At 46.3% G+C, this 144,179-nt stretch overlaps 1 protein-coding gene across 1 annotated transcript; it reads left to right on the forward strand.

The window, feature by feature from the left end:
* The first annotated feature begins 45,829 nt into the window (after window positions 1–45,829).
* Window positions 45,830–110,879, forward strand: MINDY4 (MINDY lysine 48 deubiquitinase 4). The gene is made up of 18 exons (XM_044294073.1): window positions 45,830–45,954; window positions 47,045–47,164; window positions 47,546–47,781; window positions 48,920–49,160; window positions 49,800–50,167; window positions 61,179–61,231; window positions 63,578–63,687; window positions 63,894–64,010; window positions 65,285–65,364; window positions 68,305–68,409; window positions 69,615–69,678; window positions 71,859–71,924; window positions 73,440–73,507; window positions 78,215–78,278; window positions 80,521–80,682; window positions 89,586–89,766; window positions 100,458–100,530; window positions 110,264–110,879. The coding sequence occupies exons 1-18, from the start codon at window positions 45,892–45,894 to the stop codon at window positions 110,310–110,312; spliced, it is 2,220 nt and encodes a 739-aa protein (XP_044150008.1). The 5' UTR covers window positions 45,830–45,891; the 3' UTR covers window positions 110,313–110,879.
* The last annotated feature ends 33,300 nt before the right edge of the window (window positions 110,880–144,179 follow it).

Here is a 144,179-nt window from a genome sequence, read left to right on the forward strand (position 1 = left end):
TGCAAATTTCTGGTTGAAATGGTCTATAAGGGGCCGAATTTTGTGGAGCCGGTCAAAAGCTGGGTGGCCTCTCGGACGGGAGGCGGTGTTGTCACTAAAGTGCAGGAAACGCAGGATGGCCTCAAAACGTGCCCTGGACATAGCAGCAGAGAACATGGGCATGTGATGAATTGGGTTCGTGGACCAATATGACCGCAATTCATGCTTTTTAGTTAGACCCATGTTGAGGAGAAGGCCCAGAAAAGTTTTAATTTCGGAAACTTGGACTGGTTTCCACCGGAAAGGCTGGGCATAAAAGCTTCCCGGGTTGGCGGTTATAAATTGTGTGGCATACCGATTTGTTTCAGCCACGACTAAGTCCAAGAGCTCCGCAGTCAAGAACAGCTCAAAAAATCCCAGGGCCGAACCGATCTGAGCTGTCTCAACCCGAACTCCAGACTGGGCGGTGAAAGGGGGAACTACAGGTGCGGCTGAAGCTGGGGACTGCCAATCAGGGTTTGCCAGCACCTCTGGGATTCTAGGGGCTCTACGGGCACGTCTTTGCGGTGGCTGCGACGGGGTCACTACTGCTCGTGCCACCGTACCAGCTTCAACTGCCCTTCTGGTGCTCGCCACTTCACCATGTTCTACGGCAGTGCTGGTACTAGGTCCAGGGAGGGCTGGGCTGCTGGTGTATGCCTCACCACGTAATCCGACAGCACCAGCCCCACTCTGCTGCTCTTGAAGCGGATCCTGCGCAACCTGCGGTCTAGCGACACGGGGCCGGGTACGCCTGGTGCTATCAGGGACCTCAACCTCCTCGTCCGAACTTTGGGTCAGACTGCCACTGCTTTCTACAGGTTCGTATTCTGACCCGCTAGATTCATCAGATGAGGGTTCCCATTCCTCATCCGACTGGGTCAGAAGCCTGTAGGCCTCTTCAGAAGAATACCCCCTGTTTGACATTTGGGCAACTAAATTTAGGGGTATTCCCTGAGACTACCCAAGAAAAAAAGCAAGCCTGTCTTACAAATGGGAGGCTAGCGGAGTACCGGAGGCCGCTGCGGTGGATAAAAAATATCAAAACTGATTTTTTTATCGCCGCAGCGCGTGTAAAGTGAATGTGCAGTGATCAAAAAAATATATTTTTTGTCACTGCGGTGGGGCGGGCGTGGGCGAACGCACGTGTGGGCGACCGATCAGGCCTGATCGGGCAAACACTGCGTTTTGGGTGGAGGGCGAACTAAAGTGACACTAATACTATTATAGATCTGACCGTGATCAGTTTTGATCACTTCCAGATACTATAAAAGTACAAATGCTGATTAGCGATACGCTAATCAGCGAATCAGTGACTGCGGTGGGCTGGGCGCTAACTGATCCCTAAACTACCTAACCAAGGGGCCTAAACTATCCTAAAACCTAACAGTCAATACCAGTGAAAAAAAAAAGTGACAGTTTACACTGATCACTTTTTTCCTTTCACTAGTAATTGACAGGGGCGATCAAAGGGGTGATCAAAGGGTTAATTGGGGTTCAGGGGGGTGATCTGGGGCTATGTGTGTAGTGTTGGTGTACTCACTGTGAAGCCTGCTCCTCTGCTGGATCCAACCGACGAAAAGGACCAGCAGAGGAGCAGGCAGCCATATAACAGATCATATTTACTAATATGATCTGCTATGTGGCTTCTGATTGGATTTTTTAAAAATCATCAGCTTGCCAGCCGCGATCATTGGCTGGCAAGCTGATGACGCGACCCCCATTGACGAAATGCCGGCCCGCACTGCGCATGCGCGGGCCGGCTAAGCGAGATGACGCGCCAATGAGTGATTGTGCGCAGCGCTGCCGCCTCCGGACCGCAGATCTGCGTTAGGCGGTCCGGAGGCGGTTAAAGAGGACGCCCAATCTTGGGCTTTTTCTCTGCCGACCGGGTCACCGTCCCTCCGGTCGGTAGATGAATTCTTTAGAGCCTTGGGTCTTATCTATGATGACCCGGATCGGATCTCTCAGGCCGAGACCAAGTTACGGGGTTTGCGGCAGGGAGAACATTCTGCGGAGACCTTTTGCTCTGAATTTAGGAGATGGGCTACGGATACAGAGTGGAACGATTCTGCTCTCCGTAGCCAATTCTGCCAGGGTCTCTCTGAGAGACTGCAGGACGCATTGGCTTTTCATGAAAATCCTGAGTCATTGGAAGCAGCTAAGTCCCTTGCTGTACGTCTTGATAGACGCCTGAGGGAGCGATCTAGGGGTCCTCACCTTCAGAACGTACTGTCCAATAAGGGTACTGCTTCCTTTGACACTTATGGTGGAGAGACTCGGGTGGTTGTGCCTTGTGATGAGCCTATGCAGTTAGGAGGAGCTACTCCTGGAACTACTGGCAAAAGCTTGGGTCATGTGAAAGGAGTCTGCTTTTGTTGTGGCAAGAAGGGACATTTTGTGAATATTTGTCCGTACTTGCAGCATCAAGGTGTAAACCAAAGGAAAAAAAAAGTTTAATCCCCAAATTACTATTGGTAGTGTGGGTGGGCAGCAAGAAAACCTACTTTTGTCTTTTACTGGTAGTACCCATTTTCTCCTGTCAGCCGAGGTGGCGCTAGAGTCCAAAACTGTGAAAATCAAAGCTTTTATCGACAGTGGGGCAGGAGTTAACTTGATTGATGGACAGTTTGTATGCATTCACGGGTTGACTACTAATGCATTAGAGAATAGTATTTCTGTCTTTGCGGTTTTTGGGGTTTACCAACTACTACCGTAAATTAATCTTTAACTATTCATCGGTGGTTAAACCTTTAACAGACATGACTAGGAAGGGTGCTGATATTTCTATTTGGTCTGATGCGGCATTACAGGCCTTTTTTGCTGTGAAAGAATGTTTTGCTTCGGCCCCTATTCTGGTGCAACCGGACGTGTCTCAGCCATTTATTGTTGAGGTTGACGCGTCAGAGGTTGGGGTAGGAGCAATATTGTCGCAGGGTCCTTCACCCAGTAAATGGCGCGCATGTGCATTTTTCTCTAAAAAAACTTTCGACTGCTGAAAGGAATTATGATGTGGGGAATAGGGAATTGCTGGCCATTAAGTTGGCATTCGAGGAATGGCGGCATTGGTTAGAAGGAGCAATTCATCCTATTAAGGTAATTACGGATCACAAGAATCTGGCCTACTTGGAGTCGGCTAAGCGACGGAACCCAAGGCAGGCCAGATGGTCATTGTTTTTCACCAGATTTAACTTAATCGTCACTTACCACCCTGGGGTTAAGAACGTCAAGGCGGATGCTTTGTCACGTAGCTATTCCTGGGGGAGGGTGGGGGGAGGGTGAGTCTAATGACCCTAGTCCCATTTTATCTGAAGGGGTAGTCATTTCCGCTCTTTATCCTGATCTCGAGGCCAGGGTGTTGGAGGCACAGGAGGATGCTCCGGACTCTTGTCCTCAGGGGAAATTGTTTCTTCCCCCCGAATTACGTCACAAGGTGTTCGAGGAACATCACTGTACGGTGCTTGCTGGGCACCCTGGGAGCAGATCGACTATCGATCTCATCTCTCGCAGATTCTGGTGTCCGGGGTTGCGTAAGTGTATTGAGGACTACAGGAAGTGCAGAATTATTAGGCAAGTTGTATTTTTGAGGATTAATTTTATTATTGAACAACAACCATGTTCTCAATGAACCCAAAAAACTCATTAATATCAAAGCTGAATATTTTTGGAAGTAGTTTTTAGTTTGTTTTTAGTTTTAGCTATTTTAGGGGGATATCTGTGTGTGCAGGTGACTATTACTGTGCATAATTATTAGGCAACTTAACAAAAAACAAATATATACCCATTTCAATTATTTATTTTTACCAGTAAAACCAATATAACATCTCAACATTCACAAATATACATTTCTGACATTCAAAAACAAAACAAAAACAAATCAGTGACCAATATAGCCACCTTTCTTTGCAAGGACACTCAAAAGCCTGCCATCCATGGATTCTGTCAGTGTTTTGATCTGTTCACCATCAACATTGCGTGCAGCAGCAACCACAGCCTCCCAGACACTGTTCAGAGAGGTGTACTGTTTTCCCTCCTTGTAAATCTCACATTTGATGATGGACCACAGGTTTTCAATGGGGTTCAGATCAGGTGAACAAGGAGGCCATGTCATTAGATTTTCTTCTTTTATACCCTTTCTTGCCAGCCACGCTGTGGAGTACTTGGACGCGTGTGATGGAGCATTGTCCTGCATGAAAATCATGTTTTTCTTGAAGGATGCAGACTTCTTCCTGTACCACTGCTTGAAGAAGGTGTCTTCCAGAAACTGGCAGTAGGACTGGGAGTTGAGCTTGACTCCATCCTCAACCCGAAAAGGCCCCACAAGCTCATCTTTGATGATACCAGCCCAAACCAGTACTCCACCTCCACCTTGCTGGCGTCTGAGTCGGACTGGAGCTCTCTGCCCTTTACCAATCCAGCCATGGGCCCATCCATCTGGCCCATCAAGACTCACTCTCATTTCATCAGTCCATAAAACCTTAGAAAAATCAGTCTTGAGATATTTCTTGGCCCAGTCTTGACGTTTCAGCTTGTGTGTCTTGTTCAGTGGTGGTCGTCTTTCAGCCTTTCTTACCTTGGCCATGTCTCTGAGTATTGCACACCTTGTGCTTTTGGGCACTCCAGTGATGTTGCAGCTCTGAAATATGGCCAAACTGGTGGCAAGTGGCATCTTGGCAGCTGCACGCTTGACTTTTCTCAGTTCATGGGCAGTTATTTTGCGCCTTGGTTTTTCCACACGCTTCTTGCGACCCTGTTGACTATTTTGAATGAAACGCTTGATTGTTCGATGATCACGCTTCAGAAGCTTTGCAATTTTAAGAGTGCTGCATCCCTCTGCAAGATATCTCACTATTTTTGACTTTTCTGAGCCTGTCAAGTCCTTCTTTTGACCCATTTTGCCAAAGGAAAGGAAGTTGCCTAATAATTATGCACACCTGATATAGGGTGTTGATGTCATTAGACCACACCCCTTCTCATTACAGAGATGCACATCACCTAATATGCTTAATTGGTAGTAGGCTTTCGAGCCTATACAGCTTGGAGTAAGACAACATGCATAAAGAGGATGATGTGGTCAAAATACTCATTTGCCTAATAATTCTGCACTCCCTGTATGTGTCAGCCTGTGGTACCTGTGCACGTGCTAAGGTGACACATACTCGGCCTTCCGGATCTCTGCTTCCATTGCCCATCCCGTCCAGACCTTGGACCCATTTGTCCATGGATTTTATCACGGATTTACCGAATTCTTCAGGAAAGACCGTGATTCTGGTGGTTGTCGATCGTTTTAGTAAAATGGCTTTATTGCATTACCTAGTCTACCCAATGCTAAAACTCTTGCACAGGTGTTTGTCGACGACTCGACAACATCGTGAAACTACATGGCATTCCCTCTGATGTAGGTGTCCGATAGAGGGACTCAGTTTGTTTCCAGATTCTGGAGAGCGTTCTGTACTCGTCTGGGTGTACAATTGTCCTTCTCTTCGGCTTTTCATCCTCAGTCGAACGGACAGACGGAGCGCACTAATCAGAATCTGGAAACTCACTTGAGATGTTTTGTTTCAGAGAATCAGGAAGAGTGGTCTTCATTTTTGTCGTTAGCTGAGTTTGCTATAAATAACCGTAGACAGGAATCCACTGATAAATCGCCGTTTTTTGGGGGCATATGGGTTCCATCCACAGTTTGGTACATTTTCTGGTGCTCATAATTCTGGCATTCCTGAGGAGGAACGATTTTGTCTTCTATTTGGTGGAAAATCCAAAATAACCTGGAAAGAGATGGGCAACAGGTATACGCGTGCGGCTGACAGGAGACGTATGAGTGGTCCGGACCTGAGAGTGAGTGATTCGGTGTGGCTGTCTACAAGAAACATTAAACTTAAGATACCTTCTTGGAAGTTGGGACCAAGATTTATTGGTCCATATAAGATCACTGCCATTGTTAACCCTGTAGCCCTCCGTCTTGAACTTCCTCAGGCATAAAAAATCCATAACGTATTTCATAAATCGTTGTTAAAGAAATGTGCTGAACCTGTTGAGTCGTCCTCCTTGCCTCCCGCTCCTGTCATGGTGGACGGCAATTTGGAATTTCAGATCAGCAGGATTGTGGACTCCCGAGTTCTCCGGAGATCCCTCCAGTATCTCGTTCATTGGAGAGGGTACGGACCAGAGGAGAGGATGTGGGTTCCAGTTACCGATGTTAATGCTAGTCGTCTGGTGAGAGCATTCCACAGAGCTCATCCTGATAAGGTTGGTCCTGGGTGCCCGGAGGTCACCCGTAGAAGAGGGGGGGGGGGGGTACTGTCACAACGGTGACAGGTTTGAGAAGGTCTGAAAGATTATCTGCTCATTAGTGATCTGACAGCATCTTTTGGTTTCACTTTGTCTGTGTGTTGCTGGTATGTCCACACCTCCTGTTCAGGTGTGGATCATGTGACCTTTACCTCCCCCTATTTAGTTTGACTTCACCCATCACTCCTTGCTCTGGATAGCTTCAGTTGGTGTTGGAAGACCTGGAGTGTGGTTCTAGTTGAAGTCCTGATCATCCATCATCCTTAGAAGTTAAGTGTAACGCTTGTTGTGTTTTGTATTCCTCCCCCCCCCCCTGTTGTTTACTAGGCCCCAGTGAGATGCTGGTTCCTTCACCAGGGAAGGAGCGGGTTGTCTCTGCCCTGTCATTAAGTCTAGGGCATCTCAGGGCCACCAGGGTTTTCTAGGTTCCTGTGTATGGGCATCTCTACCATCGAGAGGTGCCCATACGGATAGGAGTTAGGACCAGGAGCAGGGTTTCATAGTTGGTGACCCTTTTCCTTCCCTAGCGGTGAGGCCCAGTGTCTTTTCCCTTCCGTCTTGTTGTCTTTTGGTGTTCTCCCCTACTACATCCGTGACAGTATATTAGACGGTCAATGGATATCAATTTTACTGCAGGCCAGTACAAATACAGGTCAAATACATATGTTTAAAAGAACTAAAAATATAAAATTGGATTAAAAACATGGCTAACGAAATCCCCCCTCTTGAATAAACCCCAAATGATAATAGGTGAAATTCAATAACACGTGGTCGTCACAGGTGTTGAATTCCTCCGAAGCCCCAACAATTAGGCATTCACCGCACATAAAAGATCAAGTGATTATGTGGCTGGAGGTACAGTTCCTGATCAAAAGTTTAACCACTTAAGGACCACAGGTTTATACCCCCCTAGTGACCAGGCCCTTTTTTACAAATCGGCACTTCACAATTTTAACGGTTTATTGCTCGGTCATGCAACTTGGCACCCAAATGAATTTTACCTCCTTTTCTTCTCACAAATACAGCTTTCTTTTGGTGGTATTTGATTGCTGCTGAGATTTTTCATTTTTCTGATATTAATCAAAATAGACCGCAATTTTCTCAAAAAAAGTGTATTTTTAAATTTTTCTGGTAAAATTGTTCAAATATAATTACATTTCTATACAAGTTTGTGTCAGAATTTATTGTGCTACATGTCTTTGATAAAAAAATCCAATAAGTGTATATTTATTGGTTTGCGCAAAAGTTATAGCGTTTACAAACTATGGTACAAAAATGTGAATTTCCGCATTTTGAAGCAGCTCTGACTTTCTGAGCACCTGTCATGTTTCTTGAGGTGCTAGAATGCCAGGATAGTATAAATACCCCCCAAATGACCCCATTTTAGAAAGAAGACACCCCAAAGTATTCGCGGAGGGGCATGGTGAGTTCATGTATGATTTAGCGGAAAATGACACTTTATGAGAAAAAAAATAATAATAATAAAGTTTCCATTTCTGCTAACTTCTGGCAAAAAATGAAAAAAATCTCCCACGGACTCACTATGCCCATCAGCGAATACCTTAGGGTGTCTACTTTCCGAAATGGGGTCAATTTGTGGGGTGTGTTTACTGTTCTGGCATTTTGGGCGGAGCTAAATTGTGAGCAACCCTGTAAAGCCTAAAGGTACTCGTTGGACTTTCGGCCCCTTTACGCACCTAGGCTGCAAAAAAGTGTCACACATGTGGTATCGCCGTACTCAAAAGAAGTAGGGCAATGTGTTTTGGGGTGTATTTTTACATATACCCATGCTGGGTGAGAGAAATATCTCTGTAAGTTGACAACTTTGTATATATATTTTTTTAAAAGTTGTCATTTACAGAGATATTTCGCACACACAGTATGGGTATATGTAAAAATGCACCCCAAAACACATTGCCCTACTTCTTCTGAGTATGGCGATACCACATGTGTGACACTTTTTTGCAGCCTAGGTGGGCAAAGGGGCCCAAATTCTAAAGAGCACCTTTAGGATTTCACAGGGCATTTTTACGCATTTGGATTCCAAACTACTTCTCACGCTTTAGGGCCCCTAAAATGCCAGGGCAGTATAAATACCCCACAAAGTGACCCCATTTTGGAAAGAAGACACCCCAGGGTATTCCGTGAGGGGCATGGTGAGTTCATAGAAGTTTTTTTTTTTTGGACAAAAGTTAGCGGAAAACGTTTTTTTTTTTTTTTTCTTACAAAGTCTCATATTCCACTAACTTGTGACAAAAAATGAAATTTTACATGAACTATCCATGCCCCTTACGGAATACCTTGGGGTGTATTCTTTCCAAAATGGGGTCACTTGTGGGGTATTTATACTGCCCTGGCAATTTAGGGGCCCTAAAGCGTGAGAAGAAATCTGGAATCCAAATGTCTAAAAATGCCCTCCTAAAAGGTACTCATTGGAATTTGGGCCCCTTTGCCCACCTAGGCTGCAAAAAAGTGTCACACATGTGGTATCGCCGTACTCAGGAGAAGTTGGGCAATGTGTTTTGGGGTGTCTTTTTACACATACCCATCCTGTGTGTGAGAAATATCTCTGTAAATGACTTTTTCCATTTCTTTATACAAAGTTGTCAATTTACAGAGATATTTCTCTCACCCAGCATGGGTATATGTAAAAATACACCCCAAAACACATTGCCCTACTTCTTCTGAGTACGCCGATACCACATGTGTGACACTTTTTTGCAGCCAAGATGCGCAAAGGGGCCCAAATTCCAATGAGTACCTTTAGGATTTCACAGGGCATTTTTACGCATTTGGATTCCGTGAGGTGAGTTCATGTAAGATTTTATTTTTTGTCACAAGTTAGTGGAATATGAGACTGTGTAAGAAAAAAAAAAAATTTCCGCTAACTTGTGGCAAAAAAAAATCCTCTATGAACTCGCCATGCCCCTCAAAAGTGATCTTTATAGCGCCGCAGTGATTTTACGGTGTTTTTGCAGTGATCAGAAAAAAAAAAATTCTGTCACTGCGGTGGGGCGGACAGAACGCAAGTGTGCGCACAAGATCAGGCCTGATCGGGCGAACACTGCGTTTTTTGTAGAGCCTAAGGTGACCCTAATGTACTGATATAGATCTGATTGCGATCAGTCTTGATCACTTACAGATACTATATAGTACTAGTGCTGATTAGCGACAGCGATGACGCTAATCAGCGACTAATCAGTGACTGTGGTGCGGTGGGCTGGGCGCTAACTACCTAACAAGTAGCTAACTAACTGGCGGTGATAAGGGACCCTTAGGCCCCATTCACACGTCCGCAATTCTGTTCCGCATTTTGCGGAACGGAATTGCTGACCCATTCATTTCTATGGGGACAGACTTTGTCCCGCTCGGATCCAGAATTGCGGTCTGCACTTCTGTTCCGCAAAAGTATAGAACATGTCCTATTCTTGTCCGCAATTGCGAACAAGAAAAGGCATTTTCTATATAGTTCTGGCGATGTGCGAAACCGCAAAATGCGGAAAGCACATTGCCGGTGTCCGTGTTTCCGCAAAACACATACGGACATCTGAATGGAGCCATACAGGGGGGTGATCAATGACAGGGGGGGGATCAGGGAGTCTATATGGGGTGATCAGGGGTTAATAAGTGACAGGGGGGGTGTAGTGTAGTGATTGGTGCTACTTACTGAGCTGCCTGTGTCCTCTGGCCATCGATCCAAGCAAAAGGGACCACCAGAGGACCAGGTAGCAGGTATATTAGACGCTGTTAACAAAACAGCGTCTAATATACCTTTCTGATGTTAAACAGCCTGTTCACAAGTTGATCTAAAGCCTGCCAGCGAATGATCAGCGCTGGCAGGCTTTAGATCAACTTGTGAACTGCGCGATCCTGTGAGCGCGCGTTCACAGGAAATCTCGGGGCTCGCGAGATGACGCCAATAGGCGTCGCTGAGCCTGAGACTGTCGCCGCCCGGACGCCTATCGGCGTTACGTGTGCAGCAAGTGGTTAAGACCACTTGAAAAATGGCAAAAAAATCATATTTTACATTGTTGGATCTTAACAAGGTTCCAAGTAGAGCTTCAACATGCAACAAGAAGAAATGGGAGTGAGACAAAACGTTTTTTGAGCATTCAATTAATTGAAAATAACGATTAAACTGAAACAGGCTGTTTTTCAGCTGATCCAAATTTTAGGACCACATGCCTTTAACCACTTCAGCCCCGCTAGCTGAAACCCCCTTCATGACCAGGCCACTTTTTACACTTCTGCACTACACTACTTTCACCGTTTATTGCTCGGTCATGCAACTTACCACCCAAATGAATTTTACCTCCTTTTCTTCTCACTAATAGAGCTTTCATTTGGTGGTATTTCATTGCTGCTGACATTTTTACTTTTTTTGTTATTAATCGAAATTTAACGATTTTTTTGCAAAACAATTTCATTTTGCACTTTCAGCTGTAAAATTTTGCAAAAAAAAAGACATCCATATATAAATTTTTCGCTAAATTTATTGTTCTACATGTCTTTGATAAAAAAAATGTTTGGGTAAAAAAAAAAAAAATGGTTTGGGTAAAAGTTATAGCATTTACAAACTATGGTACAAAAATGTGAATTTCCACTTTTTGAAGCAGCTCTGACTTTCTGAGCACCTGTCATGTTTCCTGAGGTTCTACAATGCCCAAACAGTAGAAAACCCCCACAAATGACCCCATTTCGGAAAGTAGACACCCTAAGGTATTCGCTGATGGGCATAGTGAGTTCATAGAACTTTTTATTTTTTGTCACAAGTTAGCGGAAAATGATGATTTTTTTCTTACAAAGTCTCATATTCCACTAACTTGTGACAAAAAATAAAAACTTCCATGAACTCACTATGCCCATCATGAAATACCTTAGGGTGTCTTCTTTCCAAAATGGGGTCACTTGTGGGGTAGTTATACTGCCCTGGCATTTTAGGGGCCCAAATGCGTGAGAAGTAGTTTGAAATCAAAATCTGTAAAAAATGGCCTGTGAAATCCGAAAGGTGCTCTTTGGAATGTGGGCCCCTTTGCCCACCTAGGCTGCAAAAAAGTGTCACACATCTGGTATCGCCGTACTCAGGAGAAGTTGGGCAATGTGTTTTGGGGTGTATTTTTACATATACCCTTGCTGGGTGAGAGAAATATCTTGGTCAAATGCCAACTTTGTATAAAAAAATGGTAAAAGTTGTCTTTTGCCAAGATATTTTTCTCACCCAGCATGGGTATATGTAAAATGACACCCCAAAACACATTCCCCAACTTCTCCTGAGTACGGCGATACCAGATGTGTCACACTTTTTTGCAGCCTAGGTGGGCATTAAGAGTGGTTGAGCGGTCTGACTAAGAGAAAGAGAGACACGCATTGGATAACAGAACCGCCACGCCCATAGGGAGGTTTTATAAACCGGGATCCGCCCCCAACACACACTTCACTGCCCAAACCCCTGAAGACGCCAAGTGTTTGGCGAAACATGTCGGGGGGCAGATAGCGTGTTTTAGCCAGTGTATGCATGGCTAGGATATGACCTGTTGTTAATATAAAAAGAGAAAGTGTACCTCATGAGGGCGACTGCTGTTTGAAATAGCGCACTGTGCCAATAACAGAGCGCAGTAACATAGCACTGGGGCACCGTAATAATAAGCAGGAGAGCCTCAAACAGCCAATAGTTACAAGCGCCCTCTAGTGGGATCACCCAGTAAACAGAGTCATCGGCACCATGATGAATGTATCTAGCAAGCATAGCTGATTATTTTAATTGTAGTGTTCGAAACATTTTAAGGACAAGTAATAAATGTTACATTTTAGACTTAGTAACACGTGTCAATCAAGGACATCTATGGTCCTAGTGACCAATTGTAAATAAATAATTGTATAGTCCTAACACGTGTTAGGGAGAGATATGTAAAGGTGGTCATATAAGCTAGTGGGGGAAAACCCCAAAAATTACTCCCAAAGAAAAGGAATCTTGAGCATAGAGAGTCAGCCAGGAGAGAGATGGCCAGTTTCTTGTCCAATCAACCCACTACGTCAGCCTTTCTATCTGAGGCAAATAGAGTCTTCTCAACACAAAATCTACCTGTAAATGCTTTGGATATTAACTTCGCATTCAAAGAACTGAATAGAACATATAAACAATATATAAGATCAATCTGGGAAATAACCAGTTTGGAGACTTACCTACAGCAAAACATTGTATATAGGGGTATTAGGATTAACATCAGACCGAACTCCCATCAGGATGACCCAGAATTTTTGAAAGGCTGGGAGGATTTGTTGACTGACTGCTCTTTGCGTATGCAAACATATCTACTAGAGTATGAAAAACAGTCATTGAGTAAAATAGCAGTACAGCTAGAGAAGGAGATCAATGATATACAAGTATTCCGGGTTCAAACGGAATTTACAAACCTAGAGACCAAACTCCAAAAAAATATTGAATATTTGCAAAGCGAAGTTAAAGAAAGGAAACATCGCAAGTATAACAGGGACAAAAAGGATTTTGAGACAGGGAAGGTATATGTAAAGAATAACCAAACCAACTATCGCAGCAATTATAACCGCAGCGAAAATACTGACATTTCAGAGTCAGATATATCTGAACCTGAAACTCATACTACCACGTATAAGACTGGCTATAGACCCAGATACAAACGGAGAGGAAACAATAGATCTAACAGACAGGCCTATAGTAGAGGATATTCGCAGGATACCTCAAGATGTCCCAACCCAGTACTAACAAATATGAGTGGAGCAACAGGAGGAGGAGGAGAACAAGCTATGACAGTACAGTCATCATCCTGTTCATCATTGCCTCAACCAACTGGCAGTGGTTTACTGGGAAACCCCAATCAAGCAGGGAATATTACCCAGACATTGATGCCCCATTTTTTAGTACCGGGGGTACAGCTCAGGGACAGAGACAAGTGGGGGTATCGTCAGGGGACCTAGCTGCAATCCCATCTAGCGATATGCAAATTATCAACCTCACTAACATGATACTGACCCCAGAACATCAGACCATGTTAAGCAAAGGATTATCATTCACACCATTACCCTATTTTGATTGTTTTAGTTGGGTCAAAGATGTTAATTTATTTGCGAGGAAATTGGCATTATATAAAGAGCATAAAAATTTGGAAAGAGACCCAACAAAACAAAGTGCTAAAGAAGCAGAAGCGGTACAAATTTTAGAAGATCTTCAGAGGGAACATCAGGGAGAAATAGTGCCACATAGGGCACCTCATAGTACATTAACTCCACAATCAAGGTTTACTCCGCCATTTACAAAATATGGGAAAATAGAGACGTTTGTGGACTTGGTCACAAAGGATCTTCAAAAAATCAAGACTAGTAAAAGCTCCCTGGGATCCAACCTAACTCCACAGGAGAAAGGAGCCTTGGATAGCCTGATAAAAAATGACAACGTGGAGATAAAGCCCTCGGATAAAGGAGGGAACATAGTGCTCCTGGATAAGGAATACTATGTAAGTATGGTGATGACCCTCCTAAATGACAATAACACATACCGACTATTAGGAGAAAATCCTACAGAGAGGTTTAAACACGATCTAAAAGCTATTTTGGATGAGGCGAAAGGAAGGGGTCTCATCACCAAGGAGGAGATGAGAGTCCTCTATAACCCTCATCCAACAATAGCTACTTTTTATGCTATCCCCAAGGTACACAAAAAACGCAATCCTATCCCAGGGAGGCCAATAGTATCAGGTAATCAGAGCCTATGTGAGGGGATTAGCAGCTATGTAGACCAAATTATATCACCATTTGTGTCTAGTTTATCCTCTTATCTTAAAGATACCAAGGACACGTTGATGAAACTCCAGGGCATTCAGGTCAGCCAGACTACACATATAGCGAGCCTGGATGTTGAAGCTCTATATACCAGCATCCAACACGATCTTGGCCTAGCAGCAATCAGACATTATTTAAACAAAAAAGGGATACAATACCAAGAGCACAATGAGTTTGTTTTATCACTATTGAATTTTTTGTTGACACACAATTATTTCACTTTTAATGGGAAGTATTATTTACAGATAACTGGGACAGCTATGGGGACTATCTGCGCCCCGAGCTTCGCAAATTTATTTTTAGGGTGGTGGGAAGAACAGGTGGTTTTCACAGAGGATAATTTACAGTTCACAGATCACATACTATACTGGGGTCGTTTTATAGACGACATTATAATTTTGTGGGACAGCACTAGTATACAATTTCACGAGTTTGTCAATAAACTTAATAATAATTTACTAGGCCTTAAATTTACTGCGGAGATAGATCAGAGAGCTATTAACTTCCTAGATCTCACTATAGCCCTGGAATTAGATGGTAGCCTTAAAACTACCATCTATAGGAAGCCCACGTCGACAAACAGCCTCCTACATTGGGAAAGCCACCATCCAACCAGCCTTAAAAAAGGAATCCCAATAGGACAATATCTGAGGGCAAAACGAAATTGTTCGACAACTGAAGACTTTGAAAGAGAATGTGGGCTCCTTTATGACAAGTTCTTGGCAAGAGGATATCCAAAAAAGACTCTACATTTCGCATACAATAGAGCGAAGAAAAGCTGTAGAATGAATCTACTTCTTGGAAATAGACAAATAAGAACACCAGATGACAAAACAATACGGTGTATTGGCACGTATGATGGACAACATGAAAAGATACGTAAGATCTTGACACGTCATTGGCCTATACTACTCTCAGATGACGAGTTGAGGGAGATCATCACCCCTAGACCAGCCATTACGTATAGAAGAGGGCAGAATATAAAAGAAAAACTAGTGCACAGTCACTTCATTCAGGACAAAATACAAACAAAACCCACCTGGCTTAGAACGGTTGGGTCTTATCCATGTGGGGACTGTAGCTTCTGCAGGCTGATGTCACCAAGGAAGGAATTTACAAACCCTAGTGACAATAAAAAATATAAGATCAAAGAATATATCAATTGTAAATCAATGGGAGTAGTCTACGCCATTCAATGTGACTGTCCGAAGATTTATGTGGGTAAAACCATGCAAGAATTGAGAAGACGCATCTCAAAACATCTTAGCATGATTAATACTACTGGCGATACACCTCTCTCAAGACATATGCACTATATACATAATGGCAATGTTCAGAATTTGAAAGTATGGGGAATACAAAAACTGAAACTAGGCCCAAGAATGGGCAACCTAGACCAGAGACTACAACAAGTGGAAACCAAATGGATATATCGGCTAGGTAGTCTGGCCCCATATGGCCTGAATGAGGGATTTACCTATGCCTCATTCCTATAAGAAAGATTCCTAAAAAACAATTTTATATTAATGTAAATAAAGAAATGTATAGAACTTTATGATTTGCATAATATGGGACGGATAAGATGACTCCTGGGAAACCAAGACAATGATCAGAATACTGGATATGATTCTGATAGATATGATGTACCACCAAGCAGATATATGTGAGTACAAAAAATAGAGAGTAGATGATACAGAACAATATATCTCATATAAGATCCCTCTAAATATATCCGTATTTATATAAAAAATAAGATCTATATAAAATATATATAAAAAATAAGATCTATATATATAAAAAGAATAAAAAATAAAAATAATAATAAAATATAATGAGTAAAGGAAATAATAACCAATAAACCTTAATCTAAAAGTATGATAAAAATAAAAATCCCTACATTATAATGGACATAACAATACCAGATCAAAATAACTCAAGATCCTGCCATTCACTATGATTAAGAGGTGTGAAAATAAGTAAACAAATATGATCAAAGAGTGCATTAATTTAAAAAGATAGAATAAGTAGACACAAATAATGTCAGTAATGAATCACAAAATATAGAATATAAAATAATAATTCAATGGATAATAATAAAAACTAAATAAAACACATTAATAAGCTATATTTAAAAAGATTTAGAAATGAGCACGTGCCCAATTGAACAGTCATGCACTAATAAATACTTACGTGGTGAGAGTCTAGAGAGTCCTGGGATGTGTGACATCCTATTAGAACCTATAAAATACAAAAGACAAAAAAGACATTGATATAGGGCAGGTAGTGTCCAATAATAAATAAATTGCAGATAGAGGGGCTCAATCAGGTATAGATAAGATACTGATATAACATTAGACTGTACATCAGATAAGCCCCATAGAAAAATTAAGAACAGGGTAGTATGTAGTATCAGATGATGAAGGGAGAATAGAAGTACACCTAATGAGTCTCAACATATACTGTATGTAGGGGTAATAAAAATCTTAAAAATAAAAAATAAAAAACATTAAAAAAAATCTTAATAAAAAAAAAAAATCTTAAAAAAAATAAATATAAAATATTAATTTATAGATAGGGATATGGATGTAATGAAATAGAGGGGAGTGTACATTGAGATGCATCATTATTAGTAGTTAAAATAAGGTCAAAGGATTAGAACCTAATGAGATATCTATACAGGCGTTCAGGACCTGAAATGTACAGGGGAGAATAAATACAAGTACTTCACAAATCTGACGTGTCTGCACAATCACCCTGAGCAGCCGCACTACGATCCATGACCGGACGGAACTGAGACTAAGTCAGATGACATGCGCAATGAGAGATGGCGCATAGTCTAGACGTCATCTAGAATGGAAGAGCGCATATAGATGGAATTGACATCAGCCAGCGACCAAGTGCCCAGACATGCGCATTTGGTCAAAAGGATCGGCAATTTAGACCAAGAATTAGCGCAACCTAGTTGGCGCAGGAGAACGGTCATTGGCTGGGGAGACACTAGGAGGAGACATCAAGGAACGATAAGTGGTAGACACATTAAGAGTGGTTGAGCGGTCTGACTAAGAGAAAGAGAGACACGCATTGGATAACAGAACCGCCACGCCCATAGGGAGGTTTTATAAACCGGGATCCGCCCCCAACACACACTTCACTGCCCAAACCCCTGAAGACGCCAAGTGTTTGGCGAAACATGTCAGGGGGCAGATAGCGTGTTTTAGCCAGTGTATGCATGGCTAGGATATGACCTGTTGTTAATATAAAAAGAGAAAGTGTACCTCATGAGGGCGACTGCTGTTTGAAATAGCGCACTGTGCCAATAACAGAGCGCAGTAACATAGCACTGGGGCACCGTAATAATAAGCAGGAGAGCCTCAAACAGCCAATAGTTACAAGCGCCCTCTAGTGGGATCACCCAGTAAACAGAGTCATCGGCACCATGATGAATGTATCTAGCAAGCATAGCTGATTATTTTAATTGTAGTGTTCGAAACATTTTAAGGACAAGTAATAAATGTTACATTTTAGACTTAGTAACACGTGTCAATCAAGGACATCTATGGTCCTAGTGACCAATTGTAAATAAATAATTGTATAGTCCTAACACGTGTTAGGGAGAGATATGTAAAGGTGGTCATAGGTGGGCAAATAGGCCCACATTCCAAAGAGCACCTTTCTGATTTCACAGGCCATTTTTTACAGATTTTGATTTCAAACTTCTTCTCATGCATTTGGGCCCCTAAAATGCCAGGGCAGTATAACTACCCCACAAGTGACCCCATTTTGGAAAGAAGACACCCCAAGGTATTTCATGATGGGCATGGCGAGTTCATGGAAGTTTTTATTTTTTGTCACAAGTTAGTGGAATATGAGTTTGTAAGAAAAAAAATAAAAATAAAAATCATCATTTTCCGCTAACTTGTGACAAAAAATAAAAAATTCTAGGAACTTGCCATGCCCCTCACGGAATACCTTCGGGTGTCTTCTTTCCAAAATGGGGTCACTTGTGGGGTAGTTATACTGCCCTGGCATTTTAGGGGCCCATATGTGTGAGAAGTAGTTTGAAATCAAAATCTGTAAAAAATGCCCTGTGAAATCCGAAAGGTGCTCTTTGGAATGTGGGCCCCTTTGCCCACCTTGGCTGCAAAAAAGTGTCACACATGTGGTATCTCCGTACTCAGGAGAAGTTGGGGAATGTGTTTTGGGGTGTCATTTTACATATACCCATGCTGGGTGAGATAAATATCTCAGCAAAAGTCAACTTTTCCCATTTTTTTAATACAAAGTTGGCATTTGACCAAGATATTTCTCTCACCCAGCATGGGTATATGTAAAATGACACCCCAAAACACATTCCCCAACTTCTCCTGAGTACGGCGATACCACATGCGTGACACTTTTTTGCAGCCTAGAAGCGCAAAGGGGCCCAAATTCCTTTTAGGAGGGCATTTTTAGACATTTGGATCCCATTTTGGAAAGAAGACACCCCAAGGTATTCAATGAGGGGCATGCCGAGTTCATAGAAAAAAAAAATTGGGCACAAGTTAGCGGAAATTGATTATTTTTAGTTTTTTCTCACAAAATCTCCCTTTCTGCTAACTTGAGACCAAAATTTCAATCTTTCATGGACTCAATATGCCCCTCAGCGAATACCTTGGGGTGTATTCTTTCCAAAATGGTGTTACTTGTGGGGTGTTTGTACTGCCCTGGCATTTGAGGGTCTCCGCAATCATTACATGTATGGCCAGCATTAGGAGTTTCTGCTATTCTCCTTATATTGAGCATACGGGCAATGAGATTTTTTTTTTTTCGTTCAGCCTCTGGGCTGAAAGAAAAAATGAACGCCACAGATTTCTTCATTCGCATCGATCAATGTGGATGAAAAAATCTCTGCCAAAAAAAAAAAAAGGACGGGAAAGGCGTCTGCCAGGACATAGGAGCTCCGCCCAACATCCATACCCACTCAGTTCGTATGCCCTGGCAAACCCGATTTCTCCATTTACATCAATCGATGTGGATGAATAAATCATTGCCGGGATTTATTTATTTTTTATATACAAAGTGTTTGCCAAAGCATATGAACACCGCCGCCCCCTCAGCTCATATGCCTCGGCAAACGTATCTTTTACTGCAGAGGAGAAATCTCGTCTTGCAGCGCCGCATACACCGACTTGTGTGTGATCTGACAGCAGAGCAATGCTTCTGTCAGAATGCACATCAGTGCTGCAGCTAGTCGATCGGTTGGTCCACCTGGAAGGTAAAAAAGAAAAAACCAGGCCGCAACGCAATAAATTTTATTAACTTTATAATAACTTTAGAACAGAACATATAAACTTTATTTAACTTTTGAAACTGAACATTAACTTTTTTGCTTACTGGTGTTTTTTTTTTTTTGTTTAGTTTTTTTTACCTTTATAGGACAAACCTCTCCTTCCCCATGGGACAATGTGCAAAGCGCAAATCACCCAAAGATGTGGCGAACTACATTATGCACTTTGTCCCAGGTGAAAGGAGAGGTTTGCAGCAGCTCTGTGTGAATGGGCCCTAATAGCCCTGTTGTCCTGTCCTGGTGAGATGTGATCCCTATGCTAAGTGTACCTGTGTGTGGTACTTCCGGAAACACTCCCCTAAGCATAGGGCAGGGTGGTCAGGGCAGTCAGGACAGAAATAGCGGGTGTCACGCCTTATTCCACTCCTGCTACAGACACAACATCTTTTTCGGGGTGACGGTTGGGTTGAGGTACCAGGAACGACACTGGGGAAATGTCGCTCGTGTAGACGGCTAACTACACTGGTGGATGGGGCCACGGAACCTCCTGGGTACAGGAGGTTCTCGATGATCTCTTCCTGAAATTTGAGGAAGGATCCAGTTCTCCCAGCCTTACTGTAGAGAACAAAACTATTATACAGAGCCAATTGAATTAAATATACAGACACCTTCTTATACCAGCGTCTGGTGCGTCGGGAAACTAAATACGGAGACAATATCTGGTCATTGAAGTCCACCCCTCCCATGAGCAAATTATAGTCGTGGACCGAGAGGGGCTATTCAATGACTCTGGTTGCTCGCTCAATTTGGATTGTCGTGTCTGCGTGAATGGAGGAGAGCATGTAAACATCACGCTTGTCTCTCCATTTCACTGCAAGCAGTTCTTCGTTACACAAGGCAGCCCTCTCCTCCCTTGCAAGACGGGTGGTAACGAGCCATTGGGGGAAGCCCGCGCGACTAGTTTGCGCGGTGCCACAGCAGCCAATCTGTTTTAGAAACAAATGCCTGAAGAGGGCCACACTTGTGTAGAAATTGTCCACATAAAGATGGTACCTCTTGCCAAATAAGGGTGACACCAAGTCCCAGACTGTCTTCCCACTGCTCCCCAGGTAGTCAGGGCAACCGACCGGCTCCAGGGTCTGATCTTTTCCCTCATAGATCCGAAATTTGTGGGTATAGCCTGTGGCCCTTTCACAGAGCTTATACAATTTGACCCCATACCGGGCGCGCTTGCTTGGGATGTATTGTTTGAAGCCAAGGCGCCCAGTAAAATGTATCAGGGACTCGTCTACGCAGATGTTTTGCTCTGGGGTATACAAATCTGCAAATTTCTGGTTGAAGTGGTCAAAAGCTGGGTGGCCTCTGGGACGGGAGGTGGTGTTATCACTAAAGTGCAGGAAACGCAGGATGGCCTCAAATCGTGTCCTGGACATAGCAGCAGAGAACATGGGCATGTGATGAATTGGGTTTGTGGACCAATATGACCGCAATTCATGCTTTTTGGTTAGACCCATGTTGAGGAGAAGGCCCAGAAATTTTTTTAATTTGGAAACTTGGACTGGTTTCCACCGGAAAGGCTGGGCATAAAAGCTTCCCGGGTTGGCGGATATAAATTGAGTGGCATACCGTTTTGTTTCTGCCACAACTAAGTCCAAGAGCTCCACAGTCAAGAACAGCTCAAAAAATCCCAGGGCCGAACCGATCTGAGCTGTCTCAACCCGAACTCCAGACTGGGCGGTGAAAGGGGGAACTAATGGTGCCGCTGAAGTTGGGGACTGCCAATCAGGGTTTGCCAGCACCTCAGGGATTCTAGGGGGTCTACAGGCCCGTCTGTGCGGTGGCTGCGACGGGGTAACTAATGCACGTGCCACCGTACCAGCTTCAACTGCCCTTCTGGTGCTCGCCACTTCACCATGTTGTACGGCAGTGCTGGTACTGGGTCCAGGGAGGGCTGCGCTGCTGGTGTATGCCTCACCACGTAATCCGACAGCGCCAGCCCCACTCTGCTGCCCTTGAAGCGGATCCTGCACAACCTGTGGTCTAGCGACACGGGGCCGGGTACGCCTGGTGATATCAGGGACCTCAACCTCCTCGTCCGAACTTTGGGTCAGATGCCACTGCTTTCTACAGGTTCATATTCTGACCCGCTAGATTCGTCAGATGAGGGTTCCCATTCCTCATCCGACTGGGTCAGAAGCCTGTAGGCCTCTTCAGAAGAATACCCCCTGTTTGACATTTGGGCTACTAAATTTAGGGGTATTTCCTGAGACTACCCAAGAAAAAAAGCAAGCCTGTCTTACAAATGGGAGGCTAGCGAAGTACCGGAGGCCGCTGCGATTGATAAAAAATATCAAAACTGATTTTTTTATCGCCGCAGCGCGTGTAAAGTGAATGTGCAGTGATCAAAAAAATATTTTTTTTTGTCACTGCGGCGGGGCGGGCGTGGGCGAACGATCAGGCCTGATCGGGCAAACACTGCGTTTTGGGTGGAGGGCGAGCTAAGGTGACACTAATACTATTATAGATCTGACCGTGATCAGTTCTGATCACTTACAGATACTATAAAAGTACAAATGCTGATTAGCGATACGCTAATCAGCGAATCAGTGACTGCAGTGAGGTGGGCTGGGCGCTAACCGATCGCTAAACTACCTAACCAAGGGGCCTAAACTATCCTAAAACCTAACGGTCAATACCAGTGAAAAAAAAAAAGTGACAGTTTACACTGATCACTTTTTTCCCTTTCACTAGTGATTGACAGGGGCGATCAAGGCGTTAATTGGGGTGCAGGGGGGTGATCTGGGGCTATGTGTAGTGTTTGGTGCTACTCACTGTGAAGCCTGCTCCTCTGCTGAGACCAACCGACGAAAAGGACCAGCAGAGGAGCAGGGAAGCCATATAACAGATCATATTTACTAATATGATGTGTTAACTGGCTTCTGATTTGAGATTTTAAAAATCGCCAGTCTGCCAGCAACGATCATTGGCTGGCAGGCTGGTGATGTGACCTCCCTCTAACTTTTGCTGGCCCGCGATGCGCATGCGCAGGCCGGCTAAGCGCGTCATCTCGCGTCTCGCGAGATGACGCATATATGCGTGACTGTGCGCAGCGCTGCCCCCTCCGGCGGTCCGGAGGCGGTTAAAAGGCCAAATCTGTGCAAAGATGTGGATTCATTGTCATCTTCTGTCAGGTAGTCACACGTTGTGATGGCAAAGGCAAAAAAACTCTCCCTTTTTGAACGTGGTCGGGTTGTTGAACTGCATAAGCAGGGTCTCTCACAGCGCGCCATCGCTCCTGAGGTGGGACACAGTAAGACAGTCATTTGGAATTTCTTAAATGATCCTGAGGGTTATGGAACAAAAAAGTCAAGTGGAAGACCCAAAAAAAATTCATCAGCACTGAGCCGGAGGATCCAATTGGCTGTCTGTCAAGACACTGGACGATCCTCGACCCAAATTAAGGCCCTTACTGGTGCTGACTGCAGCCCCATAACCATCAGATGGCATCTGAGACTGAAGGGCTTCAAAAACAAAAAACGTCTTCAAAGACCTCGTCTCCTTGAACACCACAGAACTGCTCGTTTGGACTTTGCAAGAGAGCACCAAACATGGGACCATCAAAGGTGGAAGAAAGTGTTATTCTCTGATGAGAAAAAATGTAACTTTGATGGTCCTGATGGTTTCCAATATTACTTGCATGACAAGCAGATCCCACCTGAGATATTTTCTACGCGCCACAGTGGAGGGGGCGCCATAATTGTCTGGGGTGCTTTTTCCTTCAGTGGAACAATGGAGCTTCAGGAAGTGCAGAGACGTCAAACGGCCGCTGGCTATGTCCAGATGTTGCAGAGAGCATTCCTCATGACTGAGGGCCCTCGTCTGTGTGGTAACGACTGGGTTTTTCAACAGGACAACGCTACAGTACACAATGCCCGCAGGTCAAGGGACTTCTTCCAGGAGAATAACATCACTCTTTTGGCCCATCCTGTGTGTTCCCCTGATCTAAATCCAATTGAGAGCCTTTGGGGATGGATGGCAAGGGAAGTTTATAAAAATGGACAACAGTTCCAGACAGTAGATGGCCTTCGTGCGGCCATCTTCACCACTAGGAGAAATGTTCCACTCACCTCATGGAAACGCTTGCATCAAGCATGCCGAAACAATAACGGCGGAGCTACTCATTACTGAGCTCATATTTGGAAGTTAGATTTCTGTTTTGGGGGGGGGGGGGGGGGGGGGGGTTAGTTTTTTTGGAGGTGTGGTCCTAAACTTTTGATCAGCTGAAAAACAGCCTGTTTCAGTTTATTCGTTGTTTTCATTAAATTGAATGCTCAAAAAATGTTTTGTCTCACTCCCATTTCTTCTTGTTGCATGTTGAAGCTCTACTTGGAACCTTGTTAAGATCCGGCCATGCTAAATAGGATTTTTTGCCATTTTTCAAGTGGTCTTAAACTTGGATCAGGACTGTATATTAGACGGTCAATGGATTGGATAGTTGCTCCAATAGCATTTGTCCCTCTGTATAGCTGCGGTATCGCTGCAGAACGCACACAACTGCTGCACAATACAAATGCACTATATAGAAATTATATTATAGGTATATCACACACTTGCCTCAATCAGTTTTTTTGGGGGGCAACAGGTATATCACACCAGTTGCAATTAGTTGTTCCAATAGCGTTTGTCCCTCTATATAGCTGCAGTATCGCAGTAGAACCGCACACAACTGCTGCACAGTACAAATGCACTATAATATACTTTCTATGTTAGAAAGTATATTATAAGTATATCGCACCCCTCTGTGTATCACACCTATCGATAGCACACCTATACCAGTTCTTAAAAGGACTTTTGTGGCCCTATTAGCCAGCGTTTGGTGTCCCTAACAGCCTGTCCCTGCTCCACACAGCAACCTCTCCCTACACTGGCAAAACACTGAATGTAAAATGGCGGCCAGATCAGGTTTATTTATAAGGTAGGGGTATGTCCATGTTCTGAAACGTCTCAATTGGCTGTCCTGTACCACCTGATGGATGTGTCATGGGTCAAAGTTCTGCACAATGCAAAAAAATATTGCACCGGCGGACATCGCCATATGTTCGCTTGTTTGGCGAACCGCGAACGAGCAATGTTTGCCGCGAAACGACAGCCGGGCAAACCGCAAGGCTATCTCTAGCCAGGGCCCAAGGCTTTTAGCAGAATATTGCCCAGAGCCTCACACTGCCTCCACCGACTTGTCTTCTTCCCATAGTGCACCTAGTGCCGTCTCTTCTCCAGGTAAGTGACGTACGAACACCCAGCCATGCACATGATGTAATGTGATTCATCTGACCAGGCTGCCTTCTTCCATAGTGCACCTGGTGCCATCTCTTCCCCAAGTAACTGACACACACAACCGCCCATCTACATGATGTAATGTGATTCATCAGACCAGGCTGCCTCCTTCCATAGTGCACCTGGTGCCATCTCTTCCCCAGGTAAGTGACGTACGAACACCCAGCCATGCACATGATGTAACGTGATTCATCAGACCAGGCTGCCTTCTTCCATAGTGCACCTGGTGCCATCTCTTCCTCGGGTAGGTGACGTATGCACACCCAGCCATGCACATGATGTAATTTGATTTATCAGATCAGACCACCTTCTTCTATAGTGCACCTGGTATCATCTCTTCCCCAGGTAAGTACCACGTGTACTCGACCATCCACATGATGTAACGTGATTAATCAGACCACGATGCCTCTTCCCATAGTGCACCTGTCGCCATCTCTTCACAAGGTAAATGATGTCAGTGTGTCTGGACGTCAACATGACATAACATGATTCATCGGAAAAGCCACGTTCTTCCAGTTCTGAGGCTCGCTTGCCCTTTGGTAGGCACTTTTGGTAGTAGACGGGTCATCATGGGCGCTCTGACGAGTCTGCAGCTAGACCACCCCATACACAGCAAGCGGCAATGCCCTTTGGGTCCTGATACCGCTCTATCATAGCCAGCAGCAATGTCAGTAATGTGTTCTATAGTATCTCGCTAGCCTTCATTCCCCACACATCAGTGTGCCTTGGGCACCCACGGTCCTGTCACTGGTTCACCAGTTCTTAAGGGCAGATTGGGAACTTAAAGTGGCCCTGGAAAAAAACCCTCTAAGAGTGGCCCCATGTTGTAGGCGAGTCTAAATTGACAGAAGTTGGGGCAACACAAGTAGGTGGGGTTAGCAATACCACACCACAAAATCCCATCTCAGCAGAACCATAAACGACAGGGCAGCACACGATATTGCCCCAAAAGCTGCCCCTCTGTTGTGGCCATCAATAGCTGCAATTTTCTGTCCTCCTCCAGTTGTCTCTGATTAAGATACGGGGTCTTTGGAGGTGAGATGCAGTCAGAGCAGTTGAATTCAGGATCACGGTCACTGGCCGGGTACATGAGTACCTGATTCTCACCGCTTAGAGCTCATTAGGTACCAGGCCAGTGTCGGAAAGGAGGGCTTGGGCAGCCCACCAGGAATTTTCCCCGTAAGGTCTATGGCCAATCCGCACCGCTGGTTCTCCTTCTTTGGACCACTTATGGTAGGAACTAATCACTGTATACTGGGAACACCCCACAAGACTGGCCGTTGATCTGAGCTGCTGGAGTACAAACACGTCATGTTGCTCCACCCTGCATGCTGCTTGTTGCTTTCTCCACCACTTCCTTCCTGCTTTGGCTGGTGCCATAGGGTGCACATGTGCACGCTCTTCCCAACTCTTAAAAGGCCAGTGCGTGCACAGGTTCACCTGTCTCCTGCCTAAGTCAGCATTTAATAGGGAGAGGCTAACCCCTATTGGAAGGTGCCTGAGAAAAAGGTTCCTTGCATGTCTAGTCTTGCTACGGCGTGCTATTGAATGTTCTGATCTTCTGTACCCGAACTCTACCTGATCACCATATTGACCCTGTGCCGCCTGCCCTGGCCTGTTTTCTGTAAACCATATTGCACAGACTCTGCCTGTCCTGACTTCTTGTCCATTTGGTGCCAAGTATTGGTGTCTCTTAGCACGACTGGGTCAGCAGCCTCTGAACCTATACCTTAGTGGCCCCTAAAGTGAACTTCAAATCCATGTATGGGGGACCACCTTGACAATGCCCCCAGTAAGTGGCCCCAAGCCAAATCTGTTCGGTGGCACAGTGGGTTCACAGCTGCCGCAATTCAGTTTGCTCAGGCCATGGACCCTGCTCGCACTCCAATCCTGGGATACTACTCAGCAAAGTCGCTAAGAACAGTTACTCCAATATATGAACACCGTCTCTGCATGTCTGGCACCATGGCTGCCTCTGTCTAACTCTGCCTCCTGAAGCTATACCTCCTGCCCTTCAGCCACGGTCTATACCTCTCATTCTGGCAGTGCTAGATCGCACCTGCCATTTATGCTGTGTTGAAGGAAATCCAAGATCTACCACGGCTTTCTTAATCAGTCTATCTATCATAGGGTCTTTGTAGGGGGGCACCTAGCCTTTCTGCTGCAGGAGGCTAAAATCTGAACAGAACTCCCCCCATCCCCTTGCCAAATTCTGAACCTAACCCCTTCCCTCCAGCCTAATTGGTAAAGACGTACATGGAAAACATTACATACAGCGCTACACCACATACCTCTTACATCCAGTGATGTATCCTCTGATGTAGATATTCTCTTTCCTCATCTTCTCTATTTGACCCAGACCACCATGATGATTTCTTTCAACCATCTCTAGTTTCCTACTTTTCCATTATCCTCCCACCTTCTGAACACCTCATCCTGCCCCCCCCAATACTGTGCCTGCTGTGCTCCCCAATACTATACTGCAGAAAGTCCCCCTGAAAATACTAGTGCCCTAAAAAAATAACTGCATCCATCAAATAGTGCCCCTGACGCTAATAGTTTAAACATATTGTCCCCCAAAAATAATTGTGCTAAGGTAATACTGTGCCAGGTGCCCCCCACAGTAATAGTGCTCCCAAAGTCCCACCAATAGTAATATTCTCTGCCAGAGTGCACTTAGTAGTAATAGTGGTCCTACAGTTCCCTCAATAGTAATATTCTCTGCCAGAGTGCACTTAGTCTTAACAGTGCCCCCAGTAGTAATAATGCCCCCATTGGGCCCCATAAGTAATATAGTAGTAATCACGCTCCCTGTCTTTGGAGTTATCGTGGAATAACAGGGCTCTGGTAGCAGCCTTCTGGGAGGATATGGCAGGTTGAATCAAACATGAGCTTGAAGGCAGAGAATTACCAGCTACTCTGTACGAGTGAATTACTCTGGCCACTGGCAAAGACTTATGCTTCAGGGAATCCCTCAGAGAGTCTACTTTCAAAAAAAAGAACTCTATGCCTGGCACCATCGTCTCAAAGGCCATGCTCATTTTCTCCCCATCTGCCTCTCAAGAGGAACCCAAGCAACTTGAACGAAACAGGTTGTTAGAGGAGGAACATCTGTGCAGATGCAACAACAATTTAGTTCTGTACTGCTGTGTTAGGGTGTATTATGTACGGAATTGCCCTCACAAGTCAAGAAACTCCAGTGCCTAGGGCTAGTAGGAGAGATAGCCTTAGGTGAAAATTACTTCTTTCCAAAACTGACTATTGTGGTGTAGAGATGTCGCGAACATAACATTTTCCGTTCGCTAACAGCAAACGCGAATTTCTGCACATGTTCGCAAACGGGCGAACCGCCATAGACTTCAAAAGGCAGGCGAATTTTAAAACCCACAGGGACTCTTTCTGACCACAATAGTGATGGAAAAGTTGTTTCAAGGGGACTAACACCTGGACTGTGGCATGCCGGAGGGGGATCCATGGCAAAACTCCCATGGAAAATTACGTAGTTGACGCAGAGTCTGGTTTTAATCCATAAAGGGCATAAATCACCTAACATTCCTAAATTGTTTGAAATAACGTGCTTTAACCCCTTAAGGACTCAGCCCTATTTCACCTTAAAGGGATTCTGTCATCAGATTTGTGCCCTATAAGCTAAACATATGGCCATGTCGGTGCTAATAACATGAATCCTAAACTGCCCTTATTAAACCTGCTTGTGGCTCTATTAGCCCAAAAAACAGGTTTTGATAAGCGGTCACTCACCTACCTAAGGTGCCCAAGGGGTTTTACGTTAATCCAGGGTGCCCGCCTGCACCCCTCGCCGTCTGGTGCCCAGCGCCGCCTCCTCAATCCACCCGTCCCTCTGCCAGATCCGGCGCCTGCGCACTAGGCTCAGCCTGATGCACCGCGGACTCCTGGCAGCGGCTTCGTTGAGCGAAGTGCGCATGCGCATCAGGCCGGCGCATGCACACTTCGCTCAGCCTGATGCGCCGCGGACTCCTGGCAGCAGCTTCGTTGAACGAAGCCACTGCCAGGAGTCCGCTGCGCATCAGGCTGAGCCTAGTGCGCAGGCGCCGGATCTGGCAGAGGGACGGGTGGATTGAGGAGGCGGCGCTGAGGTGAGGAAGGTGGCGCTGGGCACCCTGGATTAACGTAAAACCCCTTGGGCACCTTAGGTAGGTGAGTGACAGCTTATAAAAACCTGTTTTTTGGGCTAATACAGCCACAAGCAGGTTTAATAAGGGCAGTTTAGGATTCATGTTATTAGCACCGACATGGCCATATGTTTAGCTTATAGGGCACAAATCTGATGACAGAATCCCTTTAAGGACTTGGCCATTTTTTGCAAATCTGACCAGTGTAACTTTAAGTGCTGAAAACTTTTAAACGCTTTGACTTATCCAGGCCATTTTGAGATGTTTTTTTCGTCACATATTGTACTTCATGACACTGGTAAAATGAAGTAAAAAAAAAATCATTTTTATTTATAAAAAAATACAAAATTTACCCAAAATTTGTAAAGAAATTGCAAATTTCCAAGTTTCAATTTCTCTACTTTTATAATACATAGTAATACCTCCAAAAATAGTTATTACTTTACATTCCCCATATGTCCTAGCACCCCGGTCATACAAATACTCGTTGACGGCTTTTTCTTGTTGGAGAAGGCGGTCGAACATTAGGAGTGTTGAATTCCAACGTGTCGGGCTGTCGCAAATCAAGCGCCTCACTGGCATGTTGTTTCGCTGCTGAATATCGGAAAAGTGCACCATGGCCGTGTAGGAACACCTGAAATGGCCACACACCTTCCTGGCCTGCTTGAGGACGTCCTGTAAGCCTGGGTACTTATGCACAAAGCGTTGTACGATCAGATTCAACATGTGCCATGCACGGCACATGTGACAACTTGCCCAAATTCAATGCAGCCAACAAATTGCTTCCATTGTCACACACCACTTTGCCGATCTCCAGTTGGTGCGGGGTCAGCCACTGATCCACCTGTGCATTCAGGGCGGACAGGAGTGCTGGTCTGGTGTGACTCTCTGCTTTCAGGCAAGTCAACTCCAAGACAGCGTGACACTGTCGTATCCGGGATGTGGAATAGCCCCTGGGGAGCTGGGGGGATTCATTTGATGTGGAGCCAGACGTCGCAGCAGAAGATGACTCAGCCGAGGAGGTTATGGAAGAGGATGGAGTAGGAGGAGTAGAGGAGGTGGCAGTAGGCCTGCCTGCAAGTCGTGGCGGTGTCACCAACTCCTACCCTGACCGTGCTTTGCAGACCAGGTATCAGTGGTCAGATGGACCCTTGCCCCAACACTGTATGCCAGAGATGCCATGACTTCCTTTTCAATCACTGAGTAGAGGTTTGGGATTGCCTTTTTTGAAAAAAAAATTCGGCCGGGTACCTTCCACTGCGGTGTCCCAATAGCTACAAATTTTTTGAAGGCCTCAGACTCCACCAGCTGGTATGGTAAAAGCTGGCGGGCTAAGAGTTCCGTCAAGCCAGCTGTCAGACGCCGGGCAAGGGGGTGACTCTGTGACATTGGCTTCTTACGCTCAAACATTTCCTTTACAGACACCTGACTGTGGGCAGATGAGATGGAACTGCTGAAGGTGAGAGGCGGAGTGGCGGGTGGTTGAGAGGGGGCAAGGAGGACAGCAGTGGTTGACGTGGCTGAAGATGCTGGACCAGGAGGAGGATGGTGGCTTTGAGCTTGTGTGCTGCTTCTACTCGTCATCATGTGTTGGTCCCATAGGCGTTTGTGATGTGAGATCATGTGCCTTCGCAAAGCAGTTGTACCTAGGTGGGTGTTGGATTTCCCACGACCCAGTTTCTTTTGGCACAGGTTGCAAATGGCATCGCTGTTATCAGAGGCAGACACACAAAAAAAATGCCACACTGCTGAGCTTTGCAATGACGACATTCTGGTGGTGGCAACAGCATGCGTTGATTGGCGTGCTGTCTGGCTGACCCCGGGTGCCGATACATGCTGTCTGACTGTGCCACTAGCTCCTTGCGACGACCTCCCCCTGCTTCCAACTCGTCTCCTCCTTCTCTCTGTCTCCCCTTCTGAACTTTCCCCCTCTTCTTCTTCTCTTCTAGCGGGCACCCACGTAACATCCACGGACACATCGTCATCATCAACTGCTTCACTTGTATCTGACACCTCAGCAAAGGAAGCAGCAGCGGGTACAACATCATCATCATCAGACTGTACGTCCATGTGTGTAATGCTGCCTGACTGAGACATATCCCTGTTATCTACATCCTCTGGCAATAATGGTCGCGCATCACTAATTTCATCCAACTGATGTGTAAATAACTCCTCTGAGGGATCAAGTGAAGCGGCTGTGGTGGCTGTGGTGGTAGTGGTGGTGGTGGCGGCGGGCGGGAGAGTGGTGACCAAAGCTGAGCTGGAGGAGGATGGTGCGTCAAGGTTCAGAGCGGAAGCTGTAGAAGATTGGGTGTCCTGTGTAAGCCAGTCAACTATGTCCTCAGAACTTTTCGAGTTCAGGGTATGTGGCCTCTGAACACTGGGCATTATTCTGCGGGGTGGCCTGCCTCTGCCTGTCATTTTTTTTTTGATTAGTGGTACTATGCGTGCAAGCTACTGTGAGACCCGATATGAGTGGTGGGCACTGGCAGTGGGCACAGTACAGTCTGTGGGCCTGACACACACTGGCAGGCAACTGCAATATATATTACAGAGAAAAAAATTTAATTACTTTTTTATCTGCAAGGTACTGTGCCACCCAATATGAGTGGTGGGCACTGGCAGTGGGCACAGTACAGTCAGTGGGCCTGACACACACAGGCAGGCAACTGCAATATATATATATATATATATATACAGTGGCGGAAATAATTATTTGACCCCTCACTGATTTTGTAAGTTTGTCCATTGACAAAGAAATGAAAAGTCTCAGAACAGTATCATTTCAATGGTAGGTTTATTGTAACAGTGGCAGATAGCACATCAAAAGGAAAATCGAAAAAATAACTTTAAATAAAAGATAGCAACTGATTTGCATTTCATTGAGTGAAATAAGTATTTGAACCCCTACCAACCATTAAGAGTTCTGGCTCCCACAGAGTGGTTAGACACTTCTACTCAATTAGTCACCCTCATTAAGGACACCTGTCTTAACTAGTCACCTGTATAAAAGACACCTGTCCACAGAATCAATCAATCAAGCAGACTCCAAACTCTCCAACATGGGAAAGACCAAAGAGCTGTCCAAGGATGTCAGAGACAAAATTGTAGACCTGCACAAGGCTGGAATGGGCTACAAAACCATTAGCAAGAAGCTGGGAGAGAAGGTGACAACTGTTGGTGCGATTGTTCGAAAATGGAAGGAGCACAAAATGACCATCAATCGACCTCGCTCTGGGGCTCCACGCAAGATCTCACCTCGTGGGGTGTCAATGGTTCTGAGAAAGGTGAAAAAGCATCCTAGAACTACACGGGAGGAGTTAGTTAATGACCTCAAATTAGCAGGGACCACAGTCACCAAGAAAACCATTGGAAACACATTACACCGCAATGGATTAAAATCCTGCAGGGCTCGCAAGGTCCCCCTGCTCAGGAAGGCACATGTGCAGGCCCGTCTGAAGTTTGCCAATGAACACCTGAATGATTCAGAGAGTGACTGGGAGAAGGTGCTGTGGTCTGATGAGACCAAAATAGAGCTCTTTTGCATTAACTCAACTCGCTGTGTTTGGAGGAAGAAAAATGCTGCCTATGACCCCCAAAACACCGTCCCCACCGTCAAGCATGGGGGTGGAAACATTTTGCTTTGGGGGTGTTTTTCTGCTAAGGGCACAGGACAACTTATTCGCATAAACGGGAAAATGGACGGAGCCATGTATCGTGAAATCCTGAGCGACAACCTCCTTCCCTCTGCCAGGAAACTGAAAATGGGTCGTGGATGGGTGTTCCAGCACGACAATGACCCAAAACATACAGCAAAGGCAACAAAGGAGTGGCTCAAGAAGAAGCACATTAAGGTCATGGAGTGGCCTAGTCAGTCTCCGGACCTTAATCCAATCAAAAACCTATGGAGGGAGCTCAAGCTCAGAGTTGCACAGAGACAGCCTCGAAACCTTAGGGATTTAGAGATGATCTGCAAAGAGGAGTGGACCAACATTCCTCCTAAAATGTGCGCAAACTTGGTCATCAATTACAAGAAACGTTTGACCTCTGTGCTTGCAAACAAGGGTTTTTCCACCAAGTATTAAGTCTTTTTTTGTTAGAGGGTTCAAATACTTATTTCACTCAATGAAATGCAAATCAGTTGCTATCTTTTATTTAAAGTTATTTTTTCGATTTTCCTTTTGATGTGCTATCTGCCACTGTTACAATAAACCTACCATTGAAATGATACTGTTCTGAGACTTTTCATTTCTTTGTCATTGGACAAACTTACAAAATCAGTGAGGGGTCAAATAATTATTTCCTCCACTGTATGTATATATATATATATATATATATATATATATATAAAAAAAAGCAGACTTATGTACCAGCCCTAAAAAGGGCTTTTTGGGGTGCTGTCAGGACGCTGTCCTTACAGCAGATCAGATGAGTCTTTCAGGACTGCAGTGGACACTGAATACACTGGCCTAGCTATCGATTTCCCTATTAGATCAGCAGCAGCTGCACTGTCCTTCCTCTCACTAAGAATGCAGCTTCCAAATGACTCTAAGATGGATGCTGTCCTTGCTTTTTGCTAGGAGGTGGGAGGGTCTGGGAGGGAGGGGCTGCTGCTGATTGGCTGGAATGTGTCTGCTGACTGTGAGGTACAGGGTCAAAGTTTACTCAATGATGACGTATAGGGGGCGGACCGAACATGGCATATGTTCGCCCGCCGCGGCGAACGCGAACAAGTAATGTTCGCTGGGAACTGTTCGCCGGCGAATAGTTCGGGACATCTCTATTGTGGTGTTCTGTTCTGTGGTAATGTCTGTTTCTCTGACCAGGCCTTTGTAAATGTTGGTTCTAGCAACTTCCTGCATCAGTGTTTATCTGGAGAAACCCTTGGTTGTGGTCTTAGTCAATGGGGTACCTCTCCCTGAACATATCTTGTAATCTGATATGTCCATGGGTCTCCATTTTGGGGTTCTGCATAAGGAGAAGATCTGCTATGTTCTAACTTAATCCATCAGCCCATTATTGCTTGGGTTACCTTGGTACATCTCCTCGCTCCTGTCATTTTTTGGGACACTGGGCAAGCCCTTTGTTAAGTACTGCTTTTTTCATAAGCCAGTTATGTGGATGTTTTTGATAAGCAGGAGGCTGATACTCCGGTGCCCATAGGCCACTTGACTGGCCCATCCACCTATTGTCTGGCACCACTTCTCCACATGGTGGCATTTATCCACTGTCCCTTCCTGAGAATAATGCCATATCAGACTATATATAGGAAAACCTGGAGAGAGGATTCATTCACAAGTCATCCTTTCTTTCTGGAGGTGGCTTCTTAAGAAGAACATTGTCTCTCCATGACCCTGTATAAACTACCACGGTTTGAACATAATCACTATCCTAAGGCCTCTTTCACACGGGCGAGATTTCCGCACAGGTGCGATGCTTGAGGTGAACGCATTGCACCTGCACTGAATCCGGACCCATTCATTTCTATGGGGCAGTTCACATGAGCGGTGATTTTCACGCATCACTTGTGCGTTGCTTGAAAATCGCAGCATGCTCCTCTTTGTGCGTTTTCCATGTAACGCAGGCCCCATAGAAGTGAATGGGGCTGCGTGAAAATCGCAAGCATCCGCAAACAAGATCATTATTATTTTCCCTTATAACATGGTTCTAAGGGAAAATAATAGCATTCTGAATACAGAATGCATAGTACAATAGCGCTGGAGGGGTTAAAAAGAAATAATAATTATTTAACTCACCTTAATCCACTTGTTCGCGCAGCCCGGCATCTCTTCTGTCTTCATCTTTGCTGTGCAGCAGGAAAAGGACCTTTGATGACGTCACTACACTCATCACATGGTCCGTCCCATGATCCATCGCCATGGTAAAAGATCATGTGGTGGACCATGTGATAAGCGCAGTGACGTCATCAAAGGTCCTATTCCTTAAAGAAGAAGACAGAAGAGAAGCTGGGCTGCGCGATTAAGTGGATTAAGGTGAGTTATATTATTATTATTATTATTTTTTTTTTAACCCCTCCAGCGCTATTGTACTAAGCATTGTGTATTCAGAATGCTATTATTTCCCCTTATAACCATGTTATAAGGGAAAATAATACAACCTACACAACACCTAACCCAAACCCGAACTTCTGTGAAGAAGTTCGGGTTTGGGTACCAAACATGCCGATTTTTCTCACGCGCGTGCAAAACGCATTACAATATTTTGCAGTCGCGCAGAAAAATTGCGTTTTTTTCCGCGACGCACCCGCTTCTTCTCCAGGCCAAAAACATGACGCCCGTGTGAAAGAGGCCTAAGTAAACGTCCCCTGTCATTGATTTCTTACATAGAATCTGCAAGGGCAAAGATCTCAGGAGTGCCTATAACCTGATGTGCATTTGATAGGGAGACGAATGGAAGACAGCCTTTAACCCCTTAGTGACCACCCATACGTGTTTTTACGGCGGTCACTAAGGGGCCTTGGGCTGGAGCGCCGCCTTTTTACGGCGGCACTTCAGCCCGAGTTAACGCTAAAATCAAGCGTAGTAGCTCCGTGCCCGCAGCTACCATAGGTAGCTGAGGGCTCGGGGCAGTGATCAGAGACCGTGACAAGCGGTCTCTGATCACGTGATCGCCGTGATACACTTTATCACGGCGATCACCGAAAATGATGCCTGTACTAAAACTTTCTCCCTCCTCTCATGTAAGAGAGGAGGGAGAAAGTCTCCGGTGCTAGGATCGGGTCCCCCAGCACTTCTGTCCCTAAGCTGGGTCCCGATCCTCACCCCCCTTACCCTCAAGGAAGATGGCGGCGGCGGCCCGGCGCATGCGCAGACTGAAAGCCGTCCGCCGCCGCTTACTGTAAGGTCTCTCTCCTCAGGAGAGGAGAGAGAAGTTCAAGTTATGCCCCGATCGGGTCCCCAGCACCCCGATCGGGTCCCCCAGCACCCCGATCGGGGCAATAGGGCCCTTACATATATTTTAATAAAGTTATTAGGGCGCCCCCCCCCCCATCTAATAAAAAAAAAAAAATATGGTGCAGACATGCGCACTGGTTACTGTGCTGAAGATCTGCCTTCAGCACAGTAACCATCAGGGACCAATAATAATGGTCCCTGATCATGTGGTCTCCATGATAAACCTATCATGGAGATCACATCCATTATATTTACAAAACAGAGCCAGGACAGGGGCTGTGCTTCTCTCTCCCCTCAGCGCAGTTGTTCTGTGAGGAGAGAGAGATCAGACTTCTGTCCTGGCTCTGTGATTACATACTGTGAAAAAAAGAAAGAAAAAAAATCTAATTATAAACTGTCCGTCAGTAACTGGCGGTCAGTGGATGTCCGTGATTAGGCGTCCGTCATTAGACGTCTATTAGTTACAGTCAATTATCTTTATTAGGGACCCTGTTCGTCTGTTACTGGCGGTCAGTGGGTGTCAGTCAGTGAGTTGGGTGTCACTCCGTCAGTCTCTGGGTGTCACTCCGTCAGTCGGTGGGTGTCACTCCGTCAGTCGGTGGGTGTCACTCCGTCAGTCGTTGGGTGTCACTCCGTCAGTCGGTGGGTGTCACTCCGTCAGTCGGTGGGTGTCAGTCAGTTATTAGAATTTTTCTGAGCTGTACAGAAAAAAAAAAAAATGGCTCGGAGATTGTTAAGTGCGGAGCAGGCATACGAATTTCTCTGCTCTGACCACTCTGAATCTGGCACCGCTTCAGAGGCGGAAATATTTTCAGATAGCGGGGACTCTGATTCCATCCCCAGACCCCATAGCCCTATGGTGGTAGAAGTCGCCACCTCCTCTCATTCTCCACCCAGCGGTCCGGTCCCTTCTGCTACTTGGGTTCCTGCCACTTCATTTTCCCCCCCAAGTACCCCAATTTTTACCCACTCCCCAAATTAATGTGGATGTCGGCAATTTTACCCCTTATGATTTTTTTCATTTATTTGTAGATGATAAAGTCCTTGAGTTAATTGTGCAGCAAACTAATTTGTACGCCACACAGTTTGCTGTACAAAAGCCCACGTCTATTTATGTAAGACGGTGGACCCCCACAAGTGTCCCTGAAATTAAAAAATTTTTGGGGCTTACCCTGGACATGGGCATTGTAAAAAAAAACTCTGTCCGATCCTATTGGGCTGCGAGTACTGTCTACTCAACCCCTGTGTTTGCAGCAGTTATGTCCCGTAACCGCTATGAAGTCCTAATGCGGTTCATGCATTTTTCTGACAATTCCCAAGTCCCCCCCAGAACTGACCCAGCCTTCGATCGCCTAAATAAATTGAGACCCCTTATTTCCCTCCTTACAGATTTATTCTTGAAATTATATACCCCTGAGAAAAAATTATCAGTTGACGAGTCCCTTTTTAGTTTTAAAGGCCACCTTTCCTTCCGTCAATATATTCCTTCCAAGCGTGCCAGATATGGGGTAAAGTTGTATAAGGTGTGCGAGAGCACAACCGGCTACACCTGTGGTCTGTCTATTTATGAGGGCAGAGACTCCCAACTTAACCCCCCAGGCTGCCCCGAAAATATTGGGACATCGGGAAAAATTGTGTGGGATTTATTGGCACCATTCCTGCACAGAGGGTACCACGTGTACACAGATAATTTTTACACTAGTATACCCCTTTATAAATCCCTCCATGCTGCAAACACAGGGGCTTGTGGGACAGTCCGCAAAAACAGAGTTGGATACCCACAACCGCTGGTCTCCAAACGTTTGGAGAAAGGAACATCCTTCGCCCTCGCAAGTGACCAGCTGCTTGCCGTGAAGTGGAAGGACAGGAAGGATGTCTACATGCTGACCACCGTGCAGGCAGACACCACAGTGGCAGTTAGGGAGACGGGGGCTACGGCGGACAAGCACAAACCGGTCTGTGTGACAGACTACAATAAATTTATGGGAGGTGTAGACCTCTCGGACCAAGCGCTTCACCCCTACCTGGTGAAGCGAAAAAACAGGGCCTGGTATAAAAAGGTAGCAATCTACCTCATCCAGATTGCTACCTATAATAGTTTTATTTTATTCAAAAAGTCCCAGGGAAACCTCAACTTCCTCGAGTACCAGGAGAAGGTGATTGAGAGTCTCCTGTTTGAGTCCCCCGCACCTAGGCAAGCCTTCGAATCGGAGGACGTTCGAAGGCTTTTAGAACGCCATTTCCCTCACCCCGTCCCTGCCACTACCAGCAAAACGTATGCACAGAAAAGATGCCGGGTGTGTAGCAAACATGGAAGGAGGAGGGACACCCGGATTTACTGCCCCAGCTGCCCATCACAACCAGGCCTCTGTAATTACCCCTGCTTTGAAACGTACCATACGGTTGCAAATTATTAATTTTATTTAATACCAAAAAGAACAGGGGGGGGGGGGGCAGGAATTTAATTTATTCTCATTTTCTGTTTAGTTTGTGGGCTTTCCAGGGAGGGAGGGATCCCTTTGGGATGGTTCGTGGAGCTATTTTTATTTTTTTTCACCTTCTTAGCATTAATTTCTACAAAAAACTAGGGGGTCTAAATGCTCACTACACCCCTAGATGAATACCTTAGGGGGTCTAGTTTTCAAAATGGGGTCCATTGTGGGGGTTTTCTATTGTTTTGGCAGCTCAACGCCATTACAAGTGTGCAATGGGGCCTAAACCATTTTCAAGCTAATTTTGTGTTCTGAAAACAACTGGGTGTTCCTTTATGTTTGGGCCCTGCCGTTTGTCAAGACATAAGATTAGGGCCACAATGGGGGTATTTCTGAAGACAGGAGAAACGAGGTGATACATTTTGGAGTGTACATCTTCATTTTCATGTGCTGTGTAGAAAAAAATCTGTCTTTAAATTGACACTTTTGTGTAAAAAATGAAAATTACATTTTTTTTCACCTTCTTAGCATTAATTTCTACAAAAAACTAGTGGGTCAAAAAACTCATTACACCCATAGATAAATACGTTAAGGGGCCTAGTTTTTAAAATGGGTTCACTTTTGGGGGGTTTCTATTTTTCTGACACTTATAAACCTCTGCAAACTTGGCTTGTTTCAGGAAAAAATATGTACTTCAAAAATGTTAACATTTATGTTAAAATGTAAAGTCTCCTAAATAAAAAAAAATAAAAAGTAAAAATTTTTGTGAGTGCAGCCAAAATAAAGTAAAGATGTGGAAATAAATTTCTGATAAAAAAATATTGAATAGTATTTATGTATGTATATGAAATATTGCAGTTGAAAATAGGAAAATGTGCAGTTTTTTACAAATTTTCACTTTTTTAATAAAGATACGCATATTTTATCGGTAGAATTTTACCACCTAAGTAAAGTACAATATGTGATGAGAAAACAATGTCAGAATTACTTTGATGTGCAAAACCGTTACAAAGTTATTCTATTTCTAAGCTAAAATGACACATGTCAGATTTCCAAAATTTGGCTAGGTCATTAAGGCCCAAACAGGCTTGGTCACTAAGGGGTTAACATTGGGCAGTTGTTCTTGGAGGAGCAGTGTAGAACAAGGAGATGACACGACTCAGACATGCGGTTTCTTCCACAAGGCTTTCTCTTCTGCTGAGATTACCTATTCTATTGGACATCATGAACTTCTCGCCATTAAATTATCTCTGGAGGAATGGAGACATCTTCTGGAGGGTGCTTGTCACCCAGTGATTGTTTATACTGACCACAAAAATTTGACCTACTACTAAACTGCGCCAGGCAGTGTCTCTTCTTTGCTCACTTCAGTTTCATTTTTCACTTTCATCCTCTGCAGAAGAACATCAAGGCAGGCATTCTTTTAATACAGCAGACCAAGTTGGTCAGTCTCAATATATTATTGACCTAGCCCGAATTATGTCTGTCGTTCCTGTTCTAGTTGAGAAGATCCCTTCAGGAAATTCAAAGAGGGGCAGTAACGTCAGTAACGTACTAAAACATAACCCTTAATAATATCAAATAAAATCTCAAACTGAGATAAAGGCCGCTTACAAACAGTTAGATCTCGCGATCCACATGTATACACGAAGTCACACACTGGAAGCCCTAAAGTAAAGCCCCAGTTTGAGATTTTATATGATATTATTAAAGGTTATGTTTTAGTACGTTACTGCCCCTCTTTGAAATTTCTGCAATTTAGTTTTCTGAGCAGTACTTGGGGAGAAGTGCGGACACACCTCTCTCCCCTGGTAGGGACAACCCTTTTTCTATTTTCTCTAATAAGATCCCTTCAGGAAAAACATTAATTCCTGCAGTCGACAGGAAAAAAAATACTTGCTTGGGGACATAAATCTCAAATTACAGGCCATCCTAGGGACTGCAAGACGTTGGACCTGATTTCCAAAGGATATTGGTGGCCTACCCTTTTCTGAGATGTCTGTCATATGTAGCCTCTTGTGCCACATGATCACATAAGAACACCCCTTGCGGGTCTTCTCCCTTTTGCCTATTCCAGATTCTCTATGACAACATATCGCAATTTTCTTCATCACAGATTTGTCTCCATATGTTCTGTGGTCTGGGTAGTTGTGGACCGTTTCTCCAAAATGGCTAATTTATTTTGCCTCTGACTGGCCTTTCTACTGATCTCTACCTCACTAACCTATTAATCAACGACATTTCTCCTCTGCATGGTTTGTTCCAGTCTCTGATCGGAGAGTTCAATTCAAGTCCAGGTTCTAGAGGTTTCTCTGTAGACTTCTGAATGTCAAGTTGGATTTATCTTCAGCATTTCATCATGAGTCCAATGGCAGGTAGAAAGTATTAACCAAGAGTTGGAGAGTTATCTGTGCCATTTCATCTCTTCTCCCCATGATGAATGGGTACTTTTGCTTCCCTTGGCCAAATTATAATAACCACTTGGGAAACTCTACCAATAATTCTCCATTCTACTTGGTATCTCGACAACATCTGCAGATTCCACTTCCTGTTCCAGGTGCCGGCTGCTGTTTTACCCCCAAGGAGACAAAATCTGACTATTTTCTAGAGACATCTGTTTCAGATGCCATGCTACAAGTTTGCTCCTCAACTCTTAGGCCATTTTGAGGTTTTGAAACAGATGAACACTGCCTGCTACAAATTACATCACCTTCTCTGCGTCTTCTTAATTTCTTCCACATTGCACATCCTAAACCTCTGGTGCTCAACCACTATTCAAGGTTTCTAGCTTCTAGTCTCTGCTCCTATGCCAGCTGGTCCTGAGGTTGAGTTTGAGATTAAGAGCCTCCTTGATGTCAAGAAGGTTGGGAGGAAAATATTGGTGTGTTGAAAGGGATTAGGTTCTGAGGATAGATCTTGACAGCCTGCTGAGAACATCAATGCACAAGCTCTTCTCAGAAGGTTTCATCTAAAAAATTAAATACCAGCACCGTTCTCCTGCTGGTAATACTCGCTAGGTTGGTGGTTTACCAGCCAGGTGGCAACCCTAGGGATGATGTGTCTCAGAAAGGGGTGTTATGCCTCATCAAATGGGGGTGGGACCTGGGAAGAAAGTATTTGAAAAGTCATTGATCAAGAATGGGTGAGTGTCTGTATGATGTGTGTATTTGGCTTAGGAAACTCTCAAAACTAACGTAAATGACACCAGAAATTTAATTTCCTGGCACATGAACCTCCTAGCATGGCCAAAATAACTTCAAGACTTGAACCTCTAATCTTGGCGCATCGTACGCCCGTCCTAACATAATCTACCCTGACTGTGTGATGTATGTATGATGACTCATAGGCCCCGTGATACTGATGGACAGAAGAGCACTCTATTAGCCCCCATCGGGTGGTGTCCACTGAAGTTTCTGACTTTTTACAGCATGTAGTAGAGCAGCACCTTACACAGAGCCTTCTATTTTGAGGGTTAGAAATGTCGGATGATGTATGGATGATGGATATGTAGTATGTGTTCATAGATGATGGAGATGTGTGTGTATGGATACCTGCCAACCGTCCGAGATCCAGGGGGACAGTCACGGATTTCAGTTGCAGTCCCACATCCCCAGGATCGATTTCATATACAGCTGCACGCAGTGGTGACACAGGAGCGATGCACTGACATCACAGGACTGATGGGGAACGGGCTGGGCGAGTATTACATTCTTATTTTATTAACACTGCAGGGGCTTCAACACTGTAAAGAGAGCAGGAACAGGGCATTCTTTCTTTGATGGGGCACTAAGGGGGCATGACCACTGTGTGCGGCACTAAAGGGACAGAACACGTATAGACTCACAGAGTGAGGGATGTGGCTCAGTGTAAAAATAATTGTACGAGGCGCGCTACCCGTGCAGCGGCTGTCATCCTTTCTTGGGCTTTTCAAAAAGCTGGAAGGTTGTGACACAAGGCATGTGTGACCATGACGCCATTCACTCGGAGACAGAGACGGGTGGGGGTGCAGTGGTTGTACCCCTACCAGTAACATACTTATACCCACACGCTGCAGAACCTCCTAATACACCTCAGCTGCTGCAGAACATCCTAATACACACCTCATCTGCTGCAGAAGCTCCTAATACACACCTCAGCTGCTGCAGAACCTCCTAATACACCTCAGCTGCTGCAGAACCTCCAAGACACACCTCAGCTGCTGCAGAACCTCCTAATACACACCTCAGCTGCTGCAGAACCTCCTAATACACCTCAGCTGCTGCAGAACCTCCTAATGCACACCTCATCTGCTGCAGAACCTCCTAATACACCTCAGCTGCTGCAGAACCTCCAAGACACACCTCAGCTGCTGCAGAACCTCCTAATACACACCTTAGCTGCTGCAGAATCTCCTAATACACACCTCATCTGCTGCAGAACCTCCTAATACACCTCAGCTGCTGCAGAACCTCCAAGACACACCTCAGCTGCTGCAGAACCTCCTAATACACACCTCAGCTGCTGCAGAACCTCCTAATACACCTCAGCTGCTGCAGAACCTCCTAATGCACACCTCATCTGCTGCGGAACCTCCTAATACACCTCAGCTGCTGCAGAACCTCCTAATACACACCTCATCTGCTGCAGAAGCTCCTAATACACACCTCATCTGCTGCAGAAGCTCCTAATACACCTCAGCTGCTGCAGAACCTCCTAATACACCTCAGCTGCTGCAGAACCTCCAAGACACACCTCAGCTGCTGCAGAACCTCCTAATACACACCTCATCTGCTGCAGAACCTCCTAATACACCTCAGCTGCTGCAGAACCTCCAAGACACACCTCAGCTGCTGCAGAACCTCCTAATACACACCTCAGCTGCTGCAGAACCTCCTAATACACCTCAGCTGCTGCAGAACCTCCTAATGCACACCTCATCTGCTGCGGAACCTCCTAATACACCTCAGCTGCTGCAGAACCTCCTAATACACACCTCATCTGCTGCAGAAGCTCCTAATACACACCTCATCTGCTGCAGAAGCTCCTAATACACCTCAGCTGCTGCAGAACCTCCTAATACACCTCAGCTGCTGCAGAACCTCCAAGACACACCTCAGCTGCTGCAGAACCTCCTAATACACACCTCATCTGCTGCAGAACCTCCTAATACACCTCAGCTGCTGCAGAACCTCCAAGACACACCTCAGCTGCTGCAGAACCTCCTAATACACACCTCAGCTGCTGCAGAACCTCCTAATACACCTCAGCTGCTGCAGAACCTCCTAATGCACACCTCATCTGCTGCGGAACCTCCTAATACACCTCAGCTGCTGCAGAACCTCCTAATACACACCTCATCTGCTGCAGAAGCTCCTAATACACACCTCATCTGCTGCAGAAGCTCCTAATACACCTCAGCTGCTGCAGAACCTCCTAATACACCTCAGCTGCTGCAGAACCTCCTAAGACACACCTCAGCTGCTGCAGAACCTCCTAATACACACCTTAGCTGCTGCAGAACCTCCTAATACACACCTCATCTGCTGCAGAACCTCCTAATACACCTCAGCTGCTGCAGAACCTCCTAATACACCTCAGCTGCTGCAGAACCTCTAATGCACACCTCATCTGCTGCGAGAACCTCCTAATACACCTCAGCTGCGCTGCTGCAGAACCTCCTAATACACCTCAGCTGCTGCAGAACCTCCAAGACACACCTCAGCTGCTGCAGAACCTCCTAATACACACCTCATCTGCTGCAGAACCTCCTAATACACCTCAGCTGCTGCAGAACCTCCAAGACACACCTCAGCTGCTGCAGAACCTCCTAATACACACCTCAGCTGCTGCAGAACCTCCTAATACACCTCAGCTGCTGCAGAACCTCCTAATGCACACCTCATCTGCTGCTGAACCTCCTAATACACCTCAGCTGCTGCAGAACCTCCTAATACACACCTCATCTGCTGCAGAAGCTCCTAATACACACCTCATCTGCTGCAGAACCTCCTAATACACCTCAGCTGCTGCAGAACCTCCTAATACACCTCAGCTGCTGCAGAACCTCCAAGACACACCTCAGCTGCTGCAGAACCTCCTAATACACACCTCATCTGCTGCAGAACCTCCTAATACACACCTCAGCTGCTGCAGAACCTCCAAGACACACCTCAGCTGCTGCAGAACCTCCTAATACACACCTCAGCTGCTGCAGAACCTCCTAATACACCTCAGCTGCTGCAGAACCTCCTAATGCACACCTCATCTGCTGCGGAACCTCCTAATACACCTCAGCTGCTGCAGAACCTCCTAATACACACCTCATCTGCTGCAGAAGCTCCTAATACACACCTCATCTGCTGCAGAAGCTCCTAATACACCTCAGCTGCTGCAGAACCTCCTAATACACCTCAGCTGCTGCAGAACCTCCAAGACACACCTCAGCTGCTGCAGAACCTCCTAATACACACCTTAGCTGCTGCAGAACCTCCTAATACACACCTCATCTGCTGCAGAACCTCCTAATACACCTCAGCTGCTGCAGAACCTCCAAGACACACCTCAGCTGCTGCAGAACCTCCTAATACACACCTCAGCTGCTGCAGAACCTCCTAATACACCTCAGCTGCTGCAGAACCTCCTAATGCACACCTCATCTGCTGCGGAACCTCCTAATACACCTCAGCTGCTGCAGAACCTCCTAATACACACCTCATCTGCTGCAGAAGCTCCTAATACACCTCAGCTGCTGCAGAACCTCCTAATACACCTCAGCTGCTGCAGAACCTCCAAGACACACCTCAGCTGCTGCAGAACCTCCTAATACACACCTTAGCTGCTGCAGAACCTCCTAATACACACCTCATCTGCTGCAGAACCTCCTAATACACATCTCATCTGCTGCAGAACCTCATAATGCACACCTCATCTGCTGCAGAACCTCATAATATAAATCTCAACTGGGGCAGAACCTTATAAGAAACACCCCAGCCGCTGCAGAACCTCCTAATACACACCCCAGCTGCTGCAGAACCTCTTAATACACACAGCTGCTGCAAAACCTCATAATGCACACCTCAGCTGCTGCAGAACCTCATAATGCACACCTCAGCTGCTGCAGAACTTCATAATGCACACCTCAGCTGCTGCAGAACCTCATAATAAAGACCCAGCTGCTGCAGAACCTCATAATAAATACCCCAGCCACTGCAGAACCTTCTAATATACACCTCAGCTGCTGCAGAACCTCATAATACACATTGCATCTTCTGAAGAACCTCCTAATACTCACCTCAGTTGCTGCAGAACCTCCTAATACTCGCCTGAGTTGTAATGTATTGATAAAATTGCTGTCATGGCCTTTATCCCCTCACCTGTGGCTTTGTGGCCCCCATATTACATACACAGCCCCCAGACCTCCCTGTGAATTACATACTTTTGAGGTAGGGTCAATACACTGATAAGATTTTCTATTTCTGGATAATATCATGTATTTCTTATGTATTTGCCACCTCCCATTGCAGCAGCCGCCTCTACATTACTGCGCATTTCCAGATTCGGCCACTAGATGGCGAGCGCTGAGCGCAGACAGGAAGTGACCGCTCGGTCTCCATGGTAACCGCGGCTAAACAGGCTGTGCGGCCTGCGGTACCGGAGCCTGGGGATGGGGAGCCGGGCCTGAGGGAGCCGGCATGGAGCAGAGCTTCGTGGAGGCCGTGGCGTCGTCCCTGGTCAGGGAGTTTCTGAGCAGGAAGGTACGGCTGATAGAGATGACTGCAGCTAGGGGAGAACTACAGCTCCCAGCATCTTCTGAAGCTTTGGCATCTGAGGATATGCTGGGAGTTGTAGTTTTACTGAAACTGGGCATCTGCAGAGCGCTGCTCCATATAGATGTATATGTGTATTAGGTGTCACCCTAGAGTGCTAGCTCTTGGGTACCTGTCATGGCCGCCAATGTCGCCAGATCCTCGCAGTCGACACAGACGTCTCCTTTACATGTTTCTAGTTTGATATAAAATTGTCAAAAGTCGTTTGTTTTGGGTCTTTTTTTAATTTTATCTGCCCTCAAGCAGGGTTATGGTGGTGTTCACACCTGTGTTAGGAGCCTGCGTGGCAGATTCTGTCAGAAAAGCCGGAAATGCAATGTACCATATTATAGGCGGCGGTTGTCAGATCTGGCGCTGCCGTCGGTGTCGTCAATTTTTTTTGCAGCCCAGAGAAATGGAGGGTCGGCGCCCCCGCTTCTGTCCTCCCGAGGGTCCGCTTCTGCCCTCCCGAGGGTCCGCTTCTGCCCTCCCGAGGGTCGGCGCCCCCGCCCCTGCCCTCCCGAGGGTCGGCGCCCCCGCCCCTGCCCTCCCGAGGGTCGGCGCCCCCGCTTCTGCCCTCCCGAGGGTCCGCTTCTGCCCTCCCGAGGGTCGGCGCCCCCGCCCCTGCCCTCCCGAGGGTCGGCGCCCCCGCCCCTGCCCTCCCGAGGGTCGGCGCCCTGCCCTCCCGAGGCTCGGCGCCCCCGCTTCTGCCCTCCCGTGGGTCCGCTTCTGCCCTCCCGAGGGTCGGCGCCCCCGCCCCTGCCCTCCCGAGGGTCGGCGCCCCCGCTTCTGCTCTCCCGAGGGTCCCTTTCTGCCCTCCCGAGGGTTGGCGCCCCCGCCCCTGCCCTCCCGAGGGTCGGCGCCCCCCCCGAAAGAGCTGGTACCCCCTGCCCCCCCGAAAGTGTCGGCGCCCCCTGCTTCTCGCCCCCCAGATGTGGTAGGTTTTCTGTAGCAGCCGTTTTGTAGGGTGAGTCTTGATGTTTGGGACGAATTTGGTTATGACCGGTTCTGATCCACTTTCTTATCATCTCCCCCTAAGGGGTTAAAGAAGACGAGCGCAGCTCTGGAGGTGGAGTTTCCTCGCTCCTCACAAAGCATCAGCAATAGGAATGAGCTGAGGAGCGTCCTGCACCTGGAGTCTTTATATAAAGAGAATAAGGTAAGTGATGGGGGGGGGGGGCGGCGGCGGCAGAGAGGTCAGTCACCCCTATAATACTGACCATAGAAGCTCTGCTTGTTGTCATTGAATGCAAATATTCTTAGTTACATCCAGAGGCTGAAATCCCATCCAGAGCTAATAATTCTCACAGCTGAGGGTTTGTTACAGTTGGCCTAGACGTCCCTTTGAGGGCCCCATCTCTCTCCCGTGCTGATACATTGTATCCGCTTTCCCTCCAGGATCTTGGATAGTTCAGAAATTCCGATGATCGGGGGCCTTGCTTTATAGTAACCCTTTGTGTTTTGGTGTACGTGTCGGATTATCAGATGCACTCCCACGGACCGGTAAACGACAGGTTAATGAGCTTTCATTTCTCCGCAGTTGGCTGACAGACCCCTGAAGACCCTCCTCGAGCTCATCACAAAGTATTTTCTCGAAAGTTTTGGGAAAAATCAAATGTTGAAAATGACAGGAGACCGAAACACGGAGGCCACGAAGATATTCATCCGAGGAAATCGGCGGAAGGAGCCGGAGGCCCCACCCCTGGACGTGTACGACCTCTCCGATGAAGACGCCGGCGAGAGCTCCGCCGTGTCCGACTCCAGCGTGACCCACAGGTACAGCCGGCCTCACCTCTACTGACACCTAGTGGCCGCTTCTGGTGTGTGGAAGAGAGGAGCTCGCCATTAATCCCTGTCCAAGTGATATTTAGTTTTTTTACTTTCTGCCTTCCCGGAGCCATAACTTTTTTATTTTTCCATTCACATAGCCGGGTGAGGGCTTGTTCCTAATGGCGCTATTTAATATAGCGTGTGATATAGTGGTAAGCTGGAAAAAAATTCCAGTGTGGTGGAATTGAAAAAACAAACACAATTCAACCACAGTTTTATGGCTTACTCTTTTACGGCGTTCCCTATGTGCTAAAACTTACCTGTTCCCTACATTTGTGTTTGCTGAATATCTGGTCTGCAGCTCTCTCAGACCGGTTGTTTGGAGACCAGCTGCCAGAGAAAGTAGAGGAGAATCTGCTTCCTAACCGTCTCACCATCACTTAAAAGCAAGACATTACGTAGACGTACCAACCTGTGTTTTTGTGAATGAATCACTTGTGCTGAGCTCCAACCTGTGCAGCCTCCATTTGTGTGTGTTTCTGCTCAGCCCCCCCCCTCTCCAAAGACTTGCATTGACATATGTAATATGATCCATTGAAAAATTTTGAATGCGAGGTTACCCCTATGGGTGTGTGAAGGGAAGCAGGGGATTTGGAGTTTTTTTTTCCTGGAGTTATATATTAGTGACCTATCCTCAGGTCGCGGTGGTCAGGCCCCCTGCACCCCCGATGATCAGCTGTTTGAAGAGGCCACGGTAAAGGCTGCCGTCTCTTCCTCATCCTGTGACTTCATGTTTACCATGAAACTGCAGTGCTCACCGAGCTAGACATAGCAGCAGCGAGCAGGATGAGGGAAGGGAGATGGCACACGCTCATGGCGCGTGCCGTCCCTTCATGCGACTGATCGGCTGGGGTGCCGGGTGCCGAACCCCCGCGGATCTGATATTAATGACCTAATCTGAGGATCCCAGAAAACCCCTTTAATGAGCCAAGAATTTTGGAGTAAGTCATACCACTGTCCAAGGAGTGCTAATAGGACACGCAACCTACAGTGACCTGAAACACTCGCTTCATGCCACGACAACCCCTCTAAGCTTTATTTCCTTTCGCTCTGGACAAGCCCTTTAACCCCATACGTCTTACAGGAGCCGCAGCGATAAGCCATCGTATTATCATAAGGATCGACCCAAAGCTACACGTGAAGACTACCCGAAATCCGAGAACAGCACAGAAAGCAGCAGAACGTACAAAGACGAAGCAAATCTAACAAGAGAGGTGAAAAGGGAGACGTCCAGGGCGCAGGAAGGTCCGGCCGAGGGTCCGAGGCCAAAATCTAGCAGGATTGTACGAGGGATGATGTCTGGTCCGATTGCCAGTGTCCAGGAGGTGAGTGACACCGGACACAGCGTCTGTAGAGGGAAATCCAGGCTGTTTCTGAATTTATCTGTATTTGGGAAAGCTGGGTGACAACCAATATGGCCGCCATAAGAGCTCGCACTCAGGTTGCTTCCCAGACACAAAGTGTCGCATCTCCCTAGCTGTTATTTCTGAATGGCGAGTTTATTGCTCAATGTGCGGTCCAGAAAATGGAACCGTTAGGACCCATTCACACGACCATATGCGGTCCGTGCCCGTATTGCGGACCGCAGTCAGCAGGTGCACAATATACGGGCACCGGCTGTGTGAATCCTATAATGCCTTGAATGGGTCCACAATCTGCAAGATATGGCGTGTTGCGTAACGGAGGCACGGATCAGAAGCCCACTGAATCGCTACGAAGCACTTACGTGGGCTTTCGGGTCCTTTCCCCCACACCGTAAAAGATAAGCAACGTCCTATCTTTTGCTGTATATTGCGGATTGCAGACCCATTCAAGTCACCGTAATATAGGGTTCACGCCGCCGGTGCATTGCGGACCGCTATTTATGGTCCACAGCACGGGGCGCGCACGGTCGTGTTCATGAGTTTGGGGGGCCGCAGTCTATTGCTTTATGTAAAACCTTCACACTGTCATTTCTTCCTCAGGAGTCACTGAAGAAGAGGGGGCAGAGACGCTCCTCTGCATCTTATCAGACCGTCCAAGCCAAAGACGATCCCCTGATTAATGGTGGAGTAGGGACGACTGGGGAGCCCACGAGCAGCCCCCCAAATCCTGCATTGCAACTTGGCAAAGAATTTTCTGCCAAATTGTTGATCGCCTCTTCCACTAATTCAGTGCCCAGGAACCCGTCCGTCACTTCTGTTACTAAGCAACAGCCCCACAGCTCTGCGGGGGAGGGAACAGAGAGCGCGGCGGACGCCTACAGGGACTTCAAGATGAGACTTTCCGTAGGAGCAGAACAAGAAAAACGTCAAAAGCCATCGAAGAGTGAAGGTGTAGACGCTTCCAGAAGGTGGGTGCATCGGCTGTATACTATGTACCACACACTGTATACCGCGCTGATGTGTGATAAGAATACCGGAGTCGGTACAGTCGGGCTTAGTGAGGAAAATGTCTTACCCTAGGTGCTACAATAATGGTTAGGTTTACACACTCAGTACACTTGTGCACACTGTATTAGGCCTCATGCACCCGACAGTATTTTTTTCACGGTCCGCAAAACGGGGTCCGTTGGTCCGTGATCTGTGACCGTTTTTTCGTCCGTGGGTCTTCCTTGATTTTTGGAGGATCCACGGACATGAAAAAAAAAGTCGTTTTGGTGTCCGCCTGGCCGTGCGGAGCCAAACGGATCCGTCCTGAATTACAATGCAAGTCAATGGGGACGGATCCATTTGACGTTGACACAATATGGTGCAATTGCAAACGGATCCGTCCCCATTGACTTTCAATGTAAAGTCAGAAGTCCCTTTTATACCATCGGATCGGATGGTATATTTTAACTTGAAGCATCCCCATGGGAACGCCTCTATGTTAGAATATACCATCGTATTTGAGTTACATCGTGAAAACTCATATCCGACAGTATATTCTAACACAGAAGCGTTCCCATGGTGATGGGGACGCTTGTAGTTAGAATATACTACAAACTGTGTACAAGACTGCCCCCTGCTGCCTGGCAGCACCCGATCTCTTACAAGGGGCTATGATACGCACAATTAACCCCTCAGGTTTGTGCGTCTCATATCCCCCTGTAAGAGATCAGGCAGCAGGGGGCAAGACCCCCCTCCCTCCCCAGTTTTAATATCTTTGGTGGCCAGTGCGGCCCTCCCCTCCCTCCCTCTATTGTATTATCATTAGTGGCACAGTGTGCGGCCCCCCCTCCCTCCCTCTATTGTATTTAACTCATTGGTGGCACAGTGTGCGGCACCTGAGGGGTTAATTGTGCTGATCACAGCCCCCTGTAAGAGATCGGGTGCTGCCAGGCAGCAGGGGGCAGTCATGTACACAGTTCGTAGTATATTCTAACTAGAAGCGTCCCCATCACCATGGGAACGCCTCTGTGTTAGAATATACTGTCGGATCTGAGTTTTCACGAAGTGAAAACTCAGCTCTGAAAAAGCTTTTATGCAGACGGATCTTCGGATCCGTCTGTATGAAAGTAACCTACGGCCACGGATCACGGACGCGGATGCCAATCTTGTGTGCATCCGTGTTTTTTCAAGGACCCATTGACTTGAATGGGTCCGTGAACCGTTGTCCGTCAAAAAAATAGGACAGGTCCTATTTTTTTGACGGACAGGATACACGGATCACGGATGTGGCTGCAAAACGGTGCATTTATTATTATTATTATTATTATTATTATAATAATATATATTTTTTTTTTTTTTTTTCCACGGACCCATTGAAAGTCAATGGGTCCGCGAAAATAAATGGACAACGGCCACGGATGCACACAACGGTCGTGTGCATGAGGCCTTATATGCCAGAGCTGCACTCAATATTCTGCTTGCGGAGTCTCTGTGTATATACATTGCTTATCCTGTACTGATCCTGAGTTACATCCTGTATTATTCTCCAGAGCTGCACTCACTATTCTGCTGGTGCAGTCACTGTGTACATACATTACTTATCCTGTACTGATCCTGAGTTACATCCTGTATTATACTCCAGAGCTGCACTCACTATTCTGCTGATGGACCAGTCCTGTATGGAGACTTATCTGCAATGCTCCATGGGAAATGAATATGCAAAGAGGTATCTTCCAAGAAGGTACTATGTCACCAGCGCCACCTATCAAAGAGTTAAGATCCGTCTTTCGAACAAGCCATGGGATTTGACGAGAGAATATATCCAGGCCAGAATCCTACTCCGTACTGACGAGGGGCAGGCACCCCGTCTGCAGATAAATATCTGGCCTGGTTATATTCCCTTGTCAAATCCCAAGTCTTGTTGGCAGGTTGGGTCTTGACTCGTAGGGATCCACTTCCATTAGGTGCCGCTGGTTCTAGGACAGTGATGGCGAACCTTTTACAGACCGAGTGCCCAAACTGTAACCCAAAACCCACTTATTTATCGCAAAGTGCCAACACAGCAATGTAATCTGAGCTCTACAGTGCAATATAGTGTCTCTTCCATGTACTTTACCTAGAATACTCTGCCTACATTCAGTGCGCTGCCTGTGCTGTTCATAGTGCGCCCTGCGCTGATGAATGGCAGGAAGAGTCTAAGGCATATTGGTACACCATAGACTGTTTCCAGGGTGTGGGTGCCCACAGAGAGGGCTCTGAGTGCCGCCTCTGGCACCCGTGCCATAGGTTTGCCACCACTGTTCTAGGACATACTTCTTTGCATATTCCAGGGCTGGTATGTATCTTAATTGGCCACTAGGTGTCACCACTTGCTCATAGATGGTTTTGTGTGTTTTGCACTTAGGGCTGCAGTAAACAATTATTTTAGAAATCGAATATTCTATCGATGACTTTTTACAACTAATCGAGTATCCTAATAAGTAAACATGAATAAACTGTTTTCCTTTTTATAAAAACTTATCAGACCCCCAGTGCCATCAGCTGCCACCCCAGTGCCATCAGCTTGCCTGCTAGTGCCAACTGCCACCAGCTTGCCCCCCAGTGCCACCATCTCCCTCTCCAGCCATGTCCCCAGTAACAGTCCTTTCCTGTAAGGGCGCCGCTCCACAGCCCCTCCCATCTTCTTCTGTGCGAGCTGCACTGACGCCACACAGCGTCGGGTCATAGTGCGCGCTTACGTGCACTTTGACGTGACGATGTGTCAGGATCCAGTGCAGAGCTGTGCGGGCCGGCCGGTGACCACGCAGCGGTAAGTAATAGCAAGCGCTTCACTCCCGCTTCGTGGTCACATGACCCAAACGAATCCTTTTGTGTTGAATTACTTGATGAAATCAAGTAATCGTTTCAGCCCTATTTGCGCTTGCTCTTTAGGACGCTGTTGCACATTGCAGCGTACCCATGGAAACTGCACGCGGTGTGATACTAATGGCCGCGGTTTACAAGTTCTTGCCGCAAAGCTGCCCCAAGTGCAGCTGAAGCCGGGAATTAGAGGTAGACTGCATTCGGCTACCGCAGCTCGGCCACAGCGTTTAATAGAACAGTTATGTTAAAAGCTTTTCTCCTCCCCCCCCCCCCCCCCCCCCCCAATGTTAAAGTCCTGGAAAGCCCCTTTAAATATGACCTCCACATTTTCTAATTACAGAGCTGCAGTTTTCTGTGCAGACACCAGGGGGCAGCTCTTACCCGGTTTTCAGTTATTGAGGAGTTTATATACAATGTGTGGTTCATTCTTCGGGTCTTGGCCTGTCTTCTGAGGATTGTGGGGGGGCATTGTGAATATTACGGATCACCTACATGGCGGGGGGGATCTTGCTGTAGGGTCTCCGCTCCTCTGAGATCCCAGCTGCACTGGTATCAGCTGTGATCACTGGGACATCATTATGCCCGTCTGTATGTTGGTGCTGGCATTACACATCTGAGGATCTTATGCTGCTCGGAAGATGGGGTGACAACCTCAGCTGCGGGCCTTTTGGTTGTCACCCAGCTTTTCCAGGAAATCCTGAGGGTCCAGCTTTTGAAAGGCTGGTTTATCGCTGAGTTCCCTGTGAGCTGTATACATCTGTATGTGTGAGCTCCCCCTGGTGGTGACTGCAGGCAGCCAGAATTAGGATTATTCATTTATAATAGCGCCATCGTATCCTGCAGCGTTGTACAGAGATTGCTGACCAATGCCCCTACGTTCATTATGGTATTCCATCAGTAGTAGCGGGTCGGTGTCAGTCGCCTGACCGCCTACTTCAGGTACAGTGGCAGGTGCCCGTGTCCCCTTCCAAACCCCGCCCATGTATCTGCTGTGACAGATATGCCACACCCACTTCCCATTCCTAACCCCCGCCCACACAATTATCGTAAAACAGACATTGCCCCTCCCCTTTCTCCCTCGAGTTGCAAACTGCGCCCCCTCTGGTGGAGTGGCAGACGGCACTGCTCTGTAGTGACCGGTCCGATACCAACAGTTTACACTTTCATCCCTTAAAAATCCCAGTAAGTACCCCTCCCCCACCCATATGGACCCAGGACACTTTCAGTTTCTTAGGTGTCATGGAGGGCGTCTTGTGACCCATATCTGCTTTTAATTGGCTGGGAGGAGTAGTGTACTTGGCCGATTATAGTCCCTTATGGGCCGTCCTAGAGAGGAGGGGTCTTTAAGGTGCAGCTCCGCCCCCGAGGAGTCTTTAAGGTGCAGCTGCGGCCCTGGTCTGTGCTGTGTAATAAATGGAAAGCCGTTCCTGTGTGATGGAGGACTGGTTCTTGCTGGGAAAGCTGGGTGACGACCAACATGGCCGCCAAGTCAGCGCCTCTAATCATAAGAGGGAGAGATCAATACCTAACATTCAGGACTTCAGAAGTGTTGGGTGCCGACCTGTGGGGCCCTGCTGCTACTCACCCAGCTTTTCTGGAGGTCTGAATGACGTGTAATACAATAACATAGCCCCCTAGTGTGTGCAGGTGTATCTCTGCATGGCCATCCGCTGTCAAGGGAAGGTGGGTTCCAAATTCTGTCCTTATATCTAGTCACCCAGCTTTCCTGGGGTCCTGACTCACACATGGCGTCAGTTCTGCCGTGACTCGCCCGCTTGTATTGTGCTATGTCCTGCAGGTCTCATTGGTAGTCACCCAGCTTTACGTAACCCCACACTGGCGCTCTCATCAGTTGTCGGATGGGTGTCAGCCCCTGCAAGAGCTATACCCGTGGCCATAGTGCAGGTCACCCAGCTTTCCCAGATCCCTGAATGGCGTGTAGATATGAGGCTTACAACCCACTATATTGTCTCCTGCTTATTAGCCTGGAGAACGTGGGTGCCGCCCCCCTGTGGGAGCGGAGGGGGTGACTTGTGAGTGGTCACACAGCTTTCCCAGAGACGGATAAACCAAGAAGTAGAGGACTTCTCCTCTGGGTGCTGAATGAGCAGCGTTTCCCCGGCACGTCCTGGGAATAGATACGTTGATTTGCAGCAGTTTTTTCCCAACCGTATTTGCACAAAAATGAGCAGTTTTGAAAAGGAGCGCTGAAAGTAGGTGGGGCGTGACCAGCAACTTTCTGACATTTATTATTACTGATGCCTCAAAATGGCGCAGATCTGTGCTCGCGGGTAACCGGGGTGGATTTACTTTTCTGTCTTTAGGCCAGTCTACAGATACACCACATATATTGGGGAGCGCACACCTTGTGATGAATGTGGCGCAACTTAAGGCTACATTCACATTAGCATTTTTTGCGTATCCGTCATGGATCTCCAAAAATGCTTCCGTTACCATAATACAACCACATGCATCCACCATGAACGGATCCGGATACGTTTTCTATTGTGTCAGAGAAAACGGATCCGTCCTGGCACACAATGTAAGTCATTGGGGACGGATCCGTTTTCTCTGACACAATAGAAAACGCATCCGTCTTGCTCCACACCACATCGCGGACAGAATAACGCTGCTTCCGATGGGGACGCAACCGAACGGAATGCATTTTGGTGACTCAGTTTCGTTCAGTTCCGTTTTGTCTCCATTGACAATTTTGGGTCCGGGGCGTTTATTTTTTATTTTTTTATATTCCATCATGCATTTTTATTAATTTTTTTTCAGTTCATTTTACTGGTGTTTTTAATCTGTAGCCATCCATTGTTTAGTTTTTTTTAAAAAGGTTTTTTTGCTTGAAAAAAAGCGTTTTTTTTATGGCGTCTTTAAATTTTCTTTATATAGATTCACAGATGAAGTGACATCAGAGGGGGGGGGGGCACATACTTTCCTGTTTAAAAACTCATGGGTTGCAGAAAAAAAAACTAAAACACTATTTGTAAAAAGTGCCATAAGAATGCAACAAACGCACCCCAAAAACCACCAAACAACATGTGAATGAGGCCTAAAGGGGTGCCCGTGGTTACAATTTTAATGGACTGTGTTCTGTGGGGGTCCGATTCTCGCCGCTCCCGCCGGTCAGCTGTTTAAAGGGTCCGCAGGGCTCGCCCTCTCCTCCCCATTATCTTATATAGTGGCGGTGGTGCAGGGATGAAGCTGCGATACTCTGCACTACTGCTTCTATGTAGATGTAGTGCAGGTTGGCAGGAGCGTCAGATAGGGGGCGCTGCAGAGCAGCGGTAGCAGGAATATCGGACGCCGGGTGCACTCGGGGCCATACAGATGACTCGTGTGCACATGTGGTGTGGGAATGACATCCAGTCCTGAAATAACCCGGCACATTTACTACTTCCTCGCTCTGTGCCAGCCTGACATCCTGCAGGCCGCGGACCCCTCATAAAGCCCAGCATGTGTTTCCAGCCTGTGCTGACGCCAGTACCCCTGTGTGTTGGCAGACAGGAAGCCAAGGAAGAATAGTGCGGCCTCCTCCAGCACCTCTACAGCCGGCCCGGCCTGGGAATAGGGGGCCAAGGGCTGGACGCAGCCCCCCTTATACTGCCAAACGCTGATCGCGTGAGGTGTTCCTTCTGGGCTGACCCCCCCCATGCGGCTGTTCACCTGCGGGACTGTGCTAGCAGCGCGGGAGAGGCAATTGGTGGCTTAAAGGAGTTCTGCCACTAGTAACACTTGTCCTCTGTCCGTAAGTGTTTGATCTCTGGGGGTCCGACTGCTTAGATCCCCAGCAGTCACGAGAACGGGGGCACAAAAGTGATGCTGCCTATGAGAATGGAGTGGTGGCGCACACGTGCGTACAGCGCTCCCAGCGCAGAAGCTGTGGACACGGGGGCGCACAACCACCGCTGCGTTCTCTGGGGCAGTCTAGTGTCGGTTTTGTACCCCTCTAGATGAGTGGAGTGGCTGCACGTACTTTCATATAGGGCGAGGCAGGACCCTGCTTCTCATGATCAGTGGCTGGAGGACCCCCATAGATTAGACGTCTATCCTCCATCCTGTGGACAGGTGATAGGTTTACATCCTGGAGGAATCCCTTTAAAAGGAACCCTTTGAAGTTTTAAGTGTCCCGGTCAGTCTGTCCTAGTCAGACCTGGTCCATTCATTGACGTAGAACTGAAAACTTGCGCATGCGCAGAGTGTTGGCCCTTGTCTTCATCTACACATGCACCAGTCCTGATTTCACTTATGGGGCCATCACCAAAATCCACGGCTCTACCTACACCTGAGCACCCACATGCCAATTGACAGTCCAGGCGTGGGCTTAATATATTGACCAGGACTCCTAGACGGTCTGAATACGCCCAGTGGACCTTCGAGCCGTCATTTGCATGTGGCAAGTCCGCAGCGCTAAAAATGATGAATCTTTGGCGCGGGAGCAGTTTATAGCGCCACCTGCTGACAGGTTCCCTTTAAATAATGAAATTCTGATCATGCAGGAGATTTGGAGCTTTGTATCAGAAGAGTGGCGTTCCGGCTGCAGCAAAGACAGATCGCTGCTCTGCACAGGACCTCCTAAAGTAGCGCGGCGATGGTCCACCATCTCTGGTGCGGGGAACGTTCTGTTCTCTGGGACAGGAAGCATTCATGGGACATATAGGGAAGGAGCGGCCGGAGCGGAGGATACGTCGGGGACAATTCATTGGCCTGGATGGAGTTTATAATTTCCTTTTCTGTGTCTTGGAAAGTTCCTGAGGATGTAAGCGATATATATGAGGGACAGTAAGGCAGCGGGGTCCGCATACAGCGATCCCTCCGTCATCTGGGAAAGCTGGGTGACGAGCAGTACGGCTTCGAAATGGGCTTCATTTGGGCTCGTGCACACAATCGCAAATCACGGATTCCGGCTGCGTTTATGCCACATTTTCTTTCTCACTAGAATAGGACATGTTCTATCTTTTTTGCGGGGCCACAGAACAGGCGTGCGGATGTGGACAGCGCATGATGTGCAGTCCGCTTCTTTTGCGGCCCCGTTGAAGTGCGTGGTTCTTTTCATCCGATCTCTAAAAATTGCAAATCGGATGTGGACCAAACATACAGTCGTCTGCATGGCTTTGTGATGACCGGATCGTTGGGGGGGGGTGACTTCCGGCGGCACCCTTGACCATCCGTGGTAGCAGTGCTTGGGCAATGTCCTGTCCATTGGTCACATGGCTATTCTGCAGTTCAGTCCCAGTCAATTGAATGGGTCTAAACTGCAATACCAAGCACAGCCACTATACAGCTGACAGCGCTGTGCTTGGTATAGTGTGAGGAGGCCACAGCGCCCATCCATTTCTGTGCCGGGAGTCGGACCCTCACTGAGCAGATACTGAGGACCTATCCTGAAGACACAGTGTACCACGGCTGGTGACTTTATTCTGGGACGTGACCCTGTAAAGTAATTGTCTCATTTTAGAGGCTCAGCTCAGTTGGCGGTGTTGTGTCTTGTTGCCAAGTAGCAGCCAGCAGAATTGTGAATGCAGCTCTGGAGTATAACTTTTGGGACCCCCACTAGTCCCACGTCTGAAGGAGCTGCAGGGTTGATTTGATTTCAGCTCCTTCATTGCACCTCAGGCCTCTGGGCGTGTGAGAGGACCTTCAGTCGGGGCCCAATATTCTTGGAAAACCAGTGAAGGGACCACAGCACCAAATCAGCGCAGAAGCCCATTTATTCTTAAGATTGGTGAGGACCCTAGAGGACGGAGCCCTCGCCAATCACAAGGTGCTAGCATATTCCATCATCTATAGGGGGGCATCCACAGCTACCAGTGAATCATGTTATCATCTACTTCTGGGGCGGGGCCCCTTCTCTAGCAGAGGGCCCTTCGTACTACCTGCAGAAGATCGGCGCCCGGGGCAGACGTCCCCGCCGTAATAACATCCAGTCTGATCGCTACACTTAGTGGCTCTTCCTCTGTGTCGTCTGCGAGACGTCTTCAAAGAGAGGACGTCTCAGACAATAGGAAGTGTCAGAGAAATGTCAGCAGCTCCTCAGAAGACATCCTGAGAGCGGGCATGGGACATGCAGAAAGTGCTGGTGGAGGGGGGACGGGGACCACCCTCATCCCTTCGGATCTAACATCGGGCGCTGCAGCAATTTATTTTACAATAATTCCACCCAATCCTCTTTATGCCCCCCAAACAGTAGTGCCACCTCACGAGAGTGATGCCCCTTTAGTGACCCTGACACATTATGTTGTCTCCCCCCACCCCATTTGATGCCCCTTAGTAGAATGTCGCCTGAGTGCCCCCCTCACAGCAAGATGATCCCTTGGTGCCCCCCACACAGGATGGCACCCCCATAGGCTAGTTTCACACCGGCAGGCTATTGATGATGAGATGTCAGGATCCGGCACTGCCGCTGCCACTCGCCGCTCCCTTTCACTATAATGGGGACCGGCGGAGATCCAGCCGCAACCCGACGAACGTGTCAAGAATTGGCCGGATAAAAACTGATGTGCGCTGCGGTTTTCATCCGGCCAATTATTGACATTTGCCAGGTTACGGCTGGGATTCCGGCAGTAATGGATCTGGCTGGTTATTCCCGCCCGGAACAGCCTGCTGGATCTAAAAACGCAGATGTAAAACAGGTCTTAAGTGGCCCCCACACAGTATGATGTACCCTTGAGTGGCCCCCCACACAGTATGATGTACCCTGGAGTGGCCCCCCCCCACACAGTATGATGTACCCTTGAGTGGCCCCCCCACACAGTATGATGTACCCTTGAGTGGCCCCCCCCCACACGGTATGATGTACCCTTGAGTGGCCCCCCCACACAGTATGATGTACCCTTGAGTGGCCCCCCCCACACGGTATGATGTACCCTGGAGTGGCCCCCCCCCCCACACAGTATGATGTACCCTTGAGTGCCCCCCCACACACACAGTATGATGTACCCTTGAGTGGCCCCCCCCACACAGTATGATGTACCCTGGAGTGGCCCCCCCCCCCACACAGTATGATGTACCCTTGAGTGCCCCCCCACACACACAGTATGATGTACCCTTGAGTGGCCCCCCCACACAGTATGATGTACCCTTGAGTGGCCCCCTCACACAGTATGATGTACCCTTGAGTGGCCCCCCCACACAGTATGATGCCCCGTTTGCTATTAAACAGGCTGACATTATACATGTGCAAACGTATGCCGGGGAAATCTCGCGCCTGCGCCATCCCGTTCACTGTGCCTGCGGTGAATACTGAACCGGACGGCGCAGGCGCGCGATTTCCCCGGCAGACAGAGACCAACACCGGCCTGGCCCTGCCAATCAAGAGTATAAGGGCGTGACATGAGGTGGGAGAACGGAGCCTATAGGAGCAGGTATGAGGTGGGAGAACGGAGCCTATAGGAGCAGGTGCAACCCCCCCCCCCCCTCCCCGCTCCTAGAGGCAAATTGGCATATAATAAGTTATAAATGCACAAAAACGGGGGCACACTGAAAAAAAAATAAGAATAGCAGAGTTAAATTCAGGTGACATTTGCTCGTGTATAGTGTCAGCCTGCTTAATAGCACAAATTGTGGTGACAGAAACCCTTTAAAGGGGGTCGACACTTTGGACAATAGACTGATCACCGAGTGTCCTCCTGCTAAACCCCGGCGATCAGCTGTGATCTGTGGAGGAACCTAGCAGTGAGTGTTTTCCCTGCAGCACCTCCGCAGGAGGAGTGCAGTATTACACAATGTCCCTTCACATCAATGTGTTGTCTGTAATACAGGTCCTCCAGAGTGAGAGACGCTCTTTGTAACCGCTCGGGCCCAGAGGTGGGCATCTAGAGCAGAGGACCCCCCTGATGATAGCTCAGAAAGGGGTTTCTATACTGGACAATCCCTTTAAAGGCGCATACACCTTATTTCTGTAGCAGGTAGGGTCTGTAATCACCCATGAGACCCATGTGCTGTGGAGAAAGTGTGTTCCGTACAGGGTGTTGGTGGGAACGGCACAAATAGCCGCCGTGACAATAGGTGACCTTGAAGCTGCAGACACTTTTCCTGTGGCAGCGAGACGTTCTGCGAGCGGCCGCCAGATACACAATGTTATTACTTCTATATGATAACCTATAACCCGTCTGTTTCCTGCAGGAAGTCATACACATCGATTACACGGGAAGATGGCGAAGACGACCTGCGGCTGGGTGAGCACCTCGTCTCATACAGTTACTAGAGGGGTCCACAACGTGTGGGGGCCCGGATAAGTCATTATAATATGGTACGGCAGAGCACTATAGGGCCACATCTGCTGTACCGCTAGTCTGGGTCCACATGAGGCAGAATTGTTAAAGGGGTGTTCAGTATTATTCCAGGGGTATTCTTTCACAAACAGCGCCACACCAGTTCATAGGTTGTGTCTGGTATTACAGCTTGGCCCCGTTGAAGTGAATAGGGCTGACCTGTAATGCTGTGCACAGCCTGTGGGTAGGTGTGGCGCTGTTTTGGGGATATGGCATGGTGGCTCAGTGGTTAGCATTGTTGTGTTGCAGCTCAGGGGTCCTCAGTTTTTAAAGGGGTTGTGCAGAATATCCTCAGGATAGATCATCAATATCAAATCGGCGGGGGTCTGACACCCGGCACCCCCTGACGATCAACTGGTTGAAGAGGTAGGGGTGCTGCTACTGCTTCAAAATTACCTGCGCGCCCTCTCCTTTGCAGCGGGTGCGCAGCGTAACCACAGCGGCTCGTCCCATTCACTTGAATGTTAGAAGAAGGTGTAATTGCGCTGCGCGGCGTCTACAAGTGTGACCACACGCAGGTCATTTTAAAGAGAAAGTAGCACTTGCCCGAGCGCCCCTAAGTCTTCAAGCAGCTGATCGGCAGGTGTCCCAGGAGTCAGACCCCCGATCAGATATTGATGACCTGTCCTGAGGATATGCAATGTGTGAACATGTAAAGCAGTCCTGAACTCCTGAAACGTGCTTGCCTTTGACCGAGCAGTAGGGGAGGGCTTCTGCTGCAGCCAGTTGCCTTACAGTCAGGTGGGGATTTGCTGATCTCACGGGAGAGATATGAAATACTAGCTGAAGGCGCCACTATAACAGTGACATCTACAGCACCCCGCCCCCTTAACAGTGACCTCCACAGCCCTCACCCCTTAACACTGACCCCCCCCCCCCCCACAGTGCCCCGTCCCTTAAAATTGGACCTCCACAGCAGCCCACCCCCTTAACTTTGACCTTTACAGCAGCCTTCCCCTTAAACAGTGAGTTTCACAGCACTCCACGCCCTTGACAGTGACCTCCACAGGGGCCCTCCCCCTCAACAGTGGCCTTTACAACAATCTGCCCCTTAACACTGACCTCCATAGCGGACCATCCCCTTAACTGTAACTTCCACAGCAGCCTACCCCTAGGGTGGCCAGAGGTCCGGTTTTAGGCTGGACAGTCCCGCTTTCAGACTCCCTGTCCTCCGTCTGGCGCAGGGCCTGGACGGACACAAGGATGTCCTTTTGAACAGCTCACTCTGACAGCAGCACAGTGCTGTCTGAGTGTGAGCTGCAGGGAGAAAGTCGCCGTCCCTCCCTCCCCTGCAGATGACAGAAGTTGATTTTTAACTTCATTTTTTCAATCCGTGTCGGCTGAGGAGTGGTAGGGGGCGTGGTCTAACCAGAGGGGACGTCTTCCTTCTAAAACAGTTCACTCTGACAGCAGCACTGTGCTGTCTGAATGTGAGCTGCAGGAGAAAGTCGCCCTCCCTCCCACAACCTACAGCTGACAGAAGTTGATTTTTTACCTTAATCTTTTCAATCCCCTTCGGCTCGGGAGTGGGAGGGGGTGTGGCCTAACCAGATCGGGGCGTCGCCTAGTGGGGCCTGGGGGCCGGGTTTTAAGTTCATCTTTTGAGGGTGGACACATTGTGGCAGGGGGCGTGTCTGTGCTCCTTCCTGCAAGAGTTGCACCCCTCTGGGCACCTTACTGGCTCATTTGCATACCAAATAAACTGGATTTTCAGAGGATAAAAAGATCTATTGCTGGAACAAAGGCCCATCTGGAAATAAGATACTAAGTGCTATTAGGCCAGGGCTTTACTGCAATCGCAATTATCCTGGTGACAGATTTCCTTTAAAGCTCTCCTACAGCAGTGAGGCTAAATGGCTGGGTTGTTATGGAAACCTGGAGTAAAACTGTGTATGTGGAGGCTGGAGGACGTGCAAGCTCTATTGGCTGATAAGGGTCATGTGACCAAGCTTCTATTGGCTAATGCATTTTTGGGGAATATCTCAGGAATATCTGAGACCCGCTCTTCCCAGTGACCTACCACAGGATCAGCACAGTCCTCTCCTGAAATACTCTGTTCTGCTGGAGACCCCGCTCTTCCCAGTCTGTGACTTACCACAGGAGCAGCACAATCCTCTCCTGACATACTCTGTGCTGCTGGAGGCCCCGCTATTCCCAGACTGAGTATTTCAGGAGTGATGATGCTGACACATTGTAGCAGGTCCTGCTCTACCTCTCGTCTCACCCGCTGTTTTTCGCTTCCACCTTCAGATGACGTGGAGGAAGATTTGCTCTTGGATGATTCGGCCAAGATCCCGTCTCTCCTCACGAGAAGTAAATCTCAGGTCGAAGGAAAACCAATAGATTTGCAGCAAGCGACGGTAAGTGGAAGACGTAGTAATGTATGTGAGCGTGGAGGGGGCGCCATCTTAAAGATGTCCCCCAGGGGACCCCACAGCCTCCTAGTATAATCACCGGTCCTACGTTCTCCCACGATTCCCTGCTCTACAGCCCGCCTCCTGGTCTATGAATAAAATGCCAGAACTGTGGTGTGGACTGACACCTGCTCTGAATGCTCATTCTGCAGGAACTAAAGAAGCTGCTCTTCGGTTCGGCTCTTCGCTGCTTCAGTGAGGAATGGAAAATTCAGAGTTTTACTTTCAGTAACACCAAGAACCTGAAGTACGGCATTGTACAGAAAAAGGTAATGCTGTCCGTGTGCCCCTGTGTACCCCCCAGTCACAAGCTATTCACACGCGGGGGGGACCCTGTCACCCCCACCTCCAGTTTGAGCTCTGCATGTCTTTATATAGGCAGTAGAGGGCTCCAGTACTGTCCTTGTGGGGGGGCAGCGCAGACGGAAAAACACCCAGGCAGCCCCCCCGACATGAGCATCGGAGCAGTTCATGCTCCAAAGTTCTCCCTTGTCCTGCGCAGGATCGCTCAGTGCTAAAGGCCGCCCATCAGTGCTGGTGATGTCACCGGGCTCACTGCTGGGCGGAAGCCTCCCCCCGGCAGCCCCCCCCGACATGAGCATCGGAGCTCCGATGCTCTCCCTTGATCTGCGCAGGGCAAGGGCTCTTTTATTTACTATAAGGCCTCATGCACACGACCGTTCCGTTTTTTGCACCTCACAGATTGCGGATCTGCAAAACACGGGAGCCGTCCGTGTGCCTTCCGCAATTTGCGGAACGGAACAGGCGGCCCATTGTAGAAATGCCTATTCTTGTCCGCAAAACGGACAAGAATAGGACAGGTTATATTTTTTTTTGCGGGGCCACGGAACGGAGCAACGGATGTGGACAGCACACAGAGGGCTGTCCGCATCTTTTGCGGCCCCATTGAAGTGAATGGGTCCGCACCCGAGCTTCAAAAACTGCGGCTCAGATTCAGACCAGAACAACAGTCGTGTGCATGAGGCCTAACACACTGCCGGGCGGCGGTTTTCGCCCAGTAGCGTGTTCGGTGATGTCACCAGATCGTTTTACAGGCTAGGGCAGCGCTAAAGCCCGCCCATCAGTGCTGGTGACGTCACCGGGCTCAGTGCTGGGCGGAAGCCTCCCCCCGGCAGCCCCAAGGAGAGCCCGGTTTGTCATTGGAACTCCACAAAATGCCTTTGCGTGCTCTTGTCAGGGGGGCTTCCTGGGTGAATTTCTGGGTATGTCCGGCTTCAGCGCTGAACCCGGACCACCCCTTTAACCACCTGCGTTAACCCCTAGCCAGAATAGGTGTAAACCCTTGTGACCCGTGTGCATAATACAGGGACAGTCTGTGTAAGGCCGAGGGGGTCATTTTGCTGTATTCATTGTGGAAACCCCCTTTATATTTCTGCGTTCACCCCTGTTAAATTCATCATAGTGATACCAAAGCGGGTACTACAACCCTCATGATGCACGACTAGGTGCACTTTGAGAGCATGTGCATTATGCCTTCTTTTCTAGGGTGGGTTGTGATTTTCAACATGAATGTCTCTTGTAGGGTGGCCCCTGCGGTGTCCTGGCTGCCGTTCAGGCCTGTGTGCTGAAGCATCTGCTATTTGGGAAGCAGTCTGACGTCAGGTGAGATGTACAACACGCGCCCTGCGTCTCCAGGTCCGGCATCGTCCGTCACACCCTATATGGGTGTTAGCTCCGAGGTGCCATGTCGACCTGGTCATAGGGTGCTGCCCCAGACAACAAGGGCCTCTAAGGTCGAGCTGATTGCTGAACATTACAGACCCAAAGCGTGAGGCTGCACTACTGAGAGAGTGTGATAACTGTGTGGATTATCCCTGACACATACTGTACTGTGCAAAAGTTTTAGACAGGTGTGGAAAAGGTGCTGCCGAGTAAGATTGTCTCCGGAAATAGAAGTGTTAATGGTTTATTTTGTAAAGGAAGAAAAGAGAAAGCTGAATCCAATCAGTATTCGGTGACCGCCCTTTACCTTCAGCCTCAGATCTTCTAGATACTTCCACCCTGTATATGAAGGAGCTCTGCAGGGAGGTTGCTCCAGACGTCTTGGAGAAGTAACCACAGATGGATGTAGGCTTGCTCAGATCCTTCTGTCTCTTCATGTAATCCCAGACAGACCGGATAGTGCGGAGATCAGGGCTCTGAGGGGCCATATCATCACTTCCAGGAGACCTCTACCCTGAAGATAGTTCTTGATGACATTGGCTGGATGTTTGGAGTCGTTTTCCTGCTGCAGAATCGGATGCCTCCGATGGTATCACATGATGGATAAGTATCTGCTTGTATTTCTCAGCACTGAGGACACCATTAATCCTGACCAAATCCAGTTGCTGAAATGCAGCCCCAGACTTGCAAGGGACCTCCACCATCTTCACTGCTGCCTGCAGACCCTCATTATTGTACCGCTCTCCACCATCTTCACTGCTGCCTGCAGACCCTCATTATTGTACCGCTCTCCGCCATCTTCACTGCTGCCTGCAGACCCTCATTATTGTACCGCTCTCCGCCATCTTCACTGCTGCCTGCAGACCCTCATTATTGTACTGCTCTACACCCTCTTCACTGCTGCCTGCAGACCCTCATTATTGTACTGCTCTCCTCCATCTTCACTGCTGCCTGCAGACCCTCATTATTGTACTGCTCTCCTCCATCTTCACTGCTGCCTGCAGACCCTCATTATTGTACCGCTCTCCTCCATCTTCACTGCTGCCTGCAGACCCTCATTATTGTACCGCTCTCCACCATGTTCACTGCTGCCTGCAGACCCTCATTATTGTACCGCTCTCCTCCATCTTCACTGCTGCCTGCAGACCCTCATTATTGTACCGCTCTCCTCCATCTTCACTGCTGCCTGCAGACCCTCATTATTGTACCGCTCTCCTCCATCTTCACTGCTGCCTGCAGACCCTCATTATTGTACCGCTCTCCTCCATCTTCACTGCTGCCTGCAGACCCTCATTACTGTACTGCTCTCCACCATCTTCACTGCTGCCTGCAGACCCTCATTATTGTACCGCTCTCCTCCATCTTCACTGCTGCCTGCAGACCCTCATTATTGTACCGCTCTCCTCCATCTTCACTGCTGCCTGCAGACCCTCATTATTGTACCGCTCTCCACCCTCTTCACTGCTGCCTGCAGACCCTCATTATTGTACCGCTCTCCGCCATCTTCACTGCTGCCTGCAGACCCTCATTACTGTACCGCTCTCCACCATCTTCACTGCTGCCTGCAGACCCTCATTATTCAGTCTTCATCTCCCTGCACTTACGTGAGAGGCGCCTAATTTATTAAGAGGAAAAAGCCTCTTAACAAATCAGACGCATCTCTGCCCTGCTGTGCGCCAGAAACTGAACCCGGCGTAGACTTCAGCTATAACTTCCGCCACTTCGTAAAAGTGCTGAGAAACGCAAAAAGTCACAAATTATGATGCACAGATGCCGCTCGCTATAAAGTGCGACTTTTTTACGCCACAATTGTGGCGTAGAAACATTGATAACTGTCCCCCATTATATCACAAACTTTCAGTGCTGTGTGGGATTTTCTTAAGACTTCTTACGAATTTCAAAGAGCAGTTACCCTGATGTGACTTTCATCTTCTGCGCTAAGGTTTCAGGAAATGGTGTTAGGGATTAAGTCAGCGCTGAGAAATACAGCCATGAGGGAGGCTCCTAAATGGCTCCAAATGTATTCTGTAGCAGAACAACAACCCCAAACATCCAGCCAATGTCATTAAAGGGGTTGTCTTACTTCAGCAAGTGGCATTTATCATGTAGAGGAAGTTACTACAAGGCGCTTACTAATGTATTGTGATTCTCCATATTGCCTCCTTTCCTGTCTGGATTCATTTTTCCATCACATTACACACTGCTCGCTTCCATGGTTACGACCACCCTGCAATCCGGCAGCAGTGGTCGTGCTTGTACACTATAGCAATCTGAGGCTAGGGGAAAGGGGGGGGGGGGGTCCAGTCAGAGGCTGAGGGGGTCTGATCTGAGGTCTAATGAAGAATGGGGGTCTGACTACAATGGGTCCGTGGTCCACATTTTGTGGCCAAGTTTAGGACAAAGCATCATCCGTGTGCTTTCTGTATCCCCAGAAAGATAGAATATGTGGACAGAATGCGGAACACTGACCCCTTGACGTCAATGGGTCCTTTGAAAAAAAGCAGACAGCACATGGACCGCAAGAATGGATTAAGGTCCCGTGCACGAGGCCTAAGGGTGATGATAGAACATGACAGGGCCCCCTGGTCGGAGGGGCCCACAGAGCATTGAAATAGTACATTTCACACTTCATGAACCAGTGTTACATATTTTGGAAGCAGCAGCCGGAGAAACCAGCAATTCCACCGTGTAGAGTCGACGCAGGTTGTCCCACTTTCTGGTCAGTCAACTCAGGTGCACGGGAACCAGCCAGATATCTCACCACTGTGTCTGAACATTACTGTAAGACGCCATCCTGTACACCAGCAGGGGAGGTCTGAGAGCGGGGGGAGGGCGCCGCATTATACCCATTATGAATTTTATCATGTCTCTCCTTTTCAGCCGGCCTCTGCAGCCTTCAGACGCTCTCAGGACTAGCTGTCTCTATAAGGCCCTCGCCGATGTCTTGTGGCGGGCCGGAGATGGAAAGGAGGCGGTCGTCACATTGTAAGTATATGTTGAGACAGATTTAGATCAGTCTTATCTTTCATGAGAGCAGAAAAAGGACAGACCCTTCCTTAAAGGCTATGGACACCTTTGGGGGCAAGTTTATTTTATTATTGCATTGCACTTATTTTGAGCTAAAAATCCTGTTTTCAATCCTTTTTTCTATACAGAGCTGAGATGCTGTCTTAGCAGCCTGTGGGCTTTCTGTCTTTTCCCGACGGACCAGGAGCTGACGGACTCCTTATCTCTGCTCTCTGAACTCCTTAACGCTCATTATAGCTCAGCGTTTATGACCCTTTAGCAGTTTAGAGATAAGGTTTATTAGATGACCGGCACAAAGTGAGAGTACCAGTCACACATTAAGAAAAACTGTTAACCCTTTTTGACAGAATGGCTCAATATTTTTAATAAAGGCCAATTGAAAATATGATTTTTAGCCAAAACACAATCCTAAACAGAAATTTCCGCCGAAGATGCGCGTCGCCCTTTATGGATGTGCATGAAATGGCCTTGATGCTGAAGGTGAACCTAATGATTGCAAACCATAGTGTCTGTGTAAGGGCTCATTCACACTACCGTATGAATGGGTCCACATCCGTTCCGCAATTTTGCAGAATGGGCGCAGACCCATTCATTCCAATGGAGCCGCAAAAGATACGAACGGCCCTTCATGTGCTGTTTGCATACGTTCCGTGGCTCGCGCAAAAAATATAGAGCATGTCCTATACTTGTCGGACAAGAATAGGTATTTCTATAATGGACCGCCCATTCCATTCTGCAAATTGCTGAAGGCACGTGGGCGGCATCATCTGAATGCGCCCTAATGCACGGGCTTTATGGTAGTAGACTGGGTAACTAATGGTGGGATCATCCTCCCTTTTTTTTTTATTTATTTTTTTACTTCTCCTTGAATAGAAATTGCCCCCCGTCCAGGGTTATGCAGCAGCACTTGGAGGGGACACCATTTTGGCTGTTGCTCTAAGTCCCCCTTCTCCACTTACTCCACTAAGTCTCTGGTCGGATTTATGTCCCCTCCATCATAGGGAATATCAGACACAGCGCCCGATGGACCTCATTGACTATAATGGGTTCCTTCAGGTTTCCATCACAGTGTTTGGCATATATGTGCAGGAAATGATCTAGATTATTGGATGCTGGATTAGCGGACTGTTCTTAGACGTCTCTGTCCTGTTCACACCTTGCAGGTCGTCTGGGAGGCAGCAGTTCAGTCCAGCTGGAAGATATAAAGCCGATGGAATCCTAGAAAGTGTAAGTCTATACGGTATGCAGCACATCTGGAGCACCTCATCAGTCAGGCCGCTGACCCCTCCAGTGTCGGGATCTAGTCAGATGCCATGTGTGGGCGGAAGGATAACACATCCTATGGAGGCAGAGCCTCGGTCACTACACAACGCTGGGGGGCGATGAATATGTAAACCGCACAGTATATGCCAGTAGTAGAAAATAATGCCGCAACATCGTGGGTACATTCTGCACAATTCCGGCTTTATCCGTAAAATAACTGTTCCATGGACTAAAATCGCCTTCGGCGGTCATAACAATATTCTGGTATAGAAAAGGCATAAATGACCACCTGGGGTAAGATAAGGTGAAACCTAGATGAAGTGAGGTTACACTGGATGTAGATGCAGTGAGGTTACAATAATTGGATGTAGATGCAGTGAGGTTACAGTAATTGGATGTAGATGCAGTGAGGTTACACTGGGTGTAGATGCAGTGAGGTTACACTGGATGTAGATGCAGTGAGGTTACACTGGGTGTAGATGCAGTGAGGTTACACTGGATGTAGATGCAGTGAGGTTACACTGGATGTAGATGCAGTGAGGTTACACTAATTGGATGTAGATGCAGTGAGGTTACACTGGATGTAGATGCAGTGAGGTTACACTAATTGGATGTAGATGCAGTGAGGTTACACTATTGGTCCTCTAATGTTCACTGTCGGAGATAATCTATTAGGACGGGGGAGTCTTCATGTCTCGCAGGAATTTAGAGGGACACCTAAAATTTCATTGATTAGATCCTGCAGCGTTCAGTGTGCAGTGATGATGGTGAGTATGTGAAAACCATGAGGAAGACGGTTGATAAATGGCTGCCAGAGGCTCCCCCAAAGTGTGCATGGACAGGTAGCCTGGGGGGTTAGGTTGTTGGCATCAGACACATATGTGAGGGAGAGGCGAGATAACAAGGAGACAGCATGGCCGCCCATGGTTCCCATTCAGGATTGATCAGCATGTCTTATGCTCAAACTTAAAGAGGACCTTTCATGGGTTCAGACATTATGAAATTTGGATGTAGATGCAGTGCGGTTACACGGGATGTAGATGCAGTGAGGTTACACTAATTGGATGTAGATGCAGTGAGGTTACACTAATTGGATGTAGATGCAGTGAGGTTACACTAATTGGATGTAGATGCAGTGAGGTTACACTAATTGGATGTAGATGCAGTGAGGTTACACTATTGGTCCTCTAATGTTCACTGTCGGAGATAATCTGTTAGGACGGGGGAGTCTTCATGTCTCGCAGGAATTTAGAGGGACACCTAAAATTTCATTTATTAGATCCTGCAGCGTTCAGTGTGCAGCGATGATGGTGAGTATGTGAAAACCATGAGGAAGAGTGTTGATAAATGGCTGCCAGAAGCTCCCCCAAAGTGTGGATGGACAGGTAGCCTGGGGGTTAGGTTGTTGGCATCAGATTACACTAATTGGATGTAGATGCAGTGAGGTTACACTATTTAGCGCTGCCCTAGCCAGTAAAACGGCTGGGGCAGCACTAAAGCCAGCCCATCAGAGCCGGTGACGTCACCGAACACACTGCCGGGCGGAAGTTTTTGCCCATCAGTGTGTGATTGTAAACAAAAGAGCCTGTGCCCTGCGCGTACCAGCGCAGGGCAGCGAGCATCGGAACATGAGATGCTCTGATGCTAGCCTCGGGGGCTGCCTGGATGAAAATAAGGGTATGTCCGGGTTCAGCTCTGAACCCGGACTACCCCTTTAACATGCTGCAGATTTCAAAATCCACCCGACGGGTCAGTATCTGCACAGAAGCAAAAAGCGAAGTGTAGTTTAGATTTGCCTAATCCCATTTCGGAGTACTGGTGTTACTTTATTACGCAGCAGTTTTTCTGCACTAAAATCCCTGCATAAACGGCGCATGTAATCCGCACTGTGTGCAGGTGGCGGTGCTCTCTGGTCATGCCGTGTTGTGATACTGTTATGCAGTTCACACAGATCAATGTGATCAGCGCACAGAGGAGCCAATGGATATAAACTGGTAGAAAACGTTCTGCAGATGTCATAACTGTGGCGCACTTACTAAACGAGAGCCATGATCCAATTCATTCCTGGTCTGTGCGGCTGGAGGGATCGCTGAGCCCTCGGCCGTGTGCGCCCTGTACTAATGGGAATTTTTATTACTTTCCAGCTCATTCTGTACAGATTCAGAAAATCCGAAGACCTGGTGACCTTCCTGCAGCAGAACATTAATCAGGTGAAGACCTGCGCCGCGTTACACTGTGTCAGGCAATTAGCGTCCGTAAATGAAATAGAATTAATCAGAAGTGACATAATCCACGGGTCACCGGTGAGTGCGGCGTGAATGTGATCAGGCTGCAGAGGAGGAAAGCAGATTCCAGATCAATGTATGTTAATCCATTCTATCTCCAGCCGCTAATAGCCGAGAGCCTTCTCCGTATCTGTGCCGCTCCATAGGAGACTGCCGACCACTCGGGAATGAGCAGCGCATAGGACCGCAGGGTGGGAGGATTTATTTGAGAGGTTTTTAAAGGTTTTGTGCAAAAATAAATTTAGAAAGGGGACCCCAAAGTGAACGAGAGCAAGCTACACAAGCATGGCCATCCTCCATTCACTTCTATGGGAGTTCTGAAAATAGCCGACCGTTGGCTTGTTTATGTCCAGCAGTGGAGAGGTGGCCTCGCATGCGCAGTGTGCTGACCCTTTACTTCTATGGGAGTTCTGAAAATAGCCAAGCGCTGGCTCATCTTTGTCCATAGAGGTAAATGGAGAGGTGGCCTCGCATGCGCAGTGTGCTGACCCTTTACTTCTATGGGAGTTCTGAAAATAGCCAAGCGCTGGCTCATCTTTGTCCATAGAGGTAAATGGAGAGGTGGCCTCGCATGCGCAGTGTGCTGACCCTTTACTTCTATGGGAGTTCTGAAAATAGCCAAGCGCTGGCTCATCTTTGTCCATAGAGGTAAATGGAGAGGTGGCTGCGCATGCGCAGTGTGCTGACTATTCACTTCTGTGGGAGTCCTGAAAATAGCCGAGCGCTGGCTCGATTATGTTTATAGAGGTGAATGGAAAGGTTGTCGCGCAAGCACAGCGTGCTCGCCATTCACTTCTATGGGAGTCCTGAAAATAGCTGAGCGCTGGCTCACCTATGTCCAGCAGTCCCAGAGAGGTGGCCGCGCATGTGCAGTGTGCTCGTCATTCACTTCTATGGGGGTTCTGAAAATAGCCGAGCAACGGCTCGTGTATGCCCAGCAGTCCCGGAGAGGTGGCCGCGCATGTGCAGTGTGCTCGTCATTCACTTCTATAGGGGTTCTGAAAATAGCCGAGCAACGGCTCGTGTATGCCCAGCAGTCCCGGAGAGGTGGCCGCGCATGTGCAGTGTGCTCGTCATTCACTTCTATAGGGGTTCTGAAAATAGCCGAGCAACGGCTCGTGTATGCCCAGCAGTCCCGGAGAGGTGGCCGCGCATGTGCAGTGTGCTCGTCATTCACTTCTATTGGGGTTCTGAAAGTAGCCGAGCGCTGGCTCGTCTATGCCCAGCAGTCCCGGAGAGGTGGCCGCGCATGTGCAGTGTGCTCGTCATTCACTTCTATTGGGGTTCTGAAAGTAGCTGAGCGCTGGCTCGTCTATGTCCGTAGAAGTGAATGGAGAGGTGGCCTATCTGAGATTTGTGGCATATCCTATGGAGACGGCACTATTGTTCCGTGTGACCCACCCCTTTAATGCGAATGTGTTCATACCTTCCCTTTTCCAGTTTGAGCGCGGTCCCTTCGGATGCATCTTGTTCACCGTCTCAGTCGTCTTCTCCAGAACAGTTGAACTGTGAGTATATATAATGTATACAGGTACTGTACGCGCTTCTATACTTCTTAAATCTAGATTTCATCTACATCTAGTGTTGATTCATTCTGGTACGAGTCAGCATTACTCATCTGGTACTGATCTCATGTTTTATACTCCAGTCACTTCCAGAGCTGCATTCACAATTCTTTGTGAGCTGCACTTATCGCTCTCCTGTCCTGAGGGTTTGCTACCATGTGTCGGGTCTGGTAAAATGAAGATCAGACTGGTTGAAGTCAGTTGTAGCAAACCCTCAGCTGTGAGAAGTATTAGGTGTGTACGGGTTTTCCGCTTTGGAAGTACTCCTACTATATAAAGTGATGGCACATCACTGTGGGGGTCCGAAATCTCCAGTTCTGACAATAAGGGGCTGTAGCACTGTCCTCCCCTTCTAAGTTCTTCCTGCACAGTGGCGCCCCCGACCCCTCAGCCGCACTGCAATTTCCTACATGAGCGAAAATGGTGAAGGGGACACTTCACTAAATCAGAGGTCACACCCCTGCAAGCATGAAGTGGTGGCATACCCTAGCCATATGGCATCACTCGGCATGGGCATGCCCCTGTACCTACAGATCAGCCATGGGGCCCCCATGTGTGAGGATACCTGGTCTGTTGGGCCCCGTGGTGTTTATGCTCATTCAGTGTAGCAGATAACCCCGATCCTACGCAGGAGTGTTTGACCTGTGGAGAACTATGTACCCGGGGAGTTTCTGGTACGACTATTGTGCGGCGGGAAGAGTTTACATAACTGACATACTTCTGGCATCACATGAAAAGTCAGGGAAGGACATTGGATTTTGCCTGGATTTATCATTTTTCCACTTGTCAGGGAGGTCTCGGCTGTTTATCGCTTCGCCTGCCAGCATCTAATCAGCAGTATTAGGCTTTCACAATTGACTTTTAAGATCCCACTGCAATCCTGCGGACGATGGGAAAGTAGCTGATATCAGTTACTGCTCAGCCGCACGAAGTGGAAATCAGCTGTGGAACCCTGACTCCCGGAGTTACACTGCCCATCCAGAGCCAATAGAAAATCAAGCTTTCCTATATTACTGATATCATACTCCAGAGCTGCACTCACTATTCTGCTGGTGAAGTCACTGTGTACATGACATTACTTATCCTGTACTGATCCTGAGTTACATCCTGTATTATACTCCAGAGCTGCACTCACTATTCTGCTGGTGGAGTCACTGTGTACATACATTACTTATCCTGTACTGATCCTGAGTTACATCCTGTATTATACTCCAGAGCTGCACTCACTATTCTGCTGGTGCAGTCACTGTGTACATACATTACTTATCCTGTACTGATCCTGAGTTACATCCTGTATTATACTCCAGAGCTGCACTCACTATTCTGCTGGTGCAGTCACTGTGTACATACATTACTTATCCTGTACTGATCCTGAGTTACACCCTGTATTATACTCCAGAGCTGCACTCACTATTCTGCTGGTGCAGTCACTGTGTACATACATTACTTATCCTGTACTGATCCTGAGTTACATCCTGTATTATACTCCAGAGCTGCACTCACTATTCTGCTGGTGCAGTCACTATGTACATACATTACTTATCCTGTACTGATCCTGAGTTACATCCTGTATTATACTCCAGAGCTGCACTCACTATTCTGCTGGTGCAGTCACTGTATACATACAGTACATTACTTATCCTGTACTGACCCTGAGTTACATCCTGTATTATACTCCAGAGCTGCACTCACTATTCTGCTGGTGCAGTCACTGTGTACATACATTACTTATCCTGTACTGATCCTGAGTTACATCCTGTATTATACTCCAGAGCTGCACTCACTATTCTGCTGGTGCAGTCACTGTGTACATACATTACTTATCCTGTACTGATCCTGAGTTACATCCTGTATTATACTCCAGAGCTGCACTCACTATTCTGCTGGTGCAGTACCTGTGTACATACATTACTTATCCTGTACTGATCCTGAGTTACATCCTGTATTATACTCCAGAGCTGCACTCACTATTCTGCTGGTGAAGTCTATGGAGCAGCTAAAAAACTTAATGCAATCCGTTTTTTTTTGCGGACATGCTGAACTGTCCGCAAAAAATTTTGCGGGCCGCATATGGCCGTCTGAATGACCCCTAACATAGTGATTAGTCCTGATATCTCCACAGATGACTGGAAATATAAAGTCCTGTCCCCGGTTGCACTGGTCGGCGCCTTCTGCTGGTGCCGTGTTCACACTCCACCAGGGGTTACACTTGTTCTTAGTAGATGTTTGGCCTCATAATCTGCGGTAAAGATGCCGTGAATGCCGCTGGTCACCACCTCCGGTCACTGGAGTCCTACACTGGGTCTACTGGCTAATGCAGTGATAGAAGCAGCACATAGCAATGTGCAACAATGTATCAGACTGGAACATAATTATAATAATTCATGCCAGAAAAAAGCTGTAAATGTAACTGAAGTCTACGGCCCGCAGGTAGTACTTGTATGGGGAGAGGGACACATAGGGGACACGGGGGGGCTCCTAACATCAGAGTGGGGCGCGGGCGTTGTTTTGTCTGCGTAAACTCGTGAACTCTCCTGATTGCAGTTTCCTCTATGGCGGGTGATCTAATACGCAGATGCCTGACGCTCCGTTCCCATGTTGTTTACAGCTAAACATATCATTAGGACATCCTCCTTTTGTCACCGGAGCAGATCAGGCAGATATTAATCTGTGTGACAGGTCTCATTTATCTTACTGCCCGATGCCTTAAAGGGGAAATGATTGTGCGGGAGACTGGGCTGTGATCTGGCGAGAATGGCACCATTAGCGAGGCCAGGGTCAGTGGAAATAGACGTAGCCTTGTACGCCGAGCCGCAGTCGTCAGCGGGTAAGAGCGGGAATCCCCAGTCTATCCGGTCAAGAGGCTTCTTGGTTTTATTAGTTTGTGGGAAAGTTGAGTGACAACCAGTATGGCCATCATTTTGTTCTCGGAGAGGTTGTCGGGCAGCTTTCTCAGCCTTTTAGGAATAGTTACCATTAAGAAATCTAGAAAAGCCGGATGTCAGCAAATATTTAATCCTTCACAGCTTCCCCATACTTCTAAGGAAAGAGCTTACTAAATCGACAGCAATATTAGAGCATGCAGCACCTCACTGGTTCCTGTCCTGTGTACTGCAGCATCTCACTGGTTCCTGTTCTGTGTACTGCAGCATCTCACTGGTTTCTGTCCTGTGTACTGCAGCATCTCACTGGTTTCTGTCCTGTGTACTGCAGCATCTCGCTGGTTTCTGTCCTGTGTACTGCAGCGTCTCACTGGTTCCTGTTCTGTGTACTGCAGCGTCTCACTGGTTCCTGTTCTGTGTACTGCAGCATCTCACTGGTTTCTGTTCTGTGTACTGCAGCATCTCACTGGTTTCTGTTCTGTGTACTGCAGCATCTCGCTGGTTCCTGTCCTGTGTACTGCAGCGTCTCACTGGTTCCTGTTCTGTGTACTGCAGCATCTCACTGGTTCCTGTTCTGTGTACTGCAGCATCTCGCTGGTTTCTGTTCTGTGTACTGCAGCGTCTCACTGGTTTCTGTTCTGTGTACTGCAGCGTCTCACTGGTTTCTGTTCTGTGTACTGCAGCGTCTCACTGGTTCCTGTCCTGTGTACTGCAGCATCTCACTGGTTCCTGTCCTGTGTACTGCAGCATCTCGCTGGTTTCTGTTCTGTGTACTGCAGCATCTCACTGGTTCCTGTCCTGTGTACTGCAGCATCTCACTGGTTCCTGTCCTGTGTACTGCAGCATCTCGCTGGTTTCTTTTCTGTGTACTGCAGCATCTCACTGGTTTCTGTTCTGTGTACTGCAGCATCTCACTGGTTTCTGTTCTGTGTACTGCAGCATCTCACTGGTTCCTGTCCTGTGTACTGCAGCATGTCACTGGTTCCTGTCCTGTGTACTGCAGCATCTCGCTGGTTCCTGTTCTGTGTACTGCAGCATCTCGCTGGTTCCTGTTCTGTGTACTGCAGCATCTCGCTGGTTTCTGTTGTGTACTGCAGCGTCTCGCTGGTTTCTGTTCTGTGTACTGCAGCGTCTCACTGGTTTCTGTTCTGTGTACTGCAGCATCTCACTGGTTCCTGTCCTGTGTACTGCAGCATCTCACTGGTTCCTGTTCTGTGTACTGCAGCATCTCACTGGTTCCTGTTCTGTGTACTGCAGCATCTCACTGGTTTCTGTCCTGTGTACTGCAGCATCTCGCTGGTTCCTGTTCTGTGTACTGCAGCATCTCACTGGTTTCTGTTCTGTGTACTGCAGCGTCTCACTGGTTTCTGTTCTGTGTACTGCAGCGTCTCACTGGTTTCTGTTCTGTGTACTGCAGCGTCTCACTGGTTTCTGTTCTGTGTACTGCAGCGTCTCACTGGTTCCTGTTCTGTGTACTGCAGCGTCTCACTGGTTCCTGTCCTGTGTACTGCAGCATCTCACTGGTTTCTGTTCTGTGTACTGCAGCGTCTCACTGGTTCCTGTTCTGTGTACTGAAGCATCTCACTGGTTTCTGTTCTGTGTACTGCAGCGTCTCACTGGTTCCTGTTCTGTGTACTGAAGCATCTCACTGGTTTCTGTTCTGTGTACTGCAGCATCTCACTGGTTCCTGTTCTGTGTACTGCAGCGTCTCACTGGTTCCTGTCCTGTGTACTGCAGCGTCTCACTGGTTTTTCTCCTCTCTTCACAGGGTTCAGAAAGATTTTGACGTCCCAACAAACTGCCTAATTGGTGCTCACGCCTACTGCACCCAGGTAAGTGACAGAGCATCCCATATACATTGCAGAGGCGGCGTCAGTACCTCAGCTGCTGCAGAACATCGCGATACTTGGCAGCTGTATGCTCTGTGTGCTGTACAATATACTGTAACGCGCTGCGCTGCCTCCGTGTATCGGCGCTCTGTGGTTTGGCAGGGTGTTAATATCACATGTCATTTAAATTATCATTGAACAATTGGGAAACCTCCGCAGTCCGCCCAGTGCAAACAAAAGAACTTTGGCAGGACGCTTGTTTCCCTGCACACTTGTCCGCCATGACAAATCTGTTTCTCAGGGTCAACATGTGTGTGCGTGATTAACCCCTTCACCCCAGGAAGGAAAAAGCCTTAATAGTGCATCTCATTGTTACCTTAAATACCCCCAGGCCTGAAAGAGACATGTAATCACCAGGCCTGCAAAATGTATTTAACCTATACGTATTACCTCCCATGATGCATCATTGCCAAATGCCATGAATTACATCTGGCGCCCTCTTGTGGAGATTAGAGGTCATATGGCTCCGGGGGGGAAATAAATATCCCAAGTAGTGTTGAGCGACATTGTGTTTTAAGTTCTGCGTTCAAATATCGGGTGTTCGGGCTATCGAAGAATCCCGTTATGGATTCCGCTACCACGGATCATAACGGAAGTTGGAATCCATAACGTGATTCTTCGATAGCCCGAACCCGAACTTTGGACGCAGAACTTAAAACACAAGTTCGCTCAACACTAATCACAAGGACAAACGCACACAAGCTGATGGAGTGTTCCCCCTATATTGTTGAGCTGCTAGTTGCTACACTGTAGAAACCATACTGTGATGGCGGATACAAATTGCGCAACGTCTGCCATCTTATTCTTCGCCGGCGCCTTTCTGTGCCGGCATTGACCCTGTGTGTCCAAATGAAAGGATAAATAAGATTTGCACGTCACGCAGAATTTCATAACCAATGGCTGCCTGACTGTGATAAGGTAGAAGGGGTTTATTGTAGCGTCACGCCCGAGGCTGCCATACCGTGCGGTCCCCTCGCTCCATCACGGAACAGAGGAACAATCAGAATAAACAGCCGCCCCTTCCCCACCGCACCACGAGGAAGAAGACCATCACAAGACTGTCATGGTGTACAGATTAAATCAGCCAGACAGGGAGGGGGCCTTTATTTTATTTAGATTATGAGGGCGCGCAGTAGGACGGAAAGGAAATTAGGATTTAAAGGGCACCTACCATTCTCATCATCCCCCCAAGAAATCGGCAGAATAAATTATATATGCAGCATTTTCCTAATATATTTGATCAGTCTCCGCTTTGTTCGTTTACAGCACAGACGTACTGGTAACACTTACAGCCGCCTGTTTTCACCACTAGGGGGAAATGTGTTTATAATTGTATAGACCTCCTATTGACCTGAATTTAAAGGGCATCTGTCAGCAGTTTTGTACCTATGACACCGGCTGACCTGTTACATGAGCGCTCAGCAGCTGAAGGCGTCTGTGTTGGTCCCATGTTGATATGTGCCCGCATTACTGAGAAAAAGACGAGTTTCAATATATGCAAATGAGCTTCTAGGAGCAACGGGGGCGTTGCCATTACACCCAGAGGCTCTGCTCTCTCTCTGCTCCTGCCGTACCCTCTGCACTTTGATCGACTGGGAATGTGTGATGACGTTTACACTGCCTTGTCTACTGCATCAGTTGCAGAGAGAGCAGAGCCTCTCTGTGTAACGGTAACGCCCCCATTGCTCCCAGACCTCATTTGCATATACTAAGCCATCCTTTTTCTCAGTAATGCGGGCACACATGTGCATGGGACCAACACAGACGCCTTCAGCTGCCAAGTGCACGAGTAACAGGTCAGCCGGTGTCATAGGGACAGAACTGCTGACAGATGCAGGTCAATAGGAGCTATATACAATTATGTACACATTTCCCCCTTGTGGTGACAAGTATGTAGAAGGATTAGCTGAATAGACCTCATGGTGTATGCCAGGAAAATGCTGCAAATCCTCTGTGCTGCTGGGGGGTTATTTTTGACCATGAATGGCAGGTTTGGCCTTTTCCTCTTAATCCATCGTTGAGTCGTCTTCTTCTGCCTAATATCTGAGCTAAAATATTCTCCTGCCGATGAAAGCCGCGTGGGAGCTGCAGTGGGTGACATAGAGGTTGTCACCCTCGAGTGGGCGGGGCATAAAAGCGGCCGGTGCAGCGTGGCGGGGCAGTGACCTGTCGATGTCCTTCACAGGAGCTGGTGAACCTTATATTGGGCGGCAGAGCCGTGTCTAATGTCTTCAATGACGTGATGGAGCTGGACTCCGGCGAGGGGAACGTGACGGTTCTGAGAGGGATCCCCTGCCGCAGTGACATCGGGCTGCTGTCTCTCTTTGAACACTACAACGTGTGTCAGGTAAGTGTCCCCAGTGGTTACAGCTGCCAGCAGTGCCTGTGGACGTTCCTCCTTCCTGGCAAATAAAGGGTGATTCCCAGGGTTTACGGTGTTGTCCAAAGACAAGCCTTGCAGTCGTTTCAGGAACTCTGCTTGCTGTCAGTGAATTAAAACACTCTTGTTTACATCTAAATTCTGTTCTGACCTAATTCTTCTCCCAGCTGAGCGTCCGGTACACTTGTATCCAGACAATCCTCTGCTTGCTGAACGCTACAGTAAGGCCTCATGCACACGGCCGTTGTTTTGGTCCGCATCCGAGCCGCAGTTTTGACGGCTCGGATGTGGACCCATTCACTTCAATGGGGCTTCAAAAGATGCGGACAGCACTCCGTTGCTCCGTTCCGTGGTCCGCATAAAAAAAAAATAACATGTCCTATTCTTGTCCGCGCTTTGCGGACAAGAACAGGCAGTTATATCAAAGGCTGTCCGTGCCGTTCCGCAAATTGCGGAATGCACATGGGCGCCATCCGTGTTTTGCAGATCGCAAAACACACACCGGTCATGTGCATGAGGCCTAACAAAGCGCTACGGGCTTGTTAAGTATTAACTTTAGTAAATACGTTCAAGTATATTCATTCCCAGCTTGTCTTGTAAGCTGCATTATACTGTTCCTCTCTTATTCCTCCTAGACGTTTCTGAATAAATTGAGAAATGGCTGTAACCACCTGTGGGGGGGGGCGTCCCGCCAGTGATGACAGTATCAGACTGTTTTTGGGCACACCTCTTTGACAGGCGGAATGGTAGCACCCAGGAGGAATAACGGAGGAACAGCACCATTCAGAGTTATTGGAAGAGATGCTCCAGACGTGTTATATTGGGGGGGTACAAAGATTGTCTGAAACATCCATGGCAGGAGCGATGACGAATCCCCTCCCCCCCGTCTATGTGTTACACAGCGGCAGGAGCAGGTATGCGGATACCTAATGACCGGCAGGCTCCTGCTCTGATCACTTGGTTTGGAGAAACCCCCAATCCCGGTCATTTAACCCCTTAGATGCTTCAGTCAATGCATCTAACTGGGGACGGGCCGGCAGGCCTGTTTCAATCACCATTTTCTATGCTTGTTTTAGGCAGTAGATTTAGACAGGCGGTGGATATGCGCCAGATATGCACCAGTAAACTGGCGTATATCTGATAGTAAATGACCCCCAAAGTCTTCTCTGGCCCTGTCAATCTTTAAGGAGAGGGAGTGGCTTAGAAGAGGAAACAGGAGGGGCAAGGGTGCACATTGTGATTTGGGCCCGCCCTCGGTGCACTTAACTGCTCATTTGCAAAGCACCTTTTCTCCTGAATGGATCCACAGATCGCTAAGTGAAAGGTATCGCGACGTTCGGCTCGGTGAGCCTCACAAGACACTGCGCCTTGTGTGACTGAAGTTACATGGCGCCATTAAAAAATTCAACTCATTCCGCAAAAACAAGTCCTGTATACGGCGACGCTGATGGAAAAATGGGACCTCCTGGCTGCTGGAAATCAAGGAGGAAGAAACTAGCTTGATCTTTGGGCCTCATTCACATTTTTGTGTCCGTTTGATTCCCTTGGAAAATCTGTCCGTGTTTCATCCGTGGAGAATGCTTGCTTGGTCTGTGTGTCCACGGACGCTGCTCAGCTGAGAGCATTTCCTACTAATGGTCAGTCAAATGAAATCCATGTTGTCAGTGGTTTTTCACGGACCCATAGACTTCAATGGACGTGAAGGGAAATATGGGTCCGTGATTTTTCCAATGAAAACCACTGACGCGTGAACAAACGCATTAAAGTCAATGAGTACATGTGCTGTCTGTGGAAAATGCGCATAGCACTTCGTCCGTGAAAAACGGAAAAATGTGATTGAGGCCATAATGGGTTGAAGGAATTGTCCAAAGCCAAGCTTTTTAATGTTTTTCCGATCTCTGCTTGGAGTCTTTGAACAGAAACTTTCACATTGATGAGATCCGTCAGCAGCACCTGGGCCTACTTGTTGATGGTTTCCAGGTATCCGCACTGGTAAAAGTAAAGGGAAAGAACAGTACAAAGGGCAGAAAAGAAGGCGATGAGGACACATGACAGATGGTGGTTTGGTGTGTGCAGCGTGAAGTTGGCGGTAGGGGTGGAGCGGGACCGTTATGTGATGGTCCTAGGTGTCGGCGCAGGATAGGGCTGAGCTCATCGGCTTTATAGAAATGCATCATTGTTCTATTCAGATGCAGCGAGGCTTCGTGGAATACTTGTACAATCAGGCCGGCATTCCCGGCATTCTTCCCTCTGCTCCCTGATTATTATAATGGGGCTGAATCGAGCAGATCGGGAGCGAGACCTTTACTGGACCCGGAGAACAATTTACCATTATCCGATGGCCGCGCTACACAAACACAATGCAGGGAGGAAGAGAAACGTTTGCTCCTCGGACTGTGAGAAGCTGTTATTGGGGTCACAGCAGTTCACTGCGTTCTAATAAGACTCTCACAGTGCAGATAATACCTGAGGGCAGGACCACAGCGCTGCAAAACGAAGCGCCCTCCGCACTGATCGCCGGCACCGTTATATAGGAGAGGTGAGACAGGAGTGCTGCCCGGCCCTCGCCATTCACATCATGATTATTACCATGAGACATGATCTGCAGTCTAGTGGCACCTTGCCCTGATGGAGCTTCTGATTGGCGAGAGTAATGGTATTGTTATCAGGGCCGGCATCATGTGGGGTAACACCCTGTGCAGTGTAAAGTAATCCTTCCATACAGTTACATAAAGAAAAGCGCTATACAGTGCCACCACCATACACTATGAAAATGGTAAAATAATACCACATTACAGTGCTGAAATACCACCATACAGTACTAGTATAATATTACAGTGCTCAAATAATACCACTATTCAGTACCCAAGTACAGAGCTTCAACAACGTCGCCATACAGTTCTGAAATAATACCCTCATATAATTCTCAAATAATATGGTCATGCAGTGCTCAAATAATACCGTCATACAGTGTTCACATAATGCCACCATACAGTGCTCCAAAAATACCACCATACAGTGCTCCAATAATGCCACCATACAGTGCTCCAATAATACCACCATGCAGTGCTCACATGATACTTGCAGTGTGAAGATATTACAGCTATAAGTGCTCAATACCACCACCATAAAGTGCTCCTATAACCCCACCATACAGTATTCCAATAACACTACCATAGAATGCTCCAACAACACCACTGTACAGTGCTCCTTTAATACCACCATACAGTACTCCAGTAATGCCACCATACAGTGCTCCAGTATTACCACCATACAGTGCTACAGTAATGCCACCATACAGTGCTCCAGTATTGCCACCATACAGTGCTCCAGTATTGCCACCATACAGTGCTCCAGTATTGCCACCATACAGTGCTCCAGTATTGCCACCATACAGTGCTCCAGTATTGCCACCATACAGTGCTCCAGTATTGCCACCATACAGTGCTCCAGTATTGCCACCATACAGTGCTCCAGTATTACCACCATACAGTGCTCCAGTATTACCACCATACAGTGCTCCAGTATTACCACCATACAGTGCTCCAGTATTACCACCATACAGTGCTACAGTAATGCCACCATACAGTGCTCCAGTATTGCCACCATACAGTGCTCCAGTATTACCACCATACAGTGCTACAGTAATGCCACCATACAGTGCTCCAGTATTGCCACCATACAGTGCTCCAGTATTGCCACCATACAGTGCTCCAGTATTGCCACCATACAGTGCTCCAGTATTGCCACCATACAGTGCTCCAGTATTACCACCATACAGTGCTCCAGTATTACCCCATACAGTGCTCCAGTATTGCCGCCATACAGTGCTCCAGTATTGCCACCATACAGTGCTCCAGTATTGCCACCATACAGTGCTCCAGTATTACCACCATACAGTGCTCCAGTATTGCCGCCATACAGTGCTCCAGTATTGCCACCATACAGTGCTCCAGTATTGCCACCATACAGTGCTCCAGTATTGCCACCATACAGTGCTCCAGTATTACCACCATACAGTACTCCAGTAATGCCACCATACAGTGCTCCAGTATTACCACCATACAGTACTCCAGTAATGCCACCATACAGTGCTCCAGTAAGACCACCATACAGTGCTCCAGTAAGACCACCATACAGTGCTTAAATAACCGCTCCATGCATGTAGTAATCCAGGAGCAGTGCTGTACAAGGTCTGTATAGCACAGCTCTGCGGTTAATATTAAAGGTGTTCTTCAGTTTTTTTGGGGGAAAAAAATCTGCAAAGTTCTAAAATGAAAACGACGCCTCTTTCGTTCTCCACCGATCCAGCGCAGGTTCTCTGGTGGTCCCCTGCTCCTGTTAGTGAGGACAAGCAGCGCCCTTCAGTGGAACCTGGCGGTGAGGCCACTGATTGGCTGCGGGGTCAATGTGCAGTCACTGGCAGCCTGTAAACAATGAGCAGTGGAGGAGCATCAGGGCGACTGCGCTGGATCCTCGGGGAGTAGAGGAGGCGAGTGGTGAGCTTGTGTTATTTTATAGCCTTTAAAGGGGTTGTCTCATCACAGACAATGGGGGCATATCGCTAGGATGCGCCCCCATTGTCTTATAGGTGCGGGTCCCACCGCTGGCACCCACACCTATATCGAGAACGGAGCCCCGCAAGGTGGGGGAGGGTGCACTGTGCATGCGCAGCCGCCCTCTATTCATTTTCTATGGGGCTGCCCAAAAAAGCCTCGTCCCCGAGGTTTATTGCCTCTTCTGTAGATAATGCCTCCTCTACTGGACATCGCCGGGGGTCTCGGGCAGAGATGCAGGGTCAGCAGCACCTTGTACAGAGCCCCCACATGAGGATGTGTCAAGCCCCCCAGAGGTTTTTAATGGCCCCTTGAATTAGTTTTTTTTTTCCCCCTCAGCTGTGTAAAGAGTTTACTAGAGCAGGATAGAATGATAGAATTTTCCATGTTTCCATTCACTGACAGTAAGAAGAGATGTTGAAAACAGCGAGCTTGAACAGCTTCAGTAGTGCAGCGTTATGGTTTCCGCTCTAGACGGCAGCGGAGGACCATCCTCCTGGGTCACACATCGATGCAGTGGCAGAGGAGCTATAAGGAAGCACCCCGGGGTTATTTTCCTGCGGGGGGCGGAGTTCAGGTCCGTTCAAGGCTGCGCGCCAGGCTCCAAATTCATATTTAATGACTTTTTTAAGTAATGGCCAAGAGCAAAAAATCTCTTTCCCCGTATGTTGCTCCCAAAGCCTCTTCTTGGTTATAGGCAGAGGCTGTAAACCTGCACAGAACAAATACGTCTCACAGCTGAGGCTTTGTTACAGATGTATCCAGTGTGTGAGGTTTATAAGCGGCACAAATCGTTTCTCTGGATGCTTTGATGCAATGTCTCGGTGCAGGTTTAGGTGTAATCACAGCCGTATCCACCATAGCTGCTTCTCCGGCGGAACACTCGGGTGATGCTCAGAAGTGTACAATAAAATTCTGGCTTAATGAAGCCACCACTAGAGGGAGCTCATTATAGGGAGCTGTAGACATCTGTATGCAGGGAGCTCCCCCTAGTGGTGGCTGAAGGATGACAGAATGTTATGATCTAAGCGTCTATGCAGATGATTCGGAGCCCTGTAACCGTAAAATGGTGGGATAGTTAAGAGCACTGTGCCTCACCCTGATCGCACTTTCATTGGTGCCTCTGTTGGATGGGAGAATAGCACTGCAGGACACCAAGACGGAGCCTGACAGACCTCATTATCAGTCAGGAGGTGTCCGTTAGGTTCCTCCTTCTGCCCAGTTCTCTTTCAAATGATGGCTGCCGATGTCTGTGCAGAGTCCCTCTGTCATAAAGGGGCACCAGGACTCAATATGGTACTCGTGAGTCTGCGGGTTTAGATTTTGCTCTGGAGCCCAGGATTTTCATCTACGCCCCGGCATACAGTTTAGGTGTCCCATCATCTCCTGTCCATCAGGAGCAGCTCATATGGCCCCCCGTCACCTCACATTGACAGGTCACATCGGATAAAATGTCCTCGTTCAGATCCGGTAAACTAGGATTGACCCCCCCCTACGAGCCCGGAGGTCGCAGAGCGGTATCTGAAATCCTCCGAAAGGAAATTCCCCAGAATAAGGAGCTCTGGCCAATGCAGGAATGTACGCCTAGAACAAAAGCAATATGTCTAAAACATCTGCCGCCCCTATCAAAGCCTCCGCGAGCTTAGAGGAGAAGGAGAGGGATTTACCCGGCTCATACCAGCGCAGGGTTATTTTCTAATACACGGCGGAAAATTCTTCTGATCTACATGTACGACAACCTGGATGTTTGGTGAAACCGCCACTTACATCCGAGAATCCGAGAATTATATTTATTTCATTTATATAATCGGCTCCAGAACTTGTAGACAACTGCTTAAATGGCAAACGCATCATGTACACCCATCCACCGGACCATTAAAACCACTGGCGGGTGCAGGGAATAACATTATCTCGGACGATGGCTCCTGTCGGGGGTGGACGATATCGGGCAGCAAGTGGACAGTCCGTTCCTGAAGTTGGAAAAAATGGGCAAATGAGAGACTTTGAGAAAAATCGAGTAGTGAAGGCGGCTGATGAATGAGGTTACATCACGTGGACAGCCTGGTGCGTGTGTGTCACTTACCTGGGGAAGAGATGGCACCAGGTGCCGTATGGGAAGAGGGCGGCCTGGTCTGAGAAATCATGTTACATGATGTGGACGACAGGGTGTATGTGCATCTCCTACCTGGGGAAGAGATGGCACCAGGTGCCCTATGGGAATAAGACGGCCTGGTCTGAGGGACCATGTTACATCATGTGAATGGCCGGATGTATGTGTATCACTTACCTGGGGAAGAGATGGCACCAGGTGCACTATGGGAAGAAGGTGGCCTGGTGTGATAAATCATTTTACATCATGTGGATATGTGCACCACTTACCTGGGGAAGAGAGAGCACCAGGTGGACAATGTAAATAAGATATCCTGGTCTGATGAATCGGGTTACTTGATGTGGGCAGCTGTGTGTGTGTGTCACACACCTGGGGAAGAGATGGCACCAGGTGACACCAGAAGACAAGGCGGTGGAGGCAGTGTGATGCTCTGGGCAATGTTCCGCTGGAAACCTTGTGGATGTGACATCTACCACCTACCTAAGCACTGTACAGACAAGTCCCCCCTTCATGGCAGCGGTGCCCCCTGATGGCAGTGCCCTCTCTCAGCAGGATAATGCCGGGGCTACACCACAAAACTGCTCCACAATGTGGTTCATGACAAAGAGATCCAGGTGATGACTTGTCTCTAAATTCCTAGATCTCACCCTGATCGTCATCTGTGGGATCCATGGAGGCCAGGGTCTGCTGCAGATACCACAGGACTCCTCAGAGGTCACGTGGAGTCCATTACCTCGACACTCCCCAGGCAGCTTCTATCCGGTCCGTGGCATTGGATGCAACACCCAGAAATGGTCTTCCCTCGTTGCTATCCTCAGAACTCCCCTGACCTTAGAAGTATGTTATGGAATTGCATTTTAAGCCGTTTCCAATCCTACCAATCCGGCATCGCCTGGTCCATCTCTTCTCCTCCACTGGAGCCCCCTTCATGATCTGCACGAGCTGGAGGCTCTGGTCATGTGGTTTGATCACATGACTGTACAGAAAACGGCACAGCGACGTCACCCGACTCTGCTGCATTCCTTACCCTAAGTTCACACCTGAGCGTTTTACAGCGCGTTCAAACGCGCTGTAAAACGCTCAACACGTGAAAACCAATGCTTCCCTATGGCCCTGGTTCACACTTGAGCGTTTTACAGCGCGTTTGAACGCGCTGTAAAACGCCCGACGCATAAACAAGTTCTTGAGCTTTTTTTTGGGCGTTTGTTGCGCGTTTTGGCCCATAGACTCATTGGACAACACTGCAGTCAATCACACAAACGCGCGTCAAACGCGCGTTTACTATTGCAAAAATCGCGCATAAAAACGCGCGACAAATACGCGCGTAAAACGCGCGTCTCAGAAACGCTCAGGTGTGAACCCAGGGTTAGAGATTCATGTTGAGCGCATACAAAAGATTCTCCAGTCTTACCCTGCTTTCACACCTGAGTGTTTCTCAAACGCGCGTTTTACGCGCGTTTTTATGCGCGTTTTTTGTAATAGTAAACGCGCGTTTGTGTGATTGACTGCAGTGTCCTATGGCCACAAACGCGCGTCAAAACGCCCCAAAGAAGCTCAAGAACTTGATTATGCGTCGGGCGTTTTACAGCGCGATCGTACGGGCTGTAAAACGCCCAGGTGAGAACCATTCCCAAAGGGAAGCATTGGTTTTCATGTGTTGAGCGTTTTACAGCGCGTTTGAACGCGCTGTAAAACGCTCAGGTGTGAACTTAGGGTTACGCCCCGGTGGGACCCGGCCTTGGGGTGTGTTCACACATTACAGTATTGTCACAATTTAGCAAAAACCTTGATTTACCCGCAAAGTGAGAATGCAGCCGAAATGCGGTAGGTGCATCAATACTCGGCCTCGATACCACACACAACCTGTAGACGGGGCCGGCGCTGTTTTGTTTTTCTAGTTCTTGACAAACCCTTTAAATGTCCTTTTTTGTCAGCTTTTCCATGGGCCATATTCGGACATAAGGAGTCAGAAGACGGGAGGGCCACATATGTTTGTGTTTACAATGACTTTTTTTTTTTTCTGCTTGCTGTCAGTAAATGGAAACCTGATTGGCTGCTTCTGACTGCACACGTCTCACTTTTGAGGCTTTGTTACATTGTATCCATTGTTGACCATCCTCTGGGCTCCAGACTCCGGCGCTGACACAAAGTAACAAACGAGGTGTGCTGCTGTGAATTAATCGCCTCCACTCTCTCTCTTGCAGGTGGGCTCTTACCTGAAGACCCCCAAGTATCCCATCTGGGTGGTCTGCAGCGAAAGTCACTTCAGCGTCCTGTTCTGCCTGAAAAAAGAGTTGACGAGCGACTGGAAAGCCGAGCGAAGATTCGACCTTTTCTGTTACGACGGGCTGGCCAATCAGCAGGAGGAGATTCGCCTCACCGTCGGTAAGCGCGGCCGGTCACGTGACCGCGGGATGTCAGTATAGTGTACAGAACATCCCGTCCTGCCAGCCGCCCTGAACATGTGCTCTCTATTCATGTGATTATTTACAGACGCTGCTGCCGCCACCATAGTGGGTGACTAAAGGGTTAATTGTGGGGAATCCTGTGATTTTACTGCACTCAGCGCCTGACCACAAGTGACGGGTCTGATCCTTAAAGGGATTGTACAGGATTAGAAAAACATGCAGCTTTTCTCCAGAAAATCGGGGCCACGTCTGCCCGCCTCCTTCACTTCAATGGAGCTGAGCTGCAATACCAGATACAACCTTATGGACAAGCGTGGCGCTGTTTCTGGAATAAAGCAGCCGTTGATCTTGGACAGGCCTCATTCTCATAGGCTCCGGGGGGGGGGGGATTCATCAAAACTGGTGCAAAAACAACTAAAACTGGATTAGGTGCCCATAACAACCAATCAGATCGAGCCTCTCATTTTCCAAAGGAGTTTTGAAAAATGAACGGTGGAATCTCATTGGTTGCTATGGGCAACTAAGCCTGGCTCCCTTTGCATCGGTTTGGATAAATCTCCCCTCTACGTTTCCATTCCTTCCCAGTTTCCAAGATCTCTGTTTGCTGTCAGTGATTGCAAACACTCGTTCTGTTCACATAATGCATCACTAAATAAAAGGGTTCTGCCAGTCCACAAGCTGTGCCATAAATGATTAGGAGCAACTGTGGGAGCCCATGGGTGCTGTGACCGCTGCCCCCGCCTGTACGCCACCCTCTGCAGGGTCTCCCAGCGCTCGGCGCACTCCGCTCCTGCCATTGCCCTGATGGATAGGTGTAATATGCGCGGCGGGCACGTCTCCAGACACATGACGTACGGTATTCTTTAATTGTTTTCGCTTTTAATAGGTTCTTGTACTTTTCCTCTTATCTTATCTCCTGCGATGTTTACACCGTGCTCCATGGGGAGGATGTACCGAGAGTATTAATGTACTGGCATTTAACCCGTCTCACTCAAGGGAGAAGGTGGATTCTAGATGTACGTCTCGCCGTTGGGCACATTCCATGGGTTTTATTCACCTGTTACCCCTCTCTGTGGACACTATCCATGCTGTACTATGCTCCCCTATTACTATACTGAACACTAGCCATGCTGTACTATGCTCCCCTGTTACTATACTGAACACTAGCCATGCTGTACTATGCTCCCCTGTTACTATACTGAACACTAGCCATGCTGTACTATGCTCCCCTGTTACTATACTGAACACTAGCCATGCTGTACTATGCTCCCCTGTTACTATACTGAACACTAGCCATGCTGTACTATGCTCCCCTATTACTATACTGAACCCTAGCCATGCTGTACTATGCTCCCCTGTTACTATACTGAACACTAGCCATGCTGTACTATTCTCCCCTGTTACTATACTGAACACTAGCCATGCTGTACTATGCTCCCCTGTTACTATACTGAACACTAGCCATGCTGTACTATGCTCCCCTGTTACTATACTGAACACTAGCCATGCTGTACTATGCTCCCCTGTTACGATACTGAACACTAGCCATGCTGTACTATGCTCCTCTATTACTATACTGAACACTAGCCATGCTGTACTATGCTCCTCTATTACTATACTGAACACTAGCCATGCTGTACTATGCTCCCCTGTTACTATACTGAACACTAGCCATGCTGTACTATGCTCCCCTGTTACTATACTGAACACTAGCCATGCTGTACTATGCTCCCCTGTTACTATACTGAACACTAGCCCTGCTGTACTATGCTCCCCTGTTACTATACTGAACACTAGCCATGCTGTACTATGCTCCCCTCTTACTATACTGAACACTAGCCATGCTGTACTATGCTCCCCTGTTACTATACTGAACACTAGCCATGCTGTACTATGCTCCCCTGTTACTATACTGAACACTAGCCATGCTGTACTATGCTCCCCTGTTACTGTACTGGACACTAGCCATGCTGTACTATGCTCCCCTGTTACTATACTGGACACTAGCCATGCTGTACTATTCCCTCCTGTTACTATACTGAACACTAGCCATGCTGTACTATTCTCCCCTGTTACTATACTGAACTCTAGCCATGCTGTACTATGCTCCCCTGTTACTATACTGAATACTAGCCATGCTGTACTATTCTCCCCTGTTACTGTACTGAACACTAGCCATGCTGTACTATTCCCTCCTGTTACTATACTGAACACTAGCCATGCTGTACTATGCTCCCCTGTTACTATACTGAACACTAGCCATGCTCTACTATGCTCCCCTGTAACTATACTGAACACTAGCCATGCTGTACTATGCTCCACTGTTACTATACTGAACACTAGCCATGCTGTACTATGCTCCACTGTTACTATACTGAACACTAGCCATGCTGTACTATGCTCCCCTGTTACTATACTGAACACTAGCCATGCTGTACTATTCCCTCCTGTTACTATACTGAATACTAGCCATGCTGTACTATTCCCTCCTGTTACTATACTGAACACTAGCCATGCTGTACTATGCTCCCCTGTTACTATACTGAACACTAGCCATGCTGTACTATTCCCTCCTGTTACTATACTGAACACTAGCCATGCTGTACTATGCTCCCCTGTTACTATACTGAACACTAGCCATGCTGTACTATGCTCCCCTGTTACTATACTGAACACTAGCCATGCTGTACTATGCTCCCCTGTTACTATACTGAACACTAGCCATGCTGTACTATGCTCCCCTGTTACTATACTGAACACTAGCCATGCTGTACTATGCTCCCCTGTTACTATACTGAACACTAGCCATGCTGTACTATGCTCTCCTGTTACTATACTGAACACTAGCCATGCTGTACTATGCTCCCCTGTTACTATACTGAACACTAGCCATGCTGTACTATTCTCTAGCCATGCTGTACTATGCTCCCCTGTTACTATACTGAACACTAGCCATGCTGTACTATGCTCCCCTGTTACTATACTGAACACTAGCCATGCTGTACTATTCCCTCCTGTTACTATACTGAACACTAGCCATGCTGTACTATGCTCCCCTGTTACTATACTGAATACTAGCCATGCTGTACTATTCCCTCCTGTTACTATACTGAACACTAGCCATGCTGTACTATGCTCCACTGTTACTATACTGAACACTAGCCATGCTGTACTATGCTCCCCTGTTACTATACTGAACACTAGCCATGCTGTACTATGCTCCCCTGTTACTGTACTGGACACTAGCCATGCTGTACTATGCTCCCCTGTTACTATACTGGACACTAGCCATGCTGTACTATTCCCTCCTGTTACTATACTGAACACTAGCCATGCTGTACTATTCTCCCCTGTTACTATACTGAACTCTAGCCATGCTGTACTATGCTCCCCTGTTACTATACTGAATACTAGCCATGCTGTACTATGCTCCCCTGTTACTATACTGAACACTAGCCATGCTGTACTATTCCCTCCTGTTACTATACTGAACACTAGCCATGCTGTACTATGCTCCCCTGTTACTTTACTGAATACTAGCCATGCTGTACTATTCCCTCCTGTTACTATACTGAACACTAGCCATGTTGTACTATGCTCCCCTGTTACTATACTGAACACTAGCCATGCTGTACTATGCTCCCCTGTTACTGTACTGAACACTAGCCATGCTGTACTATTCCCTCCTGTTACTATACTGAACACTAGCCATGCTGTACTATGCTCCCCTGTTACTATACTGAACACTAGCCATGCTCTACTATGCTCCCCTGTAACTATACTGAACACTAGCCATGCTGTACTATGCTCCACTGTTACTATACTGAACACTAGCCATGCTGTACTATGCTCCCCTGTTACTATACTGAACACTAGCCATGCTGTACTATTCCCTCCTGTTACTATACTGAACACTAGCCATGCTGTACTATGCTCCCCTGTTACTTTACTGAATACTAGCCATGCTGTACTATTCCCTCCTGTTACTATACTGAACACTAGCCATGCTGTACTATGCTCCCCTGTTACTATACTGAACACTAGCCATGCTGTACTATTCCCTCCTGTTACTATACTGAACACTAGCCATGCTGTACTATGCTCCCCTGTTACTTTACTGAATACTAGCCATGCTGTACTATTCCCTCCTGTTACTATACTGAACACTAGCCATGCTGTACTATGCTCCCCTGTTACTATACTGAACACTAGCCATGCTGTACTATTCCCTCCTGTTACTATACTGAACACTAGCCATGCTGTACTATGCTCCCCTGTTACTATACTGAACACTAGCCATGCTGTACTATGCTCCCCTGTTACTATACTGAACACTAGCCATGCTGTACTATGCTCCCCTGTTACTATACTGAACACTAGCCATGCTGTACTATGCTCCCCTGTTACTATACTGAACACTAGCCATGCTGTACTATGCTCCCCTGTTACTATACTGAACACTAGCCATGCTGTACTATTCCTTCCTGTTACTATACTGAACACTAGCCATGCTGTACTATTCCCTCCTGTTACTATACTGAACACTAGCCATGCTGTACTATTCCCTCCTGTTACTATACTGAACACTAGCCATGCTGTACTATTCTCTCCTGTTACTATACTGAACACTAGCCATGCTGTACTATGCTCCCCTATTACTATACTGAACACTAGCCATGCTGTACTATTCTCTCCTGTTACTATACTGAACACTAGCCATGCTGTACTATGCTCCCCTATTACTATACTGAACACTAGCCATGCTGTACTATTCTCCCCTGTTGCTATACTGAACACTAGCCATGCTGTACTATGCTCCCCTGTTAGTATACTGAACACTAGCCATGCTGTACTATGCTCCCCTGTTACTATACTGAACACTAGCCATGCTGTACTATGCTCCCCTGTTACTATACTGAACACTAGCCATGCTGTACTATTCCCTCCTGTTACTATAATGAACACTAGCCATGCTGTACTATTCTCTCCTGTTACTATACTGAACACTAGCCATACTGTACTATTCTCTCCTGTTACTATACTGAACACTAGCCATACTGTACTATTCCCTCCTGTTACTATACTGAACACTAGCCATGCTGTACTATTCTCTCCTGTTACTATACTGAACACTAGCCATGCTGTACTATCCTCCCCTGTTACTATACTGAACACTAGCCATGCTGTACTATGCTCCCCTGTTACTATACTGAACACTAGCCATGCTGTACTATGCTCCCCTGTTAGTATACTGAACACTAGCCATGCTGTACTATGCTCCCCTGTTACTATACTGAACACTAGCCATGCTGTACTATGCTCCCCTGTTACTATACTGAACACTAGCCATGCTGTACTATGCTCCCCTGTTACTATACTGAACACTAGCCATGCTGTACTATGCTCCCCTGTTACTATACTGAACACTAGCCATGCTGTACTATGCTCCTCTGTTACTATACTGAACACTAGCCATGCTGTACTATGCTCCCCTGTTACTATACTGAACACTAGCCATGCTGTACTATGCTCCCCTGTTACTATACTGAACACTAGCCATGCTGTACTATGCTCCCCTGTTACTATACTGAACACCAGCCATGCTGTACTATTCCCTCCTGTTACTATACTGAACACTAGCCATGCTGTACTATGCTCCCCTGTTACTATACTGAACACTAGCCATGCTGTACTATGCTCCCCTGTTACTATACTGAACACCGGCCATGCTGTACTATTCCCTCCTGTTACTATACTGAACACTGGCCATGCTGTACTATGCTCCCCTGTTACTATACTGAACACTAGCCATGCTGTACTATGCTCCCCTGTTACTATACTGAACACTAGCCATGCTTTACTATGCTCCCCTGTTACTATACTGAACACTAGCCATGCTGTACTATGCTCCCCTGTTACTATACTGAACACTAGCCATGCTGTACTATGCTCCCCTGTTACTATACTGAACACTAGCCATGCTGTACTATGCTCCCCTGTTACTATACTGAACACTAGCCATGCTGTACTATGCTCCTCTGTTACTATACTGAACACTAGCCATGCTGTACTATGCTCCCCTATTACTATACTGAACACTAGCCATGCTGTACTATTCTCCCCTGTTACTATACTGAACACTAGCCATGCTGTACTATTCCCTCCTGTTACTATACTGAACACTAGCCATGCTGTACTATGCTCCCCTGTTACTATACTGAACACTAGCCATGCTGTACTATGCTCCCCTGTTACTATACTGAACACTAGCCATGCTGTACTATTCCTTCCTGTTACTATACTGAACACTAGCCATGCTGTACTATGCTCCCCTGTTACTGTACTGAACACTAGCCATGCTGTACTATGCTCCCCTGTTACTATACTGAACACTAGCCATGCTGTACTATGCTCCCCTGTTACTGTACTGAACACTAGCCATGCTGTACTATTCCTTCCTATTACTATACTGAACACTAGCCATGCTGTACTATGCTCCCCTGTTACTGTACTGAACACTAGCCATGCTGTACTATGCTCCCCTGTTACTATACTGAACACTAGCCATGCTGTACTATGCTCCCCTGTTACTATACTGAACACTAGCCATGCTGTACTATGCTCCCCTGTTACTATACTGAACACTAGCCATGCTGTACTATGCTCCCCTGTTACTATACTGAACACTAGCCATGCTGTACTATGCTCCCCTGTTACTATACTGAACACTAGCCATGCTGTACTATGCTGCCCTGTTACTATACTGAACACTAGCCATGCTGTACTATGCTCCCCTGTTACTATACTGAACACTAGCCATGCTGTACTTTTCTCCCCTGTTACTATACTGAACACTAGCCATGCTGTACTATTCTCTCCTGTTACTATACTGACCACTGGCCATGCTGTACTATGCTCCCCTGTTACTATACTGACCACTAGCCATGCTGTACTATGCTCCCCTGTTACTATACTGAACATTAGCCATGCTGTACTATTCTCCCCTATTACTGTACTGAACACTAGCCATGCTGTACTATGCTCCCCTGTTACTATACTGAACACTAGTCATGCTGTACTATGCTCCCCTATTACTATACTGGACACTAGCCATGCTGTACTATGCTCCCCTGTTACTATACTGAACACTAGCCATGCTGTACTATGCTCCCCTGTTACTATACTGACCACTAGCCATGCTGTACTATGCTCCCCTGTTACTATACTGAACACTAGCCATGCTGTACTATGCCCCCCTGTTACTATACTGAATACTAGCCATGCTGTACTATGCTCCCTTGTTACTATACTGACCACTGGCCATGCTGTACTATGCTCCCCTGTTACTATACTGACCACTAGCCATGCTGTACTATGCTCCCCTGTTACTATACTGAACACTAGCCATGCTGTACTATGCCCCCCTGTTACTATACTGAATACTAGCCATGCTGTACTATGCTCCCTTGTTACTATACTGACCACTGGCCATGCTGTACTATGCTCCCCTGTTACTATACTGACCACTGGCCGTCCTGTTGTCTTTTTCCTGGTATGGTTGTACTGTATTACACGGTATTATTCATGCACCTATAGTATTCAGCTGCGGTGCATACAGGGACAAGTGACTCTGCTGCAAGTTGTCTTTTTAGCCCAAGTAAGGCCTCTGCTCCTTTAATCCGGCAGTCTGTTTCGTCGGGGAGCAGACTGCTGGAATCCGGCGTACATTCAGCGTACATTCAGGTTCTCGGCCGGACAAAAATTGCTACATGCAGAATTTTTTTGTCCGTCTGAAAGCCGACACATACACCGGCCTAATCACCACCGGATCCTATTACAGGGAATGGGGACCCGGCAGTGTTTGGTGGTATCCAGTTGTGCCGGACACGGTAAACTCCGCCGGGGCAGACTGCCGGAGACAAAATCGCAGGTGTGTACCCAGCCTAATGGAGGTTGGAGGATTGAAGCGCAGTGTAAAATAGTTGATCTTAAGCCCAGCCATTATCGGGCTACACCCCTGCAGTCTGGAGTCCGTTTTATCTTCTTCTCAGTATCTCCTCCACTAAATAGATGTTTATTTTATTTCCTTATCTTTATCTAAAGATAATTTTTAAATTAATGTTACTGTGTTCACACTAGTCCTGGCCTGCAAGTCTCTGAACCTGTAACAGATCCAGGTCCTTTCCCTATTCTGTATTCCCTATTATTATAAAAACATCATTTTTTCATTCATTTTAACTGGATAAAATTGTGCAGCATTGTACAGGTTCCCATCATGAAAAAGCCAAATGGACACCTAACGGAAAGGAACTGGCGCAGCTGCATACAATTTTATTAGTAGTTATATTCTTCTTCATGGAGTTCAGTACTATAATAATACTACCTCTTTTGGATGGGAATATAGTCTATACTGCCGCCATATACAAGAATATAACTGCTATAATACTGTTCCTATGTACAAGAATATAACTACTATAATACTGCCTCCTATGTACAAGAATATAACTGCTATAATACTGTCTCCTATGTACAAGAATATAAATACTATAATACTGCTCCTATGTACAAGAATATAACTGCTATAATACTGCTCCTATGTACAAGAATATAACTACTATAATACTGTCTCCTATGTACAAGAATATAAATACTATAATACTGCCTCCTATGTACAAGAATATAACTATTATAATACTGCCTCCTATGTACAAGAATATAACTATTATAATACTGCCTCCTATGTACAGGAATATAATTACTATAATACTGCTCCTTTGTACAAGAATATAACTACTATAATACTGCTCCTTTGTACAAGAATATAACTACTATAATACTGCTCCTATGTACAAGAATATAACTACTATAATACTGCTCCTTTGTACAAGAATATAACTACTATAATACTGCTCCTATGTACAAGAATATAACTACTATAATACTGCTCCTATGTACAAGAATATAACTACTATAATACTGCTCCTATGTACAAGAATATAACTACTATAATACTGCTCCTATGTACAAGAATATAACTACTATAATACTGCTCCTATGTACAAGAATATAACTACTATAATACTGCTCCTATGTACAAGAATATAACTACTATAATACTGCTCCTATGTACAAGAATATAACTACTATAATACTGCTCCTATGTACAAGAATATAACTACTATAATACTGCCTCCTATGTATAAGAATATAACTACTATAATACTGCCCCCTATGTACAAGAATATAACTACTATAATACTGCCTCCTATGTACAAGAATATAACTGCTATAATACTGCTCCTATGTACAAGAATATAACTACTATAATACTGCCTCCTATGTACAAGAATATAACTACTATAATACTGCTCCTATGTACAAGAATATAACTACTATAATACTGCTCCTATGTACAAGAATATAACTACTATAATACTGCTCCTATGTACAAGAATATAACTACTATAATACTGCCTCCTATGTACAAGAATATAACTACTATAATACTGCCTCCTATGTACAAGAATATAACTACTATAATACTGCCTCCTATGTACAAGAATATAACTACTATAATACTGCCTCCTATGTACAAGAATATAACTACTATAATACTGCTCCTATGTACACGAATATAACTACTATAATACTGCTCCTATGTACACGAATATAACTACTATAATACTGCTCCTATGTACAAGAATATAACTACTATAATACTGCTCCTATGTACAAGAATATAACTGCTATAATACTGCTCCTATGTACAAGAATATAACTACTTTAATACTGCTCCTATGTACAAGAATATAACTACTATAATACTGCTCCTATGTACACGAATATAACTACTATAATACTGCTCCTATGTACACGAATATAACTACTATAATACTGCTCCTATGTACAAGAATATAACTACTATAATACTGCTCCTATGTACAAGAATATAACTGCTATAATACTGCTCCTATGTACAAGAATATAACTACTATAATACTGCTCATATGTACAAGAATATAACTACTATAATACTTCTCCTATGTACATGAATATAACTACTATAATACTTCTCCTATGTACAAGAATATAACTACTATAATACTGCTCCTATGTACAAGAATATAACTACTATAATACTGCTCCTATGTAGAAGATTGTGTCTACTGTATTATCCGGTGTCTGCATTATATTTTTGGACCCTGTGATGTTGGCAGCAGATCCGGTTTGTGCCCGGTCGTCCTGTATCTCTGGAGTTGTCCGCTTTTGCCCTTGCACATCCTGTTTTAGTGTCTTAGCTGCTGACTGGTGACCCTTACAGACCTGGGCTCTATTTAACCTGTTGTAGTGCATGGTTGCCCCTGGCATGCTGGGGGTGTAGTGAAGCAAGTTATAAAAGCTGCCAAGATTAATATCTTGAGGCGCAGTATTTTTCCTCTGCTCTGGCTGTATCTGCGGCTCTGCTGCTCCAGCTGCCATTAATCATCCCTGTCCCTGGCAGTCTGACTGCTGCAATGTGAAGTATGTAAACACCATAGGGCTGCATTTGGTAGATTTACTCCTAGTCCTCAGCCTTGGCCACTACTAGAATGTAACAGACCGATTCCCCTCCGTGTTATATCTAAGGATTATAATCCTTAAATCTGGTTATTTTCTTGTTCTTTTCAGACACATCTGGTACCTACATAGAAGATAAAGGCAACGATCTCATTCCACCCCTCGAATATTGTATCAGAACCAAGTAAGTGATGTTCTCATAATTAGAGAGCCACCATCTGGCCTTTTACCTTTGTGCCTCCATTTCACCAGAGTGCCTTTTACTGCTTCTCACAACAGTGCCCCAAAGGTGTCACCAATAGCACTTCATGTGTGGGTAATCAAGGCCTGCAGCCACCACAAGAGGAAGCTCAGGAGATTACTACATACAGATATATACAGCCACCACTAGAGGGGGATCAGGAGATTACTACATACAGATATATACAGCCACCACTAGAGGGAGCTCAGGAGATTACTACATACAGATATATACAGCCACCACTAGAGGGAGCTCAGGAGATTACTACATACAGATATATACAGCCACCACTAGAGGGAGCTCAGGAGATTACTACATACAGATATATACAGCCACCACTAGAGGGAACTCAGGAGATTACTGCATACATATATATACAGCCACCACTAGAGGGAGCTCAGGGGATTACTACATACAGATATACACAGCCAGCACTAGAGGGAGCTCAGGAGATTACTACATACAGATATATACAGCCACCACTAGAGGGAGCTCAGGAGATTACTGCATACAGATATATACAGCCACCACTAGAGGGAGCTCAGGAGATTACTACATACAGATATATACATCCACCACTAGAGGGAGCTCAGGATATTACTACATACAGATATATACAACCACCACTAGAGGGGGATCAGGAGATTACTACATACAGATATATACAGCCACCACTAGAGGGAGCTCAGGAGATTACTGCATACAGATATATACAGCCACCACTAGAGGGAGCTCAGGAGATTACTACATACAGATATATACAACCACCACTAGAGGGGGATCAGGAGATTACTACAGACAGATATATACAGCCACCACTAGAGGAAGCTCCAGAGATTACTACATACAGATATATACAGCCACCACTAGAGGGAGCTCAGGAGATTATTGCATACAGATATATACAGCCACCACTAGAGGGAGCTGAGGAGACTACTGCATACAGATATATACAGCCACCACAAGAGGAAGCTCAGGAGATTACTACATACAGATATATACAGCCACCACTAGAGGGAGCTCAGGAGATTACTGCATACAGATATATACAGCCACCACTAGAGGGAGCTCAGGAGATTACTATACACAGATATATACAGCCACCACAAGAGGAAGCTCAGATTACTGCATACAGATATATACAGCCACCACAAGAGGAAGCTCAGGAGATTACTACATACAGATATATACAGCCACCACTAGAGGGAGCTCAGGAGATTACTGCATATAGATATATATAGCCACCACTAGGGGGAGCTCAGGAGATTACTACATACAGATATATACAGCCACCACTAGAGGGAGCTCAGGAGATTACTACATACAGATATATACAGCCACCACTAGAGGGAGCTCAGGAGATTACTGCATACAGATATATACAGCCACCACTAGAGGTAGCTCAGGAGATTATTGCATACAGATATATACAGCCACCACTAGAGGGAGCTCAGGAGATTACTACATACAGATATATACAGCCACCACTAGGGGGAGCTCAGGAGATTACTGCATACAGATATATACAGCCACCACTAGAGGGAGCTCAGGAGATTACTACATACAGATATATACAGCCACCACTAGGGGGAGCTCAGGAGATTACTGCATACAGATATATATACAGCCAGCACTAGAGGGAACTCAGGAGATTATTGCATACAGATTTATACAGCCACCACTAGAGGGAGCTCAGGAGATTACTGCATGCAGATATATACTGCCACCACTAGAGGGAGCTCAGGAGGTTACTGCATACAGATATATACAGCCACCACTAGAGGGAGCTCAGGAGATTACTGTATACAGATATATACAGCCACCACTAGAGGGAGCTCAGGAGATTACTGCATACAGATATATACAGCCAGCACTAGAGGGAGCTCAGGAGATTACTACATACAGATATATACAGCCACCACTAGGGGGAGCTGAGGAGATTACTGCATACAGATATATACAGCCACCACTAGAGGGAGCTCAGGAGATTACTACATACAGATATATACAGCCACCACTAGGGGGAGCTCAGGAGATTACTACATACAGATATATACAGCCACCACAAGAGGAAGCTCAGGAGATTACTGCATACAGATATATACAGCCACCACTAGAGGGAGCTCAGGAGATTACTGCATACAGATATATACAGCCACCATTAGAGGGAGTTTAGGAGATTACTACATACAGATAAATACAGCCACCACTAGAGGGAGCTCAGGAGATTACCACATACAGATATATACAGCCACCACTAGAGGGAGCTCAGAAGATTACTACACACAGATATATAAAGCCACCACTAGAGGGGGTTTAGGAGATTACTACATACAGATATATACAGCCAGCACTAGAGGGAGCTCATGAGATTACTACATACTGATATATACAGCCACCACTAGAGGGAGCTCAGGAGATTACTGCATACAGATGTAGAGAAAAAAAAGACAATGCAACAGCACCCTGCAAATCAGATAAAGTACAATAATGCCATAGTCACAAAAAATATTTATAGTGCTAATGCTACGCTTATTTATAAAGTGAGATGCTTGGCAAATGCATTTTGTACAAAACCATCTGAGCCCGTCTGCCGTACTTCAAGGCGATCTCTGTAAGATGGGTCCTAAATACTACCTGTTATGCGCCATAATTGCCGCCATAAAGTTCAGGAAGTGTTGGATCCACATGCATGCTGGGTCCACTCTGCCTTTTACCATTTTTGGTGCCATAATGGCCTCCATTACTTACAAGGAATGCAGGTACCAACATGCATGCCGAGCCCACTCCATACATACAGATATACACAGCCACCACTAGAGAGATCTCAGGAGATTACTACATACAGATATATACAGGCACCACTAGAGGGAGCTCAGGAGATTACTACATACAGATATATACAGCCACCACTAGAGGGAGCTCAGGAGATTACTGCATACAGATATATACAGCCACCACTAGAGGGAGCTTAGGAGATTGCTACATACAGATATATACAGACACCACTAGAGGGAGCTCAGGAGATTACTATATATAGATATATACAGCCACCACTAGAGAGAGCTTAGGAGATTACTGCATACAGCTATATACAGCCACCACTAGGGGGAGCTCAGGAGATTACTACATACAGATATATACAGACACCACTAGAGGGAGCTCAGGAGATTACTACATACAGATATATACAGCCACCACTAGAGGGAGCTCAGGAGATTACTACATACAGATATATACAGCCACCACTAGAGGGAGCTCAGGAGATTAGTGGTGGCTGTATATATCTGTATGCAGTAGAGGGAGCTCAGAAGATTACTACATACAGATATATACAGACACCACTAGAGGGAGCTCAGGAGATTACTGCATACAGATATATACAGCCACCACTAGAGGGAGCTCAGGAGATTACTACATACAGATATATACAGACACCACTAGAGGGAGCTCAGGAGATTACTGCATACAGATATATACAGCCACCACTAGAGGGAGCTCAGGAGATTACTGCATACAGATATATACAGCCACCACTAGAGGAAGCTCCAGAGATTACTACATAAAGATATATACAACCACCACTAGAGGGAGCTCAGGAGATTACTGCATACAGATATATACAGCCACCACTAGAGGGAGCTCAGGAGATTACTACATACAGATATATACAGCCACCACTAGAGGGAGCTCAGGAGATTACTGCATACAGATATATACAGCCACCACTAGAGGGAGCTCAGGAGATTACTACATACAGATATATACAGCCACCACTAGAGGGAGCTCAGGAGATTACTACATACAGATATATACAGCCACCACTAGAGAGAGCTCAGGGGATTACTGCATACAGATATATACAGCCACCACTAGAGGGAGCTCAGGAGATTACTACATACAGATATATACAGCCACCACTAGAGGGAGCTCAGGAGATTACTGCATACAGATATATACAGCCACCACTAGAGGGAGCTCAGGAGATTACTACATACAGATATATACATCCACCACTAGAGGGAGCTCAGGAGATTACTACATACAGATATATACAGCCACTACTAGAGGGAGCTCAGAAGATTACTACATACAGATATACACTCACCTAGAGAATTATTAGGAACACCATACTAATACGGTGTTGGACCCCCTTTTGCCTTCAGAACTGCCTTAATTCTTCGTGGCATTGATTCCACAAGGTGCTGATAGCATTCTTTAGAAATGTTGGCCCATATTGATAGGATAGCATCTTGCAGTTGATGGAGATTTGAGGGATGCACATCCAGGGCACGAAGCTCCCGTTCCACCACATCCCAAAGATGCTCTATTGGGTTGAGATCTGGTGACTGTGGGGCCATTTTAGTACAGTGACCTCATTGTCATGTTCAAGAAACCATTTTTCCAGTCTTCAACAGTCTAATTTTGGTGAGCTCGTGCAAATTGTAGCCTCTTTTTCCTATTTGTAGTGGAGATGAGTGGTACCCGGTGGGGTCTTCTGCTGTTGTAGCCCATCCGCCTCAAGGTTGTGCGTGTTGTGGCTTCACAAATGCTTTGCTGCAGACCTCGGTTGTAACGAGTGGTTATTTCAGTCAACGTTGCTCTTCTATCAGCTTGAATCAGTCGGCCCATTCTCCTCTGACCTCCAGCATCAGCAAGGCATTTTCGCCCATAGGACGGCCGCATACTGGATGTTTTTCCCTTTTCACACCATTCTTTGTAAACCCTAGAAATGGTTGTGCGTGAAAATCCCAGTAACTGAGCAGATTGTGAAATACTCGGACCGGCCCGTCTGGCACCAACCACCATGCCACGCTCAAAATTGCTTAAATCACCTTTCTTTCCCATTCTGACATTCAGTTTGGAGTTCAGGAGATTGTCTTGACCAGGACCACAACCCGACATGCATCGAAGCAACTGCCATGTGATTGGTTGACTAGATAATCGCATTAATGAGAAATAGAACAGGTGTTCCTAATAATTCTTTAGGTGCGTGTATACAGCCAGCACTAGAGGGAGCTCAGGAGATTACTACATACAGATATATACAGCCACCACTAGAGGGAGCTCAGGAGATTACTACATACAGATATATACAGCCACCACTAGAGGGAGCTCAGGAGATTACTACATACAGATATATACAGCCACCACTAGAGGGAGCTCAGGAGATTACTACATACAGATATATACAGCCACCACTAGAGGGAGCTCAGGAGATTACTACATACAGATATATACAGCCACCACTAGAGGGAGCTCAGGAGATTACTACATACAGATATATACAGCCACCACTAGAGGGAGCTCAGGAGATTACTACATACAGATATATACAGCCACCACTAGAGGGAGCTCAGGAGATTACTACATACAGATATATACAGCCACCACTAGAGGGAGCTCAGGAGATTACTACATACAGATATATACAGCCACCACTAGAGGGAGCTCAGGAGATTACTGCATACAGATATATACAGCCACCACTAGAGGGAGCTCAGGAGATTACTACATACAGATATATACAGCCACCACTAGAGGGAGCTCAGGAGATTACTACATACAGATATATACAGCCACCACTAGAGGGAGCTCAGGAGATTACTACATACAGATATATACAGCCACCACTAGAGGGAGCTCAGGAGATTACTGCATACAGATATATACAGCCACCACTAGAGGGAGCTCAGGAGATTACTACATACAGATATATACAGCCACCACTAGAGGGAGCTCAGGAGATTACTGCATACAGATATATACAGCCACCACTAGAGGGAGCTCAGGAGATTACTGCATACAGATATATACAGCCACCACTAGAGGGAGCTCAGGAGATTACTGCATACAGATATATACAGCCACCACTAGAGGGAGCTCAGGAGATTACTGCATACAGACATATACAGCCACCACTAGAGGGAGCTCAGGAGATTACTGCATACAGATATATACAGCCACCACTAGAGGGAGCTCAGGAGATTACTGCATACAGATGTATACAACCACCACTAGAGGGAGCTCAGGAGATTACTGCATACAGATATATACAGCCACCACTAGAGGGAGCTCAGGAGATTACTGCATACAGATATATACAGCCACCACTAGAGGGAGCTCAGGAGATTACTACATACAGATATATACAGCCACCACTAGAGGGAGCTCAGGAGATTACTGCATACAGATGTATACATCCACTCATTTTGAACAATTTTATTTACCTTTTCTGGGAGGTAAAATGAACAAAAAAAATTTTTATTTTTTTAAGGCTGTTCACCTTTCTGGACAAAAAAAGATCATTTTAATTGCGGATTGTTATGGATGGGATAAAACCACTTATATATTTTTATTTTACAATTTATTTTATTTATTTTTGCTACCTCCTAGTTGAGGACTTCAATCTGCGAGCATCTGACCTCTGATATAATGCATGACAGTGCTTATGCATCACACTGTATTATATCAGTTTTCTCAAAATTTTGACATTGAGATTGTTTGTTAGGCCAAAGGCAGAGTCGTTCGTACATGGCAGGCCTAGGGGTTATTGTTAGGAACCCCTCAGCACCCTACAGTCACCTCTTGGGGGGCCAGTGGGGTGAGAGATCCTGGCACTGGGAGCAGGATGCCGGCAGTGTAATACAGCTGGCACCTGCAGGTGGTGTGGTGGGCCAAGCTCCTGAGCGTGCGCCATCACAGTGCTGTAATTGTGCGCAGTCTTGGTTACTAATTTAAAGGGTTAAGTAAGACTTAAAGGGTTAACGTTTACCATGGAAACACAAGTCATGAAGTGTAATGAGGGGTACAGACAAAACGATGGGTCCCTTCCCGAAAGACTAAATTTAGCTCCCGCTATCAAGGATGTAAAGGACTTCCACGTTAGAGCCATTCCAGATGCAGAAGCCATGTTGTGAATCATTGTGCAGAGCTATGTGTCTCCATGGTTACAGACTACAAACTCTGTGTAGTCTGATCCTGGCATCAGGTGTTACTCTCTCCCTTCTGCTTCCTATACTTCATAACCTACATGACTACATGACCTTTCTTGTAGTCTGTTACCATGGTGACAGTTCTTTTTTAGCAGTCGTATGGACAAAATAAGAGGAGATTTTAAATAAAAACTATTTGCAAAAAGTTGCATTATTTTCATATTAGGTGCAATACAGCAAATGTGTACACACCCTTTAAAGGGGTATACCGAACTCTGGGACCGGCATTGGTGGAGAACAGGGTTCCCTTACTCTCTAGGTGGCCGCCAGTCCCTGCATGTGACTCTCTCCATTTACTGCTATGGGATTTGTGGAAACCCCCCTCCATTCATCCTCCACCTGGATGCGGTGGCCCATTCAGAGGACATCTCTATTAGATCAGTAGGGGCCCAGCTTCTGACTGAAGGGGGACCCCTGTCCTTCACCTAGGTCTGGGTCCTAGAGGTGGTACCTGAATCTATTACTATGTCTGAATTGGGAATACTCCTTTAAGCAGACAGGTTAGGTAGGTACCTGGGGTCCATCTGATGGGGATCTGGCTCCGGAAGCTGGAGCAGCGAAGATACGATGCTGCCATGTTCATAAATCTGCAGCTATTTCCTCCTGTCTCTGATGACTGGACCATTACACGTGAGTAACTGGAAGGAGTCGGTGTGGAGAGTCGCCAGTTGGGTGCGGCGGATGGATGTAGAAAGATCTGGAGAATTCCACTTTTCCCATGTTAACCGTCCATCGCATACTTGGCCTCCATGTAAAGTCGATGTCAGAAGACCAGCCTATAGCTGAGGACATCCAGATGATCGGGGGGTCCGCAGACGCTATGCACGCCCACACAGATGAGCCAGACATGTGTTCCCTGCAGCCGCCTGCTCCCTATTAGTCATGTCAGTCCGGTAGACGGCAGCCTCTTAGTCCAGAGAACTACCAGGCTCAGCGTGGCCACACTTTTGGGGAGTAGTATGTCCTTTTCTGGGGGACATACGTGTAACTCTGTATAATGGGGAACTCATGTTTTGTTTTTTTTCCCATTTAGCTAAAGGAATCCTCTTCTCTTAAAACGTAGTTCTCATATATACGACTGTTAGATATTTTTGCGGTCCGCAAATCCGCAAAACACGGATACCGCCCGTGTACATTCAGCATTTTGTGGAACGGCCGGCCCCTAATAGAACAGTCGTGTCCTTGTCCGTAATGCTGACGATAATAGAACATGTTCTATTTTTTTACGGAACAGCCATGCGGACGCATGGAAATGGAATGCACAGTCGTTTACGTTTTGTGTGGCCCCATTGAAGCGAATGATTCCGCATACGGGACGCAAAAAAAAACCCGACACGGACAAAAAAATAAGTTTGTGTGCATGATCCCTGAAAGGGGTTTTCTGGGACTATAAAATCCATTCTGTTGGGTTAGGCTATAAATATCAGGTCGTGGGCATCTGACAACTCCCCCTCCCCCCCCCCCCCCCCCCTATAATGATCTGACTGAAGGGGCCACCAGTGTTGCCTCCCCTTTTGTGGTTTACCAGGAACAGCGCCACACTTTTAGTAGTGGTGATGCCGGGTATTGTAACTCTGTTCCATTCACTGGTATAGGACTGCGCTGCAGTACTGGGCACGGCCACTACCAATAGTACGGCGCTGTGCCTGGTAAACAAGGAAGGGGAGGCAGCACTTTCTGGAGAGTCATGGCCCCTTCAGTTAAAGGTTTGGCCCCTACTGATAATGATGTCCTAAGAATTGGCCCCCAGTATTGCAGTGCACCGATCACCTCTTTAAGGCTACATTCACACGTCAGTATTTTTCTATAATCCGAATTTCGGTCCGTTTTTTTGTGGATCCGTTGTTACTGAAAATGTTTCCGTATGTCATCCGTTTTTTGCGGATCCGCAAAAAACGGAAACATGTATACATTTCAATAATCAAATAAAGTTGTTTGGATTTCTTTAAAAAAAAATGTAAAAAAATAAAATAAAATTTGCTATGTGTTTCCAGGAACGGATTCCGCAAAAAACGGAAGACATATGGAATGACATCCGAATGTCTTCCGTTTTTTGCGGAACCATTGACTTTGCATTGTACCAGGATCCGATTTTTCAGGGACATAATAGGACATGTTTTATATTTAAACGGACATGCGGAACGGAACAACGGAAACGGACAGCACACATTGTGCTGTCCGATTTTTTTCCAGGACCCATTGAAAATGAATGGGTCCTGATCTGGTCCTGATCTGTTCCGCAAAAAACGGAACAGATCAGGAAAGAAAAAACGGACGTGTGAATGGACCCTAATGCCATATATAAAGACAATCCCACCGTTATATAAAGTTCGCTCAGTTCTCTTTTTTTCTTCTGCTTCTCTTTCTTCTCCATTCACATCCAAAGCTAAATCCACAGTTCGGCTGCTTTCTTGAAACCAGAGAGCAGTGCATTGTGGGAGCACAGACATCAGTTACAAAGTTGCAATTCGGCTGTTAGGTCACGTGTCTGACAACAGGGAGGAGCTAAACCGCTGTCTGTCTCCAGGGGTAACCGGCTCTGTTTTCAAATTAGCAGCTCTGGGTGTGAATAGAGAAAAACAAGAACCCAAAAACACAAAAAATAAATAAATAACGAAACCAATGGAGCAAATCCGCATAAATACAGTGGATTATAATTCATGTACTGATCTCTCTTGCAGGTGGAGGGGCGCAGTTGTGGACTGGAATGGCACAGACCCCATCCTATAAACCATGAGATGACGCTCGCGTGGCCTTTCCTCAGGGGACTCTGACGCGCTTGGCGATTGTCTTGCAAGTAAAGGCGAGAGTCTGTGAGGCTGTAAAACACCCCCAGATAATAGGGGATGTGACCACCTGTAGAGGAAAGGTCAGGATATTGGAAAGCGTCTAACGATGTAGCAGAGCTGACTTTGTCTTCAACTCCTTGGAGCTGCCTGTGCTTCTTGAGAACTTATAATAATTTAGAAGGTTAACCTGCAGTCCTGTGTAAAAGCAGAGACGAGGATAGATACTACTGCACGTGTGAACCCCTGACCTCTGCAACATCTGACAAACTCAACCCTGCTTCATCTATACTTTATACATTGCAGGTGGGACTTGGAAAGTGTTTATAACACCAAATTATCCCCAACATGCCTTGAAAAAGTATTCATACCCTTTGAACTTTTCCACATTTTTTCCACACATTGAAATGTATTTTATTGGGATTTTATGTGATCGACCGACAGAAAGTACAAGTGCGTGAGACGGAAATGCTACATGGTCTCCACAATGTTTAATAAATAAATATCTGGACAGCGTGTCGTGCATTTGTATTCAGCCCTTTGTAGGACCACCTACAGCTGCAGGTCTTAGGCCTCTTTCACACTTGCGTTGTCCGGATCCGTCGTGTACTCCACTTGCCGGAGGTACACGCCGGATCCGGAAAAACGCAAGTGAACTGAAAGCATTTGAAGATGGATCCGTCTTCAAAATGCGTTCAGTGTTACTATGGCAGCCAGGACGCTATTAAAGTCCTGGTTGCCATAGTAGGAGCGGGGGAGCGGTATACTTACCGTCCGTGCGGCTCCCGGGGCGCTCCAGAGTGACGTCAGAGCGCCCCATGCGCATGGATGACGTGTCCATGCGATCACGTGATCCATGCGCGTGGGGCGCCCTGACGTCACTCTGGAGCGCCCTGGGAGCCGCACGGACGGTAAGTATGCTGCTCCCCAGCTCCCCGCTACACATTACCATGGCTGCCAGGACTTTAGCGTCCCGGCAGCCATGCTAACCATTCATAAAAAGCTAATGCGCCGAAAAGACGTTTAGCTTAAGGCCGGATCCGGATTAATGCCTTTCAATGGGCATTAATTCCGGATCCGGCCTTGCGGCAAGTCTTCAGGATTTTTGGCCGGAGCAAAAAGCGCAGCATGCTGCGGTATTTTCTCCGGCCAAAAAACGTCCCGTTCCGGAACTGAAGACATCCTGATGCATCCTGAACGGATTTCTCTCCATTCAGAATGCATTAGGATAAAACTGATCAGGATTCTTCCGGCATAGAGCCCCGACGACGGAACTGTATGCCGGAAGACAAGAACGCAGGTGTGAAAGAGCCCTTATAGGGTCGGTCTCTACCAGCTTTACACATCTAGAGGCTGACATTTCTGCCCATTCTTCTTTGCAGAAGAGCTCGCGCTCAGTCAGATTGGATGGAGAGCGTCTGTGAGCAGCAATTCTCAAGTCTTGTCACAGATTCTCGATGGGATTTAGGTCTGGACTGTGACTGGGCCGTTCTAACACATGAATATTCTTTGATCTAAACACTTCCATTGTAGCTCTGACGGGATGTTGAGGGTCGTTGTCCTGCTGGAAGGAGAACCTCAGTCAAGTCTTTTGCAGCCTCTCCCAGGTTTTCCTCCAGGATTGCCCTGTATTTAGCTCCATCCATCTTCCCATCACCTCTGACCAGCTTCCCTGTCCCCCCAGCATGATGCTGCCACCACCATGTGTCACGGAGGGGGTGATGTGTTCAGGTCGATTTGCAGGGTTCGTTTTCTGGCACATATTGCGTTTTGCATTTAGGCCAAAAGGTTCCCCTTTGGTCTCATCTGATCAGAGCACCTTCTTCCACGTTTGCTGTGTCCCCTACGTGGCTTGTGGCAAACTGCAAACGGGACGTCTTATGGTTTGCTTTCAAAAATGGCTATCTTCTTGTCACTCTTCCATAAAGGCCAGATTTGTGGAGTAGACGACTAATAGTTTTCCTCTGGACAGATTCCCCCACCTGAGCTGTTGATCTCTGCAGCTCCTCCAGAGTGACCATGAGCCTCTTGGCTGCTTCTCTAATCAGTGCTCTCCTTGCCTGGGCTGTCAGTTTAGATGTACTGCCATGTCTTGGTAGGTTTGCAGTTGTGCCATACTCCTTCCATTTTTAGAAGATGTATTGAACATTGCCCCTTGAGATGTTCAGAGCATGGGATATTTTTTTTTTTTTTTTATAACCTAATCCTGCTTTACACTTCTTCACAACTTTATCCCTGACCTGTCTGGTGTGTTCCTTGGTTTGCATGATGCTGTTTGATCACTAATGTTCTCTAACAAACATCTGAGGCCTTCCCAGAACAGCTATACGGTAGTTAGACTGAGAGTACATTACACACAGGGGGGCTCATTAGGCGACTTCTAAAGGCAATGGGTCACATTGGATGTTATTTAGGGGTGTCAGAGTTCATGGGGCTGAATACAAATGCACAACGCACGTTTCAGATTTGTATTTATTAAAAATGTAGAAAACCATGTATCATTTTCTTTCCACTTGAGACATTCTTGTGCTTTGTGTTGGTCGATCACATAAAATCCCAATAAAATACATTTAAGTTTGTGGAAAAGTTCAAGGGGTGTGAATACTTTTTGAAAACGCTGTATTATGCACATAAGAAGGATTGTAAAACACAAGCCCCTCCTCAGGAGCCGATATTAAATTTCATCATCTCCAACTTGACTTCTCACCCATTTTTACAAGAATCTGACCTCGTAGGTGCAGAAGAACCAAACAGCACTGAGGTCAACCAGAAGTGGGTTTAAAAAACAACAAAAAACCCTTAAGGGCGTGTATACATTTGCATCTGTTTTTCATTGGCCTAATGTATTTAAAATTAAAAAAATGCAGCTTTGCAGATAGTTTTGAACAAATAATCTCTTGCCGTTTTGTGTATCCAGCTCTTATGAGTTGCCATGGTTACAGACAACTCCCTGCGTGCAGTCTGATCCTCAGCCCCTTCTACCTGATAACCCACAGACAGTAGAAGAAGAGTCAGACTTTACCATGGAGACACATAGGTCTGCGTAGCAGCTATAGACACAAAACCTAGGATTTTTTTTTTAAATGAAGGCTTGAAAAGTTTTTTTTTTATTCATTTATTTTAAATTTGTGATGCATTCAGGTGCAATTAAAATGGTTGCAAAAGTTTACATACCCGTTAAGCGGCTTAGATCAGAATGAATGTCCCGCCCCCTACTGGTGATCGTACAGATCTCTTGACCAACAGTCTCCATATTCTACTTTTCAAGGACAAGGTCCAACCCCCATTCATACCAGTCCCTTGCACCTGTCTGTCTGACAGTCCTGTTGCTATGGATACTGAACAGCAATCCACTTAGAGTGGTTGTCAGGCAGCGAGTCCCTAGCAACCAGCGCGTCTCCGATTACTCAGACCAAGGCAGAACTGGCATCAATCTTAGGGCACAGACTGGGCGACGCTCAGACGAGGCTGTTCTCCTCCACGTTGCGGTGGAGGACATTTATAGCGCCGTATTTAATGTATTAATTTATCATGGAACGGTTTGTTGTGTTTGTGTTGAAAAACTGCAATTTACTTCTTTTTTTTTTACCATTATTTTTTATAAAATTTTTGATATGTAATGAAAATGGTGCTTTTATTGTGTCAGTCACTCGAGTCGTTGTCCGGGGACTAGAAAAACATGGCCATTTATCTCCAGAAACAGCACCACTCCTGGCCAAAGGTCGTGTCCGGTATTGCAGCTTGGAAGCGAATGATGCCCAGCCTCGGTGCTGTGTACAACCTGTGGACAGGGAAGAATTTAGAAACTTCTATACTGGATATCCCACAGGAATCAACACAGGAAAAACATAGTAAAGCAGAATTAACCCCTCACGCACCGTGACTAACTTCCTGCACCTGAATGTACCGTTACATAGTGGGGCTGGATCAAGCACAGCAGCTGTGGCCACCCCATTGACAGCAGGAGCCGGCTTCAGACGGCAAAGGTCCAGATTGGAACCAGCTCCGATCCTAGCCATTTAACCCCTTAGAAAAGGGGGATATTAGGAATAACTCATGGCCATCAAGGGAAACCTGTCAGGCAATGGGCCAGTGGGAATGGGGAGATATCATTGGATTTACAGGCCTTACACATCTCAGTGGTTTGTTGTGCAAGATGCGATCATCCTCCACGTGTCCCAGATTTCTGTCAGACCTGGAAAATTTGATCCACAGAAAATAAAAGAAAGCACTTTTTTTTTGTACAAAACTGGTAAAACGTAACTAGAAATTTGGTGTTATGTCTCACCTGAGGTGGATCCACTAAGGCTCACGTCTGGGTGAGCAGAGCCGCGCAGACAGGTGGCGCTGGTGCAGCAGAGACGAAGAAGACATAGTAGATCTAGAGAGATAAGTGATCCGGAGCAGCATTGAAGCAGGGTTAAAACGTTGCATAGCAGAGCAGAAGTAGTGTTGTGCAATGTGGGCTTGCAGAGCTGAAGCACGCCTATAGTAGTAGTGTTGTGCAGGGCTGGCCTGGGGATGTGCAGTAGTAGCAAGTCCAAAGGAGTAAACTATGGTCAGCAGCAGGGAGGCAAGACTACCTCAAGTATCAGGCGCGGTCCTGCGGTCGTGCAGCATGGAAACCAGACGCGCAGAGGAAGCAAAGGCTCCCGAGTGAGGAGAGGGGGAGCCCTGTATAGAGGAAGGTAATATTCCACCATAGTCTTATCAAAAGGCAGAATAAAATCATACTCAAAAGATGTACGCGCCCCAGAAGGGTACCGATGAAAAGTGCGGGTCGTCCCTCAAAAAATGAGCCCTCGCACAGCTTTGTATGTGGCAAAAGTGAAAAAGTTATTGCTCTCGGAATATGGCGAAACGTAATTTTTTTTGTTTTAGTATTAATTGTTCAAAAGTAGTAAAACATAAAAACTGATATAAATTTGTCAACATAATCATTAAATGTAACAAGTTATTTATTCCACAGAACGAGGGCTGCAAAATGTAACAGGAATAAAGAAACCGCGTCAGACTTGGTGGCCGCGGCGTGGAAAATATGCAAATTAGCTCTTGGTGCAACAAGGGTGGTGGCTGTGGCACCCAGAGGCGATTAGGACAATATGATGGGCACCAACATAGGCAATACAACAAAAGACAGGGTGCTAGCCAAAGTATCGTAATCAAAGTGCACGCAAAAGAACAAGAGATAAGAGAAATACCAACTTTATTGGTAGACTTCATAAAGATAGAGAAGTCTCCACTGAGACCAATGAGAGGGGGTCCAGGATAGATTCAAAAATAATAAAGATAAAGCAACAAGGTGATTGTGAGAAGTATAAAAAGTAATTAAGAATAGAACATCGCATGTGCAAGATAAAGGGCCGGTGCATAGAGGATAAGTGACCTGTGAAAAGGATTAATATCCAGGGGACCTCCCATCCAGCGCTGCCCTAAATGTTGTGCAGCTTCATCAGGGGTCAGTCGCTTCTAATCCGCACCCCCACCACTCTCACTGGCAGGGCCGAGCACTGAAGATGTAATCGCACCTGGCCCCCTCGAAGTCTTGCGCCTACGCATTCCCACTATGTGATTGGTGGAGTACAGTAGAGAAGATCGCCGCCACATACGCAGTACAGCACCCGTGCTTTGATGATCCGTACTGTACTGCGCCTGTGCTGATCACATGGTGGAATGTGGTGGGGGCACGGACCAGAAGTGACTGAGCGCCTAATTTACATATTTTAAAAACCTTGATTTCTCCACTTTGCAGCCACCGATCGAGATGAGACCAACAGCATTTGATTCCGCTGACAAGCGCACATCTCCCATGTCAGCTGGTTTGATGTGGTGACAGATTTCCTTTAAACATTTTTGTAATATAGTTTATTAGGGAAAGATGTTTCTTTCTACTAGAAAACAGTGTAAAGAGTCTTCTTAGCAGCTCTGTCCCCGAGCTGAGGGGAGTCTGTCTTCAGTTCTACTGAGCGCTGAAGACTCCTGTGAGTAATGTACAGAGGCTATCCCTACCCCAGCCCCTGACTACGTATATGTGCCCTACCTGTCACTGCCCTGCCTATCTGACTTGTTTCACACAGGGGCAGATTTACCAAGGCCTCTTTCACACGGGCGAGATTTCCGCGCGGGTGCAATGCGTGACGTAAATGCATTGCACCCGCACTGAATCCGGAACCCATTCATTTATATGGGGCTGTGCACATGGGCGGTGATTTTCACGCATCACTTGTGCGTTGCGTGAAAATCGCAGCATGTTCTATATTCAGCGTTTTTCATGCAACGCAGGCCCCATAGAAGTGAATGGGGCTGCGTGAAAATCGCATTGCATCCGCAAGCAAGTGCGGATGCGGTGCGATTTTCACGCACGGTTGCTAGGAGACGATCGGGATGGGGACCCGATCATTATTATTTTCCCTTATAACATGGTTATAACGGAAAATAATAGCATTCTGAATACAGAATGCATAGTACAATAGGGCTGTACACAGAAAAGAAGAAGACAGAAGAGAAGCCGGCTGCGCGAGCAAGTGGATTAAGGTGAGTTAAATTATTATTAATTTATTTTTTAACCCCTCCAGCGCTATTGTACTATGCATTCTGTATTAAGAAGGTTATAAGGGAAAATAATAGCATTCTTAATACAGAATGCATAGTACAATAGCGCTGGAGGGGTTAAAAAATTAATAAATATTTTTTTTAACTCATCGTAATCCACTTGCTCGCGCAGCCCGGCTTCTCTTCTGTCTTCTTCTTTGCTTTGTACAGGAAAAGGACCTGTGGTGACGTCACTCCGGTCATCACATGGTCCATCACATGATCTTTTACCATGGTGATGGGTCATGTGATGGACCATGTGATGACCGGAGTGACGTCACCACAGGTCCTTTTCCTGTACAAAGCAAAGAAGAAGACAGAAGAGAAACCGGGCTGCGCGAGCAAGTGAATTAAGGCGAGTTTAATTTTTTTTTATTTTTTTTAACCCCTCCAGCGCTATTGTACTATGCAGTCTGTATTAAGAATGCTATTATTTTCCCTTATAACCATGTTATACACAACCCCGATCCTAAACCCGAACTTCTGTGAATAAGTTTGGGTTTAGGTACCAAACATGCCGATTTTTCTCACGCGAGTGCAAAACGCATTACAATGTTTTGCACTCGCGCGGAAAAATCGTGCATGTTCCCGCAACGCCCGTGTGAAACCAGCCTAATGGTGTCTAAGAATACAAATCGCAATCTTAATATTAGACACATTTGCTGTTCTGGTCCATAAGGCTTTAAAAATGTGGAGTATCATAAATCCTGCTCCAGATTTCTGCTAGAATTCTGTCCATACGCCCAAATTTGTCCATGCACCAAAAATTCTGTCCATGTGCGAAAACAAAAACTGCCTAGTCCAGTTTAACGCCACCTTGCTAGATTGTGGTAGTAAATCTGCCCACAGTCGTCTTCAGCGCTCAGTAGAACGCTGAAGACGGACGATGGACTCCCCTCAGTAACTCTCAGTTAGAGGAGACTGTTAACACTCTGTTTTATAGTGCAAAGAAACTTTTTGTAATAAAGTATATTACAAAAATGTTTATCATCCTCGACCCTACGCAATATTGAAAATGAAATGACAGGTACGCTTTAATAGAAGAAGCTCCAAGATTAAGACTTGCGGTGCTCGTCTTATTCCATAGCTCCCATAGAAGGGGGGACTTTTCCACCTCTCTATCCATTCTGTGATCGGAGGCGTCATCTATCTAATCGATAGAGATAAAGGAGCCGACGTTCTCAACACCGCACTGAGCCCAAAGGTTCATATTTACGGTATGCTTTGAAGGTTTTGCCCTATCTGGACGTCAGTAGGATATGCCATAAGTGTCCGATAGGTGCAGGTCCCACCTCTGGGAATCACTCCTATCTAAGCATCAGGGCCCTTCCATGAACAGAGAGTATGCCGCTCATGTGAGGTGTCCTCTCCATTCACTGCTATAGGACTTCCGAAAAATATCCACGCCAATGCTTGGCTATTTTCAGAATTCCCACAGCGTTGAATAGAGAGGGGGGGGGCTTTGCATGGGCTCCTTACTCTCCATTCACGTTAGGTTCCCATTCTTGAGGTGGGACCTGTATCTGTCAGACATTTATAACCGATCCAATCGATAAATGTGGAGACAGAATAACCCCTTTAAATATCTGAGATGGGAATACTCCTTTAAGATCCTTCTCAAAAAGGAACATTACCCTTGGTTGCAGGGTCCGACTTCTAGAAATTAGCAGTGGGAGCAAGCAGGATTGGGTTCAGCGCTGGCCCAGCATGCCCTAATAGCTGTAGGCTGTCCAGGCATACTGGGAGTTGTAGTTTTACAACAGCTGGAGGGCCGCAGGTCGGGCATTCTTGCTCTAAGGAAAGCCACCTGCCATCCACTGGGTGATTTGCATTTGTGTCAGGTTCTGCAGTACAGCCCATTCATGTCAATAGGGCTTAGCTGCAGTACCGAATACGGCCACATGTGGCGCTCCGGCAGTAAAGGGGCTGTGGTGATATTACACGTGTGAATATTTTCTATATTTATGAGAGGTGTTCTCAGTTATTACATGAAATCTGTGTAACAGTAACATGTGGTCGGGCCTGGCACGATGCCCGGCTGCAGCACTGTGGGTCTTTGCACCTTATCGGGTCAGTTATGTTTATTTACCGCCTGATCTGCTTTGTTTTCTGTCCTGTAGTGAAAAATAAGAGCTATAATTGACTTTTTTCGAACTCCATTGTGGAGTGAGTTGTGTAAGCGGAGGACGCCTCTCACAGCGGGGGCTTCAGGAAAACTTCCTAGGTATGAACAATCTCATTCTACTTGTTTATATTGGCTGCGAACCCGACTGTGAGCTCTTTGCCGAGATTTGCGGCACACTTATATAATAATGGCTGAAACACTGTTTATCCTCTCTGGACTTCAGAACTTTTCAATAATACTGATTTATTGTACACAAGGGAAAGCGGGATATCAGAAACTATAGCTGAACCTGCAGGATAACATCTATGGCAAAAAATAGGAGGGTACAAGGCCAGAATGTACTGTAATGTGTGCCAGTGGTGCCAGGAATCCTAATATAATAGCTCAGATAAAAATGTTATAAAAAGATTGTAATAAATGTAACAACTATTACTGACTATCAATAATACATTTTATGTACTAGATTATAACTACTATTATACTTCTGTATAAAATAATATAATACTGCCCCCTGTGTACAATAATATAACTACTATAATACTGCTCCTATGTACAAGAATATAACTACTATAATACTGCTCCTATGTACAAGAATATAACTACTATAATACTGCTCCTATGTACAAGAGTATAACTACTATAATACTGCTCCTATGTACAAGAATATAACTACTATAATACTGCTCCTATGTACAAGAATATAACTACTATAATACTGCTCCTATGTACAAGAATATAGCTACTATAATACTGCTTCCTATGTACAAGAATATAACTACTATAATACTGCTCCTATGTACAAGAATATATATACTATAATACTGCTCCTATGTACAGGAATATAACTACTATAATACTGCTCCTATGTACAAGAATATAACTACTATAATACTGCTCCTATGTACAAGAATATATATACTATAATACTGCTCCTATGTACAAGAATATAACTACTATAATACTGCTCCTATGTACAAGAATATATATACTATAATACTGCTCCTATGTACAAGAATATAACTACTATAATACTGCTCCTATGTACAAGAATATAGCTACTATAATACTGCTTCCTATGTACAAGAATATAACTACTATAATACTGCTCCTATGTACAAGAATATAACTACTATAATACTGCTCCTATGTACAAGAATAGAACTACTATAATACTGCCTCCTATGTAGAAGTATATAACTACTATAATACTGCTCCTATGTACAAGAATATAACTACTATAATACTGCTCCTATGTACAAGAATATATATACTATAATACTGCTCCTGTATACAAGAATATAACTACTATACTACCTTGCTTAGCAAAATAGGAACCTAAGCAGGATTGTGATGCCACATTTGAATGTTATTATTGTACCCTATTTATAGGACACATTTTTTCCCCCCAAAAGTAAGAAAAAAAAAAGCATTGTGTCTTATAAAACAAATACTAACGAGGTCTTCCATTATGGAAACTCTCCTTGGTATGCAGTACAGTAGGTGCAGGGAGTGTCGCACTAGCTGTACTTACCGCTCCCTGTGCTACACTGTGTCTTGACTGTGTATAGGGGGTACTATTTCTCCTTAGGGAGAGAGCGCCTTAATCAGCGTGTGGAGACTTATAGGCCATACATGCTCCTCTGGAATTCTGGGAGGAAAGGGATGCAAATGAGCTCCTAACAAGCTCTGTGTATAGTAACATAGTTTATCAGCCTGTTATCCTGCAAGTTGATCCAGAGGAAGGCAAAAAACCCTGTGAGGTAGAAGCCAATTTTCCCCACTTAAGTGGAAAAAGAATTCCTTCCCGACTCCAATCAGGCATCAGAATAACTCCCTGGATCAGCGACCCCTCTCTAGTAGCTATAGCCTGTAATATTATTACACTCCAGAAATACATCCAGGCCCCTCTTGAACTCCTTTATTGTACTCACCATCACCACCTCCTCAGGCAGAGAGCTCCATAGTCTCACTGCTCTTACCGTAAAGAATCCTCTTCTATGTTTGTGTACAAACCTTCTTTCCTCCAGACGCAGAGGATGTCCCCTCGTCACAGTCACCGTCCTGGGGATAAATAGATGATGGGAGTGATCTCTGTACTGACCCCTGATATATTTATACATAGTAATTAGATCTCCTCTCAGTCGTCTTTTTTCTAAAGTGAATAACCCTAATGCTGATAATCTTTCAGGGTACTGTAGTTGCCCCATTCCAGTTATTACTTTAGTTGCCCTCCTCTGGACCCTGTCCAGCTCTGCTATGTCTGCCTTGTTCACAGGAGCCCAGAACTGTACACAGTCCTCCATGTGTGGTCTGACTAGTGATGTGTAAAGTGGTAGGACTATGTTCTCATCACCGGCATCTATGCCCCTTTTGATGCAACCCATTATCTTATTGGCTTTGGCAGCAGCTGCCTGACACTGGTTTCTGCAGCTTAGTTTGCGGTTCACCAAAATTCCTAGGTCCTTTTCTTTGTCAGTGTTAGGCCTCATGCACACGACTGTTGTGTGCATCCGTGGCCGTTGTGCCGTTTTCAGTTTTTTTTCGCGGACCCATTGACTTTCAATAGGTCTGTGGAAAAATCGGAAAATGCACCGTTTTGCAGCCGAGGCCGTGATCTGTGTATCCTGTCCGTCAAAAAAATATGACCTGTCCTATTTTTTTGACGGACAACGGTTCACGGACCCATTCAAGTCAATGGGTCCGTGAAAGAACTCGGATGCACACAAGATTGGCATCCGTGTCCGTGATCCGTGGCCGTAGGTTGCTTTCATACAGATGGATCCGAAGATCCGTCTGCATAAAAGCTTTTTCTGATCTAAGTTTTCACTTCGTGAAAACTCATTTCCGACAGTATATTCTAACACAGAAGCGTTCCCATGGTGATGGGGACGCTTCTAGTTAGAATACACTGCAAACTTTGTACAAGACTGCCCCCTGCTGCCTGGCAGCACCCGATCTCTTACAGGGGGATATGATAGCACAATTAACCCCTTCAGGTGCGGCACCTAAAGGGGTTAATTGTACTATCATATTCCCCTGTTAAGAGATCAGGGCTGCCAGGCAGCAGGGGGCAGACCCCCCCCCCTCCCCAGTTTGAATATCGTTGGTGGCACAGTGTGCGCCCCCCATCGCCCCCCCTCCTTCCCTCTATTGTAATAAATCGTTGGTGACACAGTGTGCGCCCACCATCGCCCCCCCTCCTTCCCTCTATTGTAATAAATCGTTGGTGGCACAGTGTGCCCCCACCATCGCCCCCCCTCCCTCCCTCTATTGTAATAAATCGTTGGTGGCACAGTGTGGCAGCCACCATCGGCCCCCCCTCCCTCTATAGCAGTAACAACATTGGTGGCAGTGTGCGGCCTCCCATTCCCCCCCCTCCCCATCATTGGTGGCAGCGGAGTTCCGATCGGAGTCCCAGTTTAATCGCTGGGGCTCCGATCGGTAACCATGGCAACCAGGAAGCTACTGCAGCCCTGGTTGCCATGGTTACTTAGCAATAGTACAACAGTAGAAGATTCATACTTACCTGCATGCTGCTGCGATGTCTGTGTCCGGCCGGGAGCTCCTCCTACTGGTAAGTGACAGTTCTTTAGCAATGCGCCGCACAGACCTTTCACTTACCAGTAGGAGGAGCTCCCGGCCGGACACAGACATCGCAGCAGCCAGCAGGTAAGTATGAATCTTCTACAATTGTACTATTGCTAAGTAACCATGGCAACCAGGGCTGCAGTAGCGTCCTGGTTGCCATGGTTACCGATCGGAGCCCCAGCGATTAAACTGGGACTCCGATCGGAACTCCGCTGCCACCAATGATGGGGGGGGGGGAATGGGAGACCGCACACTGCCACCAATGTTGTTACTGCTATATACTGCTATAGAGGGAGGGGGGGCCGATGGTGGCTGGCACACTGTGCCACCAACGATTTATTACAATAGAGGGAGGGAGGGGGGGCGATGGTGGGGGAACACTGTGCCACCAACGATTTATTACAATAGAGGGAGGGAGGGGGGGGCGATGGTGGGCGCACACTGTGCCACCACCGATATTCAAACTGGGGAGGGGGGGGGGGTCTGCCCCCTGCTGCCTGGCAGCCCTGATCTCTTACAGGGGAATATGATAGTACAATTAACCCCTTTAGGTGCCGCACCTGAAGGGGTTAATTGTGCTATCATATCCCCCTGTAAGAGATCGGGTGCTGCCAGGCAGCAGGGGGCAGTCTTGTACAAAGTTTGTAGTGTATTCTAACCTGAAGCGTCCCCATCACCATGGGAACGCCTCTGTGTTAGAATATACTGTCGGATCTGAGGTTCACGAAGTAGCTCATATCCGACAGTATATTCTAACATAGAGGCGTTCCCATGGTGATGGGGACGCTTCAAGTTAAAATATACCATCGGATTGGAGAAAACTCCAATCCGATGGTATAAAAGAACTCCAGACTTTACATTGAAAGTCAATGGGGACGGATCCGTTTGAAATGGCACCATATTGTGTCAACATCAAACGGATCCGTCCCCATTGACTTGCATTGTAATTCAGGACGGATCCGTTTGGCTCCGCACGGCCAGGCGGACACCAAAACAACTTTTTTTCATGTCCGTGGATCCTCCAAAAATCAAGGAACACCCATGGACGAAAAAATGGTCACGGATCACGGACCCACGGACCCCGTTTTTGCGGACCGTGAAAAAAAACGGTCGTGTGCATGAGGCCTTAGGCCTCATGCACACGACAGTGTTTTTTCACTGTCAGTGATTTGGCGTCAGTGGTCCGTGTCCGATTTTGCTTCAGTTGTGTTTCCTTGTGTCTTCCTTTTTTTTTGTCTGACAGGGGGAAAAAAAGGAAGGTTAATGAAAAGTGTAATTTTATTGCACCAAGGTCTTGTAGAAAAAAACTGCGGACAAGGATGACATACCAGTTGTGCATCCGTTTTTTTTGACAGACCCATTGACTTGAATGGGTCCGTCCTCCGTTTTCCACTGACAAGAATAGGACAGGTTATATTTTTTTGACGGACTGGAATTACAGACGCGGAGAAAAAACAGAGGACTATCAGTTTTTTATCACAGCTCCATAGAAATGAATAGGACCCCCGCTAAACTGTGAAAAATGACGGAATGGACGCGGATGCACACAACGGTCGTGTGCATGAGGCCTTACCCAGTGTTTTACCATTTAGTATGTACTGGTGACTTGCATTATTCCTTCCCATGTGCATAACCTTACATTTGTCAGTGTTAAACCTCATCTGGATATTTCAAGTGTGGCTGGGTTCAAGCCTTATCTTCCGTGCTTCACAAGGGTGATCAGAGGTGAGAGCTGCAACTTTCTTTTTCTCTACATGTATATATACAGTATACTGTCTTCTGTAATGTATATATACAGTATACTGTCCTCTGCAGATATATACTGTCATCTGTTGTAGATATATACAGTATACTGTCCTTTGTAGTATATACTGTATATACAGTATTCTGTCCTCTGTAGTAGATATATACAGTATACTGCCCTCTGTAGTATATACATACAGTATACTGTCCTCTGCAGATATATACTGTCCTCTGTAGTAGATATATACAGTCAGGTCTATAAATATTGGGTCATCAACACAATTGTGACATTTTTGGCTCTATACACCACCACAATGGGTTTGAAATGAAACGAACAAGATGTGCTTTACCTGCAGACTGTCAGCTTTAATTTGAGGGGATTTACATCCAAATCAGGTGAACGGTGCAGGAATTACAACAGTTTGCATCTGTGCCTCCCACTTGTTAAGGAACCAAAAGTAATGGGACAATTGTCTTCTCCGCTGCTCCATGGCCGGTGTGTGTTATTCCCTCATTATCCCAATTACAATGAGCAGATAAAAGGTCCAGAGGTCATTTCCAGTCTGCTATTTGCATTTGGAATCTGTTGCTGTCAACTCTCAAGATGAGATCCAAAGAGCTGTCACTATCAGTGAAGCCATCATTAGGCTGAAAAAACACAACAAACCCATCAGAGAGATAGCAAAAACATTAGGCGCTGGCCAAAACAACTGTTTGGAACATTCTTAAAAAGAAGGAACGCACCGGTGAGCTCAGCAACACCAAAAGACCCGGAAGACCACGGAAAACAACTGTGGTGGATGACCGAAGAATTCTTTCCCTGGTAAAGAAAACACCCTTCACAACAGTTGGCCAGATCAAGAACACTCTCCAGGAGGTAGGTGTATGTGTGTCAAAGTCAACAATCAAGAGAAGACTTCACCAGAGTGAATACAGAGGGTTCACCACAAGATGTAAACCATTGGTGAGCATCAAAAACAGGAAGGCCAGATTAGAGTTTGCCAAACGACATCTAAAAAAGCCTTCACAGTTCTGGAACAACATCCTATGGACGGATGAGACCAAGATCAACTTGTACCAGAGCGATGGGAAGAGAAGAGGCTGGAGAAGGAAAGGACCTGCTCATGATCCTAAGCATACCACCTCATCAGTGAGGCATGGTGGGGGTAGTGTCATGGCGTGGGCATGTATGGCTGCCAATGGAACTGGTTCTATTGTATTTATTGATGATGTGACTGCTGACAAAAGCAGCAGGATGAATTCTGAAGTGTTTCGGGCAATATTATCTGCTCATATTCAGCCAAATGCTTCAGAACTCATTGGACGGCGCTTCACAGTGCAGATGGACAATGACCCAAAGCATACTGCAAAAGCAACCAAAGAGTTTTTTAAGGGAAAGAAGTGGAATGTTCTGCAATGGCCGAGTCAATCACCGGACCTGAATCCGATTGAGCTGCATTTCACTTGCTGAAGACAAAACTGAAGGGAAAATGCCCCAAGAACAAGCAGGAACTGAAGACAGTTGCAGTAGAGGCCTGGCAGAGCATCACCAGGGATGAGACCAGCGTCTGGTCATGTTTATGCGTTCCAGACTTCAGGCTGTAATTGACTGCGAAGGATTTGCAACCAAGTATTAAAAAGTGAAAGTTTGATTTATGATTATTATTTTGTCCCATTACTTTTGGTCCCGTAACAAGTAGGAGGCACATATGCAAACTGCTGTAATTCCTGCACCGTTCACCTGATTTGGGTGTAAATTCCCTCAAATTACAGCTGACAGTCTGCAGGTAAAGCATATCTTGTTTGAATCATTTCAAATCCATTGTGGTGGTGTATAGAGCCAAAAATGCTAGAATTGTGTTGATGTCCCAATATTTATGGACCTGGCTGTATATATAAACAAAGTTTGAAAAACCCAATCCTTATCTTACTAGACCATTCCTGATTATCAGGTCATTGGCAACCAAGTGTGAACTCACTCAAGTCTCCTTATTCTAATACAATTCACCACTCCGTTAGATGTACCGCTCATATATCTGAGTGGACCTTTTGGAGGAACTGTATGCACAGTGTATATTGGAATAAGGAGACCTATGTGAGTTCACACTCGATTGCCAATGGGCTGATAATGAGGAATAGTCTAGTAAGATAACGATTGCAATATATAACACTACACATTAGTAGATTGTGCCAAAAATTTTACCTCGCGGTAACCATTGATTGGGAAGTATGCAGCAAATTGGTCATGGTATCCAGCACACCGAACTCAGTCCATGTGAACTCTACATCAGCGGCCTTTACAGACTGTTTAGAAGAATTCCAATCAGCATGCACATCGGGGACACTTTTATTAAGACTCAATAAGGCCCTACGGTGGCGGTGCATCCTCCGGAGTTATGTAGAGGTGCCAGCTCTTCTAAATGTAGGACAGTTCCTATCGTTCTTACATTTAGACCATTTTCTACGCTGAAACCAGGCGTAGAAAATGGTAAATGTGATGTGTCTACTGGACCACCCTACCATAGCCCAACTTTCTTAGACCTGCCGTGAGCGGGGAGAAGTCACAGATTATGGGACAAAGGAACCTTTGACCCCCATCATTTCTATCATTGGAAAGAGACATGAGCTGTCATATGCTCTTATAAAGCTGCTGCTGGTTTTAGGTTCCTGACATTCTATTTTACTGTTATTCATCATATCTTATTTTTTGTTTTTTGCATCATGGTTTATTGTATCACCACTTTTGATTATATGCCTGGGGTTTTCAAAATCTATATATATTCTAATAGATATAGCCCATATTTTATACTAAGTGCTCTTGAGAGTCGATCTCTTCCTATTACAGCAAAGATGAATGAGAAGTCCTGGAGGGATGATATGGCCTCCACAGAGCCCTGATCTCAACATCATCCATCCATGAAGAGACAGAAGGATTTGAACAAGCCTACATCCACAGAAGATCTGTGGTTACTTCTCTAGGATGTCTGGATATTTCTGTCCAGGATATTTTGGAGCTCACAATCCTTTATGCTCTATAAATATTTTTGTTTAGTTGTAACTTATAGCCAAATGGCAAGAAACAAACACGTAACGAGGGCCTCTTTGGTCTTCAACAAGATGGCAAATTGCTCTATAGGATGCTCAAAATCATTCAGTATACTAAAGGAATAATGTCTGTATAAAGCCATCTTGAAGTCTATCTCTAGGATTCTGTCTCAGCCACAGTCAAGTTTAATTTAAAGAGCTCAGCCCTGGCAGGTGAGGGGCAGAGGTGGTTCAATAGCTTTCATAATGCTGATCTCTGACATCACACCTTGACCTTGGCCTTTAGGATACAAGAAGCCAGTCTAATTGGAAGCCTTGGAGAGCAAACAATACTCGAAAAGAGTCATTTGTAAGATGGACTACGCCTCTCCGAGAATGATTTGGACAGGACAAAGTATAACAATGTACTTCCTCTAGTTTATTGCTTTCTTTCACTTTATGTGGTGCCAGGGAAGGTTTATTTAGGAAGTACCAATAATTAACCATTGATGTCTGTAGTTGAGTTCCCATGAGATCCTAGTTTACTTGTAATGTTTGTTTTGTAGGAAGTGGCTTCTGGAGAACTTGCAGATGGGTCACGTGTACAATAGATTCTCTGGCACTGACAGAGACATGTTTTAGTGAATCGGTTCTCTCTCACACAAGACGTTTTGTTTGTGCCCGATAACCACATGAGAATGGCCCAACCCGCGCCTCTTACTTTTCGTAAAGTCTCCAAAATTGGAGGATTGATGGGAAATGGAAAAATAATCAGACCTTCTGAACAATGCTCAATGGTCCTGGCGAGTTCTTGATAGAAAAAGGTCAAAAATAATCATTATTTATATATATTTTTTTTTTACATAACCAGATTCCCCCATTGTTTTTCTACATTGTATGACGTCCAGAATAATCTTCTTGTTTGTTCTTCAGCTCATACAATTAGAAATTAAATAATGATACATTTGCAATCAGCTTTTTTTTTGGCATTCTGCTCAGGATAGTAAGACTCCACCTGGTTCCTGGATAAACTCGCTAGTTTAAAGGGGATTTACTAAGTTGCTACGAGGGTGGCCCCAAGGTTGGAAGGTGCCCAGTGCATTATCTTATTTCTCCCTTATGGTATAAAACCATACAGTGTACAAATAACCATAGCACAGAGCGCCTAATTGTTAGCAACATACAGTATAGTGCCTTAATATCAGTGCCACAAGTTGGCCAGATCTTGAATACAGTGGCCAAAGTAAACAGCACCACCACAATTCACTATACAGTCTCTAATAATATAGTGACCATACATAAGGTAATAGTAATGCTGTATGAGGACACCGCCAACATACACATGCAAAAATAGCATTATTATTACTACTAATAATATTAAACAGTGCCTAAGTAACTACCACCATACAGTGCTCATACATATAGTAGTATACAATGTTTGTATAATACTCCTGAACATCTGCGGCGCCCTTCTTCAGCAGGAACCTGTGTCGGACCATTTATGACCACACAGGTCACACACTAAGCCCTAGCTGCCATACATAAGATGATTTATACATTGTGACTTCATAGAAAAAGATTTATATTGGCAGGTGATACAACCGGTTGCCCTTATCATTACCTCCATGCCTAATTTTCTTGGATGCCCATAGACTGAAAGTGGGCGTTTCGAGGGCACCTTACCCAGAAAGCCATTGAGCGGTGCTCACTAGACCTAACTAGCTGACTCTATGTTTCTCATTATTCATTTTTTTCACTGTAGCGTTTTCACATTGAGTCTTGCCTATGACTAGATACTTCCACATCTCCTCTGCTGCTATATTATACACTAGTGGCAGATGAAGAACACCTGGAAACCTTAATGCGATTGAGCTGAGAATGACAAACTGTTAGTGGCGCTTGGCCAATGATAGCACAACCAAGGCGGTGTACCCTTCATATTGGGTTCTGCAGCAGGGTATGTGTTGAGGCAGGGTCACAATAATACTGGGTGGCCCTTTCAACTTAGAGCCGAGGAGGAGGTAAGAATACATTTTTATTTTTTTATACTATTTTAGGTTAAATCGATATGCTCTGTACAAAGCCTGCTGCAACTTTTGGCAAGTAAATGTCTACCACCGGCGTACTGGTTATCTGACCAGGAGCCCCTCTCTTGTCCCTGCTGAGTCACCGACTTCTCGCTGTCTCTGGTATGAGAAATACCAGAAGCGAAACCAGCAGCAGCCAGTTCAGTTTGTTAAAGATGATAGAGCAGTTTTTTCAAGTACTGCGCCAATCTCATGCGCATCTGCAAATGGATAATCATTGCCTGAACAACTAGGTTCAGTCCTAATTGGAACGTGGCCTCTCTCCGGCACATACTCTGTTCCTTGATCTCATGGATTTTTGGGCAGGCAAATTGGAACAGTAACTCGAACTGGCCCAGTTTGTTATCAGTGTATTTTGTTGTCCAGCCTCCAGTGTACCGTTGCCCCACCCAAGCGAACAAAATGTTCCTACTCAAGTGAAGAAAATATTACATTTGTCTAAATGAATGGTATGGATCAGTAAGGGTTTTCACACACCTCTGGCTGAAGCCCATGTGTAGATCTGCCATTGCTGACAGTGGCTATTTATCACTACCTGTCCATCATGTTTGACACTGTGTTACTGCTGCTACTGCCACTACTACTACCCGACACAGCCACACATGTAGTGCCTTGTCTGTCAGGTTGCATACTATGCCGCTACTATTATCCCTACACATCTGCACATCTTCTGCCTTGTTCATGAGACTCCACATTCACACTGTACTGCTGTGACAGTTTAGATAATCGTTCAGAACAAGCCAGTGCTGCTTCTGATTCTACTGTGTGTATTAATATAGGCAGGCATCTGCCCTTGTTAAAGTATAATTTCTGGATCGCTTGTTCAGAACAAGCCACTGCATCTTATTTTTCTACTGTGTTTGTTCGTATAAACACGGGCAGGCATTTGGCCCCAATGGGAACAATTTTAGAATTTTATTTTTAATTTAAAAAACATAAATCCAGTAAATGCATTGTGTTTTTAAACAAGCTGTTTGTTACCACCGTCACCCATGTGTTCACCCATAGCTATATATGTCAGTGTCACTCTGACGTTGTTTACTGTTGCTGTCTTTGCATTAAGGAGCTTATAAGGGGAGAGAGTGAAATGTTATTTTTTTTTTTTTAATCAAGAGAAAGACGGGAAAAATATAGGAGACCTCAGAGTGTCATACGCAAATTTTTCAGGCCAATTGGAGCAGTTTCAAATTGGGTAAATTCGATTCGGACCAGAGTAGCATTTTCTGATCTATTTGTTAAAGTGGACCTTTCACCATGTATATAAACAGTTACATTATCTAACAGTGCGGCCCCCAGCGATGTATTTACGATTATTATTTTTTCAGAGGACCCCACTTTCGTCCGCTGTGGCCTCCGGTAGTTCTGCTTGAATACCTAAATAATGTTTGAGGTGAACTAAAATTCACAATGACGTATGACCAACATACTGCCAATTTTCTGGATGTGAAAATATCCAAACAGGAGGATGGGCGTTTGGCTACGGATTTACATCGCAAAGAAACTGACAGAAATAGTGTACTACATTACCAGAGTGCACACCCACTTCCCATTGAAAAAGGCCATCCCTAAGTCCCAATTTTTGAGGGTTAAAAGGATAGTGTAAACCCCCTGATACACAAAACATGAGAATGAAAGAAATATCCTCCAGGTTCCGGGACAGGGGTTACCCAGAGAGGATACTCCGGGAAGCTAGGAGTACCAGTGAGGTTGTAACCGTAGTAAGAAACAGAAAGGTAGGTGACCGTATACCATTTGTTCATAAATATCACCCGTATAACTATCTTTTTGATAATATTGTGCGTGAGCACTGGCATATTCTGGGTAAATCCTACCCTATGTAATTGATTGATTGATGATGTCATGACCATATGATGGAAATTTGTACCTATAAAATGTAACAGAATGTCAGTTCACATTGTGCAGTTGAGGAAGGCCGGACGGGCCGAAACGCGTCCTGTGAACCATTGCTTTTTGAAGATTAAAGTATATCATTAAGAGCAAGCATGTTTGCTGGGATTACTTATATTAGGGCCCTTTCACATCTGCGTTCTTTTCTTCCGGCATAGAGTTCCGTCGTCGGGGCTCTATGCCGGAAGAATACTGATCAGGATTATCCTAATGCATTCTGAATGGACAGTCCGTCCTTCAGGATGCATCAGGATGTCTTCCGTTCCGGTACGGAACGTTTTTTGGCCGCAGCAAATGGCGCAGCATGCTGCGCTTTTTGCTCCGGCCAAAAATCCGGAACACTTGCCGCAAGGCCGGATCCGGAATGAATGCCCATTGAAATGCATTCATCCGGATCCGGCCTTAAGCTAAACGTCGTTTCGGCGCATTGCCGGATGCGACGTTTAGCTTTTTCTCAATGGTTACCATGGCTACCAGGACGCTAAAGTCCTGGCAGCCATGGTAAAGTGTAGTGGGGAGTGGGGAGCAGCATACTTACCAGTCCGTGCGGCTCCCGGGGCGCTCCAGAGTGACGTCAGGGCGCCCCAAGCACATGGATCACGTGATCGCATGGATCACATGATCCATGCGCATGGGGCGCTCTGACGTCACTCTGGAGCGCCCCGGGAGCCGCACGGACTGTAAGTATAGCTGCTCCCCCGCTCCCCACTACTACTATGGCAACCAGGACTTTAATAGCGTCCTGGCTGCCATAGTAACACTGAAAGCATTTTGAAGACGGATCCGTCTTCAAATGCTTTCAGTACACTTGCGTTATTCCGGATCCGGCGTGTAAATCCGGCAAGTGGAGTACACGCCGGATCCGGACAACGCAAGTGTGAAAGAGGCCTAACTCATATGGGGATTGCCCCTTTCCCGTGCAAACACTGATACGAAGGTTGTGAGCTGTCTGATTTGGATTTTGGAGACTCCAAGATGGCGCACGCCTCGGGATGTGTAAAAACTCAAGTTCTCGCGAATATCGCGAGAACTTGAGCTCCTTCTCCCTGGCTAAGCGCGTGGCGCTCTGATTTGATGCGCTCTTAGCCAGGGAGAAGAAAACCGCGCCCTGTACAAATTCTAGTCACCGCCTACTCAAACCAAATTGCCTCATTGGCATATAAGGGGCCAGAACTACCGGAGACCACAGCGGACGAAAGGGGGGGGGGGGTCCTCTGACAAAATAATAATCGGAAATACATTACTGGGGGCCGCACTGTTAGATAATGTAACTGTTTCTATACATGTTTTTGGGTGAAAGGTCCACTTTAAGGGCCCTTTACACAGGCTGAGAATCCGCTAGATAATTGCTAATGAAGCGAGCAGTTCATGGGAGGAAAGCCACCAACATAACAGGGTTGAAGATGTTTTATATTGGTGGAATGTTTTACAATTCCTGGAAATGTTTAGTTACAGTAATTGCTGTACAAGTGGGTCAGTTCAGATACTGAAAGCAAAGGTTCACATACCTTCGCCACTCACAGAAATGTGATATTGGATCATTTTGATCAATACCTTAATAATTAAGTATGATATTTTTGACTCATTTGTTTGATTTAGTTATCTTTATCTACTTTTAGGGCTTGTGAAAATCTGATGTAGTTTTTGGTCAGATTTAGAAATATAGAAAATTCTGAAGGATTCACAAACTTTTACTCACCACTGTATATGGCACTATTCATTTCTCCCCGCTGTGTACACACTCATTTCTTCGAGGACATAATAACAAAAAAAAAGGAAAAAAATAAATAAAAGTAAAAGCTGCATTTACACAAGTAAATAATTGTCCAGATTTACGGGAACGTTCCAGACAATCTACTCATGTAAACGCTCATTCATCGGGTGATCCTGTTGTTCACGCAGGCACACCCGATCATAGTTTCTTGCCAGCAGATCGTGTGGTCTAAACATAGATCTGCTGCTCAGAAACCATGAATCTGTATGAGGACCTCATACAATGAAGGAGATCGCTGCTTGTAAATGTGTCTCCTTCACTGAGCAAGCAACCGACTGTCGAGAAGGAACGCTACCTTCCTGACAATCGGCTGCAGAATCATCCTGTATAAATCCACCTTAACCCCTTTTGTACTTTATTGTTGCTAAAAAGTTTTTACAAGATATTGAAGGATAATGAAAACAAAATAAAGGGCCATTGACCACAACTACTGCTCGAAGGAAAGACTGATGCCTATGTACGACCATATGGTGGGACTAGGAAGAACCTTATGGATAGTTTTGAACTTGACCGAAGTGTTTTGTGAAGGATTAGCCAACAACTACAACAGATCCATGCCAATCCTTCAACTGAAACAACTTGGGAAAAGAGAAAGCGTAGGACCAGCTACAAAACGGATGGAGGCCATCACATAAATCCATGAATATGACCTTGAGAAGAGCCAAAGAGATTATAGGAAGAAAGTCTGTCTTAATTATTCAGAGTTTGGTGGGTACTATTTCTCCTTGCTGAGAAAGCACCTTAGTCGGCGTGAGGAGACTTATAGGCTATACATGCTTCTCTGGAATTCTGGGAAGAAAGGGATGCAAATGTGCTCCTAATAAGCTCTGCCTCCGATGCCACCAGATGTAGGGCAGCTATCATATAAGTCAATTTTCGACCCTTTAAATAGGCCTTGAGACATGACTCAGATATAAAAAAAGCCAGCATCTCATCTGTAGACAGATGTTTTGGGGTGAGCGCCCCTCATCAGTGCAGAGCAGAGCCTACTGTTTTAACTGGGTGAGAGGCCTAAGTTAGGATTTGGGGGGTACCATCTCTAATTAGGCAGAGAGCGCCTTAGTCAGTGTATGAGGCGACTACTAGGCTATACATGCTCCTCTGAAATTGTGGGAAGAAAGGGATGCAAATAAGCTCTTAACAAGCTGTGCATGAGGGGCAATCACCTGCAGATGGGATGCTGGCTTATTTAATATCCGAATCATGTCACAAGGCCTATTTAAAGGGTCAAACATTGACTTATAAGATAGCTGCCTTACATCTGGTGGCATTAGAGGCAGAGCTTGTTAAGAGTTCGTTTGCAACCCTTTCTTTCCAATTATTTAGAGGACATGCAACTAATGCAACAATATTGTGCAAACGTAACCGGACCAATCACGCTCCGCTCTGCCTACGTGAAAAACAACACATCAAAACTACTTAAACACATTAAAATTACTATTTCCCTGGAAAATTATCATAGATTCATTCCATAATTTCCTAAGGCAGGAACCTCTGGCGTGAGTGGAAGGGCAGCCAAAGGATATGTTTCAATGCAGCTCTGCAGATTTCGTCTCTTTCTTCCAGCATGGGATGACATCTCTCATCTTTACCCTTGTTCCCTGACTGTAATTCCACAATATTAACCTGCATTTGTGATTTGAGGACTATTCCCATTAGACGCCAGCAGAGAGCCTATACAATGTACTGTATCTATCATATCTTGAATCCAGTGGAAATATTGTTACTTTGATGTCTTTTGTTGGAATGTGTACTGCTGGTATCTACATGTTTTACATGCCTGTTGCTGGAGCTCATCCTGGTTACAGACCCCGCTGCATCCTGTTTAAATTAATAAATAGCGATGAATCATTTTTGGTTGAGCCAACCAATATGAAATGTAAATAAGATCACGCACACTATCACAGCGGACTCTCAGCACCCAACTATGTGTAATATTATCAGCTGTGCCTCTGGTGCCACCAGTTGGAAAGTACCTATTCTAAAAGTCAATGTTTGACCTTAAGACACAATTTAGGTTTATACCCCAGCCAGTACCACATCTGCAGACATAGCGAAGTGGCTTGGCTGAGTTAGAGCTTTTTGTCAATGACCCTAAGGTTCTATATCTCCAATTTAATTTTCATCATTCTAGTGCATTCGGAGGGTCTTATTGCACATAAATATCTAAAACCACAGCTTCTGACGCCCCTGCCAAACAGCTGATTTTGCTGGGGGAAACAATGGTTGTTACAGGGGAAATTTTAGGAAAGGCTATCATTTTGGAGAGCCCCCTTAAACTGCTGAATAAGATGTATCTGATCCCACAGTCCTAGGAACTTGTTTCAGCAGAAATAACACAGGATCCTTGTACCAGTCTTGGTGAACCTGCCTGATGGTTATCAATTTCCTGTCACGTCTGACACCCTAACCCTAATTCTGAGAATCTTATCAAAATCCTTACTACATTTATGCTGACCCTTGGATACTACACCAGGTACTTGTTGGACTACTCCTTATCCTAATTCCTTACTACGCCTGACTACAATCTTGCCTAGACACATGGATACCTCGCCTGGTACCAGTGATGCTACTGATAGTCCTGAATCCTGACTACTTCTAATTACATTCTTGCCTAGAGCCTTTGCTACTACACCTGGTATTTGTGGTACTACATCTTCATCTACTCTTAGCTGCTCTTGACTGCATTCTTGCCTTCGATACTATGCTTGGTACTTGTGGTACTACTCCCATTTTTGACCACCAGCTTGCTTCTGACCATACTCCAATTTATTCCATGGGCATGGGCGCCAAGTGACTCACTCCACTTCTAATTCTGTGCTGACGGTATGGACCAGTTTGCCCTCTGCTGCGCACCAGCAGCAGGTCCAGCTGACAGCATCCCACATGTCTTCTGCAGGCTGCTGCCTATGCTTCTCGGTCAAGGCCTACCGACCTGTCTCTTGGGTGCATGCGCGCTTTCCGGCTCTTAAAGTGCCAGTTCGTGTTTGTCCTAGATTCTTCTAGTCAATGGCTGTTTACATTAAGGCATGTTCCTCTATGGACAAGTGCCTGAGCTTTAGGTTTCCTAGATTGCTAGTAACCAGTGAAGGTGTGTTATTAGTTTGTCTGCCCGTGTACCGACCTTAGCCTGTTTACTGTATTCATAATTTTCTGCCTGACTTGGCCTAGGACTTGTTTCATATATTTGTACAAAAACTACCTGACTTTTGCCTGTTACTTGACTATAAGTATTGCTTCGCACTGGTGTCTCTGACCCCAGCAACCACAATATGACTATTTCAAGAGGTAGCAGCTGGATGACCTCCCTGCGGCAAAGACCAGAACCCTGTATAGGGTTTAAAGAGTGAAAACCAGGTGACTGCCAGGACATGCCCTCAAATATAGCCCAAAGTCAAACTGGTTGATGGGTTCAGTGGTTCCAAACCTCCTGCACTTAACAGTAAGCTCAGGCCATGGAACCCGCTAGCCCACTCCAGATGGGTCTACCACAGGTATTCCAGGATCAACAGCAGCATGACAGCCAGGAGAGGTTAATGTCCTAAAACACAACATATCAGTCTGCCTAAACATTCTGACCACTTATGCAATGGTACCGCAACCTCCAGCCGCAGCAACAGAACCAGTCCCATCTCTTCAAGTTACACCTACAGGAGGATCCAGTTTATGATTATCACTACCCCCACACCATGACAAAGATCCCAAATAGTTTTGTGCTTTCATCAACCAGTGTACCATCGATTTTGAACTGCAGCCACATCAGTTTCCTGCTGACTGGGCCAAAGTAGCCTTTCTAATATCGCCTTTGTCTGGGGAGGCCCTAGCCTGAGCTAATACACTATGGGAGGGAGGTGATCCAGTGACCAGTAATTTCCTAGCATTCCTGTCTACCTTGCACAGAATTTTTAAAGAACCTGGAGGAACTTCTTCTGCTTTCTGCTCTGTACTACAACTTTGTCAGGGTAGTGTCACATTTGGACAATACGCTATTCAGTTCCACACCCTGGCTTCTGAGTTGGCCTGGAACAATGAGGCTCTAGTACCAGCATTCTGGAAGGGTCTGTCAGGCATATCAAGGATGAATTGGCAGGTTGTGATGTGCCAGCTACATTAGAAGCTTTAATCTTTGTTGCCACTCTTATTGATCTTCAGTTCTGGGAATGTGCCAAGGAAGCTGTCCGTGAGAGCGGACCTCGTCAGTTTGCAGCATCATTTCAAAGACCACTGGTTCCTTCTTCTTCATCGTCTGCACCAGTGCAGGCTCTGCAACAAATCTGTATTTATTGTGGAACCTAGGGACGCTATATCCACAATTGTCCCCACAAGACAGCCCTAGATGAAGACTAGCTCTCTACAAAATTGACTCTACCAGTGTTATTATTGTCTTCCGGTGGTACTATGCTTACTGTTCTGGACTTCTTAGACTCTGGCTGTGCAAGAAACTTGGAATTATATTAACATTAGTGGGTAGCTTATTTAAGTTAAGACTTAACATTTAATATGATATTTGAAATAAAATTATAGGCCCTTAAGTATTGAACACAAAATTATTGTAACCACTGGTCACACTAGTCTCCTAATAGATGGCGGAGGTGGGAGAGGACCGTATATAGGGATAGCAATATGTTAACAGACAGGATGAGGGGTATTTAGATGGAAAGATACAATACTGGGACGAAGCCCTAAAACGCCCCTTCAGTCTATTGAATTAAACCTGGCTGATGCTCTGACCCTAATGTCACCCTCCCTAAATGTGGACTGCCCAGCTTTGCCCAAAAGACAGAATAACGGTCCTCTTGATAAACGGCCAAATTGGGTTACAAAGGGGACATAAGAACTGGTTTAATATGTGCAGTGAGTAGGGTCCATTCTGGATGTCCTATAAATATAGGGCACCCTTGACGCGAAACTCAATTTAAATCACGCACATATTAATCAATATAGGTGAATATATCTCAGTGTATATGTTCTCGTCCTTTTAAACAAAGTGGCGTGTGCTGGACGGCATAGATATACACAAACATATACACCTTAAAAAGTATTTTTGAAGTGACCCGACGCGTTTCCTCAGTGATATCAGATTCATCAGGGGACAGAAAAGAAAAAACAAAAACACCAAATTGCAGGAGTTCCTTTTTGTTTAAGGTCTATATCTCCAGTCACAGGGGTGGAGTCACCAGGCCTATATTATAGTGTGAGAAGGCACGTCAAAAAGAGCATGGTATTGGCTCTAAATAACATTAAAAGATTCACTTAGTCTTCTAATCACACAGTATGGGATGATGTCAAGTTAAACTATTATTTCCGTGTACATGACTAAATAGCGTCCGAGTCATTAATCATGTATCCATATCTCACAATCCGGACCAATACCCGGAAAAAGTCCCATACACTATATGCCCTCGTGAAACTCCAGTCCAGCGGCAATAGTGTTTCAACCAAGATTTAGGTCACAAAATGTATCACAAAAACTTTGTAGCAGATCTCCCAGTGCTAATATTGACACTAGAGGTTAACGAGGTCTCTACAATGTTATAGATTAGATGGTGCTGGATCCCTTTAGTGTGCAGGTATCCCAGCACTAGTAAACTTATCTGTCCAGTCCTGGATGTCGACTGATTCCAGACAACGATGGGCGAGGGTGTTCCCCGGCGTCCCGCGTGTGGCAGTGGCAATAGCGCCATATTCGCGGGTCATTTAAATAGCCGTGTGGTACCGCCCCCATCGCACACCCTCTCACCGTCACGCAGCGTCATCATCGCGTCACGTGTCAGCTGTCTCGAGCTTTCGTCACGTGACCGATCTTCTTCCTGAGACGCACCATGCAGAGGCTTGTTTACCGTTGCCAGGAGACCCTCGGAGCCTACGGTCCTCACAGAAGAGCCGTAGTCCGAGAAGATTTGATCCACCCAGCAGCCAGCCGTGTCCACCTGGTATGTGTCAACGGCCAAGCATTCTCTACTGCACATATATGAGACGAATGGCTAGTAGTGCAGAGTAAAGTCAATGGGCAAATTTGCAAATCCTCTGCTGATACTAGTTCAAAAAATGATCCAGTGGCCTGCCTGGTTCTGCAGTTATCCCACTGGAGAATTGGAGTTTATAAGACGGTTTCCTAAATGTAACTGATATCAATACACAAAGGCTCAGATCGGCCTTTAAAATCATGCTCTTTATCAAGTGGCATTTTACAGGTATTTAGTATGGGGCAGTAAAGTGTTTTGCTCCATAACACTGTAAATATTTTGTCTACGGTGGTGACTGGGATCGGTCCCCAATTGTGGGGGAGAAAGAAGAATTTCTCAGGAGGCACTTTAGGACTCTATATAGCAGCTGAATGACAATTGCTCATTTAGACCTGTAGGGGTCACAGTTTGGAGATGGAAGATCCACCATGTCTCTCTTTGCAAAATTCTCCGATCCCAGTCACCTCCCCTTTTTGGCCTTGCAATAGCCTCAATTCCCATAAATTTAAGGTCCGACGCATCTCCCCCATGCACCGAGTTGACATGTTTTGCCAGGGGTGTGTCTCTGTCATTCCTAACGTCACCTAGGTGCTCCCCCACCCGTCGTCGTAGTTCGCGGGTCGTTTTCCCTATATACTCTAAACCGCATATACAGTGGGCCCTGTATATAACTCCCTTCGTGCGGCAGTTGATGAACTGTTTAATTTGGTAGGTTTTACCCGTGACGTTGGCACAGAAAGACCGTCCCTGTATAATGTGTCGACATGCCACACAGCCACTACAACGAAAACAACCGATTGGGCGTTGGAGCCATGACCCTTTTTGGTCGCGTGTCTCGACGTAGTGGCTGTGTACCAGGCGGTCTCTTAGGCTCAGACCCCTACGGTAAGTGATCTGTACTCTTTCAGGCACCGCCCCCTTGATGTCTGGGTCCAGGAGAAGGACATCCCAGTGTTTTTTTAGGATTTGTTTGACTTCTTCCGAGGCGTCATCAAATGTGCCTATAAGGCGTATCTGACCACCCTCAGTTTTTTTAGGTTTAGGATAGAGTAACTCATCCCTCTTGCTTTCACAAGCCCTCCTAAAGGCCGACCTCAAGACTGTATCAGGATAGCCCCTTTCCCGAAAGCGACCTCTCAGATCATCTGCCTGTTGTTTAAAGGCCTCCCAGGTGGAGCAGTTCCTCCTAATTCGCAAGTACTGCCCCACTGGGATACCCCTTTTTAGAAGAAAAGGATGGTGGCTCGTCCAGTGTAGAAGTGCATTCGTGGAAGTGGGCTTCCTGAAAATGTCCGTTTGTATCTCGTCGTTCTTACCCCTTGTGATTAGAATATCAAGGAAGGGCAAGTGGTTGTTTTCAAAAACTGAGGTAAATCTCATATTGATGCTATTGATATTCAATTCCTTAATGAAGTCATAAAAATCTTTTTCTTCACCCTTCCACACCACAAAGACATCGTCAATAAATCTAGCCCATGTAACAATGCATGGGACATGTCTACTGGGTACATCGCTGAAGACCAGTGTCCTCTCCCACCAGCCCAGGAACAAGTTGGCATACGACGGGGCACAAGAACTCCCCATCGCTGTGCCCCTGAGCTGGTGGTAGAGGACCCCGTCAAACAGGAAATAATTCCTTGTGAGGACAAAGTTGAGTAACTGCAAGGTAAAGACATTATGGGGGTAAAACTGTTGTCCTCTAGTCGAGAGAAATGATTCCACTGCCCTCATACCCAAGTCGTGGGGTATGGAGGAGTAGAGGGCCTCCACATCAATTGATGCCAAGGAGGCACCCTCCTCCAACGTGATCCCCTCCAAACGGCCGAGGAGGTCGCTAGTATCCCTCAGGTATGAGGGCAGTGTTTTAACAAAGGGCGCTAAAACTTGGTCCAGATAGATCCCCAGGTTTTGGGTCAAGCTATTAACACCCGAAACAATCGGGCGTCCTTTTACAGGGGAGCCACCCTTGTGAACTTTAGGTAAGCTATAGAAGGTAGCTATAGTAGGGTGCTTTTTGTATAGATAGTCAAACTCCTCCCCTGAGATAAGGTTTTCCGTCTTAGCTTGTCGCAATATTTCAATGAGATCCCTCTGATATTTCGCTGTAGGGTCTCCACTCAACCTCTCATAAGTGTCTTCATCATTAAGCAAAGTCTGGCACATATTTTTGTAGTCAATAGTTTCCATCAAAACTATATTCCCCCCTTTGTCCGAGGGTTTGATTGTTAGGTTGTGTTTTTTCTCTAGTTCTAGCAATGCTTTATATTCATTTTTACTACAATTGAAGCCACCATGATGAGAGATGAGGCTAGATAGATCCCGACAGACCTGATTGACAAACACATCAATGCAGGTGGGGTCCCCCATCGGAGGCATTTTAACGCTCTTATTTTTGAGCGATGTAAAGGGGCCCCTACCTTCCTGTGGTGTGCTGTCGCTCAGGCTGTATAATAAGCGGACATCTTGGAGGATATCTAAAGGGACACCCATCTCTTTGCTTTCTCGCTTTGCGACTAGCGCAAAGTGTTTCCTCCACCTAAGTTTCCTAGCAAAGAGGTGGATGTCCCGAATCCAGTTGAAGAGGTTAAAACTAGAGGTAGGGACAAAAGACAGGCCTTTACTTAACAGGCACATTTCAGTATCTTGGAGTGGTTCCAAACCTCCTGCACTTAACAGTAAGCTCAGGCCATGGAACCCGCTAGCCCACTCCAGATGGGTCTACCACAGGTATTCCAGGATCAACAGCAGCATGACAGCCAGGAGAGGTTAATGTCCTAAAACACAACATATCAGTCTGCCTAAACATTCTGACCACTTATGCAATGGTACCGCAACCTCCAGCCGCAGCAACAGAACCAGTCCCATCTCTTCAAGTTACACCTACAGGAGGATCCAGTTTATGATTATCACTACCCCCACACCATGACAAAGATCCCAAATAGTTTTGTGCTTTCATCAACCAGTGTACCATCGATTTTGAACTGCAGCCACATCAGTTTCCTGCTGACTGGGCCAAAGTAGCCTTTCTAATATCGCCTTTGTCTGGGGAGGCCCTAGCCTGAGCTAATACACTATGGGAGGGAGGTGATCCAGTGACCAGTAATTTCCTAGCATTCCTGTCTACCTTGCACAGAATTTTTAAAGAACCTGGAGGAACTTCTTCTGCTTTCTGCTCTGTACTACAACTTTGTCAGGGTAGTGTCACATTTGGACAATACGCTATTCAGTTCCACACCCTGGCTTCTGAGTTGGCCTGGAACAATGAGGCTCTAGTACCAGCATTCTGGAAGGGTCTGTCAGGCATATCAAGGATGAATTGGCAGGTTGTGATGTGCCAGCTACATTAGAAGCTTTAATCTTTGTTGCCACTCTTATTGATCTTCAGTTCTGGGAATGTGCCAAGGAAGCTGTCCGTGAGAGCGGACCTCGTCAGTTTGCAGCATCATTTCAAAGACCACTGGTTCCTTCTTCTTCATCGTCTGCACCAGTGCAGGCTCTGCAACAAATCTGTATTTATTGTGGAACCTAGGGACGCTATATCCACAATTGTCCCCACAAGACAGCCCTAGATGAAGACTAGCTCTCTACAAAATTGACTCTACCAGTGTTATTATTGTCTTCCGGTGGTACTATGCTTACTGTTCTGGACTTCTTAGACTCTGGCTGTGCAAGAAACTTCTTGCATCACACCTCAGTGAACCAGTACTTCATACCAGTCCAGTGTCTTGCAAAGCCATTGTTGGTGACATCTGTCAATGGGGAGGCTCTATCAGAGACCATATCGTATATCACTGAACCCTAGAGTTAGCCCGAGTTATGGAAACAGCATAGCTTACTCTGTTATGCTGTTTCTGTAGCTTCCATGCACCGTGGGGAGCTACTGAAACAGCGAGTGCTAGCACACTCCTCTATTTGACGGTCGGCTGGTGATCAGGACTGTCTCATCTCGCCTTGGTAACGGGGAGATGAGTCAAGTCCTTTGAACCATTACACCTGCCTGCAGCCACCATTTGGGGTACTCACTGCACACTGTATTATTATAGAGTTCTATGAAGGCAGGATTCAGCAGTGCTCCCTCTAGTGGTAGCTGCCGGTGGCCAGAAAGTAGAGAGCATAGTTTCCCGTAAACACGCCCATTAGTCTTTCCTTCCACAGCGCTTCTGGTTAGACTACATTCTAATAAATGATGGGAGAACGTTATTTTATTTCTTTAGAAGCTCTCAATGTTTAGAGAACAGATGAAGCCTCATCTGTAGGTGCTAAAGATCTTACAGTATATCCGGAGAGATTTCCCAGGGTTCAGTGTCACCATTAATTAAGCCTCCATCCTTTAAAGAGATACGACTATTTAGGGGGCGTCCATAATTTTCCAAGTTCACATGCGCCTCACTTCTCTCTGAATGGAGTTACAGTCTAAAATTAGGATTGAGGCCGTCCAGTGAAGGTATTCATCCAGAAAGTAGACTTCGTTAGCTGTAAAGTAAATGAATAAAAAATAAAAACTGCACAAAAGAATTATGGGAGCAGATAACTGCGAAGACAAAGGATGGTGGGTTACAAGAGAAAAATTAGGACATAGCCAATGTTCTGTCATGTGGGAGAATTTATCATTGCATTCTGTCATTTTTATTTATTTAGTTTTGTATGGCTAAACGTATGTGCACTCCTGACCATCTTACAGTATGTGTATGAGCGTGTGGGACATTCTTTTTCAAAGCCATGAGAGATTTTATGGAGTTGGGCCAGTTGTGGCTATAATATCCCTACTCTTATGAGAAGACAGTTCACCAGATATTAGGGTGTCTGTGGGAATTTGTACAGTGGTTATGAAATCAAACACTGATGTTGGGGAGAAAGTCTTACTTTCTAATTTATGCCGAACCTGTTGGATGTACAGTCAGGTCCATAAATATTGAGACATCAACACAATTCTAAAAATTGTCAGCTTTAATTTGAGGGTATTTACATCCAAATCAGGTGAACGGTGCAGGAATTACAGCAGTTT

The sequence above is a fragment of the Bufo gargarizans genome, chromosome 5, assembly GCF_014858855.1.
Source record: "Bufo gargarizans isolate SCDJY-AF-19 chromosome 5, ASM1485885v1, whole genome shotgun sequence".
NCBI lineage: Eukaryota > Metazoa > Chordata > Amphibia > Anura > Bufonidae > Bufo > Bufo gargarizans.

What these genes read in the sequence shown, in the direction of transcription:
- MINDY4 (XM_044294073.1), top strand. Translation starts at nt 45,892, where the DNA reads ATGGAGCAGAGCTTCGTGGAGGCCGTGGCGTCGTCCCTGGTCAGGGAG. An exon ending in GACTCCAGCGTGACCCACAG is followed by an intron (nt 47,782 to 48,919) that starts GTACAGCCGGCC and finishes TACGTCTTACAG; the next exon opens with GAGCCGCAGCGATAAGCCAT. An exon ending in ACGGCATTGTACAGAAAAAG is followed by an intron (nt 64,011 to 65,284) that starts GTAATGCTGTCC and finishes TGTCTCTTGTAG; the next exon opens with GGTGGCCCCTGCGGTGTCCT.